Source organism: Manis pentadactyla, chromosome 11 (genome assembly GCF_030020395.1).
Source record: "Manis pentadactyla isolate mManPen7 chromosome 11, mManPen7.hap1, whole genome shotgun sequence".
Classification (NCBI taxonomy): Eukaryota; Metazoa; Chordata; class Mammalia; order Pholidota; family Manidae; genus Manis; species Manis pentadactyla.
The window spans coordinates 97,275,856-97,396,494 of NC_080029.1; the positions used below are offsets into that span (position 1 = coordinate 97,275,856).

At 38.1% G+C, this 120,639-nt stretch overlaps 2 protein-coding genes across 6 annotated transcripts; both read left to right on the forward strand.

The window, feature by feature from the left end:
• Positions 1-11,692: 11,692 nt before the first annotated feature.
• On the forward strand, positions 11,693-19,959 carry CTXN2 (cortexin 2). The gene is made up of 2 exons (XM_036924497.2): positions 11,693-12,238; positions 19,513-19,959. The coding sequence occupies exon 2, from the start codon at positions 19,570-19,572 to the stop codon at positions 19,813-19,815; it is 246 nt and encodes an 81-aa protein (XP_036780392.1). The 5' UTR covers positions 11,693-12,238; positions 19,513-19,569; the 3' UTR covers positions 19,816-19,959.
• Positions 19,960-24,247: 4,288 nt separating this feature from the next.
• On the forward strand, positions 24,248-103,060 carry SLC12A1 (solute carrier family 12 member 1). 5 transcript variants are annotated; one of them, XM_036924500.2, is made up of 28 exons: positions 24,248-24,315; positions 25,399-26,008; positions 34,851-34,985; positions 35,133-35,208; positions 40,126-40,221; positions 40,755-40,850; positions 43,138-43,277; positions 44,340-44,450; positions 46,318-46,429; positions 47,960-48,087; positions 52,369-52,453; positions 54,913-55,064; positions 56,193-56,300; positions 56,619-56,742; positions 58,895-58,996; positions 60,890-61,045; positions 63,204-63,303; positions 64,045-64,156; positions 74,511-74,651; positions 77,192-77,298; positions 80,956-81,038; positions 88,486-88,629; positions 91,451-91,582; positions 91,822-91,933; positions 93,733-93,819; positions 99,247-99,382; positions 100,741-100,808; positions 101,803-103,060. In XM_036924500.2, the coding sequence occupies exons 2-28, from the start codon at positions 25,589-25,591 to the stop codon at positions 101,936-101,938; spliced, it is 3,399 nt and encodes a 1,132-aa protein (XP_036780395.2). In that variant the 5' UTR covers positions 24,248-24,315; positions 25,399-25,588; the 3' UTR covers positions 101,939-103,060. The 5 variants fall into 5 exon arrangements, with proteins under 5 accessions (XP_036780395.2, XP_036780399.2, XP_036780397.2 ...); XM_036924504.2 differs by lacking the exon at positions 40,755-40,850; XM_036924502.2 differs by lacking the exon at positions 40,126-40,221.
• The last annotated feature ends 17,579 nt before the right edge of the window (positions 103,061-120,639 follow it).

Here is a 120,639-nt window from a genome sequence, read left to right on the forward strand (position 1 = left end):
GTACACACCACTTTGCATCTTTAAAGACGTCTGCAAATCTTCAGACAACCTTTAGAAAATCCTTTGAATAATACAAATAAATTGCCACTTCAATGGCTAGGCACCCTGTGGGCATTCAATACATAGTTATTGATGACAGGTTGCAATTCATCAAAATCTTGAGAATGAGGTTTTCCTTGGAACTCAGCTATGAGCTTACAAAAAGAAGACTGAAGTTTTTTAATTCTCTGGGCCGCAATCAATGAGATTGGTTAATAATGGACATTTTGGTGTTTGTGTTTATTATATGCTGATGGAAATTATATTTGAAGCAGTTATAGGCTCTTAAGTTTGATTACTGTATGGAGTTTTAAAATACAGATTTTTCCCCTAAATATGGAAAAGAAACCCATGAAACTAAATAAATTCCTAACTTGTGTACTGTAATAATATTTCACACTGAAATAACCTTTTTCAGCTGAAAAGTTCAAGACCTTCCCAAATGTTTCTTTTCATAAAGAAGCAAACATACGTGATTTATATGCCTTGCAGAATGTCACACACACATTACTGGTAAAGTTGTAGTTAGAAACTAATACTCAAGTAATACATGATTTTCTTAATATCCTCCTGTTCTTTGACATTTCAGTATGTAGTGAGACAGGGAAGTGACAGGGGACAGCCCCTTTCCAGTTAAGGTAGGATACAGGCCCAGGGAAAAGGATAAAACCTTGCTGAGGCTTCAGGAATGTAAAGGAAAATAGGATGCTTGTGGTTGAAACAATGCATAGGGAAATTCCACCCAAAACCCAGTGATACGGAACAGTTTGCTGACCATAGTCACGTAGACATACGAGTTTAAAATAAAAGTAACCTTTAATGTGATTAGTAAAAACAGAACTAGATTTCTGGAGTAAACCTATAGACAACAGATAGCTGATCTCCTTCGCTGATGTAACAGGCACAAAACCCCTAAACCTTGCCCCTCCCAGCATGCTCTGGGACTTCTGCACTTCCCTTTCTCTGAATAAAAACCTTTTATCCTGCTTACCTGCCTTAAGCGTTTGCAAAGTTCATACTTCAGCTCCGCCAACAAGAAACCCAGCATCAGTAGGTTTCCACTCTCAACACAAAGCCTTCATGAAGCATCCAGTATCATGCCAGAAGAGTTGAACTACTTCATCAAACACACACACACACATAGAACTCAGAACAATTTTAATCATGATGAGTATCCTTGGTGAAATACTGCTGTTTCATAAACACAACAAACACTATTGTAGTTGCTGCACAAACCATTTCTCCTCAGTCAATTACAAGACTTAGTGTTTGGAGTAGAAACACTAAAGAGTAACATTTCTCATTAAAACTTAGTGCATGGAGTAGAAACAGAAAAGGCATTGGATTTGAGAAAACTTGGGTTAGAAGCCTAGCTCTGCAACTTTCAGCCTGTAACTCCTTGGAACAGTCACTTAACTTCTGAATCTTTCCTTAATAAATAAAGATAGTAATACCTATCTTGCAGGACTAAGGTAAGGGCAAAAGTGGGGCAAAGTGTTACATGAATATAAAGTAGTATAACAATTCTGTCTGTCTCCAGGCTGGGCAAGGTTTTAGTCAAAGAGAAATCCAGTGATTTTCCCATAGAATTGAATTACAAGTACTTTCAAAACATTCATCATTCTGTTATTCTTTTCCTATAGTTGAATTTAATGATGAGAACTTAAGTGTCCACTCCCTAGTACAGTATATTCTTGCAAAAATCCCTCAACAGATCCAAATGAATATTTTTAGGAAGACTTTATACTTAAAACAGAGTAGTAGGCACAAGAGGAATACAAAAATGAGTATAACTCTGTTGGGAGAGAATGTTTATAAAAAGCACTATTTGAGTTCTGTAATAGAGACAGAGACAAATGTGAAGTATAATTAAAAATTTATTTAGAAAAACAAGAAATTGGCCTGCATGCTGTAGTGTGCTAATTAAAATATTCCATTAAAATATTTATCTTAATAACTGAGTTTTTTGGCATCCCTTTAAATATGCCTAAGACAAATACCTCCTTTACTGTACCTTAGTCCTAATCCTGATAAAAAAAGAGTAAAAGTTAATTCCTATAGAAGGATTGGTGAGAGCTTCATAGAAGAGCTGAATTTTGAAAGATGGAAAGAATTGAGGCAGCTTCTACAGAGAAAAATGATTAATCTGTGCTTCTCTATCCAATTGCTCTGTAGATGATCTTTCCTCCCTGTCTTACTATTAATATTGTACTTACTTTAGCTAAATCTGCAAAAAGTAAGAAAAAATAGTTATTAACATCCTATTGTTACATTCCATTTCTGTGTTTTCCTTCCTTCCTCTGTTTTTTTTTTTCCCATAAACACATACTGAAAAATTCTTGAGAAATGCTTTTTAATCCTCTCACAATTCCCACCGCAAATGTTATCCTTTGTGATTGCGCAAAATGTATTACTGGTACAACTTCACATAACTACTTAGTTTTCTTTCTTACAAATTAAAATGTGTGAGTTTGTGTGCTTATGAGTGTATGTGTTAGAGAGAGAGAGAGTGAGAGAGGCCATTTACATATCTGGAAAATTAACCCTAAAATTCTAAAACATTTCAACTAATACTTTAGGGATGGTGTTCACTTGCTAGTAACAGAAACTAGAAATAATATTCTTAAACAAGATAGAAGTTATTACTTTCTTAAGTAAAAGTAGCACAGAGGGAGGCATCCCCAAACAGGTATAGTAGCTGCACTATCATCATGGACTCAGGTTCCTTAATCTTTCATTTTCCTAGTGTGAGGCTTCCATCCTTAAGGTCACCCTATGGCCCAGGATGGCTGCTGGAGACCTGTCTGCACTGAAGACCAGAAGCAGTCCAGAAAAGAAGGGTCCTATCCAGAAGTCTCATACAACACTTCCACTTGTAGGTAGAACTTAGTCACATGACACACCCAACTATAGGTAGGGGAGGTTGGCAAATAATTTTTCAGCTGGGCCCACTGCCCGGGGTTCTGCTAACAAGAAAAGAATGGACTAGCAATAAGGATGTAATCATCCTTTCAATTTGTCTTTAAGAATTGAAGGCAAGGACCAATAATATGAAGTCAAACAAAAAGTATAGCATGATGTTTAAGTGCGTTTACTTGGCTTTATAAAGTTAATAGCTGGATTTAGAGTCACTAAGTTTCTGAACTTCAGAGACTTACAACTTAAAAAGAAATATTTACAACTTAAAAAAATACTATGGGTTGTATTTGAGATTCATATAGAGTTCCTTTTTCCATCATAGAATTTTATTCTACATTAAAAAGGTAGATGTTGCTTATTGTCACTAGAAAGAAAAGTATAGATTTATTCTGACAATCAACTACTCACTGTTTCTTCTCTCTCTCTCTCTCTTCTCTCTTTCTTCCTCCTTCCCTCAGTCCTTCTATTGCTCTGCTTTATTTAGGAGTCTATTTTTTATCATGCACTCTAAGAATACATCCTGAAGAAAGGTTTCTACCAGCCAAGTGAAGTTTAGAATTAAGGTAATTATCTAAATAATCCAGGCAGAAATTCCAACTTTCACCTCAATTATTCAAATAATTCACATAATACCAAGTGTTTTTGCTTGAATTCCTTAGATAATTATTTCATTTTTCAACTTTACAATACTAGGGTCATTGCCCAATAACAGACATAATTTTCATTTTTGTAAGCAATATTAGGACATATTTTTTCTTTGAAGACTAAAGACTCCTGTAATTCCCAGATATTTACTTGAGTCTCAATTTGTATTCACTTTCTAATTTCTTAATTTAAATCACCCTGCCCTCTCCTCAATTTCACCCCAGTATTTCCATTAAAAGGTAGACTGAAGAGCAAATTTTCAAAATCTCTGCCTGTAGGCATAGATACTCCTTCCTTTATAATAATTCCATGAATTGGGCTTCCTCTGTCTAAAGCCATGGATATGGCATGGTAATATTTTTAACTACTCTGTTTGGTATCCTAACCAAAAAAGTATTAATAAATATGATTACCTTATAGCAAATATATTTTTTCATTTAAATAATTACCATTTTTAGTAATATTATTCTCAATATTCAATTCCAACATCTGGAAGAGAAAATAAATGTCTTAGAGTGATAAATGATAAGATTCACTCCACATGCTGTCCTACATATTTAAAGATAATCCCTTTGAACTGACTGTTTATAGTTCATAATGCATGAGCAAAACCAAAAGTTTCTGTGATGACTGCCCTTGTACTGTTCACCATGTAACTTATTCACTATGTAAGAATTTGTTCCCCATGTAAGAACTTGTTCGTTATGCTTCAGAAGATTGGAGACTGACGAAAATTAGGCTTGGGGTGGATTAATGATTGTGCATTGAGCATTGACTCCCCTATACAGAATTTTATTGTTGTTAACAACCATTTGATCAATAAATATGAGAGATGCCCTAACAACAACAACCAAGAAAAAGTACACACTTCCAATTGTAAAATAAATAAGCAACCGGGATGTAATGTATAGCATAAGGAATATAGTCAAAATATTGTAACAACTTGGTATGGTGATAGCTGGTACTTAGAATTATCATGTATATAAATGTTGAATCACTGTGTTGTACACCTGAAACTAATGTAACTAATGTAATGTAATACTGTGTGTCAACTACCCTTCAATAAAAAATAATTATCTAAAAATAAATAAATAAATAAATAAATAAATAAAAAATAAAGATAATCCTATAAATGGTGATGATAAAGATAATAACTAACACAATTTATATTCCCCTTCTTATTTGATAATAGGCATTTATTTAAGTTGACTATCAATATTGCTAACAGTCCACATTTCCTAGCCTCACTTGCAACTATGCACAGCCAAATGACTCTGTTATGGCCAGTAATATATAAGCAGAATGTCATGAGGACCAAGTAGGAGGTTACTTAGAAGGAAACAACTGGAAAACTGTCCTTCTGTATTCTTTCCTCCTGCTGCTCCTGGCTTGCAATGGAGAAATTATGTGTGTATCAATAGCAACCATGCTGGACCACAAAGTGACCTGTTTGTAAGCTAAGTGCTGTGGATGGTACAATAGTCTCCTCTTCCTCCTCTTAAATTTTACACCAGTCCCTCTCATTGGTAGAATGGGCTAGAATACTGCAGACAACAGAATTGGAGAAATGTCTCATACAAGGGAGAGCTTAAAAGAGTGAGGATGATGCTAAATGTCAATAGGTAATATTTGGCACAATGCCTAAGTCATTTGGCATATGTTCTGAGATATCCCAAAACAAAGGAGAGAATTACTACATTGATTTGTTCACTCATGCATTCATTCATTATGTCTGTTATATTTAGGAACTGGAATTCTTGCACCTCTAAATAAGATTAAGTATGTAAAAACACTTGTAACTTGTGTTATTCTCTTGACTTTATTAACAAATATTAATTGTGAGTCCCCCAAGACATCCTTCAGATTACTAAGGAGGTAGTACTGTCATGTCAGGGTAGATGTTCTGACAGTCCCAAAGTCAGTGAGGAAATGTAGGTTGCATAAGGGTCCATTTACTTCAACCTAGATTCCAGCATTTGGCTCCTAACATTTCCAAAAAGTCAGACCTTATTCTTCCAAACTGTTTATTGTTTTATGCATCATCTAAATTCCTGGGACTGTCATATCAGAATTACTGTGTGTGTTGAATACTATGTAAAAATTAAAATTAATCATTACTCAAAACATCAGGTTTATACTTTTCTCTTAAAATCTTCATATTTTTAAGTATTCATTATGCAATACCCACTAACTTCAATTTATTTTTTACTGGCTTTTAGGTAGTATGAAAATACAAAGCCCTTTTGTAGGCCTTGGCAATTATCTTCTATGGTTGCCTAAAATCTGATTTCAAGTATACAAGTGTTTCTTCTTTAACACTGTATCCATTCCTAAAAAAATAAAAAATAAAAACCTCATGCACTACAAATTATGCACTAAAAATAACTACAAATTATGCACTAAAAATAACTGGCAAATTAAGAAAATGAAAAGACAGACTGGGATTAAATATTTGCAAAACACTGATATCTGATAAAGGACATATCCAAGATATACAAAACTCAATGATAGGAAAACAAACCACCTAATTAAAAAGTGGGAAAAGATCTGAATAGACACCTCACCAAAGAAGATACACAAACGGAAAATAAGCATAAAATATTTAACATCGTATGTCATTAATGAATTGAATATGAAAACAATGAGATACCACTATATAGCTATTAGAATGACTAAAATCCAAAACACTGAAAACACCAAATAATGATAAGGAATGTAAAGCAACAAGGACTCTCATTCATTGCTGGTGGGAATGCAAAATGGTACAGCCATTTTGGAAGACAGTATGGCCGTTTCTTACAAATCTAAACACAGTCTTACTGTCGAATCCAGCAATCACACTCTTAATTATTTACCCAAATGAGTTGAAAGTTTATGTTCACACAAAAACTGCACACAAATATCTATAGAATATTTATTCATCTTTATTCAAGATGTCCTTCAATACATGGGTGGCTTAAAGTCCATTCAATTAAAAAATAACTGGCAAGATTTAAGGAAAAAATCATATTGGGGAAAAATCAATATAAAACCCATGCAACGTCACAATCAGAGCACGACAAAAACATTTACAAACCTGATGAAAATACTAGCATAGGAAAAAACACAAGTTAAAAATATACATTACAATATATCTAGAACTTCACAAAATTTTTTTAGTTAAGGAAGATTGATGGAAATGTACATGGAAAGGTTCAGTTATAAAAACAAGGGCAAATGTACAAAGATCAGGAAGAACTGTTCAGTATGCATTTTCAAGACAGAGCATGTGGTCAAAATTAAGTCAAGAGTAAGGAGGGTGAATAGGCATTGTATATGGGACTGCTTCCCTCCACAGCTTACTGTATTCAGCTGTGTTAATGAAGTTAGAGTTAAGCTGCTTTTTCTTGGTAGTCAAAACACTGATATACTGAGGAAAATTGTGTATAAACCAGTTGATTTCCACATTCTATTGCATCCTTATTTGCCAGTTAGATATTAACTGATTCATATTACAGAAACACACTGCAGCAGAACAAACTGCTTTTGCTTCTCTGTTTCTTTAATAAAATAACTTAAACCAACTTAATATATTATATGGTGACTATGGCTCACACATTCTTGGAAACTGTGCCCAAGGTACCCTATCATTCTCGTTAGAGTCAACAGTAAATATAGTAGAGGGCTTGAAGTATACTTTAAATGAAACAATTTAAGGTTTATGGGCAGTAAATTAAAACCAATTAAATGAAAATTAATTTAAGTAGGTCACTCTAAACTGAAATATTTAGTGCATTTTCTTTGCAGAAAAGTTTATCAGAAAAACATAACATCTCATTTTGAATGGGTACCATCAAATAGACCACCATTAGATCATTATCTACACACTAAAGTGTCATCAGTTCACCTATGAGTCCACTTATTTTAGATAATTTCTTTACTGTTGACAAAAATCCCACAGCCATTTCCTGATCAAATCCAATCATCCTATTACTGTACTATCCATTTCTATTTCAGCATATTCAGCATTGGCTACTCTCTAGACATCAGATGGTAAAATGACCTAGAGGAAGAACTCCAAGGAAAGAAAACAGAAAACTCATAGGGGAGTTGAAAAAAAAAAACAATACACAACACAGGACTTTAAGCCAGTCCATATTTAGTTCCAAAACTGATAATGAGACCATGGATCGTTAATTCATGGCAGAAATTTTTGAATCACTCCTTGGATTACTTTGGAATTTTGGAATGAATTTCTAAGGATCCATGAATGCCCTGAGTCATGAACAAAATTACCTGCATGTATGTACTTTTAGGAAGAGGGTGTATATTTCTCATTGGAACTTCAAAATCATTCTTAATCCTCCAAAAAGTTAAAACTATATATATACATATACACACACTGTATATATATAAAGACATGGATAGCTAAAAATGACACTCAAAATAGGTAGAAATGCATTAAAAATAAAAAACAGGTGACTTGAATACAGCTAACTGTCCAACACATTCTAATGCCAAATAAACATTGGATTGTTTTAATGGTTATAACAAAAGGAATTTATATTTGTCTTAAATACATTTTTTTAAAGTTTTACATTTGAAAGTTGTAGTATCCAGTGTTTGAGTAAATAGAAGCATTTCAAATAAAAAGCTGCAGCTATATTAAAACATTTTAGCTCAGAGAGAATAATCAAACTTCAGTGAGACAAGATATACATTTCCATCACAAGCTGAAAGTGGCATGTTGGTCTAGTAAATTAAAGAGATGATTCCACTATAGAAAATTTGAGAGCAAGGAGTCAACTGGAGCCAGGGTAGTAAGAATGCAGTGCAGGCACGGTTTTCCTCTGTAAAGAATCCTGAGCTGGCTTGTTAGAGGAAACTTGATTCCAGTTCCTTTGTGGCACCCTCATTCTTAGAGTATATTCATTACAGTGGGTCTGTCATGTTCTTTAAATTTTTATAGTTACTATGTCTTCTAACAAGGTAGATAATTAACAGTTCTGCTCTCTAACATAACAAAAAGTCCTAGTCCTATAAGAAGACCATTTAGGGTATAGAAGAAGGGAAACAGTGTTTTGAAATAAAGTTGATCTATAGTTACATAAATTGAAAATTTCTTCAGCTAGCTTAACATTTGTTATTTAATCATAATAAATTTTTATTTTCATAGCTAACTAGATGATCATGTTCTTTTTATATTTTAGTATTTTGTTAAAAAAAAAACTTATAAAACAATCATATATTCCTACCAGCAGTCAATATTTTTAGGCCCAAAACTAGAGAAATGAATTTATTTACTTGATTTGTATTTATTTACTCTATTCCTGATTTGATGAGGACATTTACATGAAGATACATATTAAAAAATAATTAAAAGAAAAAATATAATAATACCTGGGAAAATAAAATTGCAGCAGTCAAGACAATAGAGAAAGAACACAAATAAAATGGCCTTAAGGTCTCATACAGTCACCAATTTTAGCTGTTAATTTGACCCTGACAACCCTGGCAACTAAAAGAAAAGGCAGATGTGATCAGTTACATGATATACATTGTATGTAAGAAGAGAACACACCCCTTGGGATAGTTTTAGTGAAGAGGGGTGTGAGCATTCAGTTCATGAAATTGATATTGAAAGAAATATTTTTGGAAGGATATTATGTAAAGAATTGTAAATGATGTGTTGGGCAAGTCTTTAGTAAGAACCTTATAGTAGACATAGGGTAGGTTGTGAAGATGAAGGTTGTTTTATGTAAAAGATTTGTATATAAGTTGAAAGTGTAATGTCAAAGCATAGTAAAGACAGTTCTGCTTGGGGGAAGTTTAAGCAATACCACCCACATATTTACCTTTCTAATTATCTGGATTGCTCTGAAAATAAATCATAGACTATCCAGAAGCATAGGTTAATCATATGTGCTTTAGAGGAGCATTCATATATTTCATACCTTTCAATAATTTTTAAAAAATAAAAGTTGGGCAACAGGCATTGGCAAGGACATGAAATATAGGTACTGTGGGTTTTATCCTTCATCACTTCTTTGGCAATGAGAATAAAATATAAATTACTAATCTCTGTGTTTCTATAGGACTTTGTAGAACTTGCCATGCTCTTCTACAGTGTATCTCATCAAGGGCAGAGACCAAATCTCATTTTTCTTTGTATCCCAGCATCTAGCAAAGGAAGTACAGCATAATGGATTTGTAATCTATTGTGCTTTCCTGAAGTAGACACTTTGAAGACATTCCAGAGCATCACCATCATTTATATAGCTTGAAAAAGGTCAAGTTTCTGCATCAATTAACATGAAGGAACTTAATTTATAATAAAAAATTTCCTTTGGCAACATTTCAAAAGCATTAACTGAACCATTAACTGTATCAACCGATGTAGGTATGGGGTTTTTTTAAAATGAGAAAACCATCCAGAGGAACTTTCAAAATTGAAGTATATGTGTACCATGTCAATGACATGACAGATCAGTACTCACTCAAATTATCTATGAAACAATAACCCTATCCCACTTTTTAAACTTGGTGAGAATTGGATCTGTATTATCTAGTACTTTTAAATCAGTACCATGAGCCTTTATGACAGTGCAAAGTCTCCAAACATGATAACAAATTCTTAGAGTAGGGCCCGTACATTGGCAGTAAAATCATATAACTTAGTTGTGTTTCCTTGAGATGAGATTGTAAAGAGAATAGGTTATTGGAGATCATAGTATGGAAATACAGAGTAAATTGTAGCATGAATCCAATGTCAAAATCAAGATTGAAATAAACAAATTCATAAATAGTTTGTAAGTGTTGTGCAAAAAAGTGGTTAACCTCAGAACTTATTTGAATAGAATACTCTTGCTACAGTCTAGAAACATAGAATGATAAATGGAAGAAAATGACCTCCTTTCCCATACTCTATGAGTAACAGCACTTCCAGAAAACAATAGCTCTAGAACCTTGCTATTTTAAATGTGATCCTGAGACTGGCAACCTCTGGCATCACCTGCGGTATTGTTAGGAATACAGATTCTGAGATCCAACCTCATGCTTATGGAATGAGAACCTGCTTTGTAGCAAGATCCCCAAGGCATTCATACGCACATTAAACTTCAGGAAGCACTGCTCTAGTGCAAAAAAGGATGCAGCCCCTAGCTTTAAAAATTCAGTGAAACCATGACTGTGAACAAGATCCTGAAAGAGGATACTTCTTCCACTCTTTTCCTTGGTGAGTAGTTCATCTACATTATAGGTTGTTTAATAATTTTAAATAAAAAGGAATAATTTTTGTAGTATAGTACTATATGAAATCCCAGTTATTTATTGTCCATTTTTGTAAGACCATGAAATTTCCTCAATTAGTATATAATTTAAGTGACCATAAAGTTTGTCTTCACTTTGTTATTGAAGTATAACACATCTTTACATTATGTGTTTCAGCACTTTTTTTTACATGATGACCCCATTCTGCATCTACATTTTCCCCAAGAGCTTAAAAATTAATAATTCATAAGGTTAATAACTAAGTTTTTAGGGAATCTACAGGTGTTTGCAACTCATAGCTTCTAGATATAGTATCCAAACATGAATAAAATTAGAACCTTATAACTTATAACTGAGTTGGGAGAAAAGAACCCTAAGTAAAAATAAGGGGAGAGGACTTTTTCGTTTGTCTTTGTTTTGTTTTGTTTTGTTTTTCTTTCAATAGGGTTTAAACTTGGATTCTATATATTCAGCGCTCTTTAGGCAGTGGGCCTCCCAAGTCCACATGGGCTTCATTGAAGCGTTCTTCCCTTGCCTTCTAGCCCCCATGCGGGAGCTAGGTTTTACTGCGCAATATTTCAGCACTAAGGACAGCGCCCAGGCTCCTTCTGAAAAAGGGAGGGGATCCGGTTGAGTTTGCGTAGAAGACAAAAGGTGGAAGAGCTGGGGAAAACAACTCCAAACGACGCATGCAGTCCCCAGTTAAACCAATATAACTTTCACTCCCATCTTTCCCTTATCAGAAAAGAAGGACATTAAGAATTTAGCGTCCACTCCTCGACTGAGACTGCGGACCCCGTGCACAGCAAAATGCCCTCGGCACAGCTACTGGTGCAGCGAGGAGAGGAAAATCACGATTTAAAAAATAATTATACTTCCACTGCCTTAGGAAGTCAAATTGGTGATGAGCTCCGATCGTTAACCTTCATTCAGAGCGTGATATGAATGAAAACGAGGGCCTTTTTTTTTTTTTTGCAGTACTTATGATAGATAGAGCCTGTTGCTGCGACGGCGGATTCCTTGCCCCCTTTCATTTCCCACCTCTTCTCTGTCTCACGTACTCACACGACCAGACAACTTCATCTACACACGCGCGTGGACAAATATTTACACACTGCTACCTTGGAGAAATCCAGGCACACTTCCCTGCAAATACACTCGCGCGAGCACACGTACCTTACGGGTGCTTACGTACTCTGTCACTCACGGGGAGATACAGACATTTACACGTAGGCCAGGAAAGCGCTAATCACGGTCCTGTGACTCCACGCAGGTTCCCAGGACACGCCTTTTACACTGTTACTGCACCGACCAGCGAACACAGACAAACCTGCCACCACTTAAATCTACTTGCTGGATTTCATCTCCATGGCAACAAGCATGGAAGGTGAGACATCTCCGCCTGCGAAGTAACTTTCTCCCCCTACCCTCCGCATTAACTGACAGGGTACCAGTGCGGGACCAAATGAGAAGAATGTCCTCATTTGTTAGTATTTCTGAATCCAGGGAGCAGGAAAGGAAGTGGGGGGCAAGGAGCCTGCAGGTCTGGTGGGTTCAAATTATAAAGGAGAGAGCTCTAATGTTTCTTCTGCTGCTTTTGTCAAAATACAACCAAAAAAAGAAAGAAAATAAAGAAAGAAAAAGAATGTGTTGTGTGTGTGCTGTCAGCTTGCTGATGCTTCTCCATTAATGATTTGTAGGAGATTTCTATGTTTCTTCAGTTGAATATATCCAGAGAACTGGAGACAGACAAGGCAGAATGATACCGACAAGCTGGGTTTCTCTAGTGAGACATTTTGAGAATTTTCAGACCAGATTTCCAGTGCTTTGAAAGGAATGAATGTCAGAGTCCTTGAAGAGCCATTCAAAGACTGAAGATTCTCTTAAGAGGAAAATTCTCTTAAGATTGAAATCTGAAAGGTTAGAAATTAGATTTTGGTAGATCCCAAGATTTTGGATCCCTGGGAAGGTCTGAAATTTATGCAGTTCATCATGATGAAGTCATCTGGGTTTGTAATTTAAGGTTTTCTTTTGATTCCATCACAGTTCATTCCTAATGATTAACTAGCTCTGTGCAGATGTAGCCTCAATAATGCTTCCTTTCCCTCTTTATTTTTAATGGGATTTAATAACCTGGATATTTGGAGGAGTGTGTGAATGTGCATGTATGAGAGGACTCATTTTAAAGCTTGGGTTTTCTTATATGTCTCATTTCAGGAAATTATGAATGTTCATATTATTAGCATTGGAGATTATTATATCTAATGACTAATATCAAAATACTTTTCACCCAGAACACTGTAATCCACCAAAATAGGTGTCATTTCAAATTTAATGTTTGCAATATCATTAATAGATCAACAGGAGAAAAAAACTATTGATTAAAATACAGGAGGTTCTGTTTTTTTTTAGTGGGCACATAGTTTTTGATAATGGTTTCTGTAACAACACATTGTTACATGCAAACTAAACAACTATAAACTGAAAACTGAATTTTTATATCTCCAGTCAGTAAACTTATTTCAGAGAAGAAACAAACATTATAAACAATTTTCATGTGTATGAAAGGCTGTATATTAGGTATAAAAATATTGTTATCTTTGCTTGAATATTCACAATGGTATGGTTTATATGACTGATTATAGAAAGACTATTGATTACTAACTACAGAGGAACTCAGTGAGATTTGGGCCTTTTAGTGTCTACAAGTAAATCCTTGGCCCAATCCTAGACTCATCAGGACTTAGAAATCCCAGTTTCTGACAATTACCATAATGGCAATGGTGTTTTCAACTCAATTGTTCATTTTCAAAGTACTTAAACATTTATTCCAGTGAATATGGGTTGAGGGAATATCTTGTCATTTGCAATAAGACTGCAAAAAAAAAAATACTTGAATACTTTAAACACAATATATATATAGACCCTGATATTTAAACTGTAAAATGTTGGTTTTACCCATTATTTTGTGGCGTAGCATATTTAAAATAAGTTTTACCATACAATTCTACATTGTACTTTTTTTGAAAACTCACTTCTTTTTTCTCAACCTTTTTTTTTTCTCATAAGGTTTTACTTATTCATGGTTTTGTAATTTCATGGCCTAAATTTCTCTCATATTTCTTTGATTTTTTTGTTTACCAACAAACAGAATAGCAAGTTGCTGTTTTCTCTTTGAGGAAGACATTAAAATGTCTGCTGTGCAGAAACAATTTTTCTTTTTTGCTTTCGCATCTCTTCCAGGAATTAGAGAAAGTGAAAAATGTATCTTTTATTCACATTTGTAGAGTAATTTTGGATACCTTATTAATTATAAAGAAATCAGTGTTGTAACTAAGGACTTCTATTTATTCTTAAAAGTATTTCATTATTAGCAGTCCTTTTAGATCATATTATGCTCTATATCAATAGAAAGGTGCAACACTCAACACACTTAACAGAATATTCTCAAAAACTTTAGAGATGGTGTGGAAATGAGACAGGTTGTTCATTTCACAGAGAAATTAAAATGGAAAATTTGAGCAAGTATTTGAAAATTTTAGGCCTGAATATACTGGTATTTCAGCTGCTACATATAAGGCTTAAAGTACCAAGAGTATCTATTTGTCAGCAAATAGTGATTATTTGCAGTCACTTAACTTTTTATTTATTTGTTTGTGTGTAAAGCCTGCAGCAATGACCAGACTTTTTACAACCTCCCGTAGTTGTTCTCCTTGACTTATAATTTGTTTTCATCTTTAGTATAAAGGAGAATTTTAAGATAAATATAAAAATCTGCATTCTTCCTTTTTAAGATGTTAATAAAACATCTGTCTGAACCCAAATTTTTTGTTAAAAATGGAATATCACAGTTCTTTAAATCCCAAGTGAATTTACTTGGCTCTACTTTTAAAAACAATATAGCCATGTCCTTATTATTGGAAATAATTGTCTAATGATCTGAACTTCTGTATTTTCAACTCTTGTGCAAATAAAACATCCTTTCTGTTAAGTGTCCTTAACTTGACTCCATTTGTTCATTACCCATCACTCTCAAAACTCTGTTCAATTTCGTGTCCCTCCTGGACATTTAACTGAAATGTTTTAAATGATGAAAACATTCTCAGTGTCAAGCCCAAGGCCCTGCTTTTTGGTGCTTAGCTTCCATCACCATTGCAGAATTCAACAGTGTTTGCCAAGACCTCTTAGCAACTCTAGCCTTCTCCGGGTTCCAGGCAACCTTGCTCCTCTAGACTCTCTCATGACTTACCTCACTCATGCAATTCCACTAGCAGATCCTGTTTTCTCCTTGTTAGGAAAGTTATTTTTTGAGGCTCATTGTTAGGCGTCTTCCATCTTCAATTCTTTCTGGTAACTGCACATAGAGCCTTAATGGGACTACAACAAAATCGCCCTCTGGATGGATCTAGAACCTACAAGATAACACTTCAAATACTTCAATGCAGCTATTGTCTTCCTTGCTCTTCTCTTTCCTAGGCAACACCCAGCAATTCTTTCTCCCTCTTAAGTTTTGATCTGCAAATGCTTCTGTATATTAGACTCTCTTCATCCTGGATGCCTTCTTCTACACAAATGCTCCAGATGTTCTTTCCTACTAACAATCATATGTTGGACAAAATTATCTGGGTTAATTTGTTTAAAACCACCTGATCAGTGTTTACTATGTGCCAGATATGAGCACCACAAATTCACTAAGTCCAGAACTAAACTCTTGATTTACTTACTACATTTACATTTTACACATATTTTCTTTATTTTGGCTAATGAAAGCATTATTTTCACACTTGTTCAGGTTTAATAAAGTGGAGTAAATGAAGGTGCTTCTTCATGGCCCACTACATCTCATCAGTTGCCAAATTCTATCTTTCATTTCTTTATAAATATCTTTTAAACCTGTTACCTGTTCTATGCATCTACTTCCTAGTCTAGGCCCTCATTGCCTCTCATATAGACCATTTCTCTCCATGATACTTTCTCCCTGAAATATATGTCTACTTCAATCTCATGATTAAGCCTCTCAACTTTTATCCTGACAGTCAAGATATTTCACATTTTGGCTTCAATCTACCTTTGAATGTTTTGTTTCCCATACTCCCCGTTGCTTGAGCCAAACTGCTCTGAATGAATTGCTCCTCTGAACAAATCCAGAATTTTTCTGCCTTTATACATATTGTCAAGCTGTTTTCTTCTTCACATATCTAAGTCCTCTGTTTTTCAAGACTCGGTTTATATATAATCTCTTACAAGAAATACTTTCCTGATTCCTAAATGAATGAAATCTCTATTCCCTTTAAATTTGTTTATCTTTTTTGAATCTCTTTTCATCAGGATGTTGAAGATAATATCAACCCTGTATGGCTATAACAGGGTTTAGATAAAATAAATAGGTAAAGCAGTGTTTGGCACATACTATTTATTAAATACATGCTTGTTTCTTCTTCCTTTTTATTGTCTTTGTAGAAGCCTACACTGTTTTACTTTTGTTTGCACAAGGATTTCTTTTCTTACAAGTTGGTATTTCTTTGAGTAGAGGGGTCCATGAATACTAGAACATGGTAGCAACTCAATAAATATTTTGGGGTGAAAGGGTAATGAATATATATTACTTTATATATGGTCTGACTAATACATAATAATAATATTACTACTTTCTATCATTTGTACCCCATTCAAGATAGCATTTGCTTTTTCAAGTAAATACCTCACATATTTGGCTTATAATGACTTTTCATTAATTGCAACTTTCAGATTTATTTCACATGAACTTCCAAGTCAAGTCTCCCCCATGTGGGGCTAGTGTATCTCCCCCCAACCCACCTAACTACAAGACTTTAGATGTGTTTCTATTAATTGTCTGTTCTGGTTTCAATCCAGAATTACCATCATCAGAATTGTCGTGAATCTTGATTCTGTGAGCTACCATATAACTTTCAGCCCACTTTTGTGTCAAATTTAGTAATCATCACTTCAATGTATTCAACCTAGTCACTATTCAAAAACACTGGAAAGAATGCAGATAGAGCTAGGCCTTTGTGATGCCAAGTTGGAGAGCTGTCTTCATGATCACAGAACTCAGTATTTCTTACGGTACTTCAGTAAATTATCAATCTACATTAACATAATATTATTCAGACATATCTCACCATCTTCCCCAGAAAGATGTCATGGGAGACTCTTAAATGGATTGCCAGGTCCAAGTGTATGGTGTTTTCCTGATTCTCCGTGTTAGTAGTAAACTTTCAAAAAAGGAAATGAATTTGGCATTACTTATTAAACTCTTGTTAACTTTGAGTGACTTCTTAAGTTCTGACAAATTATCTATTAAATAGTTAAATAGGCAATTCGGAACTTGTAACAAGATGAATTCCAAGTAATCCAGATATAATTTTCACAATTTGCCATTACACATTGAAAATTGAAACACATGTCTGTCCATGTTCATACTTTTGGGGTCACTCACAGTCAGGTATTTCTTAAAGTTTTGAAGAGTTTTTGCAGATCAAAGTTATAAATGATCTTATCCTAGGAGTTTTAACTCATCCAATGTTGCTAAACATTATTCAACTACATTTTTGTTCCCTTTTATTGTCTAATTTTTTTTTCATCATTAACAAAGACTATTCTACATTGGTTAAGAAGACAAAAGTCAATTAAGTAGTCTGCCTTTTGTTTGTCATCTGGTATCATTAAACTATCTTGCACAAGGAGGGAGTGTACTCCTTTATTGGTCAATTTCTTGATATGAACATACTGTCTATGAAATCCTCCCACTTCAAAATTCAAAGCTCTTCCTCCAGATATTTTCACAGCTCCCTTCTTGCTATCTTTCAGCCTTCAGGTCAAATGTCTCCTTGGAGGGTCTTTGCTGACTTCTTTAATTAAACAAGTGCACTTTATTTGTCATCACTCTCTTTCTGCTTAACTTGTTTTCTTTCATAGCATTTATGACTACCTGACATAAGATAGATAGATGGAGAGATAGAGAGATAGAGAGATGTGTATTTTAAATGATTGTGTCTGTCTACTTCTCTGGGTGGTTACACTCATGATGACAGGTGTACATTGCTGTCCAGTTCACCCCTATACTCCACAAGAACAGTGTTGACACATAACAGATATCCAATATATATATATTTATTAAATCAGTTAAACTATTATTGCTATATTCATTATTTTATATTACCTTGTCTAATTTAGCTTTTGTCATACCAATTGTTGCAGAGAAACAATACTCTGAGACAGAGTTTGGTGTGCAGGATGCAAGTCTACAGAAGACTTTGAAACAACATTTTTTCCTTTTATTAAACAAAATGTCAAATAACCAGCAAACCCAAAATGTACTGAATATTCCTGACTTGTAAGGTTTGAAGATAGAACTCTTTTGTGATCCAAACAGTTATAAAGTAAAATGTTGTTCGATATTAACTGGTGTATTAGTTGGTGAATAATTTTGAAAGCTACAAAGTTTGTTCTTATTAATTACTCTCTTTCTCCACTCCTTACTTCATATCCCTTCTTCTGTCTCAGTTGTTTTCTGAAAATTGAATCCAAGAAAATCTAAAGGGTTAGTCATTTTAGTAAATATAATTCTTAAAATTTACAAGAAGAAGAAACAACAAAAATAGAAACACTAACAGTCTGCCAATCTCTGTTATTGGATTACAGATTATTTAGTGACAGTCCCCTCAAGAAGCATGGCTATGTGTCAGTAACCATTTGATTTGATCAACTAATCTCAATTAATTAATCTAATTAACTTTAAGACATCAAATGGGAAAAATCTATTTTGCTTCAATTCAACACATCCTTTCCAAATACTTTAGTGGTAGTTTTAGAATCTCAATATAATAGGAACCTAGGAGTGGAAAACTGGTTAGGAGGGGAAACAGGAGCTAGCCTCCAAGTAGAATTTTCATAGAAAATATGCTGTTTACCTTAGATTTTATGTGTATTTAGTGTGTTGTGAAAGGTAATGGAGATGGTGGAAAGATGGGAAATGGTCTGTAGCCACTCCTGCTTGTTGCTAGCAAGCTGCTATGTTGAGTTCTGCTCTTTTTAACATAATTTTTAAAACACAGTTTCTCTCTTTAAGAAATTAACATTTAGTGTATGGAGTGGCAGTGGAAAATACAAGTACGTAAGTCTAAAACTAAGGGGGTGAAAAAGAAGACATTACACCTATTTAAAAGGATCAAAATCTGTATCTGATCAAATTGTGATCAAAGACAAAGTGGCACTGGAGACAAACCTTGAAACAGGGACTTCAGAGCTTACCCAGTTCTCATCTTCTGATTATTTATTGCATTATCTACACATGCAAAAATGAAATGAAAATTAGATGACAGTTCTGGTCACAGAAACAGTGACTTAGCCATCTCATGATGAATCAAATGCTTGTAGGATTGATTATTTGAATATTCACTTTCATAGCTGATTTTATATTAAGCACATGTAAATAGTTCTTTGTGTCCACAAAGGTCATTCTGCAATCACTACAGTAGAAGCAGCATCTCCAGTTTGAGTCTGATCCATATCTGATGATGTTTTCAAACATTTTTGTGAGTTAAGTCAAGAGGGTTTGAAAAATGCCAGATTTATAAAGCAGTTGCCTGCCCAGTATATACATGGATAAAACTAAACTGTGTCCAATTTTGTATCTAGACCAAGAGGTGACTCCAGCAGGAATTCTGAAGCGCCACAGCGATATGACAGTGAATAATGAGTAGTACCTACTGCGGTAACTCTTCAGCAAAGATGAGTGTCAACGAAGTATCAGCCTTCTCATTGACTCTGGAACAAAAAACTGGCTTTGCTTTTGTTGGGATTTTGTGCATCTTCTTGGGACTTCTTATTATCAGATGCTTCAGAATCCTGTTAGACCCATATAGTAGCATGCCTTCCTCTACATGGGAAGATGAAGTTGAAGAGTTTGATAAAGGGACATTTGAATATGCACTTGCATGACAGTTCCAGCTTTACAGAACACTTACGCTGCTGCATTATGCCATGGGGATACAATCATCATTTCCTAGAGTGTGCTGGAAGAGGCTCATTTCATGCACTGATCAATAAACATATATGGTTAACCTATCCACCACACTGTGTAACTGATAAACCATTGTTGGGGTTCACTTCTTTCCTTGTCCCCACATTGAGATTTCTAATGAATAGAGCATAAACAAAGCTCCAGTCTTTTATACCATCTTTATTCTTATCTCAAACATCTGCCCTGAATCTCTCCTTCCTTTTTGAGCTCACAGCCTGTGCTGGAGGCTTCCTGCATCTGCCCTTCTGCAATGCACAGATATGCTCTCCACATGCTTATCTTCCTTATCTATAGCCAATCAAGTGTCAAAAGATAAGAGTCCAAAGAATAAGTCAAATATGATTTTCATAATAATAGCCATTGGTCAAAAATGTTCACAGATGAGAACATTTCAAAAAACGAACACACAAAGCCTACAAGTAGCATCAGCTCAAATGCCACAGTTTGACCCTTCTAGTTCTTCTCTTCCTAGAATCTCTTGCAATAAAATCCCTTAGTCTGAGGTCATACTGATGCACCCTCCTCTTCCCCTTTTATAAACAGCCTTAAAAAGGGAGTTTCCAACATGACCTAGCAGAAAGAGCACTCCACCAGGGACAAGAAAGGTAGTTTCACTGCCACCATTACAGTGATCAACCTTGGGCAAATCACCTAGTGTTTGTGGACTTCAGGGATGAAGCTAACCAGAGGATTTTTAATGTCCCTGCCAATTCTAGTGCCCCATGAACTCTACAGCCATACCTGGAAACCCAGAGATGTGAGATGAATGAGGATTTAAGATGTTAGGAAAGTTTTCTGTTTAGAAGCCTAAACTCTGAGATTTGAATTCTAATGTTGGCCTAGCCAAGAACTAGCTTGATGACCTAGAAAGCCATCTAAGGGAACCTTATTTTCCACATCCATGCAACAAAGACAAAAAACTTATTCTGCATATCTTGCAAGAATGTTGAGTGGACCAAGTGATGTATAATGAATGTGAAAGTAATTCGAAAGCCATAAAACGCTGTTTAAACATACCTTGCTATTATTTATTCTCCTCACTGATGATAGTAACAGAGATTTTCAAACCTTAAAAAAGAATGACTTATTCAACTTCTCCAGTTTTCATGCTCTTCATTTGATAAATAAAAAGACAGAATTATATAATTCTAAAACTCCAACTACAAAATACTGACTCTCTATGATCACTGAATGTAGGAATACAGCAGGAGATAAATAAATACAAAAATATCTGTGTCAGTTGAGAACACATAATTGCCAAGCATACCAAAAAAGAACAACTAGTACTGAGAATGTTAAATTAGGGGCTTTCCATTCATTATGTGACTTGATACTCTTATCAATCCTTTGAATTTGTCACTACTATTTCTACTTTATTATCTCAGTTTCACAGATGAGGAGCTGAAGCTGAGTGAAATTAAGTAACTTCCCAAGGTCACCAAGCTAGGGAGTGGTTGTGTCACGAATTGAATTTGGGCAGTCTAACATTAGAGACACTGATTGTAAACATCATACTGTACTCAGAGACTCCTCTACACTTCTGCTTATCTTACAAATATGATTACTGCTCAGGTCTATAGGGCTCCAAAACCAGCTGTGTTGGTGGGATTCCCTGATACTAAATCCTTCGTAGACTTAGCACACATAGGTGTTGCCTATGGATATTTGGACCAAAGCCACAACTCAAGGAGGCTCTTTGAACCCCCATAGATACAGGAGTGTTGGCCTGGGTCACCTTGCAGCCAGTTACTAATTTGGTCCAAGAACACCTCACTAAGCCAAGTTAGCTGAATATACTGAAAGTGGTATATGTCTAGGACATTAGGTATCCCTTTTGTGACCCAGGATTTTAAATTCCTCGCAAAGGTATATGTTCAAGTATGAGATGCTCCATTTGTCTCCCAGGGAAGACTTAACTAACAGGACCCTCTATTTTGTTGACATAACAAGACCAATAAACTTTCTGCTTTATTTCAAAAAGCAGAAAGACCCCCAAAACCAAAGAAAACTTTATGAAGTATGAGCATTATTTCTGGAAGTTCAGCACCCACAAGCTTTTCATACACCATCAACTCCACTGTAATGTTATTTCCAATTCCATTAATGAGAAATTCTTTTAACCAAGGGTGTCTTCATCCATGGCATTTATTCAATTTTATTGTGTGCCTTAGACTTCTTTTTAGGAGGGGAAGAGAGAGAGAAAAAAGAGGTCAGTGTCAGCATTTTCAGAGACAGAGAGAATATAAGATACAAAAGGATGGTTATAATATGGCTGCAACATGAAAATTACATGAAATGCCAATCATTCTAGGAATAGATGTCCAGTGACATAACCAGATCATCCCCTAGCTGCACTTTCCCAAGAGACCTGTTGGAAAAGACAAAAGATGGAGGAGAGTACCTCCAGGTAGTTTCTGTCTGTTACCTTACTTACCTGTCTGAAAGGCCTAAATCGGGTTTACCTTTCAAGGTTGGTTTTATGGATAGTGTAATTTTATCCATATCCTCCAAACCATCTCCTGTCTGCTCCAGAATGTCAGAATCCCCTTAATAGAGAACAAAGACTTTCATTTCACAGTTAGAGATAAAAGGCTTAGAATGAAAATGTCTGGTTGATGTAAGACCAAGACTGGAACTAATTCACACTGTACTGTAGTCAGACAGTCAGTCAGCAAGGAGAAAGGAAATCAACCACTGTCAGAGGGTTTCAGTCTTTGGTAGAGGAAAAAGTTTAAGGAATAATTAGGTGAGCTCCTTAAAGACAGCCAGGGTTGAGAAAATGGTTGAAGGAAAGGGAAACTAGAGGCGGCAGAAATAACTGCAAATGAACACTGTCCAGGGTCAGTGAATTGGACTTGTTTCAGGTCCCAGACCCATCTTAGCTGACCCAAGTAACCAGTCCCAGCCAGCTGACTCTGAAATGTTACTAAATTCTTGCCTTCTCTATGGGGAGTCAGAATGCTTTGTTGAATGGATAAATACCTTGTACTGGCGGCCTTTAAGAACAGAATGAGTTATAGGTATATTCTTGTAATTATGACTCTATTTCTGATACAGTCTGTGACGTTAGACTGACTGATCAGCATGACCTTTACCTGACAAAAAGCATCTAACGGGTTTTACTTAGGTATCTCCAGACCCCTTTCAACAATCCGGTATCTGTTCACCAACCTGCCTTTCCCCCAATTTTCATAGGTATAGTATTATCCCAATCTCTTTTGATTCGCTCTAGAATCTTGAATGTGACTAAGTAGAAGTCACCAAATATAAATGTTGCCAATAGTAAAAGAAAGCACTAAAGTACAAACTGGTTCACTTTTAAATCCTATACCCAAATGAACTCATTTAAATTCACAGTAACTCTACAAAAAGGTAGGTACCAATATTGTTCACAACTGCATTTTATAGATGAGAAAGTTAAGCATAGAGAGATTAAGTAACTCACCAGGGTTTACACAGATATTAAGTGACAGGGCTGGGATGTAAACTGAGCATACTGACTCCGGAGAGTTGCTCCTAACCACTGTGTTGCACTGTAACTGTGCTGCTCAGGCAACTGGAAATCACTTGGATAGTTTCTTGTAAAATACAAGGAGGACTCACTCAATCTTCCTGTTGAAAACCAGTGACAGAAGCTGCATGGAGGCATTGTTTGTATTGTCTTAATCACCACTTCACAGACTTGAGCCAAACCGTTCGTGCAACAAACCTCAAAAAACAAAAACAAAACAAAAAACAGGTTTGATTAAAAATGTTTTGCCAGGTGGAGACCAAAAGGTCATTTAGTAGTGCCACTGGGAAACTTACAGTTTGATTCCTGCTTGAAACAGTTTTCTTTCTAGGTAGAAATATTTTCAATAAATCATTGCTTCTGCCTTCAATCTGCTTACTTCTCATGCAGAGAAGAATCTAGATAGTATCTACTATAAGCAAGATAAAATGATCTCAAAGACCATTTCCTAGATACAAAGTATAGAAACTATTTCTAGAGGCCTATATTTTGCTGCCCGTACTGAACAATAGGAGGTCACTAGGAATCATGTGAAATAAGACAACAGGATTCAATTCATTTAGCCCCAAACAGCTAGCTGAATCACTGTTCATATTTTGTTAGATGATTGCTATTGAGCAATCCAACTCCCCTTATGAATTAAATAAATTTATTTGACTTCCTGTCTGAAAGGATTAATGGTTTACTACTAGTTGTAGTTGATGGAGTACTTAAGGTTCCTTAGGGCTAATGACTAGGCTGGGCCTGCAGTATTGTTCCAGCCCAATCATTGCTCAGTCATCTGTTCCAAGGGAGATTCTAACCAATAAAAAGCAGCTTGAGGTTCTGGGCTGAAAGCTAAGTGCCCCATATATACCTGAGTGATGCTGACACAGGGTACACTTCCTGAGAAGAAGGTTCCTGGGTGGTAAGTTTAACATTTCTGGGCAGGGTAAAAATCACAGTTAATATGCCACAAGGTAGATCCTAAAGAGTAGGGTAAAGACAAGGATGTCAAGGACAATGAAGAGAAGTGGGATATCCTATAAAAACTAAAGGGAAAACAGCTTCACTTCTTCTTTCCCCAGGAGAAGTTATTTGAGAGCTCAAGTTGAGATTTTTTTTTAATTCAGAGAAATAGCTTTAATAACTGCAGTAGAGGCAAATTTTTGTTAATATTTATCTTTCTAGAATTTTCTTTGAAAAGTCAAGGTTTAAGTTATCAATAAAGAAAGATTATTCAAATGAAAGAATGTTCTAAAAAGGGTTCATATCATGGATTGTGAAAATGATTATGTAGTCTATCCCACAATCAAATTTAAACCTCTCAATGAAGATTTGAGGGCATTTGATTAATGTAATCAGTAGAACATGATTATTTTCCTGAAATATAGCATACAACTTTATTAAGGACTGAGATTTATTTTTTTGCCATGAATACTCATATGTTTTTTTTAAGGTTCCATAATGGCATTTGTACAACAAACAAATGTATGAGCAAATGAAACATTTTGAAGGTTAGTAAAAGATCTAAGAATTTACAGAGACATCTTCTTGACAAGGCATATTTTATGTATTCTTATGTCTTAAAAATATTTTAAAAATTTTATTCACCATCTAGTGTATATTCATGACAATCATGATTATGTAATAATCACATAATGGACTGTGTTTCAGGTTGAGACTGTTCTCACCAGTTCTTACTGTACTCAGTTGTTAATCTTTTTAAAAATCATGTTGAATCCAACTACACTGAGTCCAAGCAAATACTATAAACATAGACAAAATTTTAATGACTCTATTGGAAATTCTGTTTGCTGAAGCAGGTCCCCGGTTATTTATTACAGGATTTAATTGCTCAGGTGACCAAAGTTCCTAGACAGGTAATTTTTAATGCAGTGAATTTAAAATTGTATGTCATGTGAAAGAAATGTGTTCCCTCATACCCCTACCCCTACTTAAGTATATTTACATTAATTGAAACAAGTGTAATTTTCTTTTTCAATGACAGCTTTGAAGAACATTCTGAAGATTGTACTGGAGACAATAAGTCAAGAATCTATTGAATTCTTCTAGAACAAAAGCCAGGAGCCCCCTAATGTGAACACATTAATGTTTATTTTGAGGAGAAAATATATAGATTTGTTTTAAACAACCGTAGAATAGTCAGCTAAGTCCAAAAATAAAATCCCTTTTGGAAGATGTCACTGAACAACTCTTCCAATGTTTTTCTGGATTCAGTGCCCAGTAATACCAGTCGCTTTCAAGTTAATGTCATAAACGAGAGCCATGAGAGCAGCGCGGCCGTGGCTGACGACACCGACCCTCCACATTACGAGGAGACCTCTTTTGGGGGTGAAGCCCAGAACAGATTCAGAATCAGCTTTAGGCCTGGGAATCAGGAGCGCTATGACAATTTCCTCCAAAATGGAGAAAGTGCTAAAACAGATGCCAGCTTTCATGCTTATGATTCTCACACAAACACATACTACCTCCAAACCTTTGGCCGTAACACTGTGGATGCAGTTCCCAAGATTGAGTACTACCGTAACACCGGCAGCATCAGCGGGCCCAAGGTCAGCCGACCCAGCCTGCTTGAGATTCACGAGCAACTTGCAAAGGTAAGCTGAAAGGCACAGGCAAGTAGCCTCCCTTACTTCTGGGGTCATTTCCTGCTCCTTAACAATGGTATGAATGTGACAGCATCCAGTGAAGAGGTCTATTCCAAACCGTCCGTCTTACTTACACAACTGTCCCTACTTCCCAGTTACTGGAAAATACACAAAAGTCTTTCATAAATGTTTACCGAGTGAAGGCAGAGAACTAAAGAGAACTCTGAAAGTCAGACAATATGTCATATCTTGTTTACAATAATTGTCTACTCAATTTGCACTTGATTAAATATGTCAAATTGAACACTAAGCTGGTTTCACCTTAGTATCAATGCCTCCACAACAGTTGTAAAAAAAAAAAAAAAATCACTGGTGTTTTGCTGTAGTTAATATTGTGGTGTGTGCGTTTAGTGCACATGGACATTTTTTTATACTCTTTAAAGAGAGAGCAGAGATTTATACAACTCAGCATTTTCTCTTCCTCTTCCAAACCTTGCATGAGGCTCCTGAATGCACTTAAGCATAAAAAGGTAACTGAATTAAAGTACAAGGGCAGAAGTGGCTAAACTTTTCATTATTTAAGGAATATAGCCAAAGTTTCCAAATGTGCTAGAAGCATGAGGCAGCATTTTTTTAAAAATCTTGTAGCAAATCATTTGTGAATAGTAGATTTCTTCTTCCATAACTTGCTCTAAAATATGTTGAAGACTTTATCTTCTTGCTCTTCTGGAACACAGTTTGGAAAGAATATCATTCTTCATGGATATAATTACTTGCTAGAAAGACTAATGCTGTCACATACCCAAATGCAGTTTACTCTTGCCCAAGTTTCTAGGTAAGGGAAAAAAACTGATTGGAACAATTCCTTTCAAATTCATACATTCAACAATTTTTTAAATTAAATGATTACCCACTCCAGGGATTCTAAGAATACTGCTCTCATGAAAGATGCTAATAAAGGTGAAATTCTCCCTTTAATTTCTGCTCATCATTCTTTCCACAAGGAAACTCATCTGCAAAACTTATTGCCCTGGGCTGCTCAGGGTCCCTGACTCTGTCCCTACCACCAGACTGAGTGACTTTCCAAGGAGGAGCCCACGCTCTGATATCTGTACTGGTATCACTTTTTCCCACCAAATCTTACTTGTCCTATGTACTGTACTAGAAACACTCTGCTAAGTGGCTGGTTTCTTTTTAAATGTAGATGTAGACTTTATCTGGGAAATCTGGTGCCTTAATCAAAAGAAGTTAGCAATGTGGTGATGGTGATGTCAAAATGGCAGTTCTCAGGGAGGTTTCTGAGAAATTCAAAGCACCTGAAATCAGACTCAAGTGTCCTTTCCTTTTCTATGTAAGGGGAGAGGAAAGGAAAAGAGAGAATGAAAAGAGGGAAAAGAAGGTTGAGGGAAGAGGGCACAGGTTGTTTCCAAGATGTGGGAAGGGCAGAAAGAGAAATTTAAAGCATTATGAAGAGTTCAGTTTATCCCGAGGAAGTGAAATGAGCCATAGCACTCTTTAACAAGATCTGAAATTCTATCCACCATACTCTACTTCATTACACAAGATAATTTTAAAAGCTGTACCCTTCATAAAATCATGGCAAAACTTAAATATTCTCACTCAGCCCCTTCCCCAACTTATGACACAAGAAAATAATATTTAACTGCATTAGAAAGTAAATGGAGTGAACTCACATTGTTCTTAGGATTTATATTCTAGAGAGAGAAAAGAAGCTTATTTACAATTTCTAAAGCCATGTTTGTATAAATCTTTACGTGAGGGGAGAAAAACTCAGGAAACAGATTTGATATTTGTATAGGATATCATACTCTTTCTGATAAAATAAAACAAGACTTAGGAATTAATTTTGACTTAAAGTATTTTTTCTCAGATACCAAGGAATGACAAGTTGTTAAATAGATTAAAAATTAGCTTTAGGCTCAATGCCCTGAATAATCATTCTGAAAGCATAGTAATAAATTACTCTTTTTATGAACTTGACCCCCACTTATCTAGGGTTTTGACCTTGATTAAATCACACAGGCATCTCCACATAACCGAGGTGGACGCAGAATTCAATTATAACCATGGAATCTCCAATGGACACATAACTATAGCCAGGACCCTTCTAGTGCTGCTGAGGTTGTAAGGAGTGGTCTGCCTCTCCAGGTGTCCCACTGCTGCAGTATCCGTTGACTGCAGACTTTAACAGTCTGGGCCTTCAATGCATCTCCTTTCTTGCTAGTGAATTTGATCCTACTATTCCCCTTGCTTCCCCGCCCCCATCCAAATAAAAATGAAGACCTGCAATGTAATGTAGCTATGCTGCCACTTCCTGGTGGCCCTTGACATTTTTATGATAGATCCTCAAATCACAACTAGAAATGATCAGTAGAAAAAAAATTATGTAGTAATACTTAGACATACCACAGACTTTGTATGCAAAAAATCATAAATGATAGTGTTTACTTAAACAATTTAGAAGTGGAAATAGTTAACTTAGTACAAGTTTGGCTGTATTTTTTATACCCATGCTTGAAAAAGTCATACTTTTCAGTACTAAGTGGCATAGCATATTAAACGGAAGAACATATGTAGTAAGAAATTAGTTGGATTTTGTGCAAATGCCAGCTGTGACTCCCAAGTCAGAAAAGAAAATCACATGACAAGGTTGCCCTAATAGGTAAAATGAAGACATTATTTTGGGTCTCTACTTTAAGTGAAACTCTGAGTGATACATATTGACAGAATTTGTAATCCCAGTGATTTGAGATTGCAGTTGAAGAAATCCTTTTCATTTTCTAAATAGTCAAGAGCTAAATGCCTATAGTGATAGCTATAAATTACAGATTTTTGAAAACCCTAGTTAAAAAGCAGAAAAAAAATGACTCCATTCTTTACTTGCTCTGCAATATTACACCAGCTGTATAACTTGGACTGATTCTTCAGGCTACTCGTAAGTACTAGTTGATAGGCATATAAAGGCTGATGTTGCCTGCAATGGCAAGAACTCAATAAATGGTTGTTGATGATGATGGTAACTTTTACACTAGCTAATATTTATTCAAAATTTTTATTTAAAAGTGACATATATACTGATAAAATATTTAACTGCTATTAAAACTGTATATAATGAACTGTCTGTTATCTAATGTAAATCTTCAGTTATTCTTTCCAGGCAATCATGACTAACAGCTTCTTATAAATCCTTCCAGAAATTTTTATGCCTATACAAACACATGTATATATATATCTCTAAGTATCCATATTCCTATGTATACAATTTTCTCTTTTGTATTCTATTTTTTTCCAAACATGTATTGGAACATATTTTACATATTGTCCTGCACACTGCTGTTTTCACTAAACAATACATTTTGGAGATCTTTCCATATCAAAGCATGTATGATTAGCAGACATCTGGCAAAGACTAACATAGTATTTTTGCTTTGTAAAAATAATTCTACTTTTAGTATCCAGACTAATTCTTGTGGCCACCTTTTCATATGTAATTCCTAACTACAGGGTTAGCCAAAATGGAACTCCTTTTCTGCCTTACTAACCACCAATGTTGTTAGCACTTCAGAAAAATGTTATTATAACAAGAATCAGGAAAATATAGTATTTCAGTGTCCTGACATTATTGAAATAAACTATTAAAAGTATAAAATACTAATAAAGTCAAGATGTAAATAATATTCTTAAGGAAGCCAACAATCTAGAAACTGATTCTAAACAAAAACCAATGACTTCACATTTGGGTCACTAGACTGTTACCAACTAAAAATAATTTGTGATTAAAAGCATCAAGAGTCCAATATAATAACAAACTTTTTACTGAGAATTTTTTGTGTGTCAGACACAGTGCTCACACTTGGCAAATTCTTACTCAGTCCTTATAACAACCCTTCACCATAGCTACTACTACTATTGCTGTTTTATAGATGGTGGAAGTTTCATAAAATCCTATGGCCCTTTTAGAAGAGAAAACAATAACAGAGAAGTCGATAAACTTCCAAGGCTAAGAAACAAAGGTCACATGGCTAGTAACTGAAGCCATGCCTGCACGGCCCCAGAGCCCCTGCTCTTTATCACTGTTTTCCGTCCTCAGCCTGCTGTCCCATAGCACTTTGCTTCAGCTCCCTGGACAGCTATAGGAAATGGTGGAACTCAGGTAGGAAGGAGGTATTGCACCTCAGTCATGACAGGCTGAACAGAAGATCCTCATTCTTTCTCTCTTATGATGATTGTGCCAAGAGACAGTGTTGCTTCTCCTACAGAATTAACTGTGGTATCAATCATTTTCATTGTCATTGTCAAAAGCATTTATTAGCTATTTAGGTACAAGAGCTGCTATATAAAGTGAGTCAAAGAGATTTGACCTCTCCTCTCTAAAATTTTATTTCATGTGTCAAATGGAATTGTTACAGATAGAAATAAAGGATATATAGCCAAGTTAACAAACATTAAATCATACAAATCAGTGTATAAGTGCTTATCTTCTTTAAAAGGACAAACAAAATGTATAAATGGATTCTCTAGAAAATAATCTTTTCTAAAATGTTTCAAAGTTCAGATTTGGAACTTTAGCATTCAAATTGGGGATATTTGAAATTAAAAATAATCTCCCAGCCAAATAAAATAGACATTAAAAATTGAGGCAATTAATTCTTAGAAGGCCAGTGATGATCAGAGGCCACACCTAAAATATTTGTTTGAGTGGAACTCTGCAACTAAGGGCTCTCTCTAACACTTGTTAGAGTTTTTAGTATCCCAGGTCACACCTGGGAGCTCACACTATTAAAATAATCCATAGCAACAAAGCAAAAAAAACCCAAACAAACAAAAAGATCAAATTCCTATTATACATAGTTTGGTGATAGCTGGTGAGTAGAGTGGGAGTTCCCTTAAAGTATACTGGGAAAAGGTTAGGAATGTTTGATTTTTATTTTCTTATGCTGGTTTATTACACATAGCAACCTTTTTGGCCTAAGTGATCAAGAATAAAAGTTAATTTGTGTATGAGCTATATGTTTTCAGAATAGTGAAAATACTGTGATTATAAATTGTGACCATTGGTAGTGATTTAGAGGCATGGTGTATAGTAACTTTTAAAGCAAGAAAAATAGCTCCTAGCATTTTTCATAATTTAAAGTATTCCCTTTATCACAAGAGGCTAGAAATGTACAAACAATATATGGATCAATAAGATATAGAAATATGCTTAGAATCACATTTTTCTTTCTGAAATGAACTTTAAGGATTGTCTGCTCCTTACTGGGATTGGTTTTAAAAGAATCCAGTGGCAGAGGTTAAGAGGCTTAAGTGAAATAATATTGGCCATATGTGGAAAAACCTTGAAGCTGAGTGATGGGTATATATTATTCTCCCCACTATTGTATTATGTGAAAATAGTTCAATAATTAAAGAAAGTTTAAAGCAATGGGGAGGGGATCATCTTGACCTAATAAGTTATGGAACTATTTCTTGATGATGGTCTAAGATTTCTAATATCCAGAGATTAAAGACTGAAAACTTGAAAACATGTATAGTAGCAATTATTATCTAACTAAAACTTAAAAGAATAAATATATTTATTTTTTCTTCTCTGATGATAGCTGGAAAGGCATTTGTCATTTTTCTGGGGTCTGAAAAATAACAAATTTTATATTAAATAAAATAATTCATTCTTTCATCATCTACAAAAACCCATTAGAATTTATCCCTTAAACTACATGTAATTGAAGCTTTCCTAGATGATCAATGTTGAAGGGGGGAATGGCCTTTCATTCTTTCTTTCCTTCTTCCTTTCTAGCACACTTTATTTTACCTTCTCTGAGTACTTAATACACAGGTAAAATTCTTGGTAAATAAATAATCATCCCCTAAAGCTAAGCAATTTAAAATGCATTTGTGAAAGGTTTTGGATCATCATTTATGGTAATGGAGTGTGAACAAACAAATTAATTCAAAGTATGAGGGGAAAATCTGGTTTCAGGCAGCAATCATAAAACTTTGAGTCTTTGAGACTGTGGTCTCAAGAACATACACCAGCCAGGAGCCTGCCAGCCACTGTTATAGCTCACAGCCATCAAGTCTCCACAAACCCTCGACCCAAAGTCTTGTTCAGTCCTTTGATGATAAGTTGCTTTATAATTGCTGTTTGGGCTTACAAAGGAGGCATTAAAGAGTGAAATCAAGTTTGCTTTGCCATGTTAGAAGAGGAAGATGGCAAACAGAAAAATGATTTTGCCTTAGAGTAAACTACTTCAAAGTAAGATTTTCAGAAAGCCCATTGGATTTATCCTCATTGGCAGTATCCAGGAGAGGTTAAGAAACTTGCTGGAGGACATACCCTGAATTAATTGCATGGCTAAAACTGGATTCCAAGTCTCCCAGTTTGTATGTTGTAGTGATTTTTCAGCTCCCACTTGAGAGTATGCAATGGAAATGGATTTTGTACTTACAAATTTCCTATCAGACCTTTATAGTCAACAGATGAAATACGTATTTGAGGGATTTTTCCCCCTCTATGGAATAAGTACATTTAAAACTGAAACTATGGGAAGTTGAACATATTTACCTAAGGGAGAGATGGGCATCCTACACTGACTCTCTTTATAATAATTTATAAAATCATATCCTTACTAATATCCATATATGATAATTTCCTGATATGCCCTCATAGAATATTATTTTTGCTTCATATTGTGATGTCCTGGTGATAAACTGAAAAACTATTAAAATGTGACCAGAGGGCATCCATCGGATAGAAATGTTCATTTAAGGAGAAACTTAAAATATCCCATTCATCTTTTAGCCAATTCCTCAATATCTTTTTTATAATCACTAGTATTCTCATTAATGCAAACCTAAGAGTCACATTTACCATTGGAGTTCAGCAGAAAGCAGAGTAATTTCCTGGACCAAACCTTCAAGTTCAGGTGCAATAAAAAAATATGGGTTTACTCCCTGGTCATTAAAAAGCAAGTGACTAAGGTTCTATCTCATGGGATTCCCCTTTAACCAGGAAAAGGAAACTGCCTTCTCCATGAATGAGTGTCTACTAATGGTCTGGCCATGGGATCTGGATTAACTAGAATATTGACAATTTAAAAATTTTTCTCAAGTTATGTAAAATAAATGATTCTCTTAACCAAATAATCTCTTCAACATTCTTGGACATTTTAACACATCCCCTAACTCTTTCCTCTTACTGATTTTGTAGTTATGGAAAATGAAAGCTACACTTGACCCAGTCAGCTGCCTGATGAGTGTACAATCCTTTTGGAGAAAAATAGAATTTTTAATTACCTGGAGAATGTCAAATGTTTCGTCCATCTGTAATTGACTATATTGTATAGACAAGTGTGATTCAATATGGTGGCCCAGCCCATGTGGCTATTGAGCATTTGAAACTTGGTTAGTACAAAGTGAGATGTACTATCAGTATAAAATACACACTGGATTGCAAAGACATAGAATGAAAAAAATGTAAAATATCTCATTAATATTTTTATATTGATATATATGTTGAAATGGTAGTATTTTATATGGATATATTGACATATTTTTAAAACAATCTGTGATTCGGGTCCCTTCTACAAAGTGGGATGCCACTGCTGTGAATATTACATTGAGAATATTAGAAATATGTTATTCTACAAAAACTAAATATATTTTTTAAATTTAATGGTCCATATTGTACCCAAGTTATTTCACTAATTCCTTTTTGCTTTTTTAAAAGTAGCTACAGGAAATTTTTGAGTTACATACATGACTTGGCATTTGTGGCTAGTATAAATCACCAGTTTCTGCCCTGCTAGTTCAGCCTCAGTTTCTATGGACTTTGTTTGCCCATATCTTACATTGATAAGAATAGTGGATGTCAGCTTTCAACTATCTATGCCAATCAGAACTGAGGATGCTTAAAGATCAAGATATTCCTCAGGTAATTCAAAACTAAATTTTAACTGTTAATTCCAGTTTTCTTTCTCATTCAATATTTCTTCCCAGTATTGTCAGAAAATAATAAGATGATCTGGCTTCGGATTCATTCCCTTCCTCTCCCTTTTCTAATGCAGATTGCACAGAGGTAACAATGAGACATAGAACACCTAATAGAAAAGGAAGAGAGAAGAAAGAGAAGGCAAGAATGGAAAAAAACTAGGTCTTCTGCTCTTGAGTAGTAGAGATCTGGTGGCCTTCAAGTCCTCTTTATGGATTCAACACCCTTTATTGATGGCCTGCTGTATGGTAGGCCCTTGGATGCCACTGAGAAGTAACCCGAAGCACCAACTTCCCCCGATTCAGTTAACATACACTGACTCTTAGCACACTGCATCACATCGGTTACCCAAGTGTCACGCTAGTGTCATGGAACAGGTTTTATGGGAGAACAAAACTGGGAGAAATTCTTATTTACATACAAGAGTAGAAGAATATGCTGGGAAAGGAGAAAAGAAGTCCAAGTCACTTGGAGTAAACAGCCCAAAGTAGAATCAGCTTCCTGTGGGTGTGCTAAGGGTACACCAAAGCCTAAAGAAGCAAGAACCACGGGCACTGCAAGGGGAGGAGCTTTCATCATCCCCAGATAAAGTCATTATAATCAATGCTGAATATTTATTTCACACCAGTCCCATTTTAGGGGGGAAAATTGCCCTTGTCTAAGAGGCCTAATGAGCCAGTCAGCTACCAGGGCAAACATTATCTTATTCGAATGACTAGAATATATCTCTTTGTGTGTGTGGGTATCTGAAGTTTTATGTCAATGGTTTCGATTTGCCTTTGAAAGTTTTAGGGAACCATGTTTTGACCAAATCCTGTGTTTTTGCTCTCTGTAAAAATGCAGAATGTCGCAGTGGGCCCGGGTTCCGCCGACCGGGTTGCTAACCGTGATGGGATGCCTAGAGGTGAACAAGCTGAAAACGAGGGAGAGGAAGAGAAAGACGGGGCTGTGAAGTTTGGATGGGTGAAAGGTGTGCTGGTGAGAAAGCTCCTATGTTTATAAATGAAAACTTGGCCATTCAGTGTCTTGGTGAACTAACAAGGCCTGAACACCAGGGTTGCAGAGATGGCTGGGTTTGCTCCCTATTGCTTTTCACATCGTATTCAATGCTCCTTCAACCCACAGGTAAGATGCATGCTGAATATCTGGGGTGTCATGCTCTTCATTCGCCTCTCCTGGATTGTTGGAGAAGCTGGAATCGGTAAGCACATTTAATTTTCAATGTAAATTATGAACTCAGTAGGTGGCTTGTTTTCACAGTTAATGTTGACTGAGGTGAAGGTCACAGAAATCATCTGGACTTGGGCTCTCTAACTGTGCCTCTTTAGCAATGTCTGGCAGAGAGGAAAGCTGAAGCATTAGCTCCTGGGACACTGGAATTTTCCAGCTTGTTAACCGGACAGGTGCTCAAATGAATATTTCTATCCTTTCAGACTTTTAGGCATAGAGGTGAATAGAGACACATTCATTTTAAACAGTAGTACTCATATTTTGGTACACAACTGACATTTATCAGAATATCACCCTTAGGATTATTGGCAAAACTTCACTGAACAAAAATAACTTGTGGAAGAACTGGTGAAAATTGACCTAAGAAAATGCTGAATTGTTGAACATTTTCCTAATGGAAATAATTGTGTTACTTTCAGGTACCAGCAGTAAGAAAACAAAGGCAAATGAAGTATTGCCAGACAGAAGCTTAAAATAATAGATAAAATGACTAAGACAGTGTACATAACTATTGCAAATTTTTCTAAAAGGAAAATGGATGATGTTGAAATTATCTTGGGGGATTATTTCATGTTTTAAAATATTATATTCCACTTAAAGTATTGTATCCTGTGGCAAATCTTTTTTATTGAAAGCACATTATTAAAACTTACATGAAAAATTTATTTGAATTTTATCAAAGTTCCTGATTTAATGTGATAAAAATTAATGATGTTCTACCCCACATATGGAAACTACATTATAGATTCGCTTCTGGGGAAGACTTATAAATCATTAGCATCAAGAACATAGAGGTGTGGATGTGGTTTCAGATACTTCTCCAGAATGTGCCTCAATTCACATTCAAAAGGTGCTTGGTCATTATTTTTTGGCTTCACTCCTCAAACATATTCAGAATCACTAGAAGACTAACCCTGAAAAAAAAAGGGCCGAGTTGTAAATTGACCAGTTCCCATAGTTTTACCATGTTTCATGTTTGGCAACAGCTGAGTTCCTGACAAAGGGCTGCTTGCCAGCTTTATGATGCATATCCAATGAATACTTACAGCCGCAGGGTCCAAAATAAGTATATGCTGCTCCATGGAAAATCTGCATCTTAATATTGCCAAGTGTTTGCTCCAGGGTTTCATGCAAAATTAGGTTTTTAAGGGCAGTTTAGTAACTTATTGAGATCGTCAAGAAATATTACTTTGTTTTGGAGGTGTGAGTGTAGCCAAGGGCAAGAGTAATTCTTTTTTAATGCAACTTATTTAACATCCATGTGTTTAGGCAAAATTCTGAACCTTAATCAGATGATTTTACTTTACTCTTCACAATCAATCCAGCTTCATGCTTACTGTAAAACTGTAAAAAGCTGGAGAATCCTATCTTCCACTAAATTGTTCATTGTACTTTCAGATATCAGTAATGTGTTAATAAGGATCTTTTCTTTCAGTAGTCAAATCATACTTTAGAAGACAGTAGAGTTCTACCTAACTCAATGGGTGTCCAGTGAATGGTTTCCTTTGAATGGAGGTGTTTTTTTTTTTTTAATTCTCAGAAAATAGACTTCAGTGAGTCGTAGAAACTCATTACCACCCTTACTCAGTTTTACTGGCCTTTGCTGTGAACTTAAAGCTAAATGAGTTGATTAAGTCAACATCTGGGTCCCATTTGGGTTCCCTTTATTGGGAAACAAAAGAAACAAATACAAGTAGTTTCTTCTTGCTTTGGGGATAGTTTAGGTAAGAAATCTGAACGCACTTTCCAGCCCAGACCCTGGGAACAAAGGCCTAAGGAATAACAAAGCCAGGTGTGACAGTAACTACAGCTTTTGGGTAACAATTTTGGGGCCATTAGTTTTGGCTGTCTTGGCCCTGAAGCAAAGGGTAGAATGAGTCTATAATGCCATCTGGTTGCTCTTTTCAGTCTTGGAGACTTTGGCTGGGGCAGGGTCGTTTGGAATAAACATCAGGCAGTGAAGAAGGTTGTGAAAAGCAGGCAGAATGTGGAGCAAGTCATTTATACTCTGTGAGTTTTACTTTCTCATAGGAAAACTAGGGAGCTGGACTAATTGTTTCCCAATCAATTCTCCAAAGAAAAAGCTAAAGAACTTGCTGAATTGGCAGACCCAAATTGAGATAGACTGAGGGTAGTGCAAATAGCCTTCAGGGGTGTGTAAGAATTACCAGGGAAGTTAGGTTACATAACTGAAGAATCATGGGATCCACTTTGAAAGTTCCAAGCTCAGTAAGTCTGGGCATTTTTAATGCCACCCCAGGCATTTCCTGAAATAGGAGATTCAAGGACCACACTTTGAGAATACTATGAACTGATTGTGCTCTAAGATGCATTTTATATGGAGATTCTATGTTTGTCTGCGAGAGAGAAGCAAATCTTTTGCTATTTAACTGTCTAAAATTTTGTTCAAGGATTTCAGATGGTTTACAGAAATACATATAATGCAAAAGGATAAATTAAGATTGTTGGGGAAATAGAGGCAAAGGGAAAATAAACGTAGGGAAATAGTCAAGTGAGAATGGGCTTAATGTCCTGAAATCAAAGTCTATGGCTCTATAGAGTTGCTGGGATGAGCTAAACATTTGATATCAAACCGCTCAAAACAAAGTCAAGAGCAAAATAATGTGCGAAAGACAAGTCACCTTTTGCGATATAAGGACCTGAAGCCACCTTGTGACATAGAGGTGATGTTCACTGTAAGAATATAGTAATTTATCCTCCATTTGCCCCATGGTCCCAAGTACATAAGCCGGTAAGAATTATGCCTGGGGCTTGCCTGGGTTTACCCCGCCTTATCTCTAAACATCCCGACCCTCCCCCAAGGCAACAGGCGGAGAGGATCTGCCACAATAAAAGGCACAACGCTCTGCACCATGCTGCTGCCCTCTCTCTCTTTGTCTCTGTCTCTCTGTCCCCCTGCTCCCTCTCTCTCTCTTTTTCTCTCCCCCCTCCCTCTGGGGCAGCACTTTCTCTTTCAGATGATAAATCTCTTGCGTTGGGCCCGTGTCTCCTGAGTCGTTCTGGGTAAGGAGGGTCGCAGCGAGATACCCTTTCACTCACCACAGGATCCTGCAGTGTATGTGAGGAATTTGTTACACCAAACTTTTAAGAGTCTATAGAAGCCAAAGCAATTTAGTCCAAGTCGTGCCTACAGTTAGCCTCTTCCTACTGCACTTTAACCTGTAAAATAGTCTAGAGACTTCACTAGAGCCAGGATATAGCTGGGAACATCAAAAGAGCCAGGCTCCAGAACCTCCTTCCTGTTTCTGCTCTTACCTCCTTCCACTTCTCCTTCTAGGACCTGGCCAAGGAGATAGCAGCTTCTCTTGGCTGATTACTTTCTAATCATCCTTGGAACAAGAGAACCTGCCAACAGTAATTATGGAGCACCCACTTTCTATAGGGGAGCTTCCCAAAAAGGCACAGGCAAGAGCATGCTGGCTGGAGCCAGGCTGATTTCAGTGCCTGAGATGCTACACCTTCTCTCTGAATTCTGGGTTGACCTCCATTGAGAAGGGTATTGTAGGAGAGGCAAACTGTTTTAGGCTCATGGCTGGTGCCCTGTAGACCGACAAAAGACAGATTAACAGGAGAAAAACACAGAAGTTTATTAACACGTGCATCAGACAGACATGGGAAGACTCAGCAATGAGTAAGTTAAATAGTGTAGTTAGAACTTTCACTTGGATAGCATCTTAACGAGGGAACATTTTTAGAGAAGTGACAAGACAAAGGAGAAGGACTGAGTTTCTGTCTAGCACGGCAAACTGTGAGAAGGCAAATCTGTGGGAGAACGAGAGGAGGATGGGTCCAAAGTGGGATATGTAGGTTCCTCTGGTGCCATCTCGAGCTGATAAGGGTCTAGAATTGTCTCTAGTGATTAACCTCTGTCCTTTTGATATAAAGGGGGGGCATCTTTAGAAATTGATGTCCTGTTTTTAGGCTAATAGGAAGAGGTATCTTCTTTTTAGTTGCCTTCAGGTCAAAGCAACCTTTATGCTGAAGTGGCTATTCGGGAGTGGCAGCTTCTGTCGCCTTCAGTGTCCTCCTGACAGCGTGTTTCCTGAGGCCAAAAGCAACCTTGCCTGCCTCTGAATTCTGATTTACCACTTTCTCCCTTTCATAATCATTGACCTTCTGCACCATAGATCCTTGAGGGAAGTTTTTTCGTTTCATTTTATTTATTCCTTGCATTTGGCATGCTATCTAACACACAGCTGGATATATAATGGGCTTTTAATAAATAATAGCTATTTTGATTATTGTGGATATGATCAAAATCCAGTGAGACTGATTGTGCACTCTGTTCTATGCCTTATGCTAGCCACTTCACACATTCTTTCTAATTTCATTGCTATGTGTGGCTCAGGACATTAGTAACTTGCCAGAGGTCAGGCAGCTGATATGTGAAAATAGTCCAATATGATTCTAATTTACCTACCTACCAGATTAACAATTTGCTGTTTTGTATGTAATTTTCCACACTTACACAGCCAATGGAACATGAAAAGATAGTTACCTGGAAGGATGAACCTTTGCTCTCTAGCTACATAGTAGTCTGGAATTCTTTAGACCAATTATTAAATTTATATGTATCTAATCTAAAATTTCATTAAAAAATGGGTTCACATTAAATTTTGACCAGTCATCTTTGTTGAGTTGTGTGCAACTTAGCATTATATATATCAGCTCTTCAGTTTCTAGGATCTGCCCTACAATCGGCAGAAAACTTCACAGATGAGCATTTGCTCTGTGGTGAAATCCAAACCAACTTGCTGACTCAAATGAGGTCCTTTGGTGATTACCCTAGACTTGCTGGCTTTTATGTAAACGACCTAATGGGTTGATCCACTGTTTAATTGCCTTTATTTTTCCTCTCTCAACTGAGGTCTCGGTGTGATTATCATCGGCTTAGCCGTGACAGTGACTGGGATCACTGGTTTATCCACCTCTGCTATTGCCACAAATGGATATGTCAGAGGAGGTAATTAAACTTGTGACCCTCACAATCGTTTGTAAGGTAAAGGCAACGCAGGCTCAAATAGTTCACCGCTGACCTTTCTGGAGAATTTTCAAAGGTAATCCAAATTGGTTCCTTTTTTTTCCGTGCCAGGCAAGAGAGATCCAAGAAAAATGGGGAAGGATTTAACCTTTGTCAGACCCCCAGCTTTCTCATTCAGGTTCCTCTCAAGCAAGAGAGAAGGTCAGATATCATGTTTTCTCTTTTCACAGCCAAGGTAGTTTCTCTCCCCAGACACCAGCACAAGTCAACTTCTTTCCAGGGCTGCATTTTAGAGTGTGTTTACTTTTGGAAACCATTCTCCATCATAATGAGCAGTTCTTCGACTTAATCTACATGTGGGGCAAACCAGTTTCTCCTTAGCACAAAGGAACCCCACAGGGGCTCAAGGCTTGGACCTGAAAACTTAAATAAGGCTGCTAGTATAGTTTGCAGCAATAGGGAGTCCAAGGAAGAAAAATGAAATGCAATTATCTTCTGTCTTTCCTTGCTAACAGGTCTTGGAGTTCTCATAATTCTTCTTTCCACCATGGTAACTTCTATCACTGGGCTGTCCACTTCTGCCATAGCAACTAACGGGTTTGTTCGTGGAGGTAAACATTTTAAGATAACTAATGCTCTCAATCACTTACTACGGGTAGGCAAAAACTTTTTATGTCCTTATTTTTTGATGGGAACAAGGAAGGAGTCCAGTGCTCTTGAAGCGTGGCCAACCTGGATGCAGAAGGAAACATAAGGTGCTGTAAGTGTAGTCCTGGTTTGCTCCGGTCTGCAGCTGTGGTCTCCTTTCTAATGGACCTCTCAGGCACATCACAGGTCGTGGTTTCCAGAAGCTCAAGTTCCTTGGGTAAATATTTTATTTTTCAGGCTAGAGTGCATCCATCTTGCTGGTGAATCTTGGAAAATGATTCCTGCACATACCTCCAGTTTTAAAGTTTAGTACATTTCAGGTGCTCCCTAGACCTTCATGGGATCTTTTAGAACATTTCAGGTTTTTCATGGGGAGACTGAGCCTTCTGAGACAAGATTCAGGCAACTGCCTCCTGAGGTACTGGTGACTTCCTGAAGTACTGGAGCCAAACACCTTTCTTGGGGGATTTTGCAGGTCTGGGAGTCATCATCATTGGCCTGAGTGTGGTAGTGACAACACTCACAGGTATTTCTATGTCTGCTATTTGCACAAATGGAGTAGTAAGAGGAGGTAAGCCAATTTATTTACTTACAAGCTTTGGTTATGTAGTAATGTGTAGGGTTGGTTTAATGTTGGAAGTAAAATTTATATATTGATAATTAGTCCCCAAAGCCTTAAGACAAAACAAAATGACCTAAAATTTAAACAGTAAGACAAAGTTCTTTTCAACTAAAATTATAAAATCTTCAGAGAAGACTTCCGTGACCCATTTCCTGTGATTAAACAAGTTTATAAAGTAGAGAGTGACCAGGTGTCTTGAGAAAAGGCAGAGAGTATTTATAGTAAAATACAGGGTCTCTCTGGGCCACGGGCAAGCCCTGCCTGCTCTTCCCCATCTCCTCAGCGTGGCTTTTCTCTAGCACCTGGCACTTCCCGTTCCATAAACGCTCAGGGGCTGCCCCAGCACTGCGCTCCTAGTCAACAGGCATGAAATGATCCTTAAAAAAAAGAAAGAAAAGCAAGCAAACAAAACAAAGAGTTACTTTCAAACCATCTAGGAACAAGCAGGCCTAGGCAGAAAATGAGGTGGTTGACGTTTATCTTTGCTCCTCTAATTTTTTTTCCTCCCCCGCCCATTGTGCTTTGGCTCCTCGGGTCTCTACTTGGGCACCACATCCAGGTCTCCCTACCCAGGGCCTTGCAAAGCACCTCCTACCCACAACACACCTCCTCTCACCAGTTCTGCCTGCCTGTCTTTCATTTTAACTAAGTCTGAGTAACTGATTAGCCAATTCATTTAATGTGATCTAGACAAAGAAAAAATGGGCATTTGCCCCATCCAGGTAATAAGTTACATTTTTAGAGATGGCATTGACCCCTTAACCCAAAGGAGTTACTATAGTGGAGGAAATTCCTTTTCGGTAAAAGATAATTTTGTTTTGTTTTGAGATATGTTTGTCCAGGGTCATCCTCCTACCAATTCTATCCACCTCTAAAACTAGCTCAGTATAGAAAGTCATTAATGTACTATGGCGTGTGATAAGGTCTAGGCTTCTAGGTGGCTTTCAGTGACCTGCTTTCAGTGCTCTCGTGGGCACAGAACTACACAGTCATATACAGAACTACCTTTTCAATGTCCAGGGGAGAAGCAATTGTTCCAAGTCCTCCTTACCGATCTTCCCATTCAACTGCCCCACACACAAATGGATATTTGTCAACAATCGTGCTTTCTCAAGCTAAAAACAGAGAAAACCAAGCCTGGTTTATAGAGTGGAAAATACATAGCACTATGCAGATAACTTTTTTTAGCAACAAAAGTGTATGAGAAAATTACACCAGAAAGTTAGAGTAACAATGATAAACTTCATCCACTTCATTTTCTGCCTAGGCCACCTGTTCCTGGAAATTTCACATATAAGATTTTACTTCAGGTACATTATTGATTTGAACTCTCCAATGAATTCTTTTTAACACTGAGAATTTTTTTTATAAAGTTCACTGTATTCTCATTTTTAGCGTTTGTGTACAATCAGGTTTCAGTAAACTGAATTTTATTATCAGGATAGTTCTACTGTAAATTATATACGGAGTACCAGGAAAGGTGCAGTTACTCATTCGAGTGACACAAGATTTCTAAAATTGTTAGGAAATTGCAATATTTTAAGTAGCATAAAAATTATTCAAAATTATTTGGTCGCATAAACCAAATCCCAGTTTCTCAGAGTAAAACATGTCATTTCTTGTTTCAGGTGGGGCCTACTATCTTATTTCCAGAAGCTTGGGGCCCGAGTTCGGTGGGTCTATAGGCTTGATCTTTGCTTTTGCCAATGCAGTAGCTGTTGCTATGTATGTGGTGGGATTTGCTGAGACTGTGGTAGACCTTCTTAAGGTAATTACAAACTTTTCTTTTCTTTAGCCAAGCAAGAGAATTTGGTTTTGCATGGCACAAGGGCATATCATTATGGCAAGATGAGAGGAAAAAGATTTATTCTGCAGAATGTGGAAGTTGCATATCGTTGAAGAGCACTGGCTTGGCTTGGAATCCTGGCTCTCACAGTTACCAGCTGAGCGATTTTGCACCAGTTCCTTTATTCGTCTAACCCTGTTTTCCACATCTGTAATATGGGCTAATAACACGGTTCTACATATTTCATAGAAATACGGTATAGATAAAATGAAGTAACATACATGAAATACAGTATAAAATGTGAAACAAAAGATAAGTGATGAGTAGTATTATCAGCTGCAAGATTACTATTATGGTTATAGGTTTCCAAAAAGAAAGAAAGTTCAAACATTAGAATAACTCCCTGCAGAAAACTAAGAGTTTTCTAGTTCAGGTGCCCTGTCTAGATGGCATATATGTGGGCATGTACTCAGCTGGCATACAAACTAACTTCTAGTCCTCCCTTCACGTCTGTGACAGCACTCACTGAGTTCAGTTGGTAATTGTACCTCTATTTGAAAATCAGATGAATAAATGAGTGGATTATATAGTTCAGAAGCTATGCAATCTTCAAGAGAAGTGTTATCTTGTTGGTATAGTTTGTTCTTTAATTGAATAGCACTTACTTTTCAGTATTCATAGTGGAAACCACTCATTTTCATTCCTGTGGGATTCCCCTTGACACAAAAATAGCTACTCTTCCTTCTGAAACAAAATGTTATATATATCTGTACACATACTTTCACTTAGTGCTACCATAGCTTGAAAAGCTGTGAACAGAATGAAACTAAAATTGCCAACTCCTGCCCTTGGCTATCAAAGTATAGAAAAAAATAATTCTAGGTTCTTTATCTTCTCAAATTCATGAGCACTTCACTTTTCCATTATCCTGTGTGACCCCAGACATTAATGCTCAGTATATCTTCTTAGCATTAAACGGCACAGTGAGATATGCAGGCCAAAAAACTTCCATCTGTAACCACGTTAGTGAATTTTTTGTTCCAGGAGAGTGATTCAATGATGGTGGATCCAACCAATGACATCCGGATAATAGGCTCCATCACAGTGGTGATTCTTCTAGGAATTTCAGTAGCTGGCATGGAATGGGAAGCAAAGGTGAATTTCTCAAAATGATGTTCTCAACTACTGCTGGTCAGGTTCTGAACATATTGCAGGAATAGAAGTAATGCCATATTCAAAAAGAATTGCTGTGACCTCTCGCTGGTGGTACAAGTTGCAGGTTAGCACCTGGTGGGACACCAAGCCCCTCAGCCCAAGGTCCCGGCAGTCACGACACACGGCTCATGTGTCACAGGGTCAGGCCCGGGTTTTGTCCTTCTCTGTGCTTCATGACAGTGACAGAGCCGCCATGGCTGTTGCTATTTCACGCCCAAGCCCCTTATGATTGTGGCGATGGTACATGCTGGAAGCCTCTCGGTCACATCCCTGGCATCCCCTAGCTGGCTGCGGGTACTGAAGGCCCCCAAAGAAATGGCATGTGTATTGGGAGAAGATCAATAATAGAAGCAGAACCTATCATCTCCTCTGAAACCCAGTACATCAGCTGCAAATTTGAGGGCATGATAGGCCTGGAATTGGAGAACATCTAAATTTAACTAGTAGTAAAACAGTCAATACATTTCTGAATGCTGGGGAGCATGTCTTTTGCCTGCTTTGTAACTCTCTAGTGACTGGTGCAATTGAAACTGGCCCTATGTACATGGAGTTGCAGTAACTGGATCCCAAGTGTTCACCAGAAATAGAAAGATGGCCGAAGCCTCCCAGATACACAGGGCAGTAGAAAACATTCTTACATGGCATTTATCTGTGGGTTGTCCATTCACCCATTAAAGAAAAATTTATTAAGTGTTTATCATGTGCTGGGCATTCTACTAGGCACTGGATATTCAGTTGTGACCAAGAAAAAGCCCACAATCCCTGCCCTAATTGAGGATATGGTCTGTGGGGATATGAGTAATAATCAAGTAGATAAACAAGCAAATATAAAATGGTAGATTGTAAAAGTGCTATGAAGCAAATAAGTAGGGCACTGAGACAGAAAATTAAGGGGAACCTGCTTTCAATGACTTTATCCCCTGAGGGAGGCAATGTAGTTTCTTGACAGTAAAGGGTATAATTTAAAGCCCCAGCTCTGCTGTTAGGAAATTGCTGAACCTCTCTGTGACTCAGTTTCTTCATCTTTAAAATGATGATAATAACATTACTACTTCATATGGGTCCTAGTGGTATTATTTACCTGAAAGAATATTGATAAAGTTAAGTCTGCAATCTGTTACATTGCAAGCCCTCTGTGTTAGCTTATTTTCTTTCAAGAAAGGTTTCTCTGAGGAAGCAATTAAGACTTAAAGGATGAAAGGAAGAATATAGTTATGCAAAGAATGGAAAGAAGTGTGTTCCCTGCAGAGGGAACAGCATATGGGAATGCCTGGCCAATAAACACCTTAAAATGTAGGGGGCACTTAAGAAAAATGATTTGGCTTGTCAATGTGCAAATCTCCTGTGCTGGACACACGTTGACATCCCCACATCAAACACCAGGCCTCACGAGAATTCTAGGAATCATTCTGTTCTCACACTCCTTCTGCAGTTAGCACTGGGAAGGGGAGGAATCCACAGATGCTCTGCCTAAAAAGAAAGAACCTTTATAAACTTTTGGCTCCATTTATATCCCTGAGGACACTGCAGTAAGTTACCCACCTTGTACTTGTAATGTTCTTAAAATGTCACCTTCAAATGTCCAAACACATGCTCCTCCCATTGAAAATGTAAAACATCTACACACATGTCCAATGAGGGAGACTCACTAATATGCCATTCCATAAGGATGCACATATTACCTACTCTGGATAGTAGAGTCTTAGTGGGAATAATCAGAGCCTTTCCTCAGTGGACATATAACTTTTATAATTATGTAAAAATTTAAGTAAATTTAATTTGACTTCCTTTTGCTTGGCCATTCCAGGCTCAGGTGATTCTTCTGATCATTCTTCTCATTGCTATTGCAAACTTCTTCATCGGCACTGTCATTCCATCCAACAATGAGAAGAAGTCCAGAGGTTTCTTTAATTACCAAGGTGTGTCTAACAAATGAGCTGCTCTGCAGTGTGTGGTTCTCCATTGCCTGCCTTCGTCACCCTCCCTGGGAACCCCCACTCCAGCCTTGGAATCCTAATGTGATCCAGGGAAAAGCCTGGGGCTGGAGTCAGGAGACCCAGAGAGTCTCAACCCTAGATGGGTCACCTAACATGTTTGGGTCTCAAATTTTCCTACGAAATTGTGGTTGATAATAATGACTTGCTGAAGGGATTTCTAAGAAGCAAATAAGACAGTGGATATAAAAGTGTTTTGAAAACCTTAAAGCGCTGAACAGATGACTGTCACTGTCAAATAGTAGCAGGGCGTACATGCAAAGAGAACACAGCTCAGATAATTTGTTCAACCATTGAGAGCACTAATGTCAAGCCTGGTCATTTTTTTCCCCACTAGGCTTCTTTTGCATCTTGCTTTCCTGTAGCATCACCTAGTTAAGCATCACTGTCAGGTTGTCCAGCATAAAAGACTGTAGGAGTTACTTAGTGTGACAACCTATGATCAACATCACTGAGCATGAAATTTGACTTCTCTCCCCTATTCCATTACACCTATCCACACTGTCCCAGCTCTCCACAATAGCTTCAATCACTCCTGAGATTTAAAAAAAATTCCCTTCATTATTTACTCAGTTGTCAGTAATCATTTCCTTTTTATATTACATCACCTCGTTATTCCTGATTCTTTTTCTTTGCAGAGAACTTGGTCTTGTTTGCTATGCATGTTAAAAACCTTTTCCTTTCTATTCTTCCCTCCTCACAGCTCCTGCTCTATTTTTCTTGATGACTTCAATTTCCTTTCCTTTTTTTTTTTTTTGCATCACCCAGATTCTTTTGTTCACATTTTTCTTCCTTTCTTTTCCTTCTTCCTTTTCTTTTCTTTTTTTCTTCTAGATATTTTTCCTTTTAAGTAATTTGGTGCTATCCCACAGGATAGTATTATTTTATAACCAAGTCTCCTCACTGCATCATTCTCCTATATATGAGAAATTGATATAAGGATTTAAGACCCAGATTCTGGCAACAAGGGGTGGGAAGGTTAGAACATTAGCAGCAAAATTGTAAGATAGAGTCATCCACAGGTTTCTCCTATAATAATAAAAAAATTAAGCAATGTGTCGACTAAAGTGTTTATGCATGTGAGAATGTAGTTGTACGCACGTAGGGCAGTGTATGTGCGTGGTATGTTTGTGAGTGTGCCAGTGCGGTCATGAGAAAAATTCTCCATTTCCTTTTGCAATCTAGATTCAGGGAAGTCAGGAGGCCTTGGTCTCTGCTGGCATAAAAATTTGTCAGAGCTCTGTTCTAAAAAGTTCTAAAACTTTGCGATACATATTTCGACTCTTGGCAAGTATTAGCATGAGGCTCATGAGGAGGGCACCTGTATCTTCGAGTTTACGCCATTTAGAATATAGCACGCATTTACATGTTACATTTATAGAAGCTGAAGGTAACTTTATCTCCTATTCTGTGAAGAATGTCTACATGATAATTTCCTCATTATTTGTGTTGCAGCATCAATATTTGCAGAAAACTTTGGGCCCAGCTTCACAAAAGGTGAAGGCTTCTTCTCTGTCTTCGCAATTTTTTTCCCAGCAGCCACTGGCATTCTTGCTGGTGCCAACATCTCAGGAGATTTAGAGGTATGTTGTGTCCCTGCTGGTGTAGTCCTGGGAGGCGGGGGTGTAGCTGGTGGGTAGCACAACAGCTATAGAGAATGACAATGACCATATTTCTTTATAGATTTCAAAACTGTCAGATTTCTCCTAGGTTTCCTGGTTATTTAAAAGTTCTCTCTCTTAATGTCAAATATCAGTGCAAAACTATCCTGTTCCTGATAGTTCTTCCAAAAGTCTTATTCAGTGATGCCAGAAGGATAGACTAGATTGACAGTGTGTCACATTTCGAACAAAATGAATAGAATTCAGTGAAAAAGATACCAGAATGACCCTTTTTCTCTTAAACACATAATGAACAAGGATATAGAATGCTCAGGAAAAAACAAAAACAAAACAAGTCACTTTATTACCGAATCCTTATGTCATTAGATCCAGACATATATTCACTTATTTAAAAGGTATTTATTTAGCACTTCACTCATATTATTTTATGTTACATTCTGTGAGGACCATTGTGTTAGGATATTGGTTTGAATGTTTTATGAAAGACTAGTAACAGTGACAAGATAGAAATTTGTTTTTCTAATGAATAAAAATTTGAGGTCATAGGCTGTGCAGTGGAATAAGAAAAGTCTGCTCTGAAAGGCTGCCCAGGAGCCCAGATGAGCTCTTTTGTTCTACCCTTCCCTTGGGCTGTGCCCTCCCCTACAAGGTCCAAGACAGCTGATGACTTCCAAGATCACATTCCAGTCCATAGGAAGTAGAGGGCAAGCAGTTCCTGAACCTTACATGTATCACTTCTGCTGACACCCCACTGACCAGAATTTAGGCTCTGTGACTTTATCTAGTTGCAAAGAAGGCTGGAAAATATAGCCTTTAGTTGGGCAGCCATGTGCCCAGATAGAATTTTAGAGGATTCTAGTATTAAAAAGAGGAATGTAAGAATGGATATTAGGGGCACTGAGCAGTGACAAGAGATATTTGCAAGAGCCATCAAGAGATATGTATAGATGAAAACCATATGCACCATCCAGATGGATTGGAGGAGGGGATGAACAAACAATTAATTCAGGGATGGTTTCCTCAAGGAAATAACTTTTGAATATGAATTTAAAGCAAAGGCTAATTACTGACTATGGGTGAGAAACTGTAAGGATTTTCCAGGAGGACAAGGCACAAGAACGTCAGGCATGGGGAAACCGGGAACAGCATGGAATCTCTCATAGTTGAACCAGTAAAGTCCTGACAAGGCTAGATGACTTCATAAGGCAGGGGGAACAGCTGTCGGTGGGACCTGAGTAGAGGTGTTTGCCTTAGAATGTAACTCCGTGAAAGTAGGGAGTTTGCCTTTGGTATTTTCATTCATGTATCCTTGGAGTTTGGGTATTATCCCAAAACTAAATGTAGAAACGAAGGAGGTCAGATCAGTATGTAACATGATTAAATCTGTGTTTTAGAGGAAGCCTGCTAGTAGCTTATGAGGATGGATTATAGGTAGGTAGGGAGAAAGGAGGCAGAAACATCCGTTGGAGGGTATCACAGTAGTCTGGACAAGAGATGACATAAGCCTGAAGTAAGGCCACGGCAGGGGAACTGGATCAAAGGGGTAGCTTTTATTAGAGTTAGGAGAGGAAATGGAAAGGATGTTTTTTACTATGAACTGCGTAAGAAAACATTATACCTCACAACCAAGTGCACACAGAAAATGTTTGTCAGTTTTTAACTTTATTACAAATGATATCTTCTGATATTTTCACATCGCTTCTATTCTATCGTATTCTCTTTTTTGCTGGTTGCAACCTACCGAATTGATTCCATGGCATAATAGATGAGGAAAAAGAAGCTCAGATTTGGTCACTGAGGCTGAAGTGACAGCAGAGCATCAGAGTGGAGGTGTCTGGTGGGTAGCTAGCCTTCTGCGTCTGGAGCTCTGGAAAGGAACGAGGGTGAGACCAGATGAACTCATCCAGGTCTGTGCAGGAAGGCCTATAAAAAAGTGAAGGTAGCACCCAGGGAACATTAAAGTATTAATGGTAGAAATGGAGTCCACAAAGAATAAAGAGAAAGAGCTGCCTAAGAGGTAAGGGAACCCAAGAGAGAGTGGGTCATGAAAGCCAAGAGAGGAGAATGCTGGGAGAAGTGATCGTTAGATGATCAAAAGCCAGAGTGGTCAGGCATGTTAAGGACTGAGAAGTGACCACAGATTGGGAAGTGGCAAGGAAGCTTCAGTACTTATTGATACTCCTTTCCTCTGAGAGTGAGACTAGAAAAATTCCAAGCAATCAAAAAATAATAGATTCAGTTCAACTTAATGAACGCATATAGTTTACACACTATAGGGACAGTCAAGATGCTACCCCTGCTCACAGCCTCAGAATCCTCAAGATGGCACTTCAGGCAGCCGGTGACAGTCAGTGAGAGTCGGCAAAAGGGAATGCCACAGTTTCTATCCGGAACCTTCTATTTGTTAACACACTGACTGATGATCTGTAAATATGTGCCTGGGAGACAATTTGGGAAATACCCAAGTCTAATCAAGAGAGTTGAGGTGCAGTTTCAGAGATGCAAGATTAGGATGTGGTTGACACTCAAAAAGCAGCAATCTAATAGGTTGCTTATATTCTGTCTTAAGAAAAAAAATACTACTTAATGAAGAAAGGTGAAGGAAGGTTAGATTTTTGGGTTACTGCTAGGGGGATAGAAACTAATATTTGTGTGAAAACTGAAAATTTGCTGAAGCCTTGAGCCCTGTGTAGTGGAAATGTAGCCAGACCAGATGATATAAATATATGATTATACATTAACATATTGTCATCCTAATTTATATTGGGTCAAGTTTCACCCTCATGTAAATTCCAAATGAGTAATTTTAATGCTTGTAGCAGAGAGTTCTAAAAGAAAACATAAATTTTTGCATGTCAGGTAAAAGACTGCCTTCCTCTTATCCTTTTATATATTTTCTTTCTTCTCACTTAAATTGATTCTTCACATTTCACTCATATACCAAGAAATCATTAATAAATAAAATAAAATTTGAACTATACCATCAGTTGGAAGGTTGAGTGGGTCCCATTTTAGCCATAATTGACTTCTTCCTTCTGTGTGCTGCTCAGTTGCACACGTTGCTGTATTCACTTTTGGAGCCCATAGTTTGGAAGGAGAGGCCAGGTATGCGTGTGTCAGAACAAACCCTGCATGCAGATATTCCTAAAAGAATGGGCAGGAATTAATGACTGCAGAGTGATCAATAGGGCTGGCTTACTCCAATGTGGAGGTAGATTCCCTTGGTTGATTTATCATTTCCAGCTGGCAGGTGGCGTCTACATTCACCATGAATTAACCTGTCTACAGATTTGAGCAGCTGATTTAAGTTAAAAGGGAAAAAATAAATGCTCAAACATTCTCTGATTGCATTAATTGCTTATTTGTATTGATGAGTCCCATGTCCTCTAGTGGGAGAACTAATGTCTATTGAGATTCTGTTTCCCTCAATTCAATGTTTATTGACTCCTATTATATGCCAGACACTGTCCTATGTAAGCAATGAATACACTAAAATGTTTATTTAATAATCCTTGTTAAGTGGAATTCAAGAGTTAGAAGTTATGTTGTTTGGAAATTGATTATGATATGATTTAGCCCCCCAAAGAGAATATAAAATTGTATATTATATATGATGTGAGCTCGGTTTAGTAAATTTATATACATTTATATGCAAGAGAAAAGTCCATTTACTGGTATAAGCTTAAATCTGCCTCCTTCTTTATGCCTTTTACAGAAATTAAATATTTCCCATTGCAATCATTTCTGAACTAGATTCCAAATAGGAAACTTGAGGGATTGGAGAATTCAGTAGATCATCTTTTCTGCTCAGTCAAAATGTTTTTTCTTAAAGCAAGCCTAATCTAGTACAAAACAAATACATGCACAAAGATATCATTAATGTGCAGGGTGTGTCTGTATATCTCCCCTAAATACATCTGAAAGAAATTCACAGGAGACAAAGGTCGGGAGAGATGTTAGCGAGTGAACTAACTAGTATTCTTTTCTGTAAAAACTCCCTCCCGGACAGTTAGAGATCTCTTCTGTTAAGTGTAAAATTCTAGTGATTTCTTTATTCACTGTAAGCACCTTGTCTTTGTCCAAGAAGGACTCGAGCTCACCACTTTGCCATTTGTTTGATCTTTTCTTTAGAAGTTGCCTCAGGAAGGGTGGCCTAAAAATTTGAAAATACAGGGAGAACTCCAAATGATGTCTGTTTCTCACTGTACCCTGTGTCTTCACACCTCCCATTATTTTTCTCAGGACCCTCAAGATGCCATCCCCAGAGGAACCATGCTGGCCATCTTCATCACCACGGTCGCCTACTTAGGAGTCGCTATTTGTGTAGGTGAGTTGCATGTCTCTGGTGTTGGAACGCCAGAATTGCAAGGGACCCAGTTCTTCATGTCCAGTGGGCTTTCAGTGGAACATAAGTTGAAATTTTTTTAAAAGGCAACAATTTTAATTCCATTCTTGGATGCTTTAGGGGTTTAAATGCAGCTAAGTTGTAACACAGGTATCTCTGGGTCAGGGCTAGGGTAGAACTAACAGATTGTCCTTCTACCCAAGCACAAAGAGGGTCCCATTTTACTACTCAAGATAATTATCCCCTGCCAAGGGAGCCACCACTTCCGGCACCCACTTCCCTTGACCTGGAAGCAGGTAAGGAACAGAGCAAAAGAAAAGAAGCCCAAAATAAAATAACAGAGAAACAAAAAGAGATCCTTAGGAAAATATGAACGATACAGAATTGATAACTGTGTCTCTTCCCTAATAAGGAAATGTCACTGTCACATTTGGCAGCAAATAAGAACAAGCCCAGCTGCTAGCAGTGGGGGAGGCCTGCCCCCACATTGCTCAGTGAGCAGAAAATTGTGGATGTGCCTGCTGTTCCTAAACTGACTTTTGTTCCACCTGTAGCCACACCTCCTCCTGGCTGGGGGTCACCTCATGCTTATGCCACAGGGGAGGAAGAAATGTGGGACATTCAGAGAAGAAAATTCTTTTCTGTGCACACTAAGGAGTACAGTTCCGGTGGGGACCACTATGGAAGCCCAGATGAGCTTTTTACCAAAGGGCACATCCCAGTTGTCCTCTGCTATATACTATTTCCTCTTACTATAAAGGAAATTGGGAAAGTGCATGTATCTTGAGTTGGTTTCTGGAAAAAAAAGCAAAACAATTAACTTACATTTTTGCTTCTCTCAGTTCTTCATTTGATGAAATTGGATTATGTCATTAACTATCTTGTTGTGTTTCCAAGTTTAGTTCCATATAGAGAGATTTTATTCTAGTACTTTAGGAAGCTGACACATTTTAAAATGACAGTGAAATCACCTTAAATTTCCCAAGTGGTGTTCTTGCTCACAGAAAGCAAAAGTGAGGGAATGAGTAAAGTTATAGATGTGTTTTTCTGAGATCCTTCTAGTTTTGCCCCAATGGGCAGAAAAATCTGTTTCTATACTTTTGCCAGGATAGGCAAATAGTCGTAAAAGGTCCATGATCTGTTATTAGTGCAAGTAATGGCTCATGGCTTGGTTTCATGGGAATTTGTTGAGTTTTATTACGCAGAAGTTAAAATACATGATTAAGAAAAGTCAGCTCAACAGAAATGAACAATGTAAAAAGGCAAAATCTGGAAAGGATTTTTTGCATGAGAACCAACATCCATAATTTTAAGTGATTAAGCAAAGGCTAGCAGCCTATCCCTCAGGGCTATGTAAGCAAACTCTTATACTGATTACTTTAAATGACTCTTTCAACTCAAAGATTCTGTGATTTTTAAGTCTTTCCCATACTCAGAGAATAGGAATTCCATAGCTAAAATTGAGGGTTTCCATTAGCATTTGTCATTGAGACCTCTCTTAAAATTATTAGCAAGGAATGAAAACTCACAGTGGCTGGAGTTTGAAGAGCAAAATGAACAGTTCTGTTGATTGGCATTTAGTTTGTAAAGTATTTATCCTTCATGTAATTCAGAAAAATCTTCGATATGTTTCATACATATATTCATATATTTCAATAATCCTATCAAATGCGTAATGGCAGAAATTATAGTTAGAAAAAATCATAAGGAAAGTTTGTGATAAAAATATATGTCACAGATCTTTAAAAAGTTCATAACTCCATTTCTGGGAATCTATCCTAAAGAAATATTTTGAAATACAGAGGAAAAAATTTTGTATACAAAGATGTTCATCATAGAATGTTTATAATAGAAAATAAAAGAAAGACCCAACTATATGAAAATAATAGAATAGATAATCTGAGATAAATATTTGATAGATTATGATTTGACCATTAATGTTACCTAGGAAATCTTAAATTTTATCCTAAAACATTTTCATTGTTACTGAAATCATTAAAACTATGTATAAAGTTGAGTTATAACTTTAAAAAGTTATGCAAGGGATATCATTAGTTGAAAACACAGACTCAGTCCTTTTATTTACTAGAATTCAGTAATGCCATCCCTTGGATCTCTTGAAGATAACAAAATAAGTCCTTCTACTTGAAAAACACCCAGTCAGTAGCACTAAGCCAGAAATAGGAATCGAGTGCATATTATGTACAAAGCCCTACCATGTGCATTTCAGAAAATAAAAGCATCCCAACCCCCTGCCCACAAGGGTCTTAGAGGCGGACAAGAGCTTGGAAGTAAACCACCCAAGGCAGCAGAAGCATTGACAGTGAAGAGACGATAGGCAATGGACCTGCTCAGACTCAGAGCAAACTGTGCTTTCAGAAAAAAGCCCTAAGGTTGCAGAATCCTTATTAAGAAATGACAAGCCATGGTTGTTTCCCCAGGGGCCTGTGTGGTCCGAGACGCCACTGGGAACATGAACGACACCAGCATTTCGGGGATGAACTGCAATGGTTCCGCAGCGTGTGGTTTGGGCTACGACTTCTCGAGATGTCGACACGAACCATGTCAGTATGGGCTGATGAACAATTTCCAGGTTCGTACTGCAAAAACAAATAAATAAATTTCATTACTATTGTTTTCCTTTTTAGAACATCATGTGTAATGAATCTTCTGACTCTGCCCCTGATTATTGATTGATTTTAATTCAACAGTGTACAATGTGTACAGGACGGAGGGGAATCATACAGGCTTTATAAAGTAGCGAATCCTGTGGTGGGAGAGAACAGGCAGCTGTACAAATTGTATCAGCAGGGAAAGGTGACTATCCGACATCATGTATCTTCCAATCAATTGTGCAAGATTTCACGGTGAGGAGGAGAGACTGATATTAGTTAGCACTTGGAATGCATTTCACACATGGACTTCAGCTTAGGAGAAGTCTCTGAGGTGGTCCTCGAGTGCCTGGCAGATGAGGCCACGAGGGAGATTGTGAGCGGCAGAAGGGGTTAACAAGGGAAAGCAATAAGGAAAGCTGGGAAAACTGAAACTTGAAATATATGAATTTGTCTGAATGATTTGTGAGCAGAGGGAGAAGCAAATTTGCTGTGAAGGCTTCATTCATTGATTTTTACAACCAACAAAGAGAAATTTACTCAGCTGAAACCATTATTCCAAAATATGGCTTAAATTGATAGAATCTCATCATGTCTCTGATCTAAAATTGTGTTTAATGATAAAAGAAAAAAAACCAAAGTTTTGAAAAGCCTCCATATATAGGAAGAACAAGAAAGACTGAAGCCTCTAAAAAGGCTGGTAAACAGCTGAGCCTCTCCCTAAACCTTATTAAAATATCACTTTCTGCTGGATCGAGTTTCCCATCATCAAAGCAACTTGTCCACAGAGGACAGAGGGGGGAAATGTTGACAGCATCCTTGATACCATTTCCTTCCTTACTCGTTCTGTTATCTCTGGATGTATTGTGGTGAGCATTTATTATTTTTACAAACAGCAACAACAAAGGGCCATTTCCATTTTGAAAAAACAAATATAAAGAACTCGAGAATGAAATAAGGCTCGGGGGACATCTGATTAGAAGCAGTTACCTTATGAAAGAGATTCTAAATCCCAGAAAGTAGGAAGAGAAGCACTTGTATAAAAATTCACCTAATTTTAAAAAACTGTCTGTTGGATGAGTCTCCTTACTTAACTCTTTCTCCTCAAGGTCATGAGCATGGTATCAGGGTTTGGCCCCCTCATCACTGCTGGCATCTTTTCTGCAACGCTCTCCTCTGCCCTGGCCTCCCTCGTCAGTGCACCCAAAGTGTTCCAGGTGAGTCAGATCCAAGAGCACGTGTTTCTTCCTACTTCTGTTTCCACTGAACACAGATCAAGCTGAAATATTTATTCTCACCAGCAATCATTTTCCATCATTTTCCGAAACAGTTTAATGTTTGCATCTGGCTCAAATGCTGTCTGCCACATAGTCAAGATCGATTCAACTAATATAAAGGATGATAAACTGCAGTGTTAACTTGTGCTTATATTGTGTATCACTTCATCTTTCCCAACATCTTCTTGTTTGAATCACCTAGGGAAAATGAGTGTGCATAGATACAAATGACAAATTTCTCCTCTTCTTTTCCATTAGGCTCTATGCAAGGACAACATCTACAAAGCCCTGCAGTTCTTTGCAAAGGGATATGGAAAAAACAATGAACCCCTGAGAGGATACATGCTCACTTTTGTAATAGCCATGGCATTCATTCTTATTGGTTCGTAGTTTTCTTGTTCTTACTAAGACCCAAAGAATTCTTCTGATACTCATAGGGTTTTCCTTTTAGCTTGAAGAATTACCTGTTTTATGTTTAATATCCCAATTGGAAGAATCAGAGTCTGTCTAAGAAGGAAATGAGAAATCCTTGTGTGTAGAGGACCTCTGAGAACATGAGGAAGGCTTTGGACTTTAATCTCTTCTTTGAATCTGAATGTTGGAAATTCATCCAACCAACGACAACTGAATCCTTTCTCCAACCTGCCTGATATTATCTAATTCCAGAGTCTTCCCCAGCTGCCACTTGTCTTTACATCTCCTGGCCAGGCAGTTACCAGGAGAATTAAAATGTTGTTCTAAAAATGCAGTCTATTGTCACCTGTATCAGAATCAGAATCACCTGGGGGTTTGTTAAAGTGCAGATTTTTCAGGCCAAACTGAGTTAGCATCTGAGTCTCTAGGGATAAGAAGTCTGCATTTTTATAAGCTCCTCAAAAGATTTGCAGACCTGAGGATTGAGAACCACTACTTAGACTGTAATCTTGGCTCCCTTTTCCTAAACAATACAAAACAGCTACATAATCCTGAAGAGACACAGTCATCAACTTCAGCCTGCACATTCCTTACTCCTCCCTAAGGTGCCAACTTTTCTGGTGAGCACAGCTGTCTCACCAGTGGGTTTCAGCCCCGGGCAAGTTCACTGGATTCGGTGGACCAAGGAATGACAATGGAACATTCTTGGGGTAAAAGGGTTAATACCCAGCTTTGTTCTCCCAGCAATAGTTCGAGCACTAGAATCACATCTGCGTCCAGCAGTCTGCAGGTCTGTAATCCTCCTCTATCTCTACCTCTCCCCAGAGCACTGGGCAGAGCTCTTTATATAGCGACGAAGTCAGTAACAGCTCATTGCCTACAGGTGTGGAAGCAGTAGCCTAGCAGCAGGCCAGTTACATCATCAAGTAGTTTAGGGTCAGGTGAGGATCCTGGCCATCCGAACTTCCATTTTCCCCACAATATCAGAGGAAAAGAAGCAAAAGGCAAGGATGGTGGTAACTATGCGCAGGTGAGCAGAGCCTTCCTCTGCACAGTGATGCCAAAGAATGAGGCTCCTCATCATCCAATACACTCAGGAAGTAACTGTAATTCCTTAATCCTAATCTTCACAAGGTTGAAGAAATATAAATATGACTTTTTATGTTTGTTAGTTTTTAAAAAATTAAACAGAAAATGATTATATAGAGATATGTTTCAATTATGTAATTGAAGCTTTAAGACCTCAAATCATTATCCTATTTAAGTGCTCTGCATTAAAGTGATCAAATAGCCAAAGGTTAAAAAAATTGTATAAATTAAATAATATCCTTAAAAGTCACTCAGAACAATGTACATTAGCTCTTTGGCATGAGCTTTTCCATGGGCAACTATTTGTGCCTCTTTCTTTGCTGGCATCTGTGTTTTAGAATCACACCCAGCTGCCGCTGCATGCGCATCCCTGGAGTTGATAAATGTCTCACCTTAAGATAAATGAGAACATCTCTAAATTATTCTTTTATCATACAGTAAATAATCCAGCTAGTATTCAACCATACTGTATATTTAGCTACTGAGGTGAAAACTCTTTTTTGGCAAACTGTGAGGGATAGAACCCTAGAGATGTAGAAAAGAGCAAATGACTAACAAGACTTCTGAAAGTCAGAGAGAGCAAGTTTGTTATATGCAGAGAGATTTCCAGTTAGGGGTATCTGGTGCATTGGTATTAAAGCTCTCATCCTGCAGGGCCTTTTGATTATATGCATAGCAAACAAACAACACAGGATTTGGTACCTCTGGGATAGCTACAGGACAGTTTATCATCTGTCCAGTCCCCAAACCCTTTACCTATTCCCACTCAAATATTTTGCAGATACCCATTTTCTTGATTGCTGCTTTTCTGATTGGTACATTTTCTTGCTTCTTACTTTATGGAAACCCTGGCTAAGAGTATATTTTCAAGCGAATGAAGCCCCAAAGAAAAATCACTAACTTCTTAAACTTTGACAGATGCTAGCTATGTTTTCAATTTCCAAATAGAGTCAAGCTTCCAGGCTGTAACAGCTGTTCAGCTCCTGGTCTCATCACTCATATGTACCGACTCAATTCTGCTTCGTTTACAGCGGAACTGAACACCATCGCTCCCATCATTTCCAACTTTTTCCTGGCCTCATATGCACTTATTAATTTCTCCTGCTTCCATGCATCTTATGCCAAATCTCCAGGTAAGCTGACTTTTGAAAACTAAAATAAGGCCAAACAAACAGCCAGTTTGTCTCAATAAAATGAAATAAGTCAGTGAAAATTGCTCCATCTGTGTTTATGTGTTTCCTTATATCCTAGTGGGCAGTGTAATCCACTTGATTTTGGTGAGTTGGAGGATAACTTCTAAAATAGAAAAAGAATCATCTGAGCAATGGCCTTTTTGACCAACCGTAAAGTCAATTTTCTCCTGCAGCAATAAATTATTCATTGCAAGAGAAACCACATTTATTTCAGCAGTAGAGAAACACCGCTATTTATTTACAGGGTGAAAGTGACCAAAGAAGTGGAATAAATGTATATATTTGAAACTTCCTTACTAGCAATTTGTTTCCTGCCCATGGAGTAGAAGGGAAGGATGCGCAGCTCCCATAATTACCTGCTGAGTGCAGTCAGGGCAGATGCTCGCTGAAGCCAGGGACGTCCTTGCTCTCCTCAGACTGTGGTGGAAAGTGGTGCAAAATGTCACACCAAAGCACCTTCCCCTAGCAAGTCACCCCTCACCTCCTCTTTGCTTCCACTGGCCAATGGAATTTCTTCTGCCTTTCCTCCAGAATAAGGACTTGTCATTATCGAACTTCGGAAAGTTCTTCACCATGAGGGCGTTAATCGGGAATATAAACACATTTCCACTCTTTAAGGCCTGCCATGATCTTGCTCCTCCTTGGAAAATCTGCTGCTGATAAGGCAAAACATAAATGGGAGGGGAGCATTCATCCTCCCAAGGCCACTAGGCTCCAGAAGATAACTGAGAAATTTTTGTTTCTGTTGTGCTGTCTTCTTTTAAGCAGAAGACAGAGTGTTCTAGTCAGTAAGTCCAACAAATTATAGAAATATGTGCCTTCATGCCATGTTACGTTCATTTTTGGAAAACAGGATGAAGTTAACAGGCAGTAGGACAAAGAGTGGAAAGTTAGGAGGGAAAGAGGAAGAGAACAACTCTATAGAAAGAGAGAGACACGTGGACACACACACACACACACACACACACACACACTCAGAGAACGGAAGGACATTTCCAGTGATGTTCTCGAAGTGCTATTTCCATCTTGTGGCCATTTCAGAAATTGCTCCTGAAGACTAAAAGATCTGTTGTGTTCTGGCAACTCTAATTTAAAATGTCCTTCACCCACAGACCAAATGCACCCTTCAAATCCAAGCTTCCCCCTCCTGAACATACTGTCTTCCAACTCCTTTCATTTCAGGGAATTAATAGAACACAGGAAACCCACGCATATGTGAACTGTGAGAAATATTTTTGTTGCGACATGCATGACATATTAATGCACTGGGTTTAAGCAGCCACTGCAAAAAATTTCTTCCTCTTTCCACATAGGTTATTTCTGAAAGGGCAAGAACAATTCTCTTAGGGTAAAGGAATAGCTAGCAGGAAATTAAGAGGGTTGACTTTTGATGACTCTCCACCTTTTCCATAAGAACAATAAACCCATTGTCTTAAGCTTCTCCTTCCTAGGCCACCAAGGAGTTGCTTCCCCTCCTCTGCACTGGACCCCACTCTTTCCATCTCTCCTGCCTTCTTTCAACTCCTGATGGCATAGATATCAGATGCTTAAAGCCTGTAGTTTGGAAAAACAATTGAGGCATGCAAGAAGTAAGGAGAGGTCATGAGTGACACATTTTCTGTATTTCACAGCATCCTTATTGGGTATAATTACACCTTCATAGGTCAGGGACCCAAGATCATAGAAAACAAGTCAGAATTAGAAACTTTGCCTAAAATTTCTGATTTATGCTAGGAAAATACTTGTTGCCTGGATTCCAATAATATGCAGTGGTATAATGGTGATGATGTCGAAGTTTTTCTTGTGCACATAGATTTTTTTTTTTCCTTTCAGGTTGGAGACCTGCGTATGGGATTTACAATATGTGGGTGTCCCTTTTTGGGGCTGTTCTGTGCTGTGCAGTCATGTTTGTCATCAACTGGTGGGCAGCTGTCATCACCTATGTCATTGAGTTCTTCCTCTATATCTATGTGACTTATAAGAAGCCAGGTAAGCTAAGAAGGGCTGTGTAGGAGGGGATATCCAAAGTACTCTCCACTCATTCCTTCAACAAACATGTACTGAGCAGTCCCTATGTGCTCAGGTCTGCCACGTGTATGGTAGATATTAATAATATAATGTAATATAACAACAATAGTTAACCTTGCTGAGCACCTATTATATACCATGCCCTCATTGAATCCTCACAATAATGCTGAATATTATTAGTCCCATTTTATAGATGAAGACTGGAGTTCAAAGAGTCGACCACTTGCAGAGGTTCACAGTCAGGATGTGAGGGAGCTGACATTTTAACTAGAGTGTGTATGAATCCAAATGCCATAAGCTGTCCATTACATCTCCTTCTCATGTCCTAATGAATGAAATACAGTCCCTGTCCTCAAGGAGTTTGCATCCACAATTAACTGTAATACAATATAGTGAGCACGATGCATGAGTGACATGAGCGAATGACTGACAGGGAGTGATCAACTCTGATTAGAGTTGTCCAAGAAAACTTTCCTGGCTCCTGGCTTGTGTTCTCAGGGCCATGCTCTCAGTAGGCACTTAATAAATATTTGTTGAATGAACAAGCAAGCTACTTAAAAAAGGCAAGAGAGTAGGAATTGATTAATTGGATCAAGCCAAGGAAGGTTATTCAAGGCAGAGGGAAATGCATGAGTGAAGTTAGGAAGCATGCAAGTGAACATAACATATTTAGGAAGCTTCAAGGCCTTTAGCATGGATGGAGATCTTGGGTGCTATGGAGAAGGGGCACGAGGTAAATCTGGAAGGGTAAGCTGGTGCCAGTTAATAAGAAATGTAAATGTCATGTTAAAGAATCTGTATATTGTAGCAGCAAACATTCTAATAGATGTACAGTACTATCTTTTTGTGATTTTGTTTGCATTTTTTTCTCAGTGACTAATGATGTTGAATAACTTATTTGCCATCCATATATCTTCTTTAGCCAGGTGTCTGTTTAAATCTTTGATCTATCTTTTGCAATGTTTGTTTCCTTATTATTCAGTTGTTAGAGTTCTTTATATATTCTGGATGCAAATCCTTTAGTAGTACAGGGTTTGCAAGCACTTTCAGCAGGTCAATGACTTGTCTTTTCATTTTCCTTATGTTTTGTTTTGAGAAGTAGACATCCTTAATTTCTATAAAGTCCGATTTGTTATTTTTTTCTCTTATGGTTTGGATTTTTGCTTCTAATCTAAGATACCTTTCCCTAACCCTAGGTCACAAACTTCTAGATGTTTTAATGCTTTCGATTTTAAAATTAAGTCTATTATTCCATTTTGAGTTGATTTTTTATATGGTATAAGTAATGGCTCAGCATTCATTTTTCACATATAAATACCCAATTGAAAAGTAGCATTTTCATAAGAATAGAATAACCTAAGATATGCTAAATTCCTGGTGCATGGCAACATTAATCAATATTAATCTTAATCTCCAGAGAATCAATCCCCACCATTTCCCCCACTCTTCTGAACAAAACTTGGGGATGGCTCTGTCTGCCATTTGGAATAAATCTATACATTCCCCTCAGGGACTTCCTCCTATAAAATTGAGAGGATCCATCTAATTTTTAATTTGTTTAAAAAAAAAAGGCAGGAAATTGTAATATTTACCTCCATTATTATGAAGATTAGATCCTGAAAGACTGAACTAAAATGTTTGCTATAGATTGACCCTCTTCATGGACACCCAGAAGTTAGAATTCCTGAGCTAGTCAGTTTTACTATTCAAAATAAAAAAGACCATTGCATGCTGTGTATACAGAAATGCCTCTTTTCTTTTCCACTTAAGATATTTGTGAGGACCCTTTGAGTTTATTTAGTAGCTGACCATTTTCCAAAGTCCATCCATTTGCAATGTGATTATCCATAGCCTCTCCCACCAACCAAGATTTTGGGGCTGCAGCTTTAAAGTGTGATCCTTAACTGGAAAGGGACGTCTCACTTCTAAGAATCCACAAAGTGTTCATAGAAGGGCATAATGCTCTTTCTAGGAAATATGACATGTTTTCTGCAATTTGGGCACCCTTCACTGCTGACACAGCCAAGGAAAATCATAGAAGGGAATGGCTCATAAGAATTATTCACAGGATACAGAAAGAAGAAAGGCTTTTTATGCCCAATTCCTCCTTTGTCCACAGATGTGAACTGGGGCTCCTCCACACAAGCACTTTCCTATGTGAGTGCACTGGACAATGCTCTGGAATTAACTACAGTGGAAGACCATGTGAAAAATTTCAGGTAAAACTGGCTCCTCAGGCATCTTGGTGTTGATCCACATTAGCAGTAGCTTTCCTTTCTGGGAGACAAATGCACAGAGTGGTTACATGCTTTACGAGTATATTCTGAGAATAGGCAGTCATACAAAACTGCCACATCTGCATGATGGCACCTCCCGTAATGAGGGTTACTTCTCTTGCCTCTGAGCTATGCCCATTCCCAGCAGTAAGCCCTCATAGTACCTCATGTCACCTTCTGTGCTTGGAGACAGAGAGGTGGCCTGAGTAACGTGATTTCAGAGAGATGTCCCCAAGCCCCCACACACTGTAATCAACCGTACTGTCTCCATTCAGCTAAAGGCTTTGTGGCTTGCTGAATTCTCTTAGGAAAAGTAATACTTTAAGCCCTTCATTAGTTCTATCTTATTTTGAATGGAACCTCAAAACACAAGCTTTGCAAGGAGGATGAAGAAAAGTAGCATGAAAATCCTGGCTGGACAGGCACAGGTTGTATTGGGGATTTGGGGTAGGATCATGTCCAGAAGAAAAAAGATACGGGAGAAACCCAAGACCACCTACTTCACATTTTTACCATCACTCAATAATTAAGCACACGAAGATGGACAGGCAGGATGATTCAAGGATTCTGGTAAGATACCCAAGAAATTGAGGGGGAGGGTTTTGTACCCGCCACTTCCATTGGAGTGGTCCTGGACTTAAGGCTCGTTACAATGTTCTCACATCTTCTTTTCTCCACCTCTAGGCCCCAGTGCATTGTCTTAACAGGGGGCCCTATGACAAGGCCTGCTCTCTTGGACATTACTTATGCCTTTACCAAGAACAGTGGCCTCTGCATCTGCTGTGAAGTCTTTGTGGTAAGAGCCACTTCATCCCAGGAAGGGCCTTTTTCCTCCCTTTTTTCCTTCCTTCCTTATGTTGTTTGAGGTAAACCAAGTCAATACATGAAGTGATAGGAGGCAAGCAAGGCAGTTTGGACAAGAGCCCTTTTCCCTGATTCATGGGACAAGGACTAGCAATGGCCCGTGATCCTGAATCTAAATGAATGGATAGAATGTGTTTCAGATTTCATAGGACACCAACAAAAAGTGATTAATATTTCCAAATGATGGCCTTTGAGTCAAGAAAAAGAGAACTGGCTCAGAAATAAAATGAAGGCATTTGAGTAGTACCTGTTCCCAGAAATGTGAAAGGATGGAGTGAGCCACAGAGTACTATTACCCAGACTAACTGATGAGGTGAGAAACAGACATAATGTCCTGAAACGACAGCCCAGAGAATTTAGATTAAACATTTGGATAAAGTTGATGACACTGTAGATATGTAGGGAATTGAACCAAGTTTCTCATGCCTTAGATAAACATTCAGAGCTGAATGAATTGCTTTTTGTTCAGGAATTATGTGTAAACTAATAATAACTTATTGGTGGTTTTCCCAGGAGGTATTCGAAGTAGACACTAAAAATTTAACAATAATTATTGACCAACCATCAATCTCTAAGGTGAAGAGAAACCATTAAAATTACAACAAATGACAAGTCTAAGTCCTCCAAACCAGCCTGTCTCTACTGGTAATTCTGTAACTCTCTTTATCTCCCCCTTTCTCTCTCTCTCACATACACACACTGCTCAAAATCCTCAGCCACTTCAATGTATTTTTATAGTATGTTTCTATTCTTTAAAGTATTTTCCTATAGTTATTCTTACTTGATCTACATAATAGCCTAGTGAGGCAGAAAGGAAAGGAACTCCATTCTCATTTTACTGATAGGATAAATGAGGTTCAGTAAAACTACGTTATTGCACACGGTCACATAACAAGGAAGTGCCACAGCCAGGATGTCAGTCCAGGCCACCCAGCTGGGCTCTGTGTTACACCATGAGGATGAAGCCATAGCGGACTATCCCGGGGAGTTCTGATAGTTTCAGGTACCAAATTCCAGTACTGCAGGAAGCAGGGCTGTCAGGAAGCTGTGTCAGCCTGGGGCCACTCACCTGAACTCTGACGCAGGGGCTAATTTACCCACATAATCATGCCCAGACTGAAGCATTTTTTTACGCTTGGCAATACTCTAAATGCTATATGAAGAAAGTTGGTCATATTCTCTTTCCTCTTGGTGCTTATATATAGTGTACCTCAAACAACATAACTCAGTGCAATTATCTGGTTGCCCACTGGCTATATAAGATTGACAGGTTAAATAATGGCCAACTGGGACTCCAGAGGATTTTTTAAAAACTTATCAAGCACCCTTCTCTCATATTATCAACGTTGGTGCCCTGGATCAGTGGATTTCATTTTGGTCAATATAATACAAGAGCTAGTTTTGATGAAATAAACAGTTTGGGGTGTTCCTCTTCTCCAGCAATTTAGAGAAAACTTAGTTTAGCCAGCAATAAAGTATCATTAGGACAGGAGAAGTGAACTGGGAGTATAAACAGCCATATATTGGCAAGGGAGAATGGTCTTTTCATTGAGACAAGAGATACGCTTTTAATTAACCCTTTCCTGCTTTAACTGTAATGAAAGAATATGATTGTGGAATATTACGTTAAATAGGTACCTGAGTTGTGTGACATGTATATTGGACCACATTGTATAATCACTGTGATGGTCTCCCGAGTAAGGCCCAAGAGTCCTGTTGCCTGGTTCTGAGATTCTCCTGGGGACAAAAAATAGTCACCGTATCAGTGAATGACTTTCCAGTTAGCTACTTTCTGTGAGCAACTGGGGCTGCAGATGCTATCAGCATTCAACTCCAGGCTCTGTAGTCAATCATCTTTGCAAAGAAACAGATGGAAGAGGGGGTGGGGAAGCCAGCATACTATTAGCAAATTTTTACCAGAAGCACAGTGATTGGTGGCTAGGCCAACTTTGTGGGAAAGGTTAAAGCAGATGACAATGGTAAGAGATAACATTGTAGTTTTTGACTCTAGGAAGCTGGTTTTGTGGGCTTTTGAGACTCACAGTCAAGTTTGAATCACTGTCGTGCCACCTATTAGCTATGAGTCCCTTAGGTACATAATTTAGTCTTCCTATGCCTCAATTTTCTCATTTATACAATGGGAAGAATACTAATAGCATCTATGTTATAGGGTTGTTGTGAGGATTCTATAAGATGAACTTTCTAGGGCTTAGCTCGGGGTTTATCAAAAAGATATGCTCAATTAACTTTAGTTGTTATTGTCAATATTGCTATTTTCATCATCATTGTTTTTGGTATACCCGTAGTTACCATTTACCATTTTCATCCAAAAATATATCCCCTTCAACAAAACTTTAAAGCATCCTCTCTTAGAGAAACCAGGTCCAGACACTGGATCCTGGACTTTTTAGGTTTCAAAGTTTGATGATGAAAAAACAATGAGATAGGTATTTCCACCTGGAAAATCACAGGACAGCAGACTCCGTGCTGAAGGCACAGACAGCTGGGCCTCTGGTGGCCTTCAGTTATTCAAGTGCTTGATTGAAGTGTTGTTATAATACAAGGAAGAAGCAAGACTCAGAGCTCACTAACATTTCAACGCTGATGGGTAGATGGAAAGCACGAAGCTATGGCTGTCATTTCCCCCAAAAGAGGCATCTTTAAAGGATATCACAGCCCTTGAAGCTCCTGAAATTGGAATTAAATGAGTTATTCTTTTTGCTGGGCCCCCAGCCTGCACTGTAGCCTTCCACTATCCTACTAACTCTTACACTTATCCATCAGAGCCTCTTCTTCCCTCTTGCCTTTTTCCTACTCAGCCTTAAGATTTCTGATGAGAAACCCTCCATCAAGACAAATTTGGGGATCCTTGTTAAGGAATCCAGCTTGGTAACTTAAAATATTTTCTCTTCTTCTACTTTGAATTGCTGTATGACAAATCAGTGATAAACTTACATCCCCCGAGGCTTTATATTCAACATGTAAGTAATTTTCTCCTTCTCTTGTGTCTCATTCCGATCACCATAGAAAGATCAGAGGAAGCAGGACTCCACCTTCTAGCATCCCTCATATTGTTGAGCGTAGCCACATTCCGTGGGTTCAGCCGCAGGCAAGTTATTAAGTCAAGGGCTGATGTCTCTACCCTTTCTACTCTGTGTACCATAATATAAAAAATTCTGCCTTTCTTTGTCAGTTTCTTCATTTATCTCATTCATAGGAGCTGGAGTGATAATAAAACCAATCATTTCAGATAACTTAGTTTGGATTCATGGAGCCTTCATTCTCTAAGTGTATAGGTACACTATATTTAGTTGTAGAAATCTTAAGGTGCCAACTCACCCTTAACTTTCCCATGTGAAAGGCCATCGTGCTGAGACAGTCATTCTCTCCTGTGCTTCTGTTTTTCATTTAAAGACAGGGTATTTTTCTTATTGAAACACATCAAAAACAAACTGTAAAAATGGAAAGCTGATCCAATTGATCTGGGATTTAGAGTGCAAATCAGAAAAAGCCATTATTGCCAAAAAAAGGTAAATTTTGTTTGTCTTAAAATTCCAAAAGGCTTACAAGTCTACAATGCCATCTTTTGTTATGTACATTTTGTTGTGCTGGTAGCTGAAAAAATTTTTTTTATTGCTTCGATTTAAAAATTTTGAAACATTAAGAAAAATATTAGGTTGAATCATATGAAATTTCTATTTTCGTGGGTCAAAAACTTGAATCCTGGCAACTTCATGATTTAACTATACAAAATAAAATGATACCTATATTCTCCTTCCCTTAATTAACAACTGTTAACATTTTTTTCATAGATGTTTTCACTCACTCTTTAAATGAAACAAACCAGATAAGCTAAAGTCCCCTTTACAACCCCTCAGCTCAGGGCTCTCTCCCTCTCTAAAAGGAATGTTATCTGCATTTCACTGACATTCCTAGTCATTTCACATATGAGTACCAAGATGTTGATCTATTTTAATAAATGTTTCTCTACTCTTTAATACTCTTTAGATCCTGATTGTTCTGTCATCTCCTCTCTTTTAAAAGGAGAAGAGGGATAGCTTTTGACCAGCTTCTTGTAAATACCCTATTAGCAAAATTTCACCTATAGTGTTTCTCTTTCTCTGTTTTCTGAAAATTTATGAAATACCTTAATAAAACCTAAGGCTGTCTTTGAATTCAAAGAAGCTCTTAAGAAAATTCAAGGAAGGCAACAACTCTTGATGCTATGGTACAACGGCGGGCAGGTCAAGCACAGATAACCCAGAGAAAACTAAACTCTCACTTTTTCTTTTGTCTTTAACTTCTTCTTAATTTCAACTTTCACACCCACCAAAAGAAAGTGCATTTTTTAGATACATCTATTCTTCTTTAGTTAGTGAGTCTCTGTCATGATGTTAATAAAATAGTGACATGGCCTAATACAGGAAGAATGAAATAACCTATGGCTGGGCAGTAGGATGCATGGTAAGATGAAGTATGGACCAAATCAAAAAGGGAAAAATTCTCTTTCCCACAGTTCAAACCAGAGCGGCAATGAAAGCAGACAGCAGTAAGACTCTCAATGTTTTGAAAAATAAAAGTTGGAAAGAACACTGCACTTGGCCCAAATTCCCCTATTTGATCCTAATGATATTGGAACTCCTTTGCCAATTCTTTTTCATAATATTCACTTATTTGAAGTAATGTCACATCAACTTCTCCAGACTAATTAGAATTTCTTTACCCCATTCTCAATGTCAAAATTATAACATATACAAGATTTTTAGAGCTTCTTTGTTCAAATCCTGAATTAATTTATGTACTCACATTTGGAACCTAACTGAGCTAATCTCTGTAATATTTTAATTGAGTGGTAAAATTCACTTTTGTGACTGATGTATTTCAGTGTTGAATAATTATATTCTCCTATGTCTTCCCTCTTTGTTAGTTTTTTTCCTTACTACGTTTGTATTGCAGCCTTGCCTCACATTACTAAGAGTGCTACAAGGATATTATAATCTCTTTTAGCAGGGAGAGATTCTGCCTGAAATATTTTTGTGACTTCTCAATATGGCAAATTTAGGTATTAAAGATCAATGTGGAAAATTTAGGCTTTAAAGTAAATCACCGTCACACTTAATGTCTAATCTGGGTTTCTGTAATATTAATAGATGTATATTAGAATTGTATTTATTCAAGTAAATGCCACTTTCTCCAGGTGTTCACAGTCATTGTGGTGCAGCTCGATATATGGATGATCCAATACCTTTCCTATCTGTTGGTTATTCTTCTACCTCACGGCTGTTACCACTAGATTAAAATATTCCTTCTTTCTTTTGCAGTTTATGGAGTATAGAATGCCCAAAAAAGACTAGCAATTCAAACTGCCTTGACAGTCTAGAACCCTGAGCAGAATTTGATCCATAATGACATAATTGTCTTTAGTGTAGGTCTTCTGGCTTAAGAACTACCCTCCCTATATCTTTATCTTCTCCATCTTCATTGAAGGTTCTTGCTTTTTAACATTAATGTAAGTCATCCCAGCTGTTCTGAAAAGTTAATAGGTTCTAGAAAATATACCGGTAAAAAGAAGCACACAAAAAATTTAATCCAATTTAAATAGAATATTAAAATGGAAGGTATTTCAGAGATCATCTAGCATTATGTATTAGAAATATAATATGTGCCAGATATGTAATAAAAAATTTTCTAGTAGCCAATTAAAAAAGTAAAAAGACACCAGGTAAAGTTAATTTTGACAATATATTTTACTTCATGCAATGCATCCTAAATATTATAATTTCAATATGCAATCAATATGAAAATATTAGTGAGATATTTTACATTCTTTTTTCCATACTAAGACTTCAAAATCCAGTGTGTATTTTACATTTCTGGCACATGTTAATGTGGACCGGACACATTTGAAGTGCTCCACAGCAACATATGGGTAAGGGCTATCATACTAGGTGCTGACAAATTAACTAGACAATTTCCTTATTTTTATAAATGTAGATCCCACATCAAGAGAGGACAAATGGCACATTGGAGTGTCAACTAGTCAGTGCCAGAGCTCGAACTAAACCTAACACTGGGCTCCAAGGGCAGACCATCTCCTTTCTGTTGCGGAACAAACACGTGGTAGAATTAGGTCTGGGGTCTCAGCAAGACTGTGAGCACTCGTTTAAGATAATAAAGCTCAGCTTTTGATCAGACCCTACTATATTCCAGACATAGTAGGCACTTTATCATTATTACTTAAGAAAACTTTCAGGATAGAGATTTTTATCACTGTTTTCAGAATAACATATATTAAAGCCCAGAGATAATCAATTACCTCTTAAGCAGCCAAGCATAGATTTAAAACCAGTTTTTTCTGACTACAAAACCTAGTATCTTTGTTTTACTTTCTTGAAATAATAATTTTTATTTTCAGTGCCTCAGCTTTCTTTCTTCTTTTCTTTTATTAAGGTATTGTTGATATACACTCTATGAAGGTTTCACATGAAAAACAATGTGGTTACTACATTCACCCATATTATCGAGTCCCCCACCCACATCCCATTGCAGTCACTGTCCATCAGCGTATTAAGATGCTTATAGAGCCTTTGTGCTATTCTATGCTCTCTGTGCCTTCCCTATGCTCCCCCCACCACATTATGGTGCTAATCATAATGCCCCTTAATCCCCTGATCCCTGCCTTCCCACCCACACTCCCCACCCCCTTTCCCTTTGGTAACCATTAGTCCCTTCTTGGAGTTTGTGAGTCTACTGCTGTTTTGTTCCTTCAGTTTTGCTTTGTTGTTATACTCCACAAATGAGTGAAATCATTTGGTACTTGTATTTTTCTGCCTCGCTTATTTCACTGAGCATAATACCCTCTAGCTCCATCCATGTTGTTGCAAATAGTAGGATTTGTTTTCTTCTCATGGCTGAATAATATTCCATTGTGTATATGTACCACATCTTCTTTACCCATTCATCTACTGATGGGCACTTAGGTTGCTCCCATTTCTTGGCTATTGTAAATAGTGCTGCAGTAAACATAGGTGTGTATGTCTTTCTGAATCTGTGATATTGTTTTCTTTGGGTATTTCTAGAAGTGGAACTCCTGGGTCAAAAGGTATTTCTTTTTTTACTTTTTTGAGGAACCCCATATTGCTTTCCACAATGGTTGAAATAATTTACATTCCCACCAGCAGTGTAGGAGGATTCCCCTTTCTCTACATCCTTGCCAGCATTTGTTTTTCTTTGTCTTTTGGATATTGGCCATCCTAACTGGTGTGAGGTGATATCTCATTGTGATTTTAATTCACATTTCCCTGATAATTAGCAATGTGGAACATCTTTTCATGTGCCTATTGGCCATCTGAATTTCTTCTTTGGGGAAGTGTCTGTTCAGATCCTCTGCCCATTTTTTAATCAGGTTATTTGCTTTTTGGTGTTGAGGTGTATGAGTTCTTTATATATTTTGGATGTTAACCCCTTATTGGATATGTCATTTACAAATATATTCTCCCATACTAAAGGGTGCCTTTTTGTTCTCCTGATGGTGTCATCTACTGATGGTGACATGTTCTACTGATTTGCTGTACAGAAGCTTTTTAATTTGATGTAGTCCCATTTGTTCATTTTTGCTTTTGTTACCCTTGCCTGAGGGGATGTGTTCAGGAAAAAGTTGCTCATGTGTATATTCAAAAGGGTTTTGCCTATGTTTTCTTCTAAGACTTTCGTGTTTTCATGACTTACATTCAGGTCTTTGATCCATTTCAAGTTTACTTTTGTGTATGGGGTTAGACAATAATCCAGTTTCATGCTCTTGCATGTAGCTGTCCAGTTTTGCCAACCACAGTCATTGAAGAGGCTGTCATTTCCCCATTGTATGTCCATGGTTCCTTTATCATATATTACTTGGCCATATATGTGTGGGTTTGTACCTGGGCTCTCTATTCTATTCCATTGATCTATGGGTCTGTTCTTGCACCAGTACCAAATTGTGTTGATTACTGTGGCTTTGTAGTAGAGCATGAAGTTGGGGAGTGTAATTCCCCTAGCATTATTCTTCCTTCTTAGGATTACTTTGGCTGTTCAGGGTCTTTTGTGGTTCCATATGAATTTTAGAACTATTTGTTCTAGTTCATTGATGAATGCCATTGGTATTCTGATAGGGATTGAATTGAATCTGTAGGTTGCTTTAGGCAGGATGGCCATTTTGACAATATTAATTCTTCCTATCCATGACCATGGGATGTATTTCCATTTATTCGTGTCTCTTTAATTTCTTTCTTGAGTGTCTTGTAGTTTTCAGGGCATAGGTCTTTCACCTCCTTGGTTAGGTTTATTCCTAGGTATTTTATTCTTTTTGATGCAATTGTGAATGGAATTGTTTTCCTTATTTCTCTTTCTGCTAGTTCATTGTTAGTATATAGGAATGCAATAGATTTTTGTGTATTATTTTTGTATCCTGCAACTTTGCTGAGTTTCATTACTAGTTCTAGTAGTTTGAGAGTGGATTCTTTAGGGTTTTTTATGTACAGTATCATGTCATCTGAAAACAGTGACAGTTTAACTTCTTCCTTACCCATATAGATGCTTTCATTTCTTTATGTTGTCTGATTGTCATGGCTAGGACCTCTAGTACTATGTTAAATGAAAGTGGTGAGAGTGGCCATCCTTATCCTGTTCCCAATCTTAGAGGAAAAGCTTTCTGCTTTTCACTGTTAAGTATAATGTTAGCTGTGGGTTTGTCATATATGGCATTTATTATGTTGAGGTACTTGCCCTCTATACCCTTGGAAATCTACTCCAGGAGCACGAACCCACATTACATAGTGCTCTGAATTCTACCTGTCTTTGTTTCCCAACCCCTCTATTCTCCAGAGCACTATGTAATGCGGGTTCGTGCTCCTGGAGTAGATTTCCAAGGGTGGGTATTTAGCACTCCTGGGCTTCTACTTCCCCCCAGCTCCATTGCTCTTCCTCCCACCAGTGAGCTGGGGTGGGGAGAGGGCTTGGGTCCCACTGGATCACAGCTTTGTTACTTAACCCTTTTCCATGACATCTTCTCATTTCCCCAGATGTAAACCATCTGTTTCAGTCTTCTTTCTGGTCACTCTTTCAGGATTAGTTGTATTTGCTTTATTTTTGTGTTATATGTGGTTTTGGGAGGAGGCTTCTGTCTCACTTCTCACACCTCCATCTTTTACCCTCCCTCCCTTGTATCCTTTTTGTACATCTCAAGCCCTTTCTTTAAGGCTTGAAGCTCCTGTAAAGGACTATGACTCTAAGACTGCAACTCCCAGTGTAATCTGAGGAGTGAGCTTCTGTGTCACTTGGGAGTTTGTCAGAAATGCAGAATCTTAACCCCCACTCTGACGTGTACATTGCATTTTGTCAAGATCCCAGTGGTAAGAAATCTAAGACAGTTCAACAAAATACCAGATCTCTCTGTGAATTGAAAGAATTTCCCAGGACAATAGTAGATCTGTACCCTGTTGGGTACATAGTAGATAATCAGGCCCTTTAGATTGATTTAAAACTTATGAGAAAAAGAGCTGTCTTGGACCTTTAAGAAAGGAAACACAAGAATAGAATTTTTGGTTACAATGAGTTTCCAGAACTCAAATCTTAAAGTTATCAAATGTTTCTCTACCACCACAATACCTGCCTCCTTCTTTCTTAATCTCTTCTATTCTTCGTATTTGTTCCCACTAAATTCATGGAGTGAGTGGGATGTATATTAATTTATTTAAGTGAGAATCATAACAACATTACAGAAGGAAAAGTGGTATTTTTACCCCACACAAAACACAATGAATGGGCTGGATGGCACTATCAAGATGTGGTAGTTCATGGCAGGATTTGCAACTCATGTGTTCTGGCTCCCACAAGCTCCATCCATTTCTTGAAATTAGGCTCTAGCTGTGATTTCCATGACATCCTTCAACATGATCTCGACTGAATCAAAGGTTGATTGTGTGTTTACCCTGAACTTCTTCATTCACCTTTTTTGGCATTTTCCTCATGTGCCATGATGCTCTCAGCTCGTTCTTTCCTTCGGCATCACGGAGTTAATTAAGCAGGTAACAGTATGTCTAGAAATTCTGGGTGGAAAGTGAATAATGTGAGCAGCACAGGTCCTCTTCAGAAGGCTGAATCTGCGTGCACCCTGTTGAATGAGGTGTTTGTCCTCTTTTCCGTTTCTTACCTCAGTGGGGCATGGCTGGCTATTTTTGTCCTTTAGAAAACAACAGCAGTGCCACGTATAATAGCAGAGCTTCTAACCAATATTTCACTGTGTTGTACAGGGGCCTCGCAAGCTGTGTGTTAAAGAGATGAACAGTGGCATGGCAAAAAAGCAGGCCTGGCTTATAAAGAACAAAATCAAGGCTTTTTATGCTGCAGTGGCAGCAGATTGTTTCAGGGATGGTGTCCGAAGTCTCCTTCAGGTAAGGAAGGCTGGCATTGAGGGAGTGAGTACAGAGACAAAAGACAATTAGCATTCCATGTTAATGAAGCTCCCAAAGTGAACATCTCTAGTTAGGCAGCCCTGCTTCAGAGATCAATGCAGATGGTTAAGGAATTCATTTCGAATTCCTGGGGACAGGCAAAGCTGAAACAAAAGCAGAGAGGTTCTGTTACAATGAACTATGCATGATACACTGGAAATGGAAAATGAGCTTGCCTTTGGCCACCAGCATACATTCTGTCCCCACACTTATTGAAATGCAAATTTGTTCTGATGGTTGACGACATTCAGGATCTATTAAAAACTTCAAACTATTTTTGCATCTCAAACTGCATATATCAATGCTCAAGTCAGGCATTCTTTTCCTTTTTCTTTTGCAAACAGTGTGAGGGCAGCTGCTAGGTTTGACTAAATAAACGCATGGTGATCTGGGCAGAAAATCTCCCTCTCCTCCTAAATTATTTCCAGAATGTTGAATAAAATGTAATAATCTCTGTGGCTCAAGACTGAAGCCCACAGTCCTCCTTTCTCCCTTATTCTTTCCTTTTTCCTCCCCTTCCATAATAAGCATATAGAATCTTTACCTAGTTCTGATCATCATAATTAGGAGAGGTGGGTGAGTATCTTTAAAACAATCCAAGAGATCCTGAGAAATTTTAGGGTTTGGCTTTCTAATCTTTTCACCTTTAATAGGGTTGAAAAGGCCTGATTCTACTACATATACCAAATGATGCATTTAACTTTCAGAATTGCTATATACAGAGGGTTAGAATTCAGAATTGCATCCAGGTAGCTCTGATGCTTATCCAAGCAAGAAAGAAAAAAATATTATAATAATATTTTGGAGATACAGAGTAGTTGATGCATTCCTGTCTCTAATATCCCAGAAGAACACTTTTGCAAGGTAGCTGTATATGCAGAGAAATCATTTCTGGAAGACCTATTACCCACCATGAGCCTCTTTTCATCTGTTATTAATTTGCTAAACCACAGAAATAGATGTCATTTCAAGATGCTGATTTTTTTGCAGGGAGTTACTTTTCAGGAGCTCTTTGGTTAAATAAAGGTTACAGATTTAATGTAAAATTATCATGCAAGATTGGTAAACAATAAAACTTCCAATCAGGAGCCCGAGGACAGACACAGTAAAAGCAAGAAGAGAAAAGACCTACCTTTGGGAAACAATCTTGTATTAATCTGGAAGAAATTATAAAAAATTTGACAGTGTATAAAGTTTGTACACATGACTTTCTTCAAAGAAAAGTAGAGTACAGGGGAGTAATGACAAGAGGGCAGGACAGAGGGGCATTAAAAGGGAGCACTGGCAATTACACCATTTTGGAAAAAGCCTTCTTTGCATCTAAGTAAGTATGGTACAAATGACCACATCCCCGAACTGTAGTCATGGCAAAGACAACAACAGTACTGCCATGTGTCTGCCAAGAGCCAAATGACTGTTCTCCGGAGCTGTCCTGCTACCAATGTGCTTCTAAGAGCAATACACCAAATGTGGTGGAGGCAGTTTATTTCAGGAATGCTCCATCAGTGCCCACCTCCTCTGACTAGCTCCCTGCCCCTCTAAAATGTCAGGTTTCTGGTTATTTGTTTCACTATTCCTATGGACCAGAATGCCCTCCTTCATTCCCACTGCTCTCCTCTTTTCACTTGTCAACACCAAACCAACCTGCAACATCCAGAACAAATGTCAACTTTCCCATGAAACCGTCCGTAAATCCTCAGCTGGCATTCGGGTTTTCTTCCTTTATGCCTCCATATGAATTCCTACAGCATTTGCACTTGAATTATAATTATTTGTGTATATATCGCCTGTTCCACCTTATTCTAAGCTCTTAAAGGCCGAAGAATATGCCTCACCACTCTCCCAGAGCACCTAACATAGCACTTTACAATTAATAGGTGCTTAGTAATATTGCCAAATTAAATCAAATTAACTAGAAGCCATACCCTGTCATCTAATGCGAGGAATGAAACTTCTGCTATGGAAGATGGCTATTAAAGCCACTGTCACGTAAGAGGATTAGGTCTGGAAACATAGCTCAGTTACTCTCCAATAAATAACAAAAGTAGAAGTTTCAGTGATCCTTGTCTATAAGAATTTTCCAAACATGGATTTTATTGCTAATGACATTATGGATAAAACAGGTGGAAATGAGCTTTGAATCACTAAGTTACAACATGCATGCCAACAGTTAAGCCAACCCTCACTTGATTTTAAATTATTGAACCATTTTAATGAGTGTGTCAGAAGAAATGCAAATGACTGCTAATTTAGAAAAGCTACATTTCTGTCATCTAAAATCCATTTATGGCTGAGATGATTTAGAACTAATCTTTCTATTTTATGCTTGGGTACGGGCATGAAGGACATGCACTGAAATGTAATCTAATCTTTAGAATCTTCAGATCATTCCTTCGGTGCACTTTTGGACATTATTTTTCATTTGCAGTGTGGGGGGGTCTCCTGTCCGGGTTGCCCACACCTTTATCTCCTCTGTTTAGGCCTCGGGCTTAGGAAGAATGAAACCAAACACTCTGGTGATTGGATATAAAAGAAACTGGAGGAAAGCTCCCTTGACAGAGATTGAAAACTACGTGGGAATCATTCAGTAAGTGATGGCTTTCAAGATGTGTTCTTGTTTACAGAGAACTAACCAGGGCATACATAACTGACGCTGTTGCACCAGATTAAATCGCCTGAGAAGAGGACATTCCCCTGGCACTCTGAATTCTTTACCAAAGTGAAAAAACACTGCCAACAATAGAACTTAAAGGAATCACAGTTGCAGAGGAGGCAGGGGGTGGGTGTGGGGGAAATTTCAGTGGCAAAGAAAAAGGTGAATATTAAGAGTTATAACCTTAAGACCTATGTATAAGATTAAAAGCAAAGGACAACTGGGTAAGGAAGGAGTTGTTCTTTCAAAGCCCTGGACTCTTGGGTTGGCTGTTTTCTTTGGAGCCTTGGACAAGGAGATCATTACCCCAGAGCTTCAGATTGCCTTGTGCTGACATGAGGGTCCCCTATGTCAGGTGCCTCTGATGTGTAGCAGTGTTGGTTTATGGGCAAAATGTGAGTGTTAAGTGGTATGTGACATCTGATTCCTAAATACCGGGGAAGTCTTGGGGTAAGGGTAATGATAGTCCTTAAGTTTAGTAGGCACAAGGCTATTATCTTTAACATGAATTTTCCCATTTAATTCTCACAAGAAGCCCTTTGAAGTAAGCACTGCTACTTTTCCCCTTTTACAAGTAGGGATGCAGACATTAAAAATTAAGCAGCATGCAGAAAATGATATTTTTGTAAGTGACAGTCCAGAAATTCGAATCCAGAACCTCCAAGTTCAAAGTTTAAACTCATGAGCACAATGCTATGTTCCTTCCAAAGTACATAAATGTCCAAAGTATTACCTGGCTTGTTTCCTTCTTTTGAATAAGAGAAAACAAACTGTGCATACAGAGAAGTGGAGGGTATCCTCAGTGACCAGTCTAGAAAATTTAGCCCTTCGTCCAGGCTTAAAAATACTTCACCACGTTTGCCTCAAGGAGGGCAATATTAGCTAGGCCCAACACCCATCTTTTATGTAATGAACTCTGAAAATGGAAGATTTCCTCTGCCTGGGATCTGGCTTCCCTCTGATTTCATACCACAAGGTAGAGTTCATGTCCTGAGAGGCCCAGCTGCACTTAAAAGTATGTAATACACACAGGAGGGAGAGCCTCACCCATTCAAAGCAAGCATACACCAAGTTTCTATACCAGTCTACGTCCTCTGGCTCCTGCTGGAACAAGCATCACATTCACTGTGGGGGGGAGCTTTAGGGAACACACTAAAAGCATTCTAACATTAGCACTATTGTAAAGAAGCATAAGAAAATAATTTTCATCTTCTGAAACTATATGCTTTACAGACAAAACATAAATTCACTTAATAGTTTTTAAAATGGGGAACCAATTATTAAATGCATTCTCCTGAATTGTGTTCCCCAAGCATGTGAAGCCTGGAGACCACATGCTGGCATCTGGCCCCTGCTGGGGCTCTTCAACGTAGGCTAAACCAGGGGCTCAGGGTCAGAATGGGGCCAGGCTCAGCAAACAGCATTTTGATGTATTTAGAATCACAGCCAGTTGCTCACCAGACATTCTTGGAAATGGATTAGATATGCTCTCTGTTATCCAGATTCTTCAGTAAAATCTCATCTTTACCATGGGGGGAAAAAAAGGGAGTGGAAGGAAGGAAATTTCATCTTTACCACTGGGAACAAAAAGGGGTGGAGCAAATAGGAAGAAAGACATAAATCGTCAGCCAAAGAGTCCATTAGTTGATAGAAAACTACCGGGGATCATCTTCCAAACTCCATCCCAAACATTCTAGAAGTTCAAAGGGACTGAAATAATCAAACCCAGTAACATTAAGCTGAGGAGACTTCTGGCTTTTAAACCGAATTAACAATTGGTTTTCTTGGTAATAAAGTTCAGTGTCAAGGGGGCTCAAATTTGTAGTAGTCTGAAACTTAGTTGGCTTGTTAAAGGTACATGACTTTACCACCATAACATGGGGTCTATATAGAAGGAAGACAATCATACATCCACACTGTATTTTATTTCCCTTTCTCACTTTTTTGTTTTGTTTTGTGACTTAAAGTAAAGCATAATATTATTGTTAACATAAGGATATTATTATAATAGTATAGTATTTTACCTCTTTTCTTTGAATAAAAGATTGTGAATGTCTGTGATATGCTTAAGTATGGTTAAATTTTAATGAGAATCTGTAGTAGTTTTGTTGGCTGCCATAACAAATTCCTTCAAACCTCTGGCTTAAAATAACACAAATTTATTAGCTTACAGTGTTGTGGGTCAAAACTCCTACACTAACTCACTGAGCTAAAATCAAGGTGTGGGCTGGGCTGTATCCGCTTCTGGAGGCTTCAGGAGGGAACACTGGGCCCTGCCTTTGCCAGGTCCTAGAGGCACCGACAGCTTGTGGCCCCCTTCCTCTGTTGTAGAAGTTGTTGATGGATCAGGTCCTCTCACATCACGTTACTCTGATCTCCTTCTGCCTCCCAGGTTCGCTCACTCTGGTGTCCACTCTGGGCCCACCTGGATATTCCAGGTTCATCATCCCATCTCAAGGTCCTTAACCTAATCAACTTACAGATTCCCTTTTACCATGAAAAGTAGCATATTCACATGTTCCAGGGTTTGGGATGTGGATGTTGTGGGGAGGGGGTCCAAAATTATTCTGTCTAACCAGAATCCAAATATTTTTTTGTGGAACATTGTCTACTCTTTAAAATCAAGGAAAATTAGAAACAAGATTTATCGGGAATTTACTTTGCACCAACCTTTGCTAAAATGGATCTATTTTGTTAAGTGAAGATAACTTATAGCTTGGAATTTGAATGGATATTCATATTATACTGAACTTATTTATACCACTATTTGAAAATTCAGGTTTAATTTGGTTATTTGAAACTGGTTTGCATATGGTGAGATAATCAGAAATTGCTTTGTTTCTGGGGGAGGGTAACCCAATGGAAGGGGTCCTGAGCTTCAGATCCATAAAGGATTGAACAAAGGAACTCACAAGGAGAAAATTATAAATGAACTGAAAGTACTAATTGCTTTGCCCCATATTTAGAGGCAGAGAAGAAGTACTCCACAAGGAGAGAAATAAAAGAAAGACAGCCTTTCTTTCCCTTCTAAATAATCTAATTCCATGGGGTTTGGGGTAGAGAAGACAAAACAAGGGTATAGGGTTGTCATGAAAAAGCATTGCTTCAAATGGTCTGTCCAAAGTCAATGGTGAAGGTTTCTTGGAGAAGCTGCAGACATTTTTAACTGGGAACTCGGTGTCAGAATGTTGTAGGATTCCTCTTCAGTGGATAAGAGGTTTCCTTGATAATTTCAAAGGGGCTTTGCATCTGGAAACTGTTCTAAATATTTCAGTGATGGTTTTGTTTACATTAGAAAGTAATGAATTATTTAAAAAATATGTAACATGCTCTTAATCCAAATTCTAGTTGGTAGTATTATTTGGCTAAATTGGTCCAGAGGAAATGAGTTCTTTACCTTGACCCAGAATACATTTTTAAAAGGCATAAATAGAGAATAAACAGAAAAGACATCAGCTCTCAGCTGTATTCTAAAGTACATTTTTGTAGTTTAACTACATTAAAATCCTAGAAACAAGTTTCATATTGGTCCGAAGGTTAAGGACTAAAGGAGTCATTTAAATTACTAACCACTTTGCTTCCAACTTTCAGTGATGCCTTTGATTTTGAGATTGGTGTGGTCATAGTCAGAATCGGCCAAGGGTTTGACATCTCTCAAGTTCTTCAGGTGCAAGGTATGTACTTTCTTTATTCAACCAACAAATATTTATTGAGCACCTACTCCACACCTGGCATTTTCTAGGTGCTGGGGCCAGAGCTGTGCACAATACCGACAAAGCCCCTAAGGGCAAAGCCTATGTTCTTGTGCTAACCCACGGCATGTACACTTCCCCAGTGTTTTCCCCATTGTGACCACAAGTGGCCTTTGTCCTGCTAACCAGAAATATTGGATAGTTCAGGGCAATCATCAATTATTTTTCTTATCACAAAACCACATAGCTAGCATCCCTGAAAATAAACACCTTTGGTCATATAAATCACTGAATTAATTTCTGTAAGATGCTTGAGAAAATGAAGATTAATTCTTTCATCAGAAAACCATGTATTTTGTTTTTAAGAGTCTATGATCTGGTTTGCAGCTAACATGGAAATGAACCTAAATGTATCACGCTGTGAATCACTAATCTAAGTCAGAGGCAAAAGCACTAATTCAGATTAGTGACTCTGCTTTTTCCCTACAGAGGATTCAGCACACTTGTTTAGTCTTAGAGTTTAAACGTACCCTTTTGTGCATGAAGTAAAGGTAACATCTAAAGAGTCATTGAAATGTGAGGATAGGGCACTAATCCATGATACATCTCTTTAGCTGAATTTCATAATAGAGTCCACTGCCAACATGACGCTAAGAAACAAGGATATTTTGGGGGTACCCCCCATGTACCAGGCATGGTGTAGTTGACAATGCTGTGTAGATAAAGACCAATGAAAGTCTATCTGTATCCTCAAGAGACTTGCAGCCCAGTAATGGCAATGGGTATATTATTAGTGTGATAATAAGTATATTAGTAGGTATTATGAGAAAAAGAGAAGGGGCATGTAACCCAAGGAGACTTTCTGGAGGAAATTACCTTTGATTTGAGATATAGTAGGAGTTAACTAGGTAGTGTTGGGGGAGAGAAAAATGAAGGAGTTTGGGGAAGATCATTCCTAGCAGCAGAGAAGGTGTGGAGACACAGGACTATGGAGGAGCAGGAAATATGGGCAACCTAAAGTAGATTAGTGCTACTGAAGTGAAAAATATGAAGCAGATAATAGTGAAATACAAAACTGCTGATATAAGATCTGATTTTGAAAAGCTCATTTGCCATATTAAAAAGTGTAGACCATATTCTGTAGAGCACTGAAAGATTTAAGGGAGTAATGTGGTCAAATTTGGGTTTTAGATCTCATACTCTTACAGTTATATGAGACACAGACTTAAAGAAAACTAGAATGGAAAAAGACAAATCAACAAGATTCAAGATTTTTATAGTAATCAAAGTGCAAGAAGGTGACAGGCTAAACTAGAGCTTTGGGCCTTTTACACAGATCATATATACTCTGTGTTCATGATTAATTTGTATTCCTTCCTAGTAGAACTTAATATGTTAGTAGCAACATAGGTTAACATTTTGGAGCACTTAGTATGTGCCATCTATAATGCTTCATGTTCATATATCTTATAATATTTATCATCCCAACCACCTATGAGGAAAGTACTATTATCACTGAGGCTTAACCAAGATTCAGGAGGCTAGTAAATGGTAAAGCTAAGATTCAAACCAATGTCTCTTTGAAGTCACTATTCTACCTTTTTAAAAGGGGAGCTACAGACAATAACTTACATGAAGACAGGTGATGGTGAGGTCTGAAATCTGGGAATGGGACAAGGCTGTTTCTATCTACTCCAAAAACTCAACATGGGGGCCGCCTCTGCATAGTAAGGTAGATGTGATGTTGAGGACAATTATAAAAACCTAATATTAGGAGACCTGTTCTGTTACTAACTTTCTACATTTTACTTTACACTTTCCTGCCTTTTGTGCTGTAATGTTTTTCCATCTAAAAAATGAGAATACGAAATTGAAATTGTATTTAGAGTACACATTTGCTTTGTATGTTACATTGATCTCTTCAAGTTGAAAGGTGTGATGTTGCTGAAAAATACTGCCCCCGCCCCTCATTGCTCCATTGCCCAAAATGCACCAACAGCTTAGTTCTGTAAAGAATACAGCAAGCAAATTCTATAGTATTTCTGAAAGGATCCTGGCAGTGAACTACATCCCCTTTTAATTTCCCAAGGGATGTATCCAACGTATATCAACTTGATGTTTGAAATATTTTTGCTTCTTAGTCAAGAAAGGGAAAATATAGTTGGATGCTAATAAAATAATTATAAGTACCAATTATCTAGGGTAAACAGAAAACAATGTTATACAAATATGGGAGGAGCATGCAGAAAAACAATATATGATAGAAATTAGCTTTATGCTACATTTTCATGCATTGTTTTGAAGTTTATGTAATTTATGACACAACTCCCATATTAGATTTTGAATTGGAAGAGATAAGCTTGTGTTTCATTATATTTATACTGTAATATGGAGCTTAATAAGAGCCTGATAAATCTTAAGTATTGCATTACGCTATGTTAATGGTTATCATCATAGCTTTTCCAACACAGTCACCACAGTGTCATCACAGATTATAATTTAAAGGAAATATTAGCAATTCAGAGTACCCATATACTGTAGCTAATAAAGCAGTGAATAGAAATCAGCTTTATAGGTAATTTACCAGCTAATGACAATTATTCGTATACTGTGTCACAGGCTTATGTGAGGAGAATAACTTTTGTTATAAAGAAGATCGATGCTAACAGCATTCTAACTTGTATGCCGCAGCAATTTATCCAATTTTGATGGCTGATAGTTTCTCTTAATAAATTAATCTATTGCCTGACAACACAAAGAGATGCAGTATTTCATATTGTTTGCTTCCCAGGAGTATTTAGCAAGTTTCCCAACTACACCGAAGAGTCCAAATTGTACTGGTAGGAAATAAAGTGATGAAACGTGATTCGCAATATATTGTGGTCAAGTGTTCCATGTAAGTACTGACGATTTATGGCCACCTCAGAGCATGGGGATTCTGTTGTGTCTGATGGAGTGGCTTAGCAAAATAAAGACAGATGGCAGTGCAGTAAATAATTACTTGATTGGAAGGCAACCACTGCAGGACTGCTTCCTGCCTTCAATTCAACTAGACTTCACCTGGGGTAAGGCACATTGATTCATGTGAACATTTACAGCTCCGAGTTGATTGACCAAGGAAAGAATCGTAATTTAATAATTAATAAAGAAAAAGGATGCTGTGAAACGGGAGGAGGGGTGACTCCTTGGTGGGTTCCCCTGCGCTCCCTCTGCTGTCAGATAATTGACTACTCTCCATCCTTATGATTCAAAGTGAATTGTAATGGGTAGGCTCCTGCTACTTCTAAACGACATCTTAAAAGCAAAACAGAAAAAAGACTGGGCTAGAACATTTGAGGCAATCTTGACAACTAAATTGAGTTTCAAAATACAGTCACTCCAGTTGGTTATTCTGTACATCAATTTATAAAGCACTGGAAAATAGAGTGACTACTTGTCCCAGGGCTTTGACATTTTGCATAAAGATAGGCTCAGAGTTCTCTCTTTGTTCTGACCATGGGAACTGTTCAGGGCATGTATGAAAAGTTGGTTAGAAACCCACTTGACAGAATCTCCAGGTCTAAGCTTTTCCTTCCGTCATTTGAAACTCAGGCATTCTCTTTATCTTGGAAGGAGAAAAGGGTAGGCTTTTCCTCTCTCTCTCTCTCTAGCAATGTGGCTTTGTAAATCGTGACAGACTGTACAGTTATCTAATGTGGATGATTAAAACTCCTACCTGGTGGCCAGATCCCTTTTCCCCGCCTCTCCTCCTGATTAATCCAACCTTTCCTACTTTCTGTCACATTCAGCCTAGTTTGTAACGTCTGTCCCCTCTCAGCCCCTCTTTTTATAAGTCTGTATACACCATTAACTCCAGTTCCTCCAAATATTGCCTTTTGAACCTGCTTCCCCCACCCAAAACACATATACTTTCTGCAGCCCCATCCCTGGCCATGTCTCACTTGTTTTTCCTCCTTTGGAGAGAATACTTTCACATGTACTGAGCACCACTGACCTGTTCTTAAGACAGGTATCTTAAAACTCCGCTCTGCCTCACACAGTTACTGGAATCAAGGTTGAAGCAGAGTATGTGGAACTTTCTCTGAGAAATTAGGGGCTGGTTACATAAAAAAAATACAGACTGTGTATCCCTTCAATGGGCAGGTATTGGCAGTCAGAGCGTGTCACTGAAGCAGGATAGTAGAGGATGGACACTAGAATTGGAAGCAGAAGACCCAGGTCACCGGCTCTGTAACCTTGGACAAATCGCTAGAACGGCCTGAACCCCAGTTTCCCACACAGTAAAATGGGGAGACCACGAGCTCTTGCCTGTGTCCCAGTATCAGTGTCAAGATCGAACAGGACCCCGTGTGGAAATAGCTTTGTGAATCCTGAGCAACATGAATGTGGTAGCAGTGGTGATGGTGGTGGAGACAGCCATGCTGGAGTGAGTAATTCTTTTGTCAGCCTCGTGGAAATCAGTTTACTTCTGTCCCTTGGCTCAGACCCCTTGTGGCTAATGGGACACTTTTGCAACTGAGCTAGCCAGTCCTCCTGAAAGAAATGTTTTGACAAGGTCTACTCTTGCCTTCACATGCAGCTGTACACCAGATAGCTAATTCGGAAGACCAGATCATCAAAACGTCACTTCTAGTTAGCACTGAAATGAGTAAAGGAGGGGTGCACAGAAAGAGGCCTTAGATCACCTACAAAGTGAATAATTAAGAATTAACTCCAATAAGAATTTGCAAACTCACTGTGCAAGAGATCATACCACTGTGGGCGTCTGAAAATCCAAGGTGGCCAAGCGAACAGATTTTAGCCTGTAGAACAGCCTCTGTGTCAGCTCTCTCTGTCTCTGTTGTCTTTGAGGGAGCTGTGCAGACTGACTCATTCAAGCAAATTCCATTTTTGTCTCTCAGGCCTGGGATTTTGCAGTTTGCTCTGTCCAGGATGGGCTGTGCACATACCTTTGAGCAAATTGTTGGAATAGCTGCCAGTTCACTCAGCCAGCTGACTCTGCTACAAAGGCCGATTTATCTTTTTCCCTCCCTTGTCTGATCTGGAGGACAAAGAACACGGCAACTAGGGGCTAATCACAGGGTGTGCTGAAGCCTGCCAAACACTGAAAAGCAAAAATCCCCCTCTCCAGTGTGACCGTTGGAAGCCCAGTGTTGCCCCCAAGAAAACTCACAAATACGCACCTTCTAGATGACTGCAAACTGTAGGTTTCCCCACAGCTGGGCCCCTGCAGCCCCTGAAAGAGTGATAATAGCTAAGGGCCAGCACCAGGAGCAGGGGCTGCTCTGGAGCAGCCTGCCATATGTACCCATATCTTTAGGGTCCTCCCTTCTAAATGGCATGTTTGAGGGGCCATAGTTTGGGTGCATTAACTTGGCACTACACCATGTACCTGAGAGTGTTTAGATCCATCTGATGATCAAGCATTGGAGGTTAATAAAAGAACTCTGAAATAATCATAACAAGCCCAAAGCAAAAGGTCTGCACAGCGGGAAGCACCCAGGACTTGGACTCCAGCAGACCTCTTTGCATTTATGACCCACCTGTTATTTGCTGGGTGACATCAGACAAGTTACTTACTCTTTCTGAGTCTCAGTTTCTTCATCTACAGAATGAGGATAATAATAGTATCTATCACAGAGTTGTTTGGGAAGGAATAATATGCAGCAGAGTTCCTGGCACCCGAAGAGTCTGCAATAAATAGTAACTGCTAAAATAACTCCCAGGCTTCTCAAAACACTCAATTTGCTCTGCATGACTAAGCCCATTTCCAGAAGTTGCGTAAATACACTGCCTAAGGAGTGCACCCGTGGCTTTGTTCTTTAAGGAGAAACAAAGCACCATGCAGGAACTGTTTTTTATTCTTTTTGCAAAGCTGGGACAGTGGGAAAGGGAAAGGGTTGCATTTTTCCATTTCACAGAAAGGAAGTCAGAGGCATAAAAAATGTAAATGAATTGGCCAAACTCACATAAAGCCAAGAGCAGGGCTATAATCAGCCATGGCCCCCAGTGCAATGCAGCTCGCGTTCACCTTTCAAAAGTCAGGGGTGAGCAACTTCTGTCTGAGCTTTAATGCCATCAGTCTAATTTCTCAGATTTTCTATAGCTGCTGATCTTGTGAACCTTTGAAGCTTTGGGGAAATCACATGGGTGATTTGACCTTAAATCTCATGCCACTGGCAAAAGATTAATTGCTAAGACCTGGAAAGGGGCCAGACAATTCTGTGTAGCTGAGTAACAGCACTGTCAGGGGATGTGACTGTCCTGACAGATTTAGTTAGTACATAATTGATAAATCCAGAGTTTGTATAGCTTCGCTTCCCAGATAGATAAGGCAAGAGGCTCAGAGGGCTGACATTTACAGAAGCCCTACCAGTGTTTTCTAACACTGAATCTAGGTTTTCAATTCTCTTCCTCGGAACACTGCTCATTTTCTAAGGCTCTGTTCTCAGCCGTCAAGAATATGAGGGGATCTGACAAGAGGGCCACCTTCCCACTGTAAGCAAGCATGCCCATCAAGCTCTAGCACCGTCAGATTACTGCTTCCAAGTCTTATTTAACCCCGATCCAGTGCAAGTTGAGGTCAGAGGGGATGCAATGCATTACATGGCAGCTAGGAATTTTTCGTCATAATAAGAATCCCAAAAAGATAAAAGTCAGCCAGATGCATCATTAAAGCTTGGATAGTGGGTGTAAACCCTGGAGAGGAAATATGCACAGTTTGGCTCTTGTTCCGGACTCAAGTGTTGTGAGACCCTTGTTAACAATTTGAACTCTGACAGGCACACAAACACCTCAGCTTTTCTTTCACTTTGGTCACTCAGCCCAGAAAGTATTTTGTTTATCAGAAAGAATTCTTAATGTTTGTCTTTCACTGTAATTTGTATTTGGAGTCCATAACTTTATTAAAAGATTTAGTTACCTTTTCTTAATTCTTGCTCCCCAGTTTTATGTTTTGATGCAGGAGGCATTGTTGTGTGCCTGGTATAAACCCAGTGTACTTCTATAATCGCGTCCCTTCCACTTGTACGATATCTGACCCATCAGCTCAGGTCAGTAGGCCAGTGGCTCAGAGCATACACGATCGTATGGACAGTGGAGCCGGCTTTTTGGTTTATTACCCAAAGTGAATAAAGATAGCATTAAATAGGCTCCTTTGTCCCAACAGATGAAAACCCAGTGACTTTATGTGTTACAACTTAACACACGGAGCTGTTTTTTTTTTCCTGAGCTAATTATTACTTTCTGAATACAATTTACTGATATACTTACTTTTTAATAATGATTCAGAAAAGTCATAGTATACAGAAATAATCATTTTATTGCATATATAACACCTTTTAATATTAAAATTATTTGTAAGATTGTTCTTAGGAACTTGATCACTCTGAGTTAAGTTTAAGTAAGTGATTTTGTTTTCTTTCCTCAGATGAATTAGAGAAGCTGGAACAGGAGAGGCTGGCTTTGGAAGCCACTCTCAAAGATAACGAATGTGAAGAAGGAAGTGGGGGTATCCGAGGCCTGTTTAAAAAAGCTGGCAAGCTGAACATTACTAAGCCAACTCTTAAGAAAGGTAAGTACTTTTAAAAGTTACAAGAAAGATTGCAAGACAATCTACTACCGGAGCATGTGTAGGGGTCAGAAATCAGCATCTGAGATGTTGGGGGCATTGAGTGTAGGGAAGGACTAAAAGAGATTTCTTTTGAGAAGAGTGTAGGTTAAAAGTAGAAGTTACTGTCATTTATTACCAACATGAAGCTCTTTGTATACCATCTTACTGTAAAAACTTTATTTTAAAATAATAATATCTGGTCTGGGAGTCATACAGTGTGTAAGCAGATTGAATGCCATGAAATACAAAGGTCTTAGTTCAAAAATGGAAAGATAGAAATTTAAGAACCAGTCCCCAACCTGGTTTATACACACACACACACACACACACACACAAACACACACCTTGCAGACATTTCAGGGACTGAAAGTTGGCTAGCACAGGTTAATGAACGATCCAGCTAGAACTCCAATTTTTAAAAAAGCATCTTTAACACAAACCAGAATTCTGGGCTTGGAACTTCATTGAGACTAATTACTAGTAGATTTCAGCTGAGTGGTACAATTATCACTGAATATATGGTATACATCTTGGGACTGGAGGACCACAGAATGAGAGCTTGTTACAAATTTTGTAAACAGGCGATTCAAACATCTGATTTATTTGAAAATTGCTTTCTTTCTAGAAATACCGCAGGTTTGATTTTAATGAGGTCCACAGCGGCCTCTGCTGGTTGAAAATTAGAATGTTCACATGCGCAAACAATCTTGTAGTACTGAAGTCATTCATTGGTTGTGAGGCCCAGGAAAGATAATTTCTCTGGGAGGATCTCCAAGTCAAATAGCAAGATCTAAATTGAATCCTAGAAAGCTTTTAGTCTGAGGTGACAGGATCCAACCTTTCAAAGAGTCCCTTCAAAGAAGCCATCTCCTATCCCGGGAAAAGATTTGGTTTTGTTTGTTTTCCTAACTATAGCCCAAGGATGAAATTTCACCTGTAATACAATATTATTATGTATTTACATAGGAAATGCATAAAAAATGATAGGAAACACACATTTCCCCCCTTCAAATACTAGAGGTACCCTTAGGTACCTGGAATATTCTATGGGCTATAGGAAAGCCTATTGTGTATTGCACACCTTACAATGACAAATTTCTAGGGAAACGATGTGTTTAAACCTAAAGTAGGAGGTGCATTAGGACTTTCAGGGCATAAATATGAGAATAAGACCTTTTGGATGCTAACTACTATCTGCTTTCCTTTCCAATTATTTGGTTTATTCATGAGAAGAGTTAGTTAGCCATGGAATCTGTTCTACCATTGACCCACACAATGGTACAGTCTGGAGAAGCAATGGAAAATTTAGAAGTCATAGCCCAGTACTACTCTTTAGCTGAGAGGGAAGAGGGAAGCATGAATGTCTTTATTAGTGAAAGGGGAACTTGTTATTTATTCTGGAAGTTTGTTTCTGCATCACAATACTTTTGATCCTCTGAAATGTACTCTGAAAGCCAACATGTCTCATTGTTCAGAAAAACAAAATAATGTTTTGTTTTTGTTCCAACACCTGAAATTTCAAACACAGCTCTAAAGCAGGCCCCTTCATTGCTCTGGGCTTTCATTAGTTGACACCTCTTTTCAGTTCTAGATCAGGTCCAGCCCTGCCTCCAGGCACTCACACAGTCCTCTGGATGCTTTGATTTGCTTGTAAGTGCGGGCAGAGTTTGGTCAATGTTAAAAAGATATTTACTTCTTCCCTCTGTGGTCCTACGGAGACAGAAGCAATGTAAGATAATGTAAGCAGTGAATGAACAAAGGATCTTCCGAACCTCAGATTAGAGAGGGAGCTCTGAAGAGGCTGTCAGCGTCACTCTAAGCCCTTTGCTGACACCACCTCCTTGAAATGCAACAATGAAGTCACAACTTTCAGAGATGCAGAAATGAGAAATAATATATACAATGTAGTAAAGAAATCATTACTGGCAAATAGGAAAGTGTGTCCTTTACCAACACCAGCCTCCTTCTCTCCTACACTTTCCTTGTGTGCATGTTAGGGTGGAAATTTCATTAAAACATTTTTTTGAGTACTGTATGTGCATCCTTAATTATCATGCAGGGCATTTTGTCTTTCCATATTCCTGGTGTTTTCCTTTATATTCCTGAATAGATTTATTCACAGAGATTCAAATAGATCAAATGGCTTTACCTTAAGTTTACAAGACTTATGGACGAGAAAATATAGTAAGCCAGGCTGACATTAGGACCAAAGGGTCACAGGGAGGCAAGAGGCACATGGTCCCTGGCTATCTTTATAACCCAGACATTCATGGAATTTATACCAAAGTTGCACTGAAGTGAATGAATGGTCTAATAAAGGAATACTTCTGATTCTATTGCTTATCTCTAGAAAACAAATCATGACATACTCTACTTTGAAGTAAATCTGAAAATACGATTAAGTTGAGTTATACCTGAACTTTGGAAAAATTGGGCTACTTTGGCTGTTGTATCAGATAATTTAGCACTGTTATATGTCTAAATAATAATTCTGCTCTGAGACAAATTACTGAGGACCTGAAAATAATCCTCTGCTTTATAATGAAAACTGGTATCATAAAACCAATATCATATGTTTTGAGCTAGTGACAGTAATCTAAAATACTGTGGGATTCAACCTTTATCTCCCCTTTTCAGATAATAGAGCACACTATTTACCAAGGAGTCATAAAAAACACAAATTCATGACCCTTCCTCTATATTCCTAAATAGATTTATAGGGAAGTTATTTTGTTTCTTTTCGCGAAAGACAATAGATATACTACCTTCTCTTTTGTTACAGAGAGCAGCATTAACACAATCCAGTCGATGCACGTTGGGGAGTTCAACCAGAAGCTGGTGGAAGCCAGCACCCAATTTAAAAAGAAGCAAGGGAAAGGCACGATTGATGTTTGGTGGTTGTTTGATGATGGAGGTAAAAAAAATTCCAGAATACACACTAGGGAACATAATTTCTATGTTGATGAATTTAACAAACTGCACAGAAAGGTATATGAAAACGGAACAAATTAAAGAATAACATTTATCTGTTCTCCAAAGACTTTAAATTATTTAAGAGCTGTGAATGTGGGAGTGAATAAAGATATAAGGCTATTCTTTTCCTTTCAGTTAAATATGCTCATCCTTTCTGTCATAATTTACTCTTTTTTGCAGGGTTAACACTCCTTATCCCCTATATCTTGACTCTCAGAAAAAAATGGAAAGACTGTAAGTTAAGAATTTATGTTGGAGGAAAGATCAATCGCATTGAAGAAGAAAAAATTGCGTAAGTAACTCATCACTCATGCGTTAGAACATTCTGGATGTTTGTTGTTTTAATGCTTTGATTTTAAGAACTTTTAAGTGTCTTTGAAGCACAATAGATTTGACACAAAACCACTGTGACAGGCCTCATGTTTACTTGGTTTTCTGATCAATGAATTATCTGCATAATTGTTCTAATCACCATCTTCAAATCTTTTTATTCCCTGCTACAAATGCTTTCAAAAGGAATTTGGCACAGAAGCCTCATCTCACGTCTTAAAAGAGAGTGTTATTACCTTGTACAATGTTTATTTTATTCTGACGAGTAAACGTACCTGAGGAAGGAAAAGCCTGGAGGGATTTCTCCCACAGTACACTTTAAAGAGAACAGAGATCGCACCTGGTCCTTGTCCCAGTCCTGCCACCAATGAGCTGCAGGACTTTGCAACAGTCACTACACCTACCTGGGTCCCCAGATTCTCATTTGTAGTTTCAAAGGGTTTACATGGAGCACCATTGATAACTCTTACAAATGAATAAATAAGTCCCACAGTGTAAGTCTGTATTTTTCTTATTAATTTAGTCATTAATTTAGTTGTGAGAGCAACAGGCATGCTGAGAATGTAGTGCTTCCAAAGGTCTCTGGTAGAAATCTGGAGAATAACCTTTGGCAGCTCTTCTCATTTCTGTTGACCATCATTTCTCCTTCTTCCTGCATTTTTTGAAGGGTTGCAGTTCCACATCCCTCACGTCTCCTTGCTCTTCCCTTCTTCTGATTCAGCTCCCTGTGGCAGCTCTTGGTCCCTCCCGTGCCCAGTCCTAAGCCCTTCCTGTCACTACTTCTATCACAAAATAATGACAGGTTTTTATTCAGTATTTTTTCATATTTTCTCCCCCCTTCTTGGGAGGAATATTATATATATTTAATTCCTCTTAAAGAGTCATATGAAAATGGAAACTGACATGATATATATAAGAATTGATATTTTCTTAAAGCCTCCAGTATCTTATTGAGACAAGTGATGAAATTTGAAAATGGTTAGTGGATTAAATGATAGCATGCCATCAATGTTAAATGTCCTGATTTTGAAAATCATACTATATTTATATAAGAGACTATCTTTTTCTTAGGAAATACCCACTGAAGTATTTAAGAAGTAAAGGGGCCTCATATGCACAACTTATTTTAAATGGCAGATAGGTAGGCTGGCTGATGGGTAGATAAGTAGGAAAAAGAGCAAACAAATAAGAAAGAGAAAAAGGAAAGAAAGATGTAGATAGATGTAAATATATATTAAAAAGAGAAAAAGAAAATGATGCATCACGTGGGGCAAGATCTAAATAATTGGGATTTCTTCACACCATCCAGGCAACCTTTCTGTAACTTTTAAATTATATCAAAAATTTTGAAATTATATCAAAAACCCTCCAATATATAATAATATATAGTAACTATTAGTGTGCCAGCAGTTTTTCAGTAACTCGATAAAAATTGTCAACAAGATGATAGTGTTAAACTTGTTCTCTTTTTTTCAAATGATAGGAAGTGTGGGCAGTTGTACATTATCTTTCCTGAAACATGAATGCAGGGCTGGGTTTGCTCCTCCCAGGGTCTACACCTTCACAGATTTCTCTTTGCCTTTAGGGAAAGAGCTTGGTCCACATTTAATCTACTATACTGAAAGCCAAACACTAACCAAAGCCTTTGTCTAAAAGCTAAGCTGAAGTAAGACATGATTGCTTTTGGTGTCTTAAACACAAAACAGTTTGATTGAAAATAGTTAAATATGCAATGACAAATTGTGTCTCTTATATTTTCAGAATGGCTTCCCTTCTGAGCAAATTTAGGATAAAATTTGCAGACATCCATATCATTGGAGATATCAGTGTTAAGCCAAACAAAGAGAGGTATGAAACATTTAACAGAACCCATTGTTTACCTGTGGTGCTCTCTTATTATCTTTTGTGCTGATTGGTAAAGGGTAAAAATGTTATGTATGTGCTGCAGTGACTCCCTGATAAGATACAGTAAAAAGGGACTTCAAATAATCATGACATAGAGCTATCAAATATGTTCTAATAAAAGGAAAAGGTTTTGCAGTGAAGTTGAGCTTGAGAGGCAGTATTTTGGACACACAGTTTAGTTAGCATTTTAGAACTGCTCTTCATGTCTTGGTTTCTAAAATGGTGGCAAAGGTGTCAGGAAGCATAAATTCAGACTATTTTGAACTGAGCAGTCTTGGCAAGTTTTCATTATTTGATGTTACTGGTGTGCCACCCTGGATGGGATGAAGAGGCATAAAATTCCAACTGTAATATGAATTAGTCACAGGTTGAAGCTACAGCTAGGGAATATAGTCAATAATATTGTAATATCTTTGTTGACAGGTGGTAACTACACTTGTTGGGGTGAGCACTTAATAATGTAGAAACTGTTGAACTGCTACACTGTATACCTGAAACCAATATAACATTGTATACTAACTATACTTGAATTAAAAAAAAAGTTTTCAGCTGTTTATATTCTAAAATCCTATTTACTGTTGCATCTGGATACAACTTAATACATTTGATTTGGTGTGGCGTGGGGCCTCAAGGTTGAGAGTACAGAGGGACACAGGGTCCCAGGATGGTTTAGATCCTCCATGGCCTGTTGGACCTCTTCTCATTTCTGTTGACCATCATTTCTCCTTCTTCCTGCAGTTTTTGAAGGGTTGCAATTCCGCATCCCTCGGGTCTTCTGGGCCTTCCCTTCTTTTGATTCACTATTATCCTTTATAAGCTTAATAACTAACTGAAAATCATCCAGATTTAAGATGTATTCTTATCAGCTAAACAACAACCTCAAAATGCATGTTGTTTGAAGGTATTCTTGATTCCTCCAACACTAGGGTCAGTTAAGATAGCTTTACAGAACATCTGAACTGTGATCAGAAAGTATAACTGCCAGGGCTGACCTGAGCTATTACTATGTAATATTTACTTACATCATATAAACACCAATACCTTGCATTCCTAGTTCTACAATAATAAATAGTTAAGAAAAATTAAGAACAGATTTATAATTCTCCTTGGTAATTGGAATTAACATTATGATATGAACTGGGTTGTCATGCAATAATCTCTGGTAGCCTTCCACATTTCATTTGAAAAATTTTCATTCCTAAGTCATAGCTTCTTGGCGTTTGCAGATATGATCAAATGGGCCCATCTTACGGCGCTAACTGGTGGAAATGCGTTCTCTTTCATAACCAGTAGCACATGCCACTTAACAACAGGCCAGAGCCTGCCAGTGTTCTGCAAGTACAGGGCCATTTATTATTATATAGAGGGTAGTCACAATGTCCCCTACTGACTTTGGGTTTTCTGTTAAGTCCTGGCTAAATGCTGGGCATGAATTAGTCACCTACTTCTTGTAGCTGAATTCTTCTTGCTACTGTTTGTCTTACCAGCCTCTAAGGAATATCTGTACTCGCTGATTAGTTTGTTCCTGTATCCTTTGCCTCTTCATCCATTGATCTGGATTTCTCTAAGTCCTCGTTTCCTCCCTTTCTTTCCCGTTAGTCTCTGCCCAGCTTCCATGCTCACCCATCCTTTCTGTCCTGTCACCAGGCACATCAGTGTTCCTCTTCCACTAGCCATGTCTTTTCAATCTTTGAGTGCCCATATCATGGCCTAGACACTCTTCGTCTTACTATCCCTGATCTTTGTGCCATGGTTTCCTCTTGTCAGGGAGCAAATTCTATGGACAGTAGTAGAAGGACCAAGCATTTTTGCTTTTGTCCTGGTATGTAAATTTGACTTTAGACACCATTTTAATTTGGTGTTTCTTACATATCCTCATCATCCTGACATAAAGAGATCTGGTTCCCTTTCTCAGGAAGAAAATGGGTTCATTTTCACAATTTTGGAGATTTTCTCTTTGATAGTTCAAGGTCTTGAAGAAGATACAGAAAAAAATCCATTCTTACTGGAGTAAAAGAAGCTTTGCAGCCAAGGTACCCTGGCGGGAGGAAAAAAGGCCTCCAACAAGAGGTGTGCTGACAGCGCCATCCTCCGCTCATCAGCCCTCTGCTCTAACTGCTGCCTCACTACTCCGTAAATCTGTCACATTTCTGATATTGGCAATGGATGTTCCAGCTCAGGACAGTAACCCTATTTTAGAACAGAATGGTCATTCAGTGAATCTCACAGTAGGCCACGTCTGACACCTTTGTGATAATTCTAAAAAGGCAACTCCTCTGTGTGGTTCTGGTAGAGAGTACTCCGCCTCTGGGCTGCTACAGCCCCAGATTCAGGGCCCCAAAGCTGAGAGCAACTGGCTCAGTTTCAGCACCGCCAGGCAGCTCTTAACTGTCATTAACAACCATCTCCAGTCACTGTTCTTTCTTGTCACCAGGTGACGCACAATGTCAACAATAGTTTGTCAATGATGTCCATTCTGGAGGCTAATGTTAAATGCCCTTAAATTACATTTAATAAATCTTTCAACTACCCCTAAAACATCTGTAAGTCTTGATGGAGATATTTTATCATAGAAACATTATAAATATGGTGAGGCAGGGGTGAAAGGGAGTACAGAAGCAAAGTTAATGAGAAAATAATTAAGCCAGGAGAAACTGCAAAGCTCTTGTGGTGAATTTCATTTTTTATTGTATAGACTGAATTAAAAGTCACAGGCCAAAAAGACAACCATCTTTATATAGAAATCAAAGAGAAAGTAGAAGCAATTAACTAGACAATTTAGTTTAAAGATGCTAGAATGTTCACAAAACAACTACTACATTAATTTGAAAGGAGAAATCTTATATGAACTTGGGGGTAAATTTTTTTGCAATTAAATTTTTAAACTTAGTTATTAAGAAGAACAAGAATGGGGAATGCAGGGCAGCTATAAGTTAATTTTTACAGTCAAATTAATTCTCACTATATTCAATAGCATGTAACACTTGGCCTATTCTAGAGTCAATTAAAAAAACATATATAAGAAAAATTAGATGTCATGAGAATCAAAATAGAAATCTTTAGCATCCTGTGGATCACTTAGCTAGGAGAAAGGAGAAGGGTCAGCTTGGGAATGAGCCTCAGGATGAAGAAATCAAAGATGTGCATAGACAAGGAACAGTAAGAGTTCAGAGAAAATAAAAGGGCAAATACAGCCCCCTTATAACCTAAGGTGTCACCTGGAAGATTTCAGTAACAAGTAAAAGAAAATTTAGCTCATAGTGACTTAAATAATGGAAATTATTGTCAAACATAACTAAAAAATCCAAGTATATTTAGGCCTCCAGGCAGGGCTTCCTCCAGAAAGCTAATTCTGTAACCAAAGACCAGTTCTCTTCCATTCTTCCTATCTACCTTTCATTATGAAATCATCAAAGTTGATTTCACTCAAAAACAAGAGGATTGCCAATGGCAGCCAGGCCTATATATGTGCTCATTTATGTTCTGTGAGAGAGAACCTTTGTCTCTTCCCCAGTCACTGAACTCAGGTCATGGGCTCCACTCAGGCTGCACCAGCCTAAGCCACCGAGCCACTCACTGTGGTCCACAGAATGCTACGTGACTACTAGTTGGGCTTCCCTGGGTTATGTGCCCACCTGGCCAATCAGTCTGGCAGAAGGAATAGAACTGTGCTGATAGCCGATGCAGGAGATGGAGTCATTCCCACCCAAACTACAATGAGGAAGCACAGATGCCAGGGAGACAACCAGCAGCCTCACCCCACCTTGCATTTCTTAGGAACCTTTATTTGGACTGGGCTCTCTAATGAGTACCTGGGCCAAAATGCAAAGAAAACTTACCCTGATCAAAATAAGTACATGTGGAGCTTAAACAGAGAGCCTCTCAATTGCTTACCTCAGTCTGAGGCTGTGTGAAATGAACGCCTGGCTTTCACAGAGCACAGTACACTTTTCAGAGCCCTCTCACCCAAATCCTTACAGCGACCATCACACCAATCCTCGTGCCAGCGCAGAGCGGCCGTCAGTACCTCTCTGACAGGCAGGGTTGTCCAGGGTGAGGACAGGGGAAGAGCTGGAGCAGGCCCAGGCTCCTCTGCAAGGCCAGTGCCTTTCCATGGCACTGATGGCTTCCCGGGGCCTCTGCAGGCTCAGCACTGTTGAAAGGAATAGCAAGGAAAAACCTTGTGTAGTTGAAAGAATAATGGGGCCTGTCAGTCTTATTCCTTCCCTGCTGTCGTCTACCATTCTAAATAAGTCAAAGTGTCAGAAATCTACTGCACTAAGTATCTCTTCAATCCCTTAACAAAAGCACTCTGGTAAGGACATCCCACTCCTTTGAAATCTCTGTACTTTGATCTGCAAATCCTAAATCAGACTCACTGATGAGATCATTGAACTCATCACTTCGTATTTTATTTTCTTAGCTTAATGGCACATCAATTACAATTTTCCCTCATTCCAAAGTTACTAAATTATAAATAAGCTACATTATATAAAACCAAAGAAATTTGCTCATATGTGAGAGCAGCTTATAGTAGCACCCTGGAGATGACTCCTGTAAATTAGAAGCTTTGCTTTGTACTATTGTTTTTAAAATGGATCTTATGAGATTCTTATGAAAGGCAAGAATAGGATTTTCTAGCAATTTTTATAAATGTTCCACAGCTGGGAGATACTTCTCCTAGTTTTCTACTCTCTGATTTCTTTTTCGCTGCTCTAAAATGGCCTGAGACTTCTAGATATTAAATATTATTGATTTTTGTGCTTTCCCCTAACATGGCCCTGAACAATACCACTGGAAAATCTCAGGCAGCAGCAGACACCAGAAGGATAAAGGTGGCATTATTTGTAGCAAACATCCAAATTGTTCTCTAACCCTTAAGTTTGTGGGAGCCCTGGCATTCTTCACCTGCCCACCACCTCCTGCTGGGAGTGGGAGATGCCTGGTGGGCTGAAGGTAAGGGCAGTCTGTCCAACTCCCAAAGAGCCTAGTTCATCTCCTACATTAATTTGTGATGTCTCCCATTGAGTCTGTACAGCAAGCAGATGGAAACTGTGTGTTTGACTATGCTATGTAGAAAATGTATTTGCAGAATAATTACCATCCCTGTGTTTGGTGTGTTTATATTAAGGACCTAATACCTAGCTGGCTAACAAGACCTCAGACATGTTAAGGCCTCTCCTTGGGGAGGGAGGCAGTACTATAACCATGGTTTTACTCACAGCAAGTCCCCTGCAAGGATAACCCTTAAAAGATTTGCATGACATTCAGCTCTGATTCTGAGGCCAGCAGAGAGAGTCCTACCTGGAGTATCTGTGAAATAATGAGTTAGTTTCCCACTGTGAAGCCTCCTTTAAACTCCAATTTCAGCTGGAAGGTCTTTGAAGAGATGATTGAACCATATCGTCTCCATGAAAGCCGCAAAGATTTAACAACTGCTGAGAAATTAAAGAGAGAAACCCCGTGGAAAATTACAGATGCAGAACTGGAAGCAGTCAAGGAAAAGGTAAGGACTTGTCTTCCTTAATTTTTACTTTGCTGTCTAAGTGACTGGAAAAGAAAACATTGGTTGATTTAAAGACCAAGAAGTAATGTATTTTATCTGTTACAGAATTTCATTATTCAAGATCCAGGATTTCTGCCTTTTTCAAGGGCTTTTCAATCCTATTACTGGATGTGAGGATTTGGGAAATAATTTCCATTTTTAAATAAAAGATCAATTCTTTGTTTAAAAGATTATTGATATATATTGTGAAGTCTCCCTTCAAATTTAATTTTAGAAACCCATCAACCTAAAATAACTTGTCAATATGTGTGCAACATCGATAAAGGCAATTGATTTGCAATTTAACACAATAACCAAGAATTTTGACCTGACGAAGATAGCTATGAAAACTAACAAAAGGGTCTGAGATGATATGTAATTGGAACAATTAGTATGAAAGTTGGGATTGGGCACATGATGCAGGGTGCAGGGTAATATAAAATGGTGAGCTTTTTGAGAGAACCCATCAGACGGCAGTTACTCCACCTGGCCTGAACTGAACAACGGTGTGATAGTGAAGGGAATGAAAAGTGCAGGAACCCAAGGAATAGGTAGAATAATTGACATTTGAGCTGGCTGAAACATTCAAGGAAAAGGAACACATGAATCTCTCAAGTACAAAATTTAAATAAACTACATTAGGAGCTGAGCTTGGAACAAATTAGAGCAAGAGATACAGCCCTTCAAATTTAGTGGAAAAAATATTGAGCTAAGAATCACAAACCCTGTGCGTAATAAACTGCTCAGTTCTAATGAAGACTTCTCCTATCAATGAGCAAATTGCACATCTGAGTCTTGGTTTCTGAACTTGTGAAATACAATAACAAATATTACTGTGTTACTGCAGGATAGGTAATGTAGCTATTTTTCTGAGTGTGTGTTTTGGTGACTTTGTATTTGAAATCTGCTCCCTGTGCTGATAGAATACTCAAAAGAGTTTAAAGGAAGATAGACTTGGATATAATGTTCTTGGGATATCAAATTAGTATCAAGATTAGGTTAATTTTATTCACCCACCAACCTGTTCCCAGAACTGGCCATTCTCAACTCCTTTTTACTGTCATCCATGTCTTTTGCTTGCTTGTTTTCTGCCCTGGAATATAAAAGCCACTATAGCTCAAGGACAACCTGGTTTTATTCTTTACATTTATAAGATTTCTCATGAGTTTTAAAAAGCACTGTTACTTTCCAAACCTGAATGAAATAATTGTAGTTATTTTGAAAGTGAGGTTTTTCTACTTATCCATAAGACAAGGTAAGACAATTCTCATTTATTTGAGTGAGAACTGCCCTCAACAAAATGTGAATGTTGTCCACAGAGTTACCGCCAAGTCCGACTGAACGAACTCTTACAGGAGCACTCCAGAGCTGCTAACCTCATTGTCCTGTGAGTATCACTGCAGACATCTGAGAATGTTACAGAGAAATCTTTGGTAAATGGCTTAATCCGCTTAAAAGGTCATGACACTTCAAAAAAGTTTGGAACATTTTAGATTTTGGACAGTGAAGGAAAATAAGTGCTACACCGAGACCCTGGCAACTGGCCCATGGGCTTTAGAGGACCCCATGAGGACTTCCCATCAGGCCTGAGGGGCCAGGGTTCATGCCTGTCTGCAGCCCCAGCTCCCTTCTGGCCGTGCTGCAGGAACCAGCCCTGAACTCCCTGCTGAAGTAGCCCAAGTCAGCCACCAAGGCCCCTGGGGTGGAGTCCACGGTATGCTCAGGAGGCCCCTTGCCATGTTGGAAGAGGCCCGAGGGGGAGAAAAAGACAGTGTGGTTTTGGTTCCCCATTTCCACTCCTTGCCCTCCCCTCAACAGATGTTAGGGATTGTAGCAGCTGAAAATGTGAATGCTTAAAGACCAATGACAAAACATGCAAACCCATTCTTTCACATTTACACCTCATGAACTGACTCCTGTGTATGAAGATAAGTATGTCTTCAAGCAACATCTGCACTGGAGGACTATCCATCTAAGACGCGGAGCAGAGCCCTGAATTGGGTGGAAGGGTTCAAACAGCTATTTTCTGATATTTCTCCCAAAAATAAGAGCTTTAAGCTATTGGAAAAATCATTTCTGTCAAGAAGAGGGAGAGGTATTGGTTGATCAAATTTTCTACTTAAAGAGGAATGAAAATTTATAGTCATGTTTTGTCTCTGCAATGCCTACACCTATTTTTCTGGTTTATAGATATTTGTATTATCTGAGAAATATATCAGTTTATTATCTATATTAAAAATAATTTCAGTGTTTTCATTTTTGGTGGCAGGGGTATAAAAGTTTCAGGCTACTGGTTATTAAATAGCTCAGATGACGACTTGAGATATTTCTGCTTCTAATAATTGTCACTTTTGTTCTTTATTTTTCTCCCATACTGTCAGAAGCCTTCCAGTGGCAAGAAAAGGATCTATATCCGATTGGCTGTACATGGCGTGGTTGGAAATCCTCACGAAGAACCTCCCTCCTGTCTTACTAGTTAGAGGAAACCACAAAAATGTCCTGACGTTTTACTCTTAAAACATAAAAGATTAGAACACATCTTAATGTGTGAATAATTAAGAAACATGTTCCAGTACTGTCTGTTATAAACCTAGTCTATGGATATGCAAACCTCTGGAGACTATTTTAGAGGTTTCCACATAAACTGTATCATTATTTTTTATTAGTAGGAGCTTTTTTTTTCCCCATCAGCTTAAGGGGGTGTCAGAGCCAGTGCTACTCCTAGAAAAACATCTTTGTCATGGGGTGCTGTCGATAAACAAGAAAATTAAGCAAACCCATGCTGACTTATGCTCATCACAACCAACTTGATTATAAGCTTCTTCAGCTAACAATCTTATGTTTGCTTCAAGGCCCCCAAACAGGCCTCAGTCCCACAGCAGGTTCTTATTAAATGCTTATTGACAGGCTGGTATTGTAAACATGGGTGGTTACCAAAGGAAAAGACCAACTGGGCAGGATATGTGATTATGCTTGGCCTTCTGAGAGGCTTAGACCTACAAAGAAGATCTGAAAATCAATAACTGGACACTTTAAGAAGTACTTGACTCTACAAAATGTTTAAAGCAGTTACTTAAATAAGGTTATTTAAGTGATCTGAGTGATCATTGATAACATATGGCTTCAATTTGCTGCTTACTGAAAAGTATATTAGCTGGATTAGAAGGTAATATATATTCCAATTAAATGAAACATGTTCTACTCTTAATATATAAACTTTAAGTATTTTCCTTACTAAATATTTGGAAATTTCCATCCCAGCATTTCTTTGCCAATTTTTTCTAATTAAGTGGTTAGCATAGGTGAAATCTTCATAGATGTCTAATTGAAAACCATACCACAGATTATCAAACCATTATAGATATATCCTGAATCATGTATGCAGTTACTTTGTGTAATGAGTGTATGGATTTAAAAGAATAATTAAAATATGAAGTGAAGAAACTTGAAAAATTTAGAATATACAAGATTGATTTATTTTTTCATTTTTTGTTATTCCTACAATGCTTAATCACATTGAAAAACCAAAAAGAATTTTTTTCTTGAATGGAGGACTTGATTTTTTTTTTCCTCATGTTTTGACTGTTCTGATAAAGTATAAGGGAAACAATGAGCCTGAAATAAAAGCACTCAAATTCATCTGCTTTGGCCGACATCATGTTTTTACTTTTCAGTTGCTAAGATCACAGTGTAATGATGTATCAGACGTGAGGCCTGAAAACTTCAGTCAGTTGCTGTGTCTGGAGGTTGTCTGAAACTGGAAATCCAAGATTAGGTCTTCCAAGCCCAGACTTAGCTAAAAAAAAAATAACCAGGGAGGAAAAGAGAAACAGCAATTTTTAAGCAAAGGCGATCTGTATTCCTAACCAGGGGCCACGTGATTTAACTCAGGCCTGGATTAAGTGCCCTCTCTTGAGCCCCATGTACCTGAAATCCAGATGACTAGACGAAGTCCTGGTGACCAGGGGAAGGACCACCCAGCTTTACTGGGTCTGACATTTCTCTGAAACACCTGAGAGAGTCTCTGAGAAAGGTGACAAGTAATATGACTACTGTTTACAGAGAAGTCTGGCTCTTGTTTCTTTGAGCAGCTGTTGCAGGTTAGGTTCCTTGAAAAACAGGCTCTGAGAGTGTAGTGTGGAGCATGTTTACTAAGGAGTGCCCTTGGGATCAACAGCTGTGGCAAGGAGAGAGGAGTGAGGTGGAGGAAAAGATGCAGACCCAGGGACAGCCTCAGACAACCCACATGCAGCCCTGGGGTCAGAAAGTTCCTCGGAGTAGTCCCAAGCAGCACTGAGAGGGCCAGGCTCCTGCCCTGATCCATCCCTGGATGTGGGCTGCCGAGAAGGGGGTGTGAACTTGGGCGAGGCGGCTCTCTGCAGCTGAGCATCCCTGAAGGGCCTGAGAGCTGACTTCTGTTACCGACAGACTCCCAGCTGCGGGGTCAGTAAGTCCTTCATTAAACTGGGCCTGGGGTGGGACATCACCTTGCCAGTCACAGGGGCCATATAAAGTGGTTGTTAAAAAAGCAACAATAACAACAAAAAACAGACTGGCCTGAATTCAAATCTTGGTCTCGTCACTTATTAATGGTCTGACCTTAAACTGGTGACTTAGTTTTCTGAGGGCTACTGGCAAGAGACTGACTGAAGTGATGTCCCTTAGGGTCCAGGTTAACAAAGGAGGACATGGGAAGAGAGAAAAAGGGTGGAGGCAGTAAAGGACTGGCGATTGTGAGGTCCAGAGCAGCTGCTATGGAAATAGGTTGGGGTAACAGAAAATGGAAAGGATAGGGGCTGTGGTCAGATCCCAGGGGTTTTGTAGCCCTCGGTGTCCCGCCCTCACCCTCTGCTTCACCCAGCCCTACTAACCTAGCCACTTGTCATCTCCATGCTACACTCAGTGTTCTGAGCAACTAGGAGAAAGTTGCACAATCATGTGTCCAATTTTCTCTGTCCCTTCGCTTTAAGTTTCTCATCAGCATCCTCACCCTTTTCTTGCAATGACTTTTCAAAATCTTCATCATTTTTCAGTTGACTCTGCCACCATCCCTACAACATATCTATGTACATGTTAATATAAACCTTTCCTATGTAAGTAGGACCATGCTGGGGACATGAGCTTATAAATTCTTATATTCAATTATAGAAAACTTCCAATGGAAGCTTTCAAAAAAGATTGTAGATTTAGGGGGACTAATGAATTAGAATCTCTGGGAGAGGAACTATGATCTTCAAGGCCTTGGAATGGCTGCTCTAGGTTCTATTAGCCATGACACAACTGCCAGCACAAATCTTTATTTCCAATCCAGATCTCCCCTGAGTCTCAGGTGCATATATTCAATCACTGATTTTCATGGTGTTTCTCTGTAAATACTGCAGACACCCTAAATGAAGGATGACCACACTATTGATTAAAACATGATCAAAAACCCCAAACACACAATTGACATAAGAGGCATCTAATTCTCCTTCTCTATGATCTCTCAGATCCCCCCTAAAATGACCGAAGAAACATAAAAATTGGAAAGAGCTGCATCACAGTAGGAAAATTGTAAAGGATGCCATCCATATGATAACATTAAAAAAATACAATCAAGCTATAGTTTACTTGGGACAAGATTGAAGGAAGCTATTAAAGGTCAGCTTGCACCAATGCATCTAAGGAAAAAATTATGTTGCAGGAAATCATTGCAGGAGACCTGGGAGAATTCCATTAAGCCCACTGCCTGGTTTGCAGCTGGAGGTACCACAGAGAAGCACTGGGCAGGATCCCTTTTGCTGGGTACCGAGAGGATCCAGAAGGAGGTACCCAGAGAGGCCAAGTGGTGTTCATGGTAGACACTTGAAGGATTTCTGATGTTGAAAACAACAATCTCAGTCTCCCTTCTTTGTGCAGAAAAAGTGTTTTCAAAAAGAACGTAAAAGATTTCATATCATCTGTGACATCATTATTTTAGGCACTACTAAGGAAGAAATATTTCTGCCATTTAAACTATGAAATAATATTCTATCACTCAGCACTTTTGTTATATTGAGATATCTTTTTAAGGCTTATGTAGGTATAGAACTTTAAACCAGAGACCATTCTTGTGCATATAGAAAAAGGAAAATAGAAGTAAAATGCATTTGGTTTCACCTCAGAGTCCTACATTTCTATTCAACCTTTCCACTCAGACTTGATGTCTGTTTTTCTGCAAGACAGGACTTGGGTGCCACCCTGGGCACTAGTGATGCAGCTTTTTTTAAAAGGGAAAACTAATAGATACTTTCGTTAACAGCATTAATGATTCGGATAATTACAGGTCCAAGTAAGATTTTTTTTTAAGTAGCTTATATATGTCTTCTGATGGAATTAAAAACATCGTGTAAATCCCAATACAAAACAGGGCATAAAAACAGGGAAAAAATGAGCCTGAAGAAAAAGTCAGAAAAAAAATTATCATTAAAAGAGAATCATACAATAGAATAGATCACACATACAAGAAATAAACAGAAAATATAAATGTGTTTATTAACTCTCAAATTTAATAAAAAAATACAGAAAATCAAACTCTATCTGTTAGCACCATATTCTAAATTATATATCAAAAGCTAAAAGCAAAAGAATAAAATATAGAAATATTCAAATAAAAAGAATAGAGTTGGCAATATTATTCAAAGTTTAAGACTAAAAGAATTAGGGAAGACAGGGGAGTATCATTTTAGATTCATAAAATATATATAGTCACAATATAGCTGTAATAATAATGGAGCTTTATGTAAACAAATAGCATTGTATTGACATAAATAATGCAAGAGCTGTTGGAAACAGAAGGAGAGTGTCACAGAAAATAAATTTTCTTAGGAAACAGTTTCCCTATATTACCACCTTTGATATGTCAAGTATGGTAGAATTCAAACTACATTTTAAAAAATGGATTTAACAGGTACAACAGTGCTCACCTACAGAGACTACACTGTCTTTTAGAAATCTAAGAATGTTTGTAAAATAAATTATACATTAGATAACTCAGTAAATTCCAAAATATAGAAGTAGTAAACACAACATTTTTATCAATACAATAAAACTAACATTAATTACAAATATGTAAACAATAACATCAAAAACCTTACTCATTGGGAAAAGAAAATTCTTCTAAGCAACTGAAGTCAAAAAGGAAATAAATAATGCTATTTTAGAATAGCAAGAATGACATTGAGAGTTCCACATAACAAAATTTATTTCATGCTGATAAAGCAGGATTCAGAAGTAGATTTGTACCTATAAATGAATTCATTAATAAATTTAAAAAAATGAAAGTTAACATTCAACTCCTAAGTCAGAAACTGTGCAAAGCAACTACAGGAAAACATGAAGAAACTAAGAAAGAAAAGCAAGGAATTAAAATTAAAAGCTCAGCTTTTGGAGTCAGAGAGAGGAGTTGAGTCTTAGTTTCCCCACTTAATAGTGGAGGGATCATTACCTAGCTGCTTGAAGAATCCATTTTCTCATACGTAACATGAGGATTATTAAAAGAATCTACCCTTGAGGGTTATTGCAAAGAAATGAGGTTATGTATAGTCATAGCTGAGCACTTTATGGTAACTACTTAATGAAGTATTATACATTATTATTTTCAGAAAAGATAAAAACAGTATAGCTGATAAACTCAAGAGCTGGTGCTATTGCTTTAAAAAAGGAACATCAAAGGATAAAATATAAATACACAAACTGAACAAATGACCAAGTGACTATGGGTACGATTTTGAAGGAGAATGCTCTTTAGAACTCTAGTCTGGCAAATTTTTAAATTCTAATGAAATATAACAGTTTCTGGCAAAATATAATTACTAAAATTATCACAAGAAGAAATAGAATACCTGATAAAATCTAACACTACAGAATAAAACAGAAAGATTATCAAAGAATTAGCTCCAGAAAGGTATCAACCCAAAGGACTTTCTTTCTAGGTGATTTTTTTTTAAAACTTTCTGAGAAAAGATAATAAGATAATTACCCTTCTGTTTACCCTATGGCTGAAGAGAGCAAGATAAAACACTTTCTTTCCCTTTTTCAGTTATTCTGTGAAACTAGCATAAACTCAGTACCAAAACATGACAGACCACAGAAACTGGAAAGTAGAAATCATTTTCTTGTATGAATAAATATAGAAAAATTCAGAATAAAATACTAGAAACTCAATTTTAATTAGTATATTCAAACAATAATCTACCATAATCAGAAATACAGATATTTTAAGAATACAGATATATCTTATTAGGAAATTAGTTAGACTAATCACACGTAGTGAGCACTAGTTGCCATTTATTTATTCATAATTATTTGAATATTTATTTGTAACTACATAGAATACCTCTAGAAGAATGCACAAGAAACCAGTAAGGGTTGACTCTGGAGAGGAAAATAAGATGAATGAAGGTGAGAGAGAGAGAGAGATTTAATTTTTACTATATATGAATAACAGTTACTCAAAAATAATATTTGAAAAACTAAATCCACGAGTAAAACTGCTTGCCTGACAGGCTGTGTTTAGTTATTAACTCATGTTCAAAGGGACAGATATTATAAAGGTCATATGTAATAAATAATAAACAATAAAAAGTTTATAAAGCACTCAAAAATATAAGATATATCAGTTATATTCTGTTGCACTTATTTATAAAATAAGTTAACTAAAATTTTAATATAAAAAAAGTTGACCCCATGTCATACTCACTGATAAGTTTAGTTTTTCTAGTTTTTTCTTTTATAAACGTGAAATTTTTTTTTTTTTAACTTACGATTCTCTCCTGGGTGAAAAGGTGATAGAGAAACATTGGGTTGGATTTACCACTACAGCTGTGCATATTTCATTTGCGGAAGTTCAGGAATGGACAAGTATAATCTTAATAGATTCTGAGGTTTTATTTCCTGGGCTGAATAAACCTCAGAAGTGATATTATCCATAGCAGAATGGGGCAATTATAAAAGTGATTAAGTTTGTGCAAATCCAAGTACAGTATGCTCTTTTACCTTTTTAAACACAAACTCTAACTAGGATGCTGTATTAATCTTCTCTTGCTGCATAACAAACCACAGATGTCTCAGCATGAAACAATGTCCATTTATCATCCCACAGTTTCCATGGGTCAAGATTGCAGACAGAGCTCACAGGGGTTCTTTGCTCAGGGTTCACAACACTACAGTCAGGGCGTTGACCAGGACTGTGGTATCCTCTGAAACTCAGGATCCTCTTATATATTCATGTGGTTTTTGGCTAAATTAGTTTCCTTGCCTCTATAGAGCTGATGGTAGCTTGCTTCTTCCAGGCTAGCAGGAGAGAAAACCTCTTACCTTTAGACTCTCTTTGAAAGGGCTTGCCTGATTAAATCAGGCCCACCTGAGTCAATCACCCTTTTGATTAACTTAAAGTCAACTGATTAGGGACTTTAATTACATATTCAAAATTCCTTCACCTTTACCAAAGATATAAGATAACTTAATCATTGGAGCAGCATCCCATCATACTCACAGATCCTGCCCAAACTCAAGGGAAGAGATGACACAGGGTATGACCATGGAGGAGACATCTTGGCATTCTGCTGATCATAAATGCTATCTCACATTTCTGAAGATTATGTATCAGCTAATAAGGGATAAGTTAAAAATGGCCTGTGAAGTATTCAAATAAAAGCTTGCTATCTATGCACAGTAAATAATGCCTATTTTTCAGGAAATCTAGAACCAGAAAAATAAGTTGAAGCTGAAAAAAGGATCAGAGATCTTCTAGTGTGAAAGCAGACTTCTCAGGCAGAATATCTGTACACAATTCTGGTTATATGGCTTTTCAGTCAGTGTTTCCCAGCATGTTAAATGAGCAGTAAGTAGCAAAAAATGACAGCACGGATGATGTGGCAAAACATCAAAAGTGTTTTTAAAAGGTAATATAAACCTCAAAACATGGCAGTCTGAAGTCAGAAGTGTAGGAGGCACAGACTGCATTCCTCACTAGAGCCTGTGGACATCATCTCTTTGTGAGAGAACAGCCTAATGGCAGAGAAGTTCAATTTTGCTCCATCTTCTCTGGTTAAGAAAGCAAGAATATGTGCAGTTCATCCTCAGAAAAGCTCTCCTTCACATGGTTGACATCAAAAGACAGCTAAGCTTCAGTTATCTGGAAAATTAATTTATGTGGAATGACTGTGGGGAGGTAGAGTGTATGATGCTCTCGCAAAAGACTCAAAAGAGTGCATTTTCAAGTTGGGCAGTTCCAGATGAGAAATGCAGACGGAGATCTCGGAGGCTGTGACCAAGATCCAGCCTATGAATGTCATTGTTTCAGAAAAGGTGAAGCAATGACATCTGGAGCAAAGAGCCTTTGCTTTCTTTCTCAGCCTGTAAGATCTCTCTGCAGAGGGTCCTTTGGGGCCAAAGCTAAGCAGGTATCTTTTTAGAGAAAGATGTGGGTAACTGCCAGGCTGTGGACTCAGCTGCAGAGCCCTGGGGCCAAAGCACAGGCCTCTGTTCTGATGCAGTTTTTTCCCCAAAGCTGGTGGCTTTCCTAGTTCACCTGCCCTTTTGGATGCCCAAGAGATCAGGAAAAGGAGATTTCACATATGGACTTCCCTGTTATTATTTCCAAAGCAATTATGTACTTGGGTTTTTTAATTTTCCTGTTGTTCTCCCAACAGAGGAGTGGTAGAAATAGTCTCAGGGAAGGTGAGAAATTCAGATATAAGCAATAGCAGGTCTTGAAAGATGTTAAACTACTTTAGCCACCGATGCAACCAGCACATTGGAGAGAGATGATCGCCAGTTCTATGATTTCCTAATGCTTACACGTTCGTTTACAAAATAAATTCTATTTTTAAAAGTATTACTTGTGTACTTTGGACTTAATGTGTCCAAAACTGAGCTCTTGATCATCTTTCCCAAAGCTGCTCTTTTAGCACTCTTCCAAATCTCAATCAACAGCAACCCCATCCTTGCCATAAATCTTGGAGTCAACCTTCACTTGTCTACCTCACATCTAACCCAACAAATCCCACTGACTTCAGACTATACCCAGAATCTCACCACATCTCACCAACTCTGCTGCTACACTCCTGATCCAGGCACCATTATTTCTCACCTAGGTCACTGAGCGGCATCCTGAAGGGTCTTCCTGCGTGGGGCCTTGATTCTTTTGATCCTTTCCTGTCTGGCTCCAGCATAGCAGCCCAGAAAATCCTGTTAAGTGAATTGGAGCATGTTACTCCTCTTATCAAAATCTTCCAATGGCTTCCTATTTCATTCAGTGGAAAGCCACTGTCCTTACAAGCCTACAAGGCGCTACAGCTGTACCCCACCCCCCACTTCTGTGACCTCACTTCCTGCAATTGTACTGCCACCACCGTGACTCCATTCAGACCACCCTGGACTTCTTAAGTCCTGAATTTGCACCTCAGGACTTGCATGCTCACTGTGCCTTCTGCCTGGAATGCTCTGCCCCAAGATAGGGCTTCCTCTGAGTTTGGTTAAATCCCCCCTTTGCCCCCCACCTCCACACCCTACAGATATCATATTCTCACTGACACCTTCCTTGGCCACTGTCTGAAATCAGAAGCCTACATTCCACATCTCACTCTCCTGATTTACTCTTCTCCTTAACACTCAGAACTATTTATCTTAATCACTTCTATTTACTGTTATACTTATTTTTGTCTTGTTTTTGTAATAAAATGAATCATAAGAAATACATATTTGGTCGTTCACATGAACGAATATATATTTTCCAGGTATGTTTGGTCTTCCTCCACAGTTTCTGAAAACACTGCAGTCTTAAAGGTGAAACGGGTGTTTTTTCATGTTAATGAGAGACTTTTGGACCCCACCCAAGGGCAGGGGCTGGAGGCTGAATCAGCCAATGGCTAATAATTTAGTCAATTAAGACTATGCACTGAAGCCCTCACAAAAACCCCTGAGAAGAGCTTACTGCTGTCTGGAATCCTGCCTCTCTGAAGCAGAACACCTCCACGTGCCACCGAGCCAGGCTCCAAGCTGCATGAGGACAGAAGGTCCTTTATTTGGGACCTTGCCCTATGCATCTCTTCATCTGGCTGTTAACGGGTATCCTTTATGGTATCCTTTATTAAACTGGTATGGTAACTGTTTTTCTGAGTTCTGTGAGCTGCCCTAGCAAATTAGTCAAACCTAAGGAGAAGATTGTGGGAACCTCCAGTCTGTAGCCAGTAGGTCAGAAGTACAGGGAACTGCCTGGGGCTTGTGACCAGCGTCTGGAGTGGGGAGCGCAGGGCAGTCTTGTAGGATGGAGCCCTTAACCTGGGGAATCTGGTGCTGTCTCCTGGCAGATAGCATCAGAATTGAGTTGGGTACCTGGACGCCCTGCTGGTGTTTGAGAATTGCTTGGTATTCTGCATGGGAAGATCCCCCATCCCCCCCACACACTGGAATTGGGTCTGGGAACCGGAAAGGAGTTGTACTATTAATTACTGCAGTATAACACTATTGTTATATAGGAAGAAAACACAGTTCTGTTCCAAGGTCTAGACTCGTGCCTGACATGTGGGACACATTCCACAAATATTTGTTGGAAAGATGTTATTTTTATCCTCATTTATTTTACTACCTATGTGGTAATTACTAGACAGTTGTTGTGAGTTTATGGGCCACCTGGTGTTGGCTTCTCTTGTCAATTCCACAAAAATGTGCTGGCCCTCTAAGGATATAAAGACACATTGTTTGAAGTGCTTAAGATATAGTACAACCACGTTCCCTGCCCTCAAAAGTTTGTGGTTTAGATAGACAAGCAAACAAGTAGAGAAAATTATGGATCATGAAAAATACCCTGAAGGAAAAAAAGAGGAAGCTATAACGGAATAATGGAAAGGGCAGTGATTAGAGAGTGTGGTCAGTGAGGGCATCTATGAAAACATATTTCAGGATGAGAAGGTGCTGACAGTGTTGAACTTGACTTGAGCCCTAAGCTCCCAGAACACAGAGATGGTTAGGAGATCCCCCAACCTTTTGTTTTTTAAACAAATTCGCCACCTTTTTGTGTTGTAGAAAATGGCTAACTGCAATGAACCAACATTCCCCACATGGCTTAGAGGAGACTGACTCCTCTCTTTCTCATGACTGCCGTAAGACTTGTAGATGACTCCTATATTTTACCTGCAACAAGGCCAAAGCCAGACTGTTCCTCTTTTGCCTGAATCTGCTGAGAAGGTCACACACAAACCCTCTAATTCTGTTCTTTGTTTCATGGACGATTAGGTGAGATGAGAATAGTTTATATCCTTGAAGGCAGGTAGATACAGGAATAAACATTTCCTGTTTCACTGAAACATCTTTTTTTTTGAGAGGGCATCTCTCATATTTATTGATCAAATGGTGAAACATCTTTTGATTAAAAAACAATCCCAGCTGTAAATAACCCCACCTGTAACTTGTCCACTTCCCCTATAAGAAGGTAAAACCACCCTGTTGAGACACACTGTAGTAGGCTGAATAATGGCCCCTAAAAGACACCCAAGTCCTAATCCCTAGACTCTATGACTGTTATCTTACATGGAAAAAGGGCTTTTGCAGATTTGATTGAGGAGCTTGAGTCCAGGCAATTATCCTGATTATCTGGGTGGACCCTAAATATAATCACAAGTATCCATGTAAGGGAAGCAGAAGGAGACTTGACTACAGACAGAAGAGAAGGCAGCCATGAGGGAAGCAGAGATACAGTCAGATAGAAAATGCTACGCTGCTGGTTTTGAAGATAAAGGGACCATGAGCCAAGGAATTTAGCTCTAGATGTGGTAAAAAGCAAGGAAATGGATTCTGCCCTAGAACCCCCAGAAGCAGGACAACCTGCCAGTACCTTGATTTGTGCCACATAAGACTCATTTTGGATTTCTGGACTCCAAAACTATAAGAAAATTAATTTCTATTGTTTTAAGTCATTAATTTTATGGTAGTTTGTTATAGCAACCAGAGGAAACTAATACATACTAATCTTCAGCTCCAGGGTGCTTTTCCTGTTGCAGTAGCCTGAATGAAATCTATCTCTTCACATCTTGAGTATTTGCCTTTGACAGGGCTAACCATATGAAGAGCAGGGAGCAGACAATCTAGGTACAGCATACAATATGGACAAAGATCTTCAAGCAAAAGAGAACTTGGTATGTTCCAGAACCTAGGAGATGAGTGTGACTTAAGAAGAAATTACATGATAAGAGCCTGAGCAAACAGGGCCTTGGGCCATCATAAGGAATCTGAATTTTATTCCATTTGTGATGGGACACCTTTAGAAGATTTTGAGCCATAAAGAGTAGAAGTAGGGAGATCACTTAGTAGACCTGGTAAGAGATGTTCATGCCCCCAAATATGGGAAGAATTTAGATATAGGACTGGGTGAACCATATTCTGTTTCATAATGGTTACAACATGAAACAGAGCACATTCAAATTAGGATGGTTCGAGGAGGGCTTATAAAGGGGGTATTTAAAAGGTAGGGGAAAGATATGAGAAGCCAAAACCACAAAGGAGAGTGCAGTGCCCTGAAGTCTATAATAGTGCCCAGGCGTGAAGGAAAGGAGAGGAGTTTCCAGAGCCTGGAAGAAAGGGCAACCTTAACAAGAGCAGTGGTATTCAGTGGAGGGGCACAGCCATCCAGAGGGGACCCTAACCTCTGATGGGACCTTACCCTTTCCTCTCCCTCTGACCTACAGCTGGGGATCTATTGTTAAAGCCAAATGGAAGCCAAAGGACAGGAGAGCTCAGTGGTGACACGTTCCATACAGGGCAGCCTCCCAGGGCAGAGGACAGGGTAGAGAGGGATGGAGGGTGGCCAGGAGGGAAAAAGAAAAGATAATATACCATACAAGTTCCAATTAGTCCAGTTCATTAAAATGTGGAGTCTTGAATTTCTACATTATTTCTTTAATACTCAATTTCCCCTGGCCCTTGTCTGCTTTACTGGCACAAAAACAATGTTTCACCTTCCTGACTTTTCTTTGAATATTTATTTACAACTGCTCTTTTGTCCAAAAGGCAATCAGGAAAGACAGTGATTAAAATAATTATGAGAATAAATAATACTATCTTCAAAATTCAGTGAAAAACCTCTTTTGATAAAAATGTAAAATTGGAGGAACTGTTACTAAATGAAAAATGGATAATATCCACTTTAGACTGAAGAGAATTGAGTTTGTGCAGCCTAGTAAGTAAAGGTTGTTTCAGAGGGGCAGAATATTGAATCACAATCAACCGAAACCACAGCAAACCTAATTCATACATCTCTCTGCATGGATACCCATATTTTACCATTGTTTCAATTTCTTTCTCTTTATTGCTCTGGAAGATAATTCAATTTGCATTGCACATTTTATCACAGAAATTCCGAATTTTATGAATATAAAAATCATGGATGTGGCCCAATTTTATTTTAATCAGTTTTTCTGATTCCTAATTCAGGATTAACTTCCCAGGATATATGTATGCAGAGATTTAGTAGCAATAGCAACAGTATGCACATTAAAATATGGAGACTTTCAGCGACAATTTGAGTTTATGGTAATTACTGGGTTTGTTTACACAGACATGGATGAAAAGCATAACCTTTTTATTCCTGTCTCTTTTTTTTTTAATTTGGAAAAATTGTGTGCTACCAACAGAAAAATCATACAACAGTTGTTTGATGTCATGGAGGAAATCATGTGCAACCAATGAGACTGAGAAATAAAGATATCAAAACTGTCTGAGTTTATGTCTTAACTAGGCATCCTTTCTCTTCAAGCCATCCCCTATCCTCAGTTGTACAGGAAGGCTCTCAGCTCACATTCTGCTTGGAATGATTGCCACAAGATATGCCTGCACCCAAATCAACCACTCAGTGGGTCTCCATTCATGTACCGATTCCAGTATGGCCCCAACATCTCCATCTGTTTCTACAATCATTCTCCATAACTTGCTCCCTGGCCCCACTTGCTCCACCCAGAAAGTGGACCTGACAAAATGGGGTCCACATCAGAATAGAGGAGCAGAAGGAGGCAGATGGTTCCTGGCAAATGGCAGCCAATGTGAGAGGCACCGGTGCTCACAGGGAAGGTAAGAAAATAAACTCATCCCTGAGAACACTCAGGAGCAGGACAGGCCTGCTTTTGTAGGGCCTATTGATCCTAGATCTAGAAGCTTCCCCAAGACACACATGCTTTCATAACTACCAGGTTGTTCTTCTTGAAGACAGCAGGAAGACAGACCTTCACATGTCTTAGAATGGTTGTAAAGGGGTGAAATTAGCCAAATGACTAATGCTTGATCCCAATATTGTCTTCCACCTCTTCCACCCCATTTCCATACCAAACTGACTTTATGCATCATCAAGTCAGCTAAAAGTTAAGTCCTATTGCTTGCTTAAAATAACTGTTCTCAGTGTTTGTGGTAGACATAGTAACAGCCTCCAAAGATCCCAGGAACCTGTGAATGTATTACCTTATAAGGCAGAAGGGATTTTGCAGATGTGATGAATATTACTGTCCTTGAGATAAAGAGATTACCTTGGATTATTGGGGTGGGCCCAATCTAATCACATAAGTCTTTAAAATCAGAGAAACTTTCCCAGCTATCATCTGAGAGCCAAAGAAATGGCAGCATAAGAAGGACTCAACCTGCTGTTGCTGTCTTTGCAGGTGGAAGGTGGAGGTCAGCCTCTAGAAGCTGGAAAAGGTGAGGAAATGGTTCTTTCATAGAGAAGCTAGAAATGATTACAGCCTTGCTACCACCTTGATTTTAGCCCAGGGAAGCCCTTGTTGGAAAGAACTGTCAACAATACATTTGTTTTGTTTAAACCACTAAGGTAATTTGCTCTGGTCATTTGTTATAGCAGCAATAGGAAACTTACACAGTCTTTAACACCCAAAGCTTGGATTAGCACTGTAGAAAACTTCTGACTTCTCCAGCCTCTCTAATCTCCTGTTCACCACAGACACTTTTTTTTTTAAGTAGGAGAAAAAAAAAAGTTTAATTATGAACATACCAGGAAGCTGTAGACATGGGTTACAAACGCCTCAGACACTTTTATTCCACTTGACTCTTGTCAAATATCATTCTATTTTTTGATTACTCTGTTCAAGAGCCCACAAATGGCAATTTTTTGAACTAAGCTCTTCTGAACATCAGATCTTCTCTGATGTTCCTTCTCTGGACATGCCTTCTGTGGACCCACTGAAGGTTAGGTTGGAAGGTTAGTGACTATTGCAGAGAAGACCTGAAAAGATCCCCTGGAGAGACTAGTCAACCGAATTTTCCAGGGATTTTATCACCAAACATGTTTAACAATGGGAGTACACTGGGCAGTTTAACAGTCTTGTGGTGTTTGCCAATTACACTGCCCTACTGATAAAACAGTTGGTATGCTGGAGTGAAACCAGTTCTGCTGCTCTGCCCAGGGTGGGTCATAGAATTAATCTCTGCACCAGGGCCTAGTCAGTAGGAATGGTCACATTACAATACATTATATGGCTATCTAATCAGATGCCCTTCAAAGATGAAAGAGGGACACATGATTTGAAAGAGATCATATGAGCCAGGAAAGACAGTAGAAGTCTAGAGCTGACTTAGTTCTTGAACAGCTTTCCAGTTTAGTCCATATAATGCCCCTTTCCCTAAGCCTTTCCTCTTGCCTAATCTTAGTTAAAACTGTCAGCTATATCACATTTCTGATTGCTCAAAATTCATCTTACCTTCTACAGTAAGTTTTTGACTGTTAGTCCTATTTAACTGTTGGTGGGACACCTTTTGTGACTTGCTTTAATGGTCTCTATTTGGCTTAACCAAGAGACAAGCATATATTCTGAATGCTGGCTGGTCTGCAACTGTTCTTAGTGAAATTATACTACAAAGTTATTGCTAAGAACAAAGGCCCTGGGGACCTGCCTATATAATGAACTAATATAACCTGCCTGTGTATTACAAGTAATGGAGTCTTTATCAAAAGTCTCTATCAAGTAATGGAGTCTTTATCAGAGTTCAGTGGCTTTGGTAAAGCTCATAATACTGATTACTTGTGAAGGAATTCTTTCCAGCATGTCTTGATCCCAGCAGATTTTCTAGGAATAAATCCCCCAAAGCAGTGGTCCTAAACCAGGGTGGTCAACAAGAATCATGCTGGATATTCTGAGTAGTCAGTTTGTAGTGGGGTTTGGACATGGGTATTTGACCAAGCTTTCTAGATGATTCTCATATGTACTTGGCTCTTAAGCCATTTGCTTTTATTTTACTTCCTGAAAAGCCAATGATGCTTTAAAATGAAATAACAATAGTCCTTCTCTGGATTGTAATTACAGAAATCTCACCTCCTGGTACTCCAACACACATTAGCATAATTCAGAGTCAGGTTTTCACGATGATTGTGTTAAGAGTTTAGCTATTCAATATTTTAATGAGAACTATAGTCCTGAGTTTTTATGTTAACTATTTTGATCCCCCTTGAATTTTTGTAATACAATGCTGCAGTTATTTGTGAGTTAGTCCAAAATAGTTTTCTAGCAACAAATGCTTGTTTTGTTGACTCTGTGCTAGCTCTTTACCCATCTAACTGCCACTCAGTTTAGTATCAATCTCTTGAGCTACTCATGTGCTTAAAATCTATGTGCTACTCTTGGGAAATTGAAAGGCTATATGTATTTATCTTTGTGCTCTTCCCAAGAGCTTGGCAGGAGCATTCTTGTGGGTTTCACAAGTTATATGCTAGTTTAGTGTTTTCAAATTGGGCTTTGATATTCCTGGGGAAACAAACCATTCCAGGAGGCATCCTGGTGGTATCCTTTTAGTGATCTAGAAAGCTTTTTATATAGAAAGCTTGGTTAAAAGAATGAATTTCCAGGTAGTCAACAAATGTATGGACTTTTCACTCAAATTGATCTGCCTGTATATTAGTTATTTCTCACCCCCCTTATTTCAATTGCCCTTTTACAAAAGACAGACATATAACTAGTTCTTTCCCATCTCCCTTATTTCAACTGCCCTTTTACAAAAGACAGGCATATGTCTCACCCATTCTCAGCTGTGTGCTGGTGCTTTATCCTCGGTGTAAAATACTCTGGGCTTGAAACAAAGGAGAATGTCTAGATTTTGGTATCAGAACCCAATGGATAGCTTCTATCTTCTTGACTTACACATATTTCTAGTAAAAGTGAACTGTGGCATTAAAAAATGAGGTATCTTGGACCACATTGGAATGTTCTGAATTCACATACACTAAAATTGTGCAGTTTGGGGCAATTATGGTAATTTTCCTTTAATTTTCTCACCTCTTTCATTTCTGAATACTTGTCAAAGAATGTATTCCCCCTGAGGACAAGTTCAGGAGTTTTGTCCAAACTGACAAAAACTGAGAAAGTTCACCTGTAGAGAACCTCTCCATAGGATGTACAAGCAACAGGACAGTAATCCGAGATGGAAATCTGAGACGCAGAAAGAAAAGCAAAGAAAGTGGTGAAAGTCTGGGTAAACATTTTTTAAAGTGACTACAAGAAGTGATGATAATAATGTTTATTGAGATTCAAAGAAAAGATACACTTAAAATACTAGATAGTAATTATATAATTGTATATATGTCAAAGGAAGGATTAATGGAGTCAAAGCATTTTAAAGTCTTTGTGTTATCCAGGAGAAAGGTACTAATTTTTTTAGATTTTAGACCCTGATGAGTTAAGCTTCCATGTTTCATTTACTTAATAGATCAGAGTAAAACTTCTAAGTCAGCAGAAGGAAATGTGAGATGATAATTAAATTAAAATTAATTAAAATAAAAAATTTTTAAGGTAAAGGGTAAAAAGAAACAGAATATCAGAAAAGAACCCAAATTAAGATAGATTAAGTCTATCATCGAGTTTACAGACTAGTGGAAAAGAAGTGAAATGAGTGAATATGTAACTTCATGTAGCAGTACAAGCTATGAAGAAAAATCAAATAGGGTAAATAAAGCATTTACTGATGCCTAGGAGGAGACTATTTTTAGGTGAGGCAAGTCCTGGAGAAAGCAAGAGACCTCAAGGCCTTTTCTCTTGAACAAGAACGGAAGTTGAGAAGACATAGTCAGTGAGGTGGGGAGGAAAACCAGTGTGGCCCGGTGAAGAAGTGTTTCAACAAGGAGGGTATGACCAGCTGGGAATGCCTGGTTATTTACCACACGTCTTTCCCAGACCTGGAGAACATGGTCAGTAGCAGGCTCAGGATTCAGAAGAGGTATCATAGCTTCAACAGGCCCACAGACACCTACAGAGCAGAGTGGCTAAGTGCAAGGACTCTGCAGCCAGACTACTGGAAGTTGAACCCTGGCTCCGTCTCTTTTGTTGTGATCTGGGGATCTTGGGCAAATTATTTAACCTCTCTGTGCTTCGGTTTCCCCACATGTAATCTGAGGGTAATAACCGCACTTGTTTTCTCTGGTTGCTGTGATGAGTTAATAAAGCACTTAGAACATCCCTGGCATAAAGTAATCACCATGTAAGTCTGTTAGAAAACTCTAAAACGGCAAAGAAAGGAAGGTCAGGTTTGCTTGTAGTGTACTGACTTGCTCTCAACCTGTTCACACTAGACTTATGTAACTGAGTTAATCAGCATACTTGATAGATTCTAATAAAGAAACAGAATGAAAGAAACTATGGTCTTGTTCTTTACTATAGTACCTTGAACTTAAGGTATATTTTCTAATCAAGCTATATATCAATTACACATTTTCATATCCAGTTATGTCATAGGGAATATCCTATTAAATGCATACTCTTACTCTTTTCCAGGACTGTGACCTTTTCTCTTTTCAATCTAAAATAACCTTCGATGAAAAGTGACAATAATAAATACTTTCTGTATCCACATTAATCGAAGATATAGCAGAATACTTTCTTGAGGCTAGGTATTGTAAGGAGCCAAATAATTTTGTTGGAAACACTGAAGTAGGTGCTTTGAAGGATTCATAAAAGTTTATGACTCTTATTAATGTGAAAGATGAAATGCACTTGCATGAAAAGATTACACAATGGGAGTGTATGGCTAATGGATGATATAGAAAGTGTTATAAGAGATAAGACAAGGCAGAGCTCACTACTGGTTGTAAGAAAGTTTCATGAGTGAAGTGAGATTTATCTGGATGTGGGCAAAGGGAGTCGTTACAGTCATTATATTTTAAGATATGCAAGGACTCAAACAATTTATCTCTAATGTGGACTTCCTTAGGAAAT

Bases quoted from the DNA above. Each gene is read 5' to 3' on its own strand.
- CTXN2 (XM_036924497.2), top strand. From the start codon at position 19,570: ATGAGTAGTACCTACTGCGGTAACTCTTCAGCAAAGATGAGTGTCAAC.
- SLC12A1 (XM_036924500.2), top strand. From the start codon at position 25,589: ATGTCACTGAACAACTCTTCCAATGTTTTTCTGGATTCAGTGCCCAGT. The intron at 40,222-40,754 runs GTAATTAAACTT...CCTTGCTAACAG, and splicing joins AAATGGATATGTCAGAGGAG to GTCTTGGAGTTCTCATAATT. The intron at 40,851-43,137 runs GTAAACATTTTA...TTCTTGTTTCAG, and splicing joins TAACGGGTTTGTTCGTGGAG to GTGGGGCCTACTATCTTATT.